General features: G+C 32.3%; 6 protein-coding genes across 10 annotated transcripts; 3 read left to right on the top strand and 3 right to left on the bottom strand.

The window, feature by feature from the left end:
• Window positions 1–5,340: 5,340 nt before the first annotated feature.
• Window positions 5,341–30,923, bottom strand: LOC134252427 (uncharacterized). Of its 4 annotated transcripts, none has more exons than XM_062734905.1 (14): window positions 30,800–30,923; window positions 13,776–14,032; window positions 13,640–13,678; window positions 12,742–12,804; window positions 12,619–12,639; window positions 12,390–12,501; window positions 11,084–11,134; window positions 10,922–10,975; window positions 10,066–10,173; window positions 9,768–9,890; window positions 9,428–9,459; window positions 8,304–8,424; window positions 7,007–7,318; window positions 5,341–5,846 (listed from the first exon to the last, which is right to left on the bottom strand). In XM_062734905.1, the coding sequence occupies exons 2-14, from the start codon at window positions 14,013–14,015 to the stop codon at window positions 5,641–5,643; spliced, it is 1,482 nt and encodes a 493-aa protein (XP_062590889.1). In that variant the 5' UTR covers window positions 14,016–14,032; window positions 30,800–30,923; the 3' UTR covers window positions 5,341–5,640. The 4 variants fall into 4 exon arrangements, with proteins under 4 accessions (XP_062590889.1, XP_062590888.1, XP_062590887.1 ...); XM_062734904.1 differs by lacking the exon at window positions 30,800–30,923 and adding an exon at window positions 29,355–29,508; XM_062734903.1 differs by lacking the exon at window positions 30,800–30,923 and adding an exon at window positions 22,871–23,230.
• A 21,601-nt stretch (window positions 30,924–52,524) lies between these two features.
• On the top strand, window positions 52,525–55,834 carry LOC134252420 (NADH dehydrogenase [ubiquinone] iron-sulfur protein 6, mitochondrial-like). Its single transcript, XM_062734896.1, is given in 5 exon segments — window positions 52,525–52,659; window positions 52,662–52,685; window positions 53,688–53,741; window positions 54,453–54,572; window positions 55,585–55,834. Coding segments are annotated over 5 exon segments (429 nt in total). The 5' UTR covers window positions 52,525–52,566; the 3' UTR covers window positions 55,723–55,834.
• Window positions 55,835–60,017: 4,183 nt separating this feature from the next.
• LOC134252400 (uncharacterized) lies at window positions 60,018–80,593 on the bottom strand. Of its 2 annotated transcripts, none has more exons than XM_062734872.1 (8): window positions 80,049–80,593; window positions 65,768–65,860; window positions 65,447–65,628; window positions 65,236–65,286; window positions 64,723–64,842; window positions 61,275–61,359; window positions 61,076–61,188; window positions 60,018–60,901 (listed from the first exon to the last, which is right to left on the bottom strand). In XM_062734872.1, the coding sequence occupies exons 1-8, from the start codon at window positions 80,095–80,097 to the stop codon at window positions 60,566–60,568; spliced, it is 1,029 nt and encodes a 342-aa protein (XP_062590856.1). In that variant the 5' UTR covers window positions 80,098–80,593; the 3' UTR covers window positions 60,018–60,565. The 2 variants fall into 2 exon arrangements, with proteins under 2 accessions (XP_062590856.1, XP_062590855.1); XM_062734871.1 differs by lacking the exon at window positions 80,049–80,593 and adding an exon at window positions 66,116–66,364.
• On the top strand, window positions 70,696–77,655 carry LOC134252403 (uncharacterized). The gene is made up of 13 exons (XM_062734874.1): window positions 70,696–70,909; window positions 71,065–71,173; window positions 72,128–72,208; window positions 72,433–72,480; window positions 72,555–72,757; window positions 72,862–72,912; window positions 73,036–73,116; window positions 75,245–75,349; window positions 75,549–75,680; window positions 75,890–76,027; window positions 76,124–76,208; window positions 76,335–76,432; window positions 76,639–77,655. Exons 3-13 carry the CDS (start codon window positions 72,145–72,147, stop codon window positions 77,248–77,250), a joined length of 1,617 nt encoding a protein of 538 aa, XP_062590858.1. The 5' UTR covers window positions 70,696–70,909; window positions 71,065–71,173; window positions 72,128–72,144; the 3' UTR covers window positions 77,251–77,655.
• Window positions 80,594–84,342: 3,749 nt separating the features above from the next.
• LOC134252416 (cadherin-8-like) lies at window positions 84,343–93,663 on the top strand. Its single transcript, XM_062734891.1, has 12 exons — window positions 84,343–84,666; window positions 84,822–84,992; window positions 85,198–85,254; window positions 86,208–86,398; window positions 87,689–87,754; window positions 87,848–87,928; window positions 89,418–89,516; window positions 90,978–91,109; window positions 91,371–91,523; window positions 92,387–92,471; window positions 92,595–92,692; window positions 92,964–93,663. The coding sequence occupies exons 2-12, from the start codon at window positions 84,914–84,916 to the stop codon at window positions 93,636–93,638; spliced, it is 1,716 nt and encodes a 571-aa protein (XP_062590875.1). The 5' UTR covers window positions 84,343–84,666; window positions 84,822–84,913; the 3' UTR covers window positions 93,639–93,663.
• Window positions 93,664–101,721: 8,058 nt separating this feature from the next.
• On the bottom strand, window positions 101,722–117,554 carry LOC134252434 (phosphatidylinositol 3,4,5-trisphosphate 3-phosphatase and dual-specificity protein phosphatase PTEN-like). The gene is made up of 10 exons (XM_062734918.1): window positions 117,291–117,554; window positions 116,961–117,208; window positions 114,829–114,913; window positions 114,375–114,419; window positions 109,384–109,558; window positions 108,983–109,090; window positions 105,731–105,872; window positions 104,013–104,182; window positions 103,599–103,799; window positions 101,722–103,315 (listed from the first exon to the last, which is right to left on the bottom strand). Exons 2-10 carry the CDS (start codon window positions 117,046–117,048, stop codon window positions 102,884–102,886), a joined length of 1,446 nt encoding a protein of 481 aa, XP_062590902.1. The 5' UTR covers window positions 117,049–117,208; window positions 117,291–117,554; the 3' UTR covers window positions 101,722–102,883.
• Between the last annotated feature and the right edge of the window lie 14,536 nt (window positions 117,555–132,090).

Genomic DNA, 132,090 nt, shown 5'->3' on the forward strand with positions numbered 1-132,090 from the left:
AACCATGATATTCCAATCATCTTTAGACCAAGGGAAAGTCCCAGATGATTGGAAGACAGCATATGTCACTCCATTATTCAAGAAAGGAGACAAATCCAAAGCATCTAATACCGTCCAGTGTCTCTCACATCTGTATGCTGTAAGACCTTGGAGCATATAGTCCATAACCGTGTCATTAATCACCTTGAGAGAAATAACATCCTATCAGACCAGCAACATGGTTTTAGGAAGAGGCGATCATGCGAAAGTCAACTGATAATAACTATCCATGATCTAGGAAGTAGCCTCGACCAACGCCAATAGGTAGGTGCAATCCTACTTGACTTCAGCAAAGCCTTTGATAAAGTTCCCCACCATCGATTAAATTAGCCCTCAAACTGGAGCACTATGGTGTGAGAGGATGAACCCTGGAATGGATCAGAAGCTTCCTAGCCGACAGAAGCCAACAAGTAGTTGTTGATGGAGAGATGTCATCAGCTGCTCCTGTAACATCTGGAGTACCCAGGGCACAGTGCTTGGTTGACATCAATGACCTACCATCCCGAGTCAAACCAACAGCAAGGCTCTTTGCTGATGATTGTCTACTTTACCGTAGGATAGCTAATGAGGAGGACACAATCACTCTCCAGTAAGACTTGATCCATCTAAAAATATAGGAGTCTGAGTGGCTGATGAGCTTCAACCCAGAGAAATTGGCCTCAATTATACGCATCACCAATAAAAGGCATATCTTTTGACTAACGTTTGTACATCCATGGCCAAACTTTGCATTTCACCGAACCAAAACAAAGTATAAAAGTCGTAATGAAATAACAACAAGCTCAATTGAATAATCTTCTCATTTACTTTGGTAACAACATTACCAGGACCATATAAAACTCAAGGGAACGCGACAAGACATACACCACTGCTTTCCTCAGTCGTAACCTTTCTTGTTGCCCACGGTCCATCAAGGCAACCAGCTATAAGACACTAGTGAGACCTCAGGTGGAATATGCCTCTACAGTACCGGGTATGGGATCATATCAACAAGACCCACATTATTAGGATAGAGGTGGTGCAACACGTTACATCATGGACGACTACAGCAGTGAGAGCAGCGTAACATCCAATCTCAATCAACTCCATCTTGATACCCTGCAGTCCAGCCGGATGACATCACGAGCCACCATGATGTACAGGATTGTAAATGGCTACATTGACATACATGTACCATCTAGTCATTTACATCCTGTCAACAGCTGTAACACTAGGGGACATAATATGAGGTTCTTACAACTATTTTGCCACCTAAAATGATGATCAGGTATATTCCAGCTGCATAAATCTGGAAGTTGACTTACAAAAGCCAAAGTGTCAGCTTACCATATACGAGGCCTTCAAAAAGTAATCAGCCACAGATCCTACCCATTTTAATTAATGAAGAAATTTTTATCCAGATTTTAACGAGGCCTTCCTTAGCATGATTTTAACTTTTTAAACATGTGCGATTATATACAAAGTGCAATTTGGTGCCAGGCACATTACGTCAAGAAGAACGCGCCGTCAAGAAGAAGAATAGATTTCTTCATTGTAAATACATGAAAAGGCAATAAATTAGTACTTTATTCATTTTGTGCTAATTTTGATCACTCTATTTAAATTTAGTATTAGGTCAAAATTCTTGAATCAGTATTAAAAAAATTAATTTCTCTAACATTTTTCAATTTCGTTTAATTTTATAGTGTTTTTAACCATAGGTTTAAAAATATTCATAAATGTGTTTTATTTTCATAAAAAAAAAATTATTTAAAAATTTTTAATATCTATACGGCTTTTCTTTATATATTTTATTATGTCTATTAATCATCGTAACTGTTTTACAGCAAAATTTTACAAGAAAGGATATTATTTTGATGTAAATATTTTTTTTTATTTTCTTTGAAAAAATACAAAAAAATCATATAAAATAATTAAGAGCATTTTATTATCAACTTTCTAGAAAATGCCGAAAAATTTTGTTAAAAATACGGATGATTCAATGCTTTTATAGGATGCTTTTTAATGCGTTTGTCGTCTCATGTACTAAGAATGTTACACTATAAAATGTGACGTTTACTGTGTTAGAGGTGGTGTAAATCTTATGTTTAATATTTCAAACGTCTATAAAATTAATTTAATTAAACATAATTCAGTGAAAATTTCAAGTTTGATTAGATTTATTTTTATGGATCTTTTGGTATAAAATATTTGATAATATGACGCCAAATATTAAAGATATTGACACAGTGACATTACTTTTGGATCAACCCTCGTAACTTGGTTGTAAGGTTACCATTAACGTCTTTTTCAAGTAAAATATCCAAGTATTAAACAGATGTGTCAGACTCTACTGTATCTATCTCAAGCTCTTCTGGATATATCATATCGACGTAGGAATGGAAATTACCATTGTTAATTGACAATACGTCGTCGATATATCTGAAGGTCGAGTTGAAGGCCACAACAAGTGTTTTTCCTCTTTTCAAATATAAGATTTCGAACAAATTCTACTTCATATGAAAAAAATAGGTCTGCTAATAATGGGGCGCAATTTATACCCATGGGAATGCCAATAAATTCTTGGAATACTTTGTTTCCAAAAACCACATAGATATTGTCAATCAGAAAGCATCTTCTTGATGTCAACTTCAGAGTACTTTCGTGTGCAATCAGAATCTTTTTTAACAAAATAATTTTGCAAATGACTAATGACCAGGTAAGTAAATTTACGAGTTCCATTTTTATTGAAAAAGCAGCTGTCAATTATATCAAAAAGCCTGGATTTTAATTTATCGCGGGGAATGGTTGTGTATAAAGTTGAAAAGTCATAAGTTTTTAACTGTTGATTTGGGTAAAATCTTGTGATTTCAAATTATCCAAAAGTTCTTTTGAATTTTTTAGCATCCACATCTGATTCACACCAATTCTTGAATATATGGTTGCACAGTGTGTTAAGTTTTTTTTACTACTGTCAATATCTTAGTGAGGAGTGTAGAAAGAGGTTTTGATTTACTGGAACCCGCAATGTATCTTTGTTTGTAAGGATTCTTATGAAGTTTCGGAATCCAATATATATAAGGTTATTCAAATTCATTTTGGCTCTGTGGAATATTAAAAATATTCAAAACTGACATATGATTTTGAAGAATTTCTTCCTTAGAAAGGGAAGTATGAGTTTACGAAGGATTACTATTGTAGAATTAAATACAAGTTATTCTAGAATACAATTTATATAATTAGCCTTACAAACGAAGACAATGTTGTTACCTGCTTTGTCGGCAGGGACCAGTACGTAATGATCATGTAATCTATCTAATTCTTTTTTCACTTCTGGTTTATTGAACACAGAAGGAAAGATGGTTTTCATTTTGCCCCTCAGTACTCTAATACGCGACTTTAACATAGATCTACTACATTTTATCCATTCTGACAAGGTGTCAACGTCTTCTTTTTCATATCTGGCCCATCGTCTGACGTAATTTTCAACAGAATCCATAATATATATAAAATTCCGACGCCAGTTGAAGGATCGGGGTTCCCTATATTTAGGACCTTTTAAAATAAGTGATCTAATGTCCTCATTATTAACTATATTTACGTCATCTGTAATAACGTGTCCAGCAGGACTATAATTGTAGAGCAATGAACATGAACACGATGGAGGATTATGTTTCAGACACTCGGTATCCAGATCATGTCAAGTTTTTTCGTAATTGAAAAGTTTGGAAGCAATGGTCGACGTAGTCTTACTTTTCTACTAATTCTTTTGGTGAAAGTGAGACTGAGATTAAAGTGAACTTATCTCCGTTTTATCATATGGCCCCGGAGCCTGGAGTGTTACATATTCTGATCGATGGTGTCAATCCGAGGATACATGTCCTAATTCCTGATGGTGTCAACTCAGGTTTTTATGGTTACAGTGTAGTCATAATTTCCTTTTGGTGTCAAACCAGGGGGTCTTTTTTCCTTTATACGTGAGAAGCCCCCGAGAAAGCTAAAGATATGTTGTTTAAAACAAGATCACGAAGATGTACACTCTATACATGTACGATAGATTTGTTTTTGTGTAAATTTTTTTTTAAGCTTGTTGAATGATTGAGAACATTGTAGTTTTTAATGTTTTGATTCTTTTTTTTAAATGTTGAAATTTCAATTGTTCAGTATAACATTTTTATGAAACGTATGTTCCAGACACCAAAAAGGCGTTCATTGGAAATTAGGAAAATAAACACAATGTTTCACACAATGTCAAACACTTTCATTAACGACCAATTTTGCCGCGAAACTGAGTTTCAAAGAAAGGAACTTCTAAAAATTTTATTAACACAAATTATAATAAGATTGAAAATTAGACGTGGGCAACTGTTATAAATTGAGAAAAAATAGATTTAATGTCATATTATGAACTTTATTTAATATAACACAATTTTTAACAAATAAATTCAACAATTTCGTATATAATAAACAGCTATGACAGAATTCATTAATACATGGCTTTTGATTAAAAGACAGTAATACTTGTATTTTTGATTTAATATGCATAGGTTACAGTAAAACATAATTAACTGTGAAGAATAACAGTACTGCTTTTATGAAATGTCAAGTTTTGACAAAAATGAAAAAAAAAAAAAAACAAATGAAATATATTTTGTACAAAAATATATAGCTTTAAAAATCAGATACAGGGATTTTGTCAACACACTTTCTATTTACAATATTAATACACTCGCAAAATGACAATTTTTACATTTTCACAATTTTAATTTGAAATTAGAAAATCAATTGAACTGAAGTAATAAGGAATTCTATGAAACACAACTTATGTTACTCTGGTAAAGTGTGATGTAAATAATTGAACAAACGTTTACTAACTTACTAATAAATTACTGTAAAAGTATGAGTTCTCTTACTATAGCCTGACTATGAATGATAAAAAAAAAAGATTGAAAAATTCTATCCGAGTTATTTAAGAAAGAAAACATTTCATTGCACATGTACCATAAAAGTGGTTCAATTGAGAAAAGTAGATAAATATTAATGATACGAGAATATGAATCATATAATAACGAAAAGAATACATTTTATAAAATATATAAATTGACCAGGTATTTTTTTTTTCTAATCGAAATAACTTGTTCATTTATTTTGTTCAACAAACCTGATTATTTTATTTGTAAAATGACATCAATAAAAGTACTTCATAACAGTGTAATTAAGCATTCATTATTAAAAAAAAATCATCATCACGATTTTAAATAAAACTTTTTAATTTAAAAAAGTAGAACATAATATGTATGTTTTCATACATTTAGGATTTTAAAGAAATCAACATAATAATAGTGTAATATTTAACAAGATAAAATAATGTTAACATATAAGCTCATAATTTTGAACTTCATTCTTATTTAAATTGTTTGAAAAAAAAAATAACAAAGACATATATGATTTTAAAAATGTGTGTTAATAAATCAGAGACTAATTATTAAGATTTTTTTTGTTCAGTTGAGTCTGTCTTGTTTTCTTAAAACATGTACATTTCTACTGTCTCACTTTGACAGCTACATCTGCCAGAAAATTTGTACTGGTTCATCAATTTGTCTTTTTAAATTTTGCAACAGATCATGAATTGTTGGTAGTTTCCATTCGTCTTAATCTCATTGTCTCCACATTTCTTCTCCTGTCTTTGTCATCATATCGTAATAGAAAAAGTACCACCACTAGAAATCCCGCCTTTACAAATGGAATTGTTTTTCCAATAACGTCACAAGCGGTTGAACAACACGTAACGCAATTTACGATGGGTGGAATAACGACCAATAAAAATACTGAAATAGAAAGTTTGTTTATTATCTATTAAGATTTGAATAATTTCACTTATAGAAGGATACATTCTCCTCAGAAAATTGGTTAAGTATAAACTAGCCACATCTACTACATAAAATAGCTTTCCACTTTCCTAAGGAGAATTGGAAGCAATATTTTCACCTTCTGCAAATGATAATTTTCTAATGACCACAAAATTTTATGAAAATTTAAGAGATTCCTTCAGTATGAATAATCACGAAAAAATATGGCAAAATAACTATCCGGAGCTTCTTTTGAAAGATCGCCCGAAGAGAATGGCCAAAAATTAATTACATAGAAACACGATTTATAATGTGTTTCTTAAATAATTATACCCTTATTTATTTTGCACCATAAAATATGAAATAATAATAATAATAAATCATTATCGTTCATTATAATTTGAAGAAGATGATCCTAGTCATGTTTATCATGTATATACATGAGTGGTAAGCTTTTTGTGATGAAGCACTTAATTGTAGTAAAGTAAAAATTGTAATAAAAAAATTGGAATACACACATATTAGTATTCGTCATCTTTATTCTTATATGTTTCATTACGGTAAATAGGTTCATGACAACACATACTTTACTTTCATTGGAAAATAGGTTATTCCTATCTAAACTAAATTACAAAGTAAAAAAAAAAAAGAATCAAAACTCACTATGTGTTTCAAACACTCTCCTCAATTAAATCTTGCAGATAACTTCATCACGTAAACCATTAATGTTTATTCATATATGAAACAAAATTACCACATGTAGCTTACAAATAGTATATAGAGAAATTGTTTTTTTAAATGAAAATTTAAGAAAGCAAATTAAATCTTGACAAAGGGTTTTCGAGCCAACATTTTGCAAATTTAAAACGATTTTTTAGTGCCTTTTGTAATTTCTTTACAACGGAACAATGTCTCACTCTTCAAAGGTATTCCAATTTATGTCAATTTTTCTACTTGGAATAATTTCTATTTCGCAGTCTCAGTAGTAGATTGTTGAATTTGCAAACATGTGGTAATAATTATTGAAAAATTTCGTTACTTTCGATTTCTTTCATACAATAAATAAATGTTCAAGTATATTCTGTATATTGTTGTGTCATAAATAAGAACTATGTTCAATGTCACATAAAGATCATTACCTGCTACATAATAAAATGTGGTTCCTCTGCCTTTCAAAAAGTCAGGTATGCAGTCCCTTGTAGTGCATTTATTTTGACAGATTGCATACATAATGTGAAATATTACTGCAACAAAAACAACCCAGTCAAGCACAAAGAAACCAATCTTCGACGTCCGTGAACATGTCTTACGATCACTCTGCGTGGCGTTTGAGAATGTGTTTTTTTGGGAAGTTGCACTTCCATTTTCCGTTTTTTCAATTCTTTTATAATCATTTGGTGTTTTTTCTGTGTTATCCTGTTCCAGAGAGCAGTCCTTTGCCTTTTCATTTTCTAAAAAAAAAAATATATATATGTATATATAACAAATAATATTTTTTTTAAAAATGCATCAGCCAGGTACGTTTTTTTTATCTAAATATTTTCTAATTTTTTTTGGATAAGTACACGTAAATACTTCCACATGAACAAATTGCTTTAAATCACCTTCAACTGGCTTCAAGTCAATATATTACCGGGGTATAAGAAAAGTGTACACAAAGTCAAAATATTGCCAATCACAAGGCAATTTGAAGCGCAAGATATGGAGCATCCTCACGACGTCAAGGATCCTGTATCAACTCGTTGCCGAGGGAGCCCTGTAGCTTTTCCAAAGCTTGCTTCTCTCCTTGGGAAGCATCAATTAAATTGAAGTAGAATAATAATTAAAACGAACAATAAGAAATCATTGTAACCTGATTTACATTATACATAACCGAATGGCTTGATATGATTGTTTCAGAGTTATGAAAAACAATCAAGATAATTGTAAATTTTGCCTGAAATACACCACTGCTATCAGGCCCAAGATATCGAATGAAATTTGTCAGGAATCTCAAGGCAACTAGTTGCAATGGCATTTCTAACGCCATACAATATATCAAAATTGATGCATTAGTACACGATATCAAATTTGCAGGGCAAGAATTATTGTATTGTGTTTATAAATTTGCTTTTATTTGTTTGTGTTGGAGAGGACATTCTAAGTTGCCATAACTTGTGTCCAATCCCATTGATTATGTTTCAATAAAATGTGTTTAAATCAAGAATTTTTTGACGTTCCCATTTTAAAAAGAATCATGACATTATCGTGATCATGATAGCAATCACAATCCAACAACTTTACTGAAATAATGCTTACATAAAATTCTTCCTATTATGACAAAATGATTTTATACAATTATATTTTTAAAAAACCCGCTAGATTCATCTTAATCTATAAAATAACAAGAAAAGAATTAAATTATGAATACATGTGAAATACAGAAAACTATTTTACCTTTTTCGGTACAATTCATTACAGTCGAATTGAAGGTATCTTGACAAGGGTTTTTAGTACTGTTATTACATGGAGGCAATGAAGTGCAATCCTTTGGCAAGCACCTTCTACATTCCAGTTTCTACAATAACAGATAGAAATTATTCACGTAGCTGGCATTTTTCATATTACAGTTGTCTTACCATCATCATATTAATGAAAGTTAAGACTTTTTGGTTTTCAGCACACCAATATTTGTATAAAAATAAAAAAAAAACAGAAGAAAAAGAAATGAATTCTTCAAAACTTATTTTCAAGGAATTCAACCAAAAGAAACATGAAAATAGCTGTCTGAAACACGTTTCTCACAAATTTTCTGATTTCACACACTATCTCTGTTTTTCATTTTTTGCATCATCACATTTGTCCAGTATTGTTATTGCATTGACCTTTGAATTCCTTCTTTATGATATTGATACATTTTTTAGGCAAAAAAGCATATAGTTGTAGACATTTACTTATGGTGTATGTGCTTCTTGTGTTTGTTTTAACTCCATTTGACCCTTTGATCTTATTACAATTGTTTGCTTTTTAAAAGAAAAAAAACTTTCGCCATGTAAATTTGCTCATTCCACTCAGTTTACATATATTCTTTTACACAGACAATTGTTTATTTTGAAATATATTAATACTTTATCTAATTTAAACGAGCAGAGATATTGCCTCCTACTGGTGAATGTAATCTAGTTCTATTGAAATTTTAAATGCTTTTATTTCGTCGAAAAACCCCAGAGTGCAGTCTTTATCTATAACTCCATTATATATAAAATCATAAACCAGAAATCAGCTCAATATTTTAAGCATTCAGAAATAAATGTAGAAAACTTTTTAAAAATCAAAAAGGTCGAAATTTTCTTAAAAATCAGTGAAAATCTTTCAGGCAATTGTTTATTCTATTGTCAGGAATTGAAATTTCAACTTGAATGCTTAAGATAGAGTATGATTATACAAGTATAAAATACTTCATGTCTGTTAAATTTAATTTGAAAAATCAAATATGGTGATCATTACTTTTAGATTAACCCTTAATAAATGTATGTGCAATGAATTGGCGTATGAATACATGTAGAAATGCGAATACTCACTTTTGGTAAGTGGCAATATTTTCCAGTAAAATCTACAATAAATTTTTTACCCTCAAACTGCGCAATAAATAAAATCACGTAGAAAATTTGACAGAATAAATAAATTTACACTTGTAATATATTATATTTAAATTTACGTAGACACTATATATACAAAAGGAATTTTTGTATATAAAGTGATTAGTAAAATTAAATACAGTATGTTACCGACCCCTGTGAATAAATTGATAAGTACTATAATTAAAGCTTTGAATTTATAATCGATGTTTTTTCTCAAAAATAAAACCAATGTAATAATTAGAACAAAAAAAAATGCATGGACAGAAATTTGCAATGGTACCTGTTCCTTTGCAGTTACACTTTCCACAGTCTTCATCCGAGAGAAGACACCTTCGGATTTCCCCACATATCACTCGAGAGGTATTATGACGACATTTGGGAAAAAACCCAGTGCAGTCTGAGCCTAAATATTTGAATAAAAGCAGCGCTTAATGGAATTCTATGATTGAAATAAACAAAAATATATAGTAAATACATGTATAGTTTTACAAATTTACAGGTTTAATTAAAAAAAACTTCAATCTTAAGTGAATAAGATTAATATTGTCTACACACAAAATTATATGCATTCTACTTACAATTGATATTCGTATCAGTTTTGGTACAATTACTCGGTATTTTCGCACAAACGCATTTCGTCGGACGATACGTATAATGTGATGGATTGCAAAATTCATATTTAATATCTATAAAAGGAAAAATACACACCATTTTTACCCAACAAGAACAACATTGAGTTTTAACTGAACTTTCCTAAACTTTATGATTGTCAGTAAAATATATATTTAATCTCCCATTTGGTTCTTCCTGCTTCTGTGTGTCTTATTATGAACTTGAATCTACATTAATCACTAATCTTCTTAATATGAATAATCATGGCTTTGTTGTTTTTGAGAAGAACATGTTTAAAGATTTATTCCTCTTTTTTCCTATGTAAAGCTATGATACCCCAATATTAACCTACCCTATCCCTGGGGGTAATGATTTGCACAAACTTAAATCAAAACTTCTTGAGTATGCTTCGTTATCTATTACTGATCAAGGCTTTGTTGATCTTGAGATGGAAATGTTTAAATGATTTCCCCCCATAAATCCAAATTGAAACTTCGTTTCTCCATTTTGCCCTTATCCTACCCCTGATGGTTATCATTTGAACAAACTTGAATCCACAATAATTGAAGATACACATCGTTATTAAAATGACTGATCATGGCAATTTATTGTTCTTGAGAAGAAACTGTTAAATCTTTGACAGCTCATTGTAGCTATACCCTACCCCTGGGGCATTCTTTCCTATAGAAATGTTCGCAAAATTACGGACTGTGTGTTTTAACATTGCATATTATACACTAAAAATGGAAAAACAGACAGTGGAAATTTCAGAACTTTTGAACTTTTTAATATAAATTCAATTAATTACTTGTAACGTCTTACCTTTCCCTGTTAGGTTCTCTATTGGTGTACAATCTTGATTGATATCAACATATTCTACAATATATTTTCAGAGTATTTTAAATTTAAGTGTTTACATGTAAAATATACATAAACATCATTAGCGTATAAATAAATTGAAAAAAGAGTAAATCAGTAAGGTACCTTTGATTTGATCTGTATAATCAATGGTTAGAAGACAAGAATTGGTAGTTTCTGAAAGAGAAAATGGCAGGCTTAATTAATCTCATTTTCCTTCCCTCAAGCAGTTTAAACAAATTATACCCAAAGTGAAGTATTTCTGAATGCAGTATTCATATCCAACAAGAAATCTGTGAGTCAATGCTCACTAGTAATACCCCCGCTCTGATGTAAATAAGCACTATCATGTTTATATATATACACAAGTTCAATTACAGGCAGATGCACAGAAAAATATGACAAGTTGACATCAGATTCATATCAAAATTAATCCCACCATATGGCATGCCTCAATAAAGGGTGTAATAAAATTTCAAGCATCCGCTATGAATAGCTAATGAGAAAACTGCGACGAAAATTTGTTATATGTGAAACAGACAGACACATAGACAAACAGGAAGTTGATATTCGATTTGAAAAAAAATGTATCCCAAGATATGGCATACCTAAGAGAAGATTTTGTTAAAATTTCAAGCATCTATGATAAGTAGATGCTGAGAAAACTGTGACGAAAATTTTGTGATGTTAAAACAGACAGACACACAGACAAACAGGAAGTTGACATCAGATTTGAAGGAAAATGTACCCCACCAAATGGCATGCCTTAGAAAAGATTGTGTTAAAATTTCAAGCATCTACATAGAGTAGTTGCTGAGAAAACTGTGATGAAAATTTGTTACGTATGAAACGGACAGACCCACAGACAAACAGGAAGTTCATATCCGATTTAAAAGAAAATGTATCCCACCATATGGCATGCCTCAGAGAAGATTGTATTAAAATTTCAAGCATCTACGATGAGTAGTTGCTGAGAAAACTGCAACGAAAATTTGTGATGTATGAAACGGACAGACGCACAGACAAACAGGAAGTTGATATCCGATTTGAGAGAAAATGTATCCCACCATATGGCATGCCTCAGAGAAGATTGTGTTAGAATTTCAAGCATCTACGATGAGTAGTTGCTGAGAAAACTGCCACGAAAATTTGTGATGTATGAAACGGACAGACGCACAGACAAACAGGAAGTTGATATCCGATTTGGGCGAAAATGTATCCCACCATATGGCATGCCTCAGAGAAGATTGTGTTAAAATTTCAAGCATCTACGATGAGTAGTTGTTGAGAAAACTGTGACGAAAATTTGTTTCGGACGGACACACAGCTACACGGACACACGGACACACAGCTACACGGACGGACAGACACACAAGGGTAAAACAGTATACCACCCTCTCCTTCGGAGCGGGGGTATAACAATTAATTTTACCTGATCTATTTATTTTGCTCCCATTCAATCTGTACATTTGTGATGGTAAATTAAAATTCTCTTCAGATTTATTTTCTTGAAGGAAATTCACCAAAGAATATAAATGGAGTACCTATATATTGAAGAGAGCTGGTCAATTAAAAATTCAGTAGTACAGAATAATTAAAAATAAATAAAATTAATCCACTACTTACGACACATACATGTAGGCATATACATAAAAACTTACCAAAGAAACTGTAAATAGGCCCTGTAGAAAGAAAAAAATCATTTCAAAAGTAACCTTGAAAATTTAATTCGAATTATCAACATATTTTGTTTGAATTTTGACTGATCGGTAACAGATACTTACAATGGCTAAAATGATTTTTTTATTTCCTGTAGGCCATTGTATGTTATTTTCCACGGTATTCTCCTGAAATTTAATCAATATTTTTACACAACTTCTCTATTATTAGCAAGTTTTAAATATTTCAGGTTTTGCTAGGAAGTTAATACTGAAATGTTAAATAATGGACTGATTTAGTTAAATTTTTTTGAAAGTAAAAACCAGTCCTCCTAAATTATCTGTAATATATAAATTTCCCATTTAATCGGATGTATAAATCTTAAAATACTTAAACTAAAATATACAGTCTCATGTGAGATGGAATGGACTATCTCTCACTTCAGTTGAAAGATTTTTCAGAGGATCAGCACTATAGAATAAACCCAGACTTAGAAAGGTAGCTATGAAGAACAGATTGTATATGCAGATATTCGTTTCAATTCAAGTATAAAATATAATTCAAGTTCAAAATAAATCAAATTGCATATAAGCATGCACAATGCTTTTTTTCAGCATTTTGTGCATATATTCAAACAGGTTTCTCTTTATATAAATAATTTTAAATACTATTACTAGTAAATTTTGCCACTGTAATATACGTATATTACTCCACTGTAATATATATAACACTTGCAGAAAGCAGTGTAAAATGTACTTGAATTCCAATATTCTAAATGACGAAAAAATCAAATGTGACAGTTTGAATTACTATAGTATATGTACTCATTACTCATGATCCACTTCGGCATCGGGTGACATAGCACTCCAGGGTTTTTCCTGTCACCTCGGAGCAAATATTCTGGGATGTCACCCTCGAAGCCATGTGATATATGTATAATATTGTACTTTGTAAATTTAAAAAATCTACATTATTAACGAAGGATAACTTTAAAGAAACTTATCTACAAGTAAAGCATTGTACCTGTGTGTCTTCCTCTTCCCCCTGAAGAATTTCTGTCCTCTACATTGACAACAAATTGTGTTAAATACACACAGATTTACAATATAAAACAGGTTTGCACATTCATAGAGAACTTATGGATAAATATTATGTCTACCTCTTCTGGATTTTGCTGAGCATTCGACATGTTGGACTCGGTGTTTGATGTGTTCGAAGCCACGTCAATTGAACGTTTGACTTTATCTGCACCAGAGTCAGACAAACTTCTTCGTGGACTGGACTTTTTTAACACTGGACTATCAGATGTAAAAACGTCCTCTGCTTCAGATTCTTCAGTCGCTACAGGAACGTAACCTTGTTCAGTGTAAGACTTTGAGCGGTTGAAAGAACGTTTCATAATAAACCGTTGCTATTCTGTGGAGTAAAAAAAAAAAAAGAAAGCTAAAGTGAAGTATATGTATTATAGTAATCTAAACAACTGAGTGGATTAATTTAACTTATTATGAAAAGATACGATGCAAATGAAGATATGAACCACGTACATTTTGAGGAAGACACTAAATCTATATCAGAGAAGCTTAAAATAGCTTGCTTACTGAAATGATGCAAAATATATACATGTAAGTGGAAGAGTGTATCTCGTACAATAGTTACCCAATTATGAAAAGTTCATTTCCGGAATTACTTTGGAACTACAAGCAACTTCACACTTAGTCCTCAAATATAATAATAAGATATAACTCTTCATTCACTTGTTGCAACTTTTTCTCCAGATTCCAAATATCAAAATTAAAGTGTAAGTGATGCAAATATCAAATTTTTGAAATAAAGAGGAATTGTAGTTTCTTAATTATACAAATTTATATCCTTATTAACTATGAATTTTCCCACTCAAGCCTTTCCCACTCAAGCCTTTTATTGTTAAAGAGAAGCTTACTTCTTCAAGGCACCTGATATCAACTTCCTTTGTGCATGTGTATTGTTTAAAAAAAACAATTTAGCATGATCACTGTCTCTTATCTCACTTTCATTAAGGCCATTCAATTGAGTGTATTACCCACTAATATTTTGTCTTCTTATGTTTTGGGTCTTACTTTTCTAAATTGTTGACGTATTTTATCTATTCTATTCATTGTCTAGAAAATAACATTGAACCAATATATAGCCTCTAAATACTGACCATGACAAGGACGCATGCTAACAAATGAGTTTACATTGCCAATCAGTGGATCTGGACTATATAATACGTCCTATCTTACAACGAGAGAACATTTTTAAAAAACTCACTGCTTGTTCTATTTTCATCGTTTCATCAAATTCTATGCAATATGATATATTAGTATGAAATCTTATTTATGTAATCTGTGACAGAAGCATAGAAACAACCACTGGAATTCTGCCTCACACTAGTTAACACGACTTTTTTTTTCTCATAACAAGACCGGAAAACTGTGTTGGCCATACAGGTAAAGATTTTTGAACCTAGTGCACATGGATTCCTTGCACACGACAATTGCTTTTATCTTGATGTGTTAATTTTGTTAAGTGTTGAATGAGTTTCTATTTAATTTAGATTGATTGATTGATTGTATATTGTTTAACGTCCCTCTTGAGAATTTTTCACTCATATGGAGACGTCACCGATGCCGGTGAAGGGCTTCAAATTTAGACCTATACTCGGCACTCAGGGCCATTGAGCAGTGAGGGTTCTTTATCGTGCCAACGCCTACCGTGACACGGGACCTACGTTTTTAAGGTCATATCCGAAAGACCCGTGACTTTCACTTCTTGTGCCGAGCGCTTGGCGAAGGAACAGTCACTACCTTTGTTTACGTCTTAGGTATGACGCGGCGCCGCGATCGAGAATCGAACCCGGGCCTCCCGATCACGAAGCGAACGCTCTACCACTAGGCTACCGTGACCGGTATTATTTAATTTAGAAGAGGTTAAAGAAAATTATATCAAAGTAATTTGTCGTAAAGAAAATCGTATTATATTTCATTTTTGTATTTATACACCATCTTTAGAATATTAAAAAGAAATATAAAATATTAGAAAATATAGCTATTTGAAAACGTCTGATAATTGTGATACATCGCCAATATCCATATAACGCTTTGCCTCTCTCTCTCTCTCTCTCTCTCTCTCTCTCTCTCTCTCTCTCTCTCTCTCTCTCTCTCTCTCTCTCTCTCTCTCTCTCTCTCTCTCTCTCTCTCTCTCTCTCTCTCTCTCTCTCTCTCTCTCTCTCTCTCTCTCTCTCTCTCTCTCTCTCTCTCTCTCTCTCTCTCTCTCTCTCTCTCTCTCTCTCTCTCTCTCTCTCTCTCTCTCTCTCTCTCTCTCTCTCTCTCTCTCTCTCTCTCTCTCTCTCTCTCTCTCTCTCTCTCTCTCTCTCTCTCTCTCTCTCTCTCTCTCTCTCTCTCTCTCTCTCTCTCTCTCTCTCTCTCTCTCTCTCTCTCTCTCTCTCTCTCTCTCTCTCTCTCTCTCTCTCTCTCTCTCTCTCTCTCTCTCTCTCTCTCTCTCTCTCTCTCTCTCTCTCTCTCTCTCTCTCTCTCTCTCTCTCTCTCTCTCTCTCTCTCTCTCTCTCTCTCTCTCTCTCTCTCTCTCTCTCTCTCTCTCTCTCTCTCTCTCTCTCTCTCTCTCTCTCTCTCTCTCTCTCTCTCTCTCTCTCTCTCTCTCTCTCTCTCTCTCTCTCTCTCTCTCTCTCTCTCTCTCTCTCTCTCTCTCTCTCTCTCTCTCTCTCTCTCTCTCTCTCTCTCTCTCTCTCTCTCTCTCTCTCTCTCTCTCTCTCTCTCTCTCTCTCTCTCTCTCTCTCTCTCTCTCTCTCTCTCTCTCTCTCTCTCTCTCTCTCCCTACATATGTATCTTGCATAAAACATTTTACTTTTTCTTTTAGACTTGCTCTTGAAAGTTTTCAGGTAAATTTTGCTTTTGAATTTGATTCAAATTCTTTTCAAAATATGCATATTTTAAAAGTTCCAATTATGACAAAAATGTACCATGACAAAAATAACATCCTCATATTTCAGACTTTTTTATATTCTCAAAATGTTAAACCAGGGGAAAAATTGTCCAGATTTATTTCCCGCTTCTTTTTTTATTTTCTACTACACGATCCTTTCAATAGCAACTTTGTACAATTTCATTTTGAAATGAATTTGACAGCGCAAAGAGTTTGTCTGTATACTTGAAATCAAACTTAACTCCGATTTTAAATGTTCAAAATACAAAATGAATTCGTAATTGTTCGATTTGTCCAAGAATCAGGCATGTGGTCAAATGATTTTAGACCTTGTAGATCCAATCTGATCCCTGACACACACTGTAAACATTGGTTCATGTTTAGTGTCAGAATCGTGGCACGTGATCTTAGCCAGATAATGCTATCACAATCAGTTTTAACTCAGAAAAAATATTCTCCTTGCCTGAATGATACGACTATATGCCCCACTTACCACGTTAATGGACAACTGTGTACTGTATACAGGTAAATTTAGATAAACAAAATATTTACATGCATTCATTTGATATGTAATAATAAAAAAATACTGGTAACGAAAGTAAAAGAAAAAAGTACATACCACCATGATTGAGAGTTAGATCTCTTGTGAAATAATGGAAATAAGGTTTGACATAATACTTTTATTCTAGGAAGGGAAAAACCAATTTAGATATACATGAATATATGTATTTATAGAATTCTGAAATTCCCTTGTGTGGACACGAGGTACATAAATAATTAACCTACGCTATATATATAAATGGTTCTAAATCTGCACGAAAATGTTTACTGAATATCCGTGCTTTATGTCAGATTATAATTTTCTCTGAAGAAAATTCCCAATAATTTTATGCTTACATTGTACAAAAATATTATAAGCCAAGATTTTATGATTTTTTCACTATGGTCATATACAAACTTCAATGACAACGTGTCACACGCCTTTGAATAAATTTTACTAACCAAGCACATTGTTTCAGATGGAGTCGGGGAAGTTGGGAGGGGGTTCTCTTCGAATCATTAGTACTATTGAAATTGTTCGTTGATAATCTAGTTGCCTCAAACCCTCTTCTTCGTCAAAACAAAAAAATTAAGTTTAGTTAAATCATTGTAATTAATCGGGTATGCATTAATAAAAGAAGATTGGATGCTATCTTGATGCTTTCCAGTCCCCCTACTTAAAAAAGTTTTTCAAAGTAGGTAAATTTTTTTATTGACATTTTTTTCGATAACCTTTTTTGCCCCCCTCTCCCTGTTTTAGAAAAAATACTAATATACATGCCTGGTACAATTGCTGATTGACTACGCATTAATTTTGTGTATCATTTAAATTCTTCCCATCTCAGATGTTTTGGAGGTCCGTGTTTGCTCCGCTCCTGTTTTGTATTGTTTTATGGACTTTTAATCTTAAAGACTGTTCGTTATCTCCATATGTTTCATACATGAATTCAATGCTACTCTGTAATTATGTACATTGTTTAGAATCATTATTTATCTCCACTTATTTGATGTCGCACAATGCTTTATTCTAATGTATGAACTTCTCTCCTTAACTCTGATAACATAAAAAGTTGCTCCTATCTAAAGGTTATATCAGTTACATGTAGCCAGCAAATAAAAAAAAGAAATATCTGACAAATAAAGCAACCATATCATTCCTGAGTTTTTGATCAATTGCTTTAAATCCATGAAAAGTATAATAATCTTACACCTTTTTTTGATTTCTATTGTCGTAATTTACAGGTATAAATCTTTGACATGGCACCGTGCACCCTGCTCCAGGTTCCTATTGATAGCGGATACAAGGAGTTTCGACTTATTCAGATCTACAGCTCCCAGTATCTCACATCAATTCCCCGGGATTCTTGTCACTGGTGCTAACGTATTTACCCTTCCTCTACCCTTTTTTCTCCTTTAAACTTCTTATTGCTTACAGCCGCCTTTCCAACAGCCGTTCAGAATAAGAAGTCCCTGAAACTCTCAAAGCGGTTATTTAATACCCTTCAGAGTAGTCTACTTTGAACGGGGGTGGGAGGAGGTTATTCCATTTTAGCCCTACGTCTGTTTCACTTTCAGTAATCAGTTCATCGTTCATCGATATACTAAAAAAGTGTAAATTTTGTACTTTATATAGAAAAACGACATGACAACATAAATTATTTCACGAAACAAATTTCTAAAAGATAAAAATAATATTTAAAAGACTTGACGACACAAAAGAATACCACAAATAAATCCCTACATTTATTTTCACATTACGTTTATATTTTCAATTAGTGTGCTATATTCCCCTTCTCGTGCCATTTTTACAAAATTTATCGTCACAATCCACTCCCTGGCATTACCCTGTGTCTATCTAGATTCTGCCTTGCTTTTTTACTCAGCTTCTATGGTACCCGCCCTAACACAAGAACCCCTGACTCTTTGGCCATGAAATTCACAATTTTCGAAAAGACACCCTTGCTCATCAAATGGGGTTTACCAGTCGTGAAAGTGAAATATTGTAGCTTTAATTCTCGAAAAAACATATTAAAATTAGAATGTCCCTATTTTACATTGAGCATAGGCATGCAGAGGTGTTTTTTTCTTTTCCCTGTCACGTTTAAATGATTCACATGCTATAAGATACCTCTGTAAAGTGTCTGTATGTACTTACATGTATGAATAAATACATAAATTAGAGAACGCATCTCTGTTTCATCATCAAATTAAGTGTAAAGTAAATTTTTGAAATTCTGTGTTGAAAAGTGAAATGACACCGGATAATCCCGATTTAGTCTGTGAAACGAGACTCAAGGACATGCGATGCTCTAATAAAAAAACATAGTATTTTGTTAAATAATGACTTGCTTAGAAAATAAATTTAAATATGCTTTATTTTCAATTCGACATACATGTATTTATATATCAAAGAGCATAATTTCTGAAGACCCTCTAAACCAACTCTGAATATTTGTCAAATAACATTATATTTTAACAAATCGATATTTAAACAGAGAAACGGATTACAAAGCACAATCATTAAACACATAATATGCAATGTACATAGACACATAAATACACCGTGTATATAAAATATGGATCAGTTTGTAAATATATTATCGAAAAATGTTTGTGGAAATTTTCATGTTGATAAATTAGAAATAAAATTGTATTGTTTTCTGATTTCATCGATTCACTGGTTAAGCTAATTTTTTGGCATCTAGAATTCTCTCTCTCTCTCTCTCTCATTATGTAGGATAATGATGACTTAAATGCAAAGCATCGTAATGAATGTTAATAATTTTTTGGCAATAATAAAGCCAGTCCAAACATCTGTAAAAAATTTTTTCAAGAATAATGGCTGCGGCATATCATAAATCTTTGCGATAATCACAGTTGATTACGAATATAATCGTTCACTTCTCATACTTATGCAGCAATATTCCTTCACCTGCATACGGGGTTTAAATATTTCTCAGTTGTTTTGATATACAAGAGCGTGCCCAATGTATGTACAATTTCTAAAACGACGTAAATTATCGAAAAACAAGTTGATGAAACAAACATATCAGCAGTCTCGTTAAAAGTTATCATTTTGTAATTCTATGGTCGATACAATGACCTTGTTATCAAAAACAATTTATCATTGAGTCAAATGTTCACTGACGTTTTTCATACTTATTGTTCGTCCATTATTCACAAACATAATAGTGTCGACCGATTTTTCCCATTTTTTGCCCGATCATGATGGGTTTACCGGTCAGAAGGGGATGCTCAATCCTTCATAGCACCTAACTCCACCTCTGATGTTTTGAGGGTTCATGTTTGCTCTGCTCCAATTTTGTATTATTTAATTGACCTGTGATCTTGAATACTATTCGTTATCTCCGTATATAATTCATCTTAAGGGGGCCGACTATAGTTTCCATTGCGCAATATTTCGCGCATCATAGTAAAATGAAGCGTATTTACTGTTTTAATGCAATTTTTTTCGCTTAATTATTAAAATTAAACAAAATTAAGAAATTATAGATATAAAAATGTAATTACAATTTGATATAACTGATTTTTAAACCGATTTTGCAATTGATAGGTAGGTTGACGTCGTTGCAGTGTGTTTTTGACGTTATGATAATCTGTAGCTCTTAAAAAAAGGGGAAATAATATTATTTAAGAAAAAGTAATAAACATACGCTCTTGAAATTTAAAACATAGAAATTTGAGAATATCTCCAATATTTTTATTATGTTTTCATGTGAATCCATTGTGTACGTCATATTTTGTAATACTCTATAAAAATAGTAAAATTTGCTAATTTTTGGCAGTTTGAGATGCCGCCTCTGGTAACAAGACGGTAGAATTTTGTGTTTCTTACATATATTGTATAATATAGTAATACTCATCGAATATTATAGTTTGAACAAAATGTCTATTGTAGTATTTGTATAATTTGCTTGAAAGTGCTAAAAATTGGCATTTCCTATATATACCTATAGTAAATGTACCTGTATTTTGAGACGGTCCCTCATAAATACTTGGACGGTAGATTTCCTCCGAACTTTGTATGTACACTGAAGTTAATGTAAGTTATATATGGTATAAAAAAGAAGAGTTTCGCTATTGTAGTTTTCACACAATAAAACTATAGTCGGCCCCCTTAAATTCAATTGTTCATGCACTCTTAATTTGAATTTCAACATTACAACTAGTTGCTCATAAATCAATACTGCGTGATGCAGATGGTTGTATATTTTAAAGTACAACGAAAAGGATTCTGTCTTATTCATAGTGGGTGCATCTGTTGTTGAAATGGCTTTTGTTTAATGAGATTAAATTTGATTGAGATTTTTATCGATAAATGAAAAGATATCAGACGAGTGCTTACACAAGATTACATTGTTAATTGTTTACTCCTAATTAAGGAAGATAACCTTATTTTTTGTAATTTTTGGCGTATTTCACTCACGTGTTATTTCAACAGAATTAGAATTGCAAATTTCAAAAAATCGTGCACGAAGTTTTCTGAATTTGTAAAGGTTTTTGGATTTATTTCTTCCCCTGAAAATTGTACTGAAATGGTCCATTCGGAATGAATATGTGGAGATATTAATCCTTTTTAAAAACTATTTTAAAAAGGATTTGTTTCCAAGTGTTGAGTTAAAATGTTATTTATATCGATTAAAAGCATATTAATAAAACAAAAGACAATGTTTTGCTATATTTTGTTCCCAAAATATGGAAAAATTAAAAGAAAACTACGACGAAATTACATTCATACAGGAAATGACAATTTACTACTGTTCACTGTTTAGCATTTCAAAGATTATGCAACTGTTACTGTGTAACACCATATAATGAAAGCACCAGCATGTAGATATTCATCTTCCCATACCTAATACAGCTCTTGACCTCTTGAAATTAAATTGAAATTCATGCGCACATTGTTTTTCGGTCAACTTTTGGTGCTTTAAAGAGCGAACAGTGTGTTCTGTTTATACGGATTAATTAGTAAAACATAGACCTTATCATGATTATATAATCGTTGCTGCCGCATTCTACGTGATTACCTTGTTTTCGACTCAGTACATCTGTCTACATATTTCTCATAAAATGTCAACAGTGCGGTATTTGTATTATCTGCATACTGTTTTAAATATCTGTTTTTTTCTGAACCTATACGCTAGCTATATAAAAGAGATTTTAAGCAATTCGTATGTTTCTATAACGCCATATCAAGACAAAATATGCGAATTTACATGGCTCAGACTGAAGCTCGAAATCTTTAAACGAAAAAAAAATCAGCTATATTAAAAGATAAAAACAACAGATATAAAGATAAGCAAAAAATGCAAAATGTAAACAACATATAAAGAGGGCATTCTGCGCTACTTCCAGACACCAACAGCTTTTTATCCTTGAACGAGATGATATTGATCTTCATGTCTGAAAGAAATTAACGTCGAACCCGGCGCTAATTGAGTTGGACAGAATGCATTCTCCAAATTTCTAAAACTTTGAGTAAAAGAACCGGTATGAAAAGTTTGCTCTTTTTTAGAGAAAATTAACAAAACAATTCGTCGGTGTGATAATAACTGCTTTACAAGAGTCTCCGATATCTAACTAAAGTCGATAATCGAAAAATAGGACAACTCTACAATACGACCCTGTTCAAATCTGATACCAATCTACACTGAAACAAACTTATAAACTAGAGGATTGAAAAAAGATATACAAATTTTAAACTGCCACGAAGACGTATTGAAAGTCACTTACATTGGTTGCATTTTATCCGAATGTGTCTAGTCAATGGGAGCAAAATACATCCAAATGCAAAATAAATACACCAAAAATATAACTGATGGCATCGCCGGCTGCGAATTTCTATCACGTGTCTGTTTGCCAAAGGGAATCCCCAGCATCATTCATTCAGAATTCCAGAAGCATTTTTTATCAAACACAGAAATTTCTAACGCTCTCGGGACCATGAAGATGAAGTGGTTGAAGTATATCAAAAGCAGACCTCTGTAAGTGTTGTCCTACTGAACTTCTAAAGAAAGTCATAATTCTCTGCATTAAATAATGAAAGATGTGTTTGACTCTATTCCTGTTTAATTATACAATTTACAATATTTCAAGTTATTATCATTCTTTTGTCAGCAACCTGTTATTATGAGACATTGAATAGAAATTCGAATGACCGATGTAGACTGGCCTTGTCTGTCTGCTATGCACTGTACGACAGGCAGAACCAGTCAATGAACGACATAGAATAAAAATACGATTTTTTCCCACCATTTACAGTGAATAAACGACCCTAGGATATGTGTTTGCTCCTGTACTCAGGCAAAGTTAGATTAATATAATCAAGATGAAAATGATAGAGGTGACAAGAATAGATATGGGTTACCCCATATCCAAAGATATTCGACTGTTAGATTTAATATGTTTAACAGTGTTTATAATGACGTTAATAAAAAAAACTGCATTGTCTAATTATGGAACTGTTGTAAATTTCGTGATCCATAGCATTACGGTCACCCAGTCTCCTAACAAACAGTACACATAGGCCTACATGTACCTGTGTCTGCAAGACCAACATTAGCCTTGGTCTACACACGTGCGATGGAGCTGTCAAACGCATCCAGCGAGCTCGGAGAAACACTTTTTGTTTTGTCGAGAAGTTACGATGGCAGACAAAACTTTTCTTTTCTTAATTAGATCATATAAATACGAATTCTGATTAATAAAAGTTATACAATCCCTGTTGAACTATATATAGTTTGTTCTAACATTTGCATCTGCAACAACAAGTGTTTAAAATGCCCGGGTTGGGAAAATCAGGACCGGGTCGGAAAATTCTACACTGAAAACATGGAAAACCTTTTTTGTTTTGAAAATAACTGAAATATACTAATGTATTTGTCGCAGAAATTACTTACATAATTCAAGTTCTATATAAAATGGTATGCTGAACTTCAACACGAACCCGAATCTCCAACCCAGTTCTCGTTTTGCCACACATACCCTACAGTTTACAAAGTGTACACACGAGCAGGCCAGGGATTGAAAATTCCGTCATTTAATAATACACACACACAGAATGATTAATTTTTTTCTTTAAGAAAAAATTGTATGATAATTAACGGACTATAAACATGTACTTAATACAATTGTTGATATACATGTAGTATTATCAATTCATCGGTGAAAAGATATGAATCGAAGAATGACCTAATTATTCTCTGTTATCAAACATGTAAAAAAAAAAAAAAGGCTGAGGAGGGAGCGAGCGTAGGAATATTGATATTTTTTATTTGCATTTCGGGGGGAAAGTGACTTTCTAATAATATTTTGACGTTATTTTTGATTTCTTTAACGTATGACATACACAACTTTACTCTTATCATGGACAATAATGTTGTATCTACTTATCATGATGGAACTATTTTGGTCGGACCAATTTGTGTGAGCTGCCGCTGAATACAGTAATATATCTTGCATAAATAGTATGCATTGATCGAATATATTAAAAATAACGAACGGATTCAGATTTCTTGATAGAGGATGCGAGGCATCGCACCATTTTTTGGGCTTTGGGTATAAATGGATGTATTTTATTTAGTTCTCGTGCATCCTTGAATTCGACTCTCACAAATTAGATCATTAAAATCTAAACGATGAATAAATTTATTTCTAGTTAAAATAAAATAAATCCTCTTATTTCTCCAACTTTATTGTAACTAAAAGGGGTGCAATTGCACCCCGCCTTCTAATAGCCTTAAATGCTGTTGATGATACAAATTAAAAGTGATATTTGCGCTCACAATCTATATGATAATAAAGGTACGTTTTATTGTGCAGATTATTTCATGTCCCTGTTAACATTACGAAAGGCTCATGAATGAAGGACTACATGAATAAACAGCAGGACGAGTCAATTATAAGCAATATTTAGAGTTAAAAATGTAATATTATCCATGTTATCGGAATATTATTTAATTCTCTTGAAATGGAAATTCCAAACTTGATTTCAATCAATAAATTTTTTCCACAGGAATAATTTTTGTACTCAGACCGTTCTTTTGAATAAAAAAGGACATTTTGGGGTTTACTTCTAACCAGTTTGTCCCTTTTGGCCTTGACCTTGGAGTTTAACCTATTTTTGAAGAATTTTACCTTGGATATATTACCGGTATTCTGAATCTATAAATCAAATCCTTCTCATGCATTATACAATATGATATGTCTAAATCTTTTGAACAATTTGTGATAGGGCATCTATATTTCACATGTATCTTTGATACCTTTGGCACCAATAGTTTTTATCTCATTTCAAAAATCAGTTTTGAACAGATGGTGCATGGCTTTCACAGGTGCTTTTCTAGTAACAAAACCTTTCTCATGGAACTTTATTTTTTATCTGTTGACGATGGAGTTTGGGTTGTATTACAGAAACTTTAACCTTCGACGTGAGCTGCCATACATGGGCATCAATGTTACACAAAACACGTTTTGTTTTTTTCTGTTTAACGTATTTTAACTATTTTCAGGTTAATTTTTTCATACATTAGGCCTATTCATGTTACAGAGATAAATTTTATTTACGCTCAATACATTTGTGTGTATTTGTTGCTCAAAAGGAAATGAAATCAAATATCCCCCATGGCCTTCTTTGTCAATTGTACTGAAACCTGAAATGTGGGATTTTAGAATGGAACAATTTGAGATACGAAAGTTGTGGATTCGTGAAAAGGAGTTGCATGTCTATTGTGGTATGAAAAATAAACTGCCTTGAAGCCAAAATATGAGTTTATTGCATAGACATGTAATTATTGATTTTAATTTTTTTTCTTTTTTTTACTAGGTCGCAATATCTTAAAGTTCTACGAAAAATCAAGCTATATCTACAAACGTTTAGAACATTTTTCACAATAAAAGAACTAAAACAAGAACAAGAACGGGAAAACAAGTTCGACAAAATCATATACGTTCCAATACTAATGCCTCAATGTAGATGGATTTGTTAATACATTTTAAACATGCAATACATGATTAATGCGATTTGAGTAAATTCATTTTCAGTAGATTCCCCTCGTTTCTGTCTTTCATATCAAAACGTTTTTCAAAAACAAGGACTTATAGACATAACTGAATTCATGCTGTAATCTTAGCTAATGATAGCAGCCGTTCCTTTTCACTAATGTTGTGTAGTCTGTACTAGTTTCTCATTGACACTTTATATCAATGAGTAAAAGTTTCCAGTTTTGTTACAAATTCCACGAAAACTCTTCATCAACTTATACCAACGTTTTTTGATGGTGTCAGAAACGTTTCATGCTCTGTGTACATGTAATGTGGTATAATGTTTCACAGAATACAGATACGATTTATCCCGGTGAGCTTGAGATAAAAGATACCACAGAGGCTGAGACATCTGTTTCATATTTGGATATTTTACTTGAGAAAGACATTAAAGGTAATGTAATTTTCCTTACTTATGCAGCAATGTGCCTTCATCACCTGCGTACGGAGTTATATATCTCAGTTGATTCGATACGCAAGAGCATGCTCTTCGTATGAACAATTTCTAAAAAGAAGTAAATTATTGACATATGCAAGTTGATGAAACAAGAATATAGCAGTCTCGTTTAAAGTTATCATTTCGTATGTTCTATGGTCGATACAGTGACATTGTCAGCAAATACAATTTTTCATTGAATCAAATGCTGACGTTTTTCAACTAATTGTTACTCCATTATTTATACACGGAATTGACGACGGATTGTTTCATTATTTCCCGATCATGACATGGAGTTCACGGCGGGTATGACCGCCCGGTCGGCAGTGGATGCTCACCCCTCCATGGCATGCACCTGATCCCACCTCTGATGTTTGGGAGTTCCGTTTTTGCTTTGCTCCTATTTTGTATTGTTTTATGGACTTCTGATCTTGAATACTGTTCGTTATCTTCATATTTTTCATTACAAGTGATTACCTTATTTAACGTTTCATATAGACTATTTTTTGTTTTATTCGTAGATTGTATTACACACTGCTTTAACTAATTGTACATAAATTTTATATCGTATTCTCCTTGATAGAATGTCCATGCCAAGAAGAACTGTTTGAAATATTAAATTGGAATTCTTTTTTCTTAGCAAAACTACCATAAGGTTCACTGCCTGCATATACAACTTTTCATCAAGTTTAAAATGAAAAGATTATTTTTTAAAAAGATCAGTGTATTGTTATACATGTAGTTCATAAATGAATCTTGTCGGTATTTCTCTATATTTAGTAAAGCTTCGTGCACTCGAGGCATCTTGTGGGACGTCACAGAAACATATATACCATCTTTCAATTTACATAGAATTTTATTTGACACTTTACACACAAAACTTTGGTGTAGAGAGTGTGTGCTATTTTACAACAATGACATAGAGCAATTTTACTTTTAGGTGTATAGTGTAAATGGAGTTTCATTCAAACAGATACACTACATACAAAACTTAAGTGTGACGTGACGGCCTCTATCGAAAACCGTTTCACCCTGACCTCAAAGACAAAACGGGCTTTGCTTTACAAAACGTACATGATATTAAAAATTGTTAGTCAATATGATATTTCTTCTTAAACACTTATGCTACGAAAACATCCTTACGCATTCACCTTTCGATCAGAAGACTTCACTAAATTCCATTACTTTTTTGTAAAATTATTATTATAGAATATAAAACATGATTAAAATCTTTGAATAGTTTTATGTACTGATAAGATCGATTTTCTCCCTGGTAAATCGAGGCAACGTATCTTCTTGTTTAATACAAGATTTGTTTTTTAAACATGTTACATAATATCAGACCTAAAGATTAAACATGGTAGATCAAATAAAAAAAAAAACATCGATTAAACCACTCTAAATCACTTATACCACAGTGCGTATGTCTTCTTATGAAATTTCAATTTTAATTAAAAGATGTTGAACATTATTTCGCAATAGGAACCTATTTTTATTTTGCAACAACCACTGAACCTTAAGATTATTTTCACAGTGTCCTGCACTTTTTACTCACAAGTTATTTGAAACTTTTAAACGCAAGAAATCTATAATAACCGAGTACATTTACACATCTACAGAACTGGTCAGCTTATCGTGAGCAATCGCTACACATATACAAATTCAATCAAGTTTCATAAATACTGTAACTTATAAAACAAATTAAAAACCAGATCAGGAAAAAAATCTTTTATAATTGTTCAGAATACTTTGTGTTCTTATATTATTAAAATTGCTTTTATATTTTCGATGTCTTTTTATCTACATGTATGCTCTTGTCAAAGTAGGGATTATAGCTAAACCTGTGATGCATCAAATTTCGAGGAAATAAGCGATGTCAACAAAGCAAAGTTTGACGACAAACTTATTTACTGCATACATGAGGTGTATATATACATTTTGTATATATATTTCTCTTTTCAAAAAGTGTAGAATGCGTAAAACCATGCAGCTTCATTGTGGGATTTAGAAGAATGTGTCGCACTATAGATCCCAGCCGATTTACCCGAATTAGCCAATCGTTCCATCGAACCGAAAAAAGACTTTAAATGCCTTAGTGAAAAAAGCACCAGCATGTTTTACAAAGGACCATGTAAACAGTTACAATAGCAGACCCGAAAATACATGAAATGTTAAATGATTGCCAAATAATGATAATACACCAATATGTAAAACCTGCATGTACATCAGATAATTTTTTTCTTCAAATTTTATTGTTTTTGCAGAAATACATTAAAAAATCTGTTCTCAGATTATATCTACAGAGTGCATAAATTGCTAGTCTCAATTGCCAGGGTAATATTTATGGTGTATTATTTCTTGTCGAAAATAATCTTATCCATGGCTAAAAAAATCGATCATACTGAAATTTGGTAGTGTTTTCCAAGGCGGATTTTAGCATTGTGACATGCTGAAAATTCATAATCTTGAAAATATAATTTCAATAATGCTCTGTAGAGGTTTCTTTTCATCGTCAAGAAGTGTAGAATCGACAAGGTGTGTATTACAACTGACTAACCGAATTCGGTAAACAGGGTGCAATAAATAAATATCTAGGCCAAATAAATGCACCCTGCAAACTCTTTTAAATTTGCACAGCAATTAAACACTCTCCATATGCAAGAATTAAACAAAATGTCAGTACAGTTTGATTAATATCAAGCAAAAGTATCAATATGTACATGTAATTCAAAGACATACCTTTTCTTGTCGTATTTCTGTTGCAAATATAAAGGGTCCTAAATTTAACTCGTTTCGCCGAAATGTAATAATAGATAGAAAAAAAATCCCTAAAAATTAAATCTTGCAAAAGTAGTGATAGACTATGAAAACTGTATGTCCTACGCATTCTACTTCGAAAACATATGCATTATAAACAAGAAACAAAACTCGAAAACCGAAAGTAGATATAACATCGATTAATTTTTTACGTCCACACTGTGATTTATCTACCGGTAATTCTTTCAAGGGCGCTATTCCAGACAAAGCAAAATGCTCAATTTACTTGATCGCAAAACATGTAAAGCCTTATGTTATAATTATCAAATTTCCACGTCCATTGGATGCAACAAGCACCTGCAGGATTTATTAATTATCATGGAACACCAAGACACACTTGATACCATCTGTATCAAAGAAAATATATGACAGGATTAATTTAAACCAAGGTAGACTACTACCAGAAAAATTGATGTTAAAGGAATTTTAACAACCTAGTCTGAAAACGAATATAGTCGTGTAATTATTTACTCAAATAAAAATTAATATTAACAATTGTAGTACTACATCTCAAAGCCATACACACGTTTTATACTCTATACCAGTAATTATATTCTCTTAATTTGGATAAAAATAAAATTTGTTACTTTACCCTTAATTATTTGTAATGCTGTAGCGAAAATGTTCTTTATTTACTGCTCATGACAATTAAATATTACTGAAAGTTTCCATTTACTTTATGAAAGTATTTCATAAACAGCAGTCCTGGTGCTGTTTTCTGTCTCCCATATCTTAGGGAGCGTAAACTTTCTGTAGAATTTCATTTTTGATTATGCAACGAACGCACAGCATTATTAGAACTTTATATTATGCAATTTCTGTCTGTATTTCTCAGTGCAGGAATTTCCAAAACAGTGAAACATTTGGAAACTTTCCACTCAGAATCGATAGGGAGCAGAGAAACTAACATTTCTATAATACACGGAAAGAACAATAAAAACGAACAGGAAATATTACTTGATATTCCAGTATTACTTCCGATATGAAATAAATCTAGCTTTAAATCTTTAAAAAAGTTCGTTAAAATTTCAAACAATCATAAATACCGTATAAGCAGATATTGCAATCCATTTTGGCATTCTTAAAAAGGGTTTTTGTGATCGCTTGATTTAAATATCGTTTAAAAATATTCAATATTAAAAGTTACCGTCATCTTTTTATGCACCTTAAAATTGCTAAAATTACTACTGTCTGAAATTTAATGGGTTTTTTAAGGACAATTCACAAAAATGGCACCTCGCTAAAACTCCACTTTTACAAATTAAAGCAAACCAACTTTTGAATTCATGTATGCTTGCTTTCAGATAGATATCAAAGCTAAATTTTGGAAACTATACAATTAATCGTACAATGTAAAGACACCTTACCTTAATTGAAGGAAATCATGATCACAATTACACCGAATATGAGACTTAAGCTTGGTGACAAAACTGGAGACCTGCGGGTAGTGAAATACAGTATTGGTTAAATGCATTAAAGTAAACATGTAAGAATAATTATGACCTCCCCCCATTTTTTAATAAAACCATATAAAATCAAAATTCAAAACCTCCAAATAAAACCCCCTCCCCCAAAATAAAATGATGGCAAAATTAATTGACATTTTGAGTATATTTGATGTCATTTTTTGGGCATATAATTTTTGGTCTCTTTTATCTATTTGTTAATCTGTATGTCTGCAAAAGATTTGTATGCATATATGACTTTATTTGGCTACAAACATTTTTTGACTTCTTGGTCTTGATACTGAGTTTCGTTGTAGTTGTGAGAAACTATAACCATACATATAACCTCTAAATACTTTGTTATGGCTTTCCTATTTCTATTATGTCTTCCTTGTGAAAAGACAATTCCTTTTATACCAGTATTCTTTGACCTCAACCTACTTTTGAAAAACTTTACTCTTGACAATATGCTCCCGTATAAAAATCAGAATACTTTTATTTGATCAGAAACTTTGATTGGTTGGTGCAAAGGCTTTCATATTTCACATATGTGTTTCTGGTGACAAAACCTTTCGTTAGGTGCTCTATTCTTATATTTTCTTGCTTTGAAGTTTGGCTTACTTTAAAAAAAAAACTTATTTGCCTAAACCTGCCATGCTGGGCTTCAGTATCTTGCAAGTATATCTTCACCTTGGTGACCTCAGCCTATTCTTCTCGCAATTAGATTCGACATTAATAGATTCAAAGACGATAATACCGGTATTCGATTGGAATTGAATTAAGAATTTATTTATTTTAGATTTTTAAAATGACCATCTCAAACAATGCGCTGATAGTAACTCGATCATTTGTAGTTCAACACAGAGATATAAAATGAATTGTTAATAGAATAAAATTCCAGCTACTTCCGGTAAAAAACACGTATTAAAAATTTTTTTAGATCTGAATAGAACAAGTTATAACTGTATGTTCTTTAATCAAAATGTTGCGACATGTATGAAATTAACAACTTATGTCTCTTGAATTTTTCGACCAAGTGTCCATCACAATTAAAAATTTAAATGGAATTCGCTGAAAAATATCTGATATTCAATCTGTTTATAACATATTAGTTTGAGAAACTGCTATTTTGTAGTTATGTCTTTAACCCTAACCATTTTATAAATCAATCCTGTTACTCTTGCCAAACGATACCTTTATTTCCAAAAGGAATCAAAATTAATGCATGTAAAATATTTTAATCTTAATCATCCTGTCTTTTTGTCATATATACAAAATACAATGTAAATGTAGAACTATTACATTCATGATTCTTAAGGACTGCATTAAATATTTTATGATTTACCTATTTCTTTTTACAGAATTCAGCAAAATCAAGAAAATCATCAGTAAGGATTTTCATAATGTAATTTCAGACTGTTGATATTTTGACCTTGACAACTAAAAACCAGGAAAATATTTTTTTTCTAAAAATAATCCAAATGCATTTTTAACAAAGAATGGAAAAAGGCTCTGAGTTTTATGTATACAGCAACTTCTCTGTGGAAAATTAACTTCCCCATGTTTCTCCAAGGCAACATTATATAACTGTGACTGAATTTGACTTTTGATCAAACTTTGTTAATGATCGAATTGTTCATCAATATAAGCTTCATATTTCAAAATGTAGCATTTAAAAATCTTCCAACAAAGAAAATTGACAAGTTTAAATATTTAGTAAAATGGCTGGATAGAATTTTCAAGTTTTTACAAATTCCACGATATGTAGAATGTTTTTTTTTTGGCAGAAAAAGCTAATTTTGAAAAGAAAAAAAAAAGGTTGTATTCTGTGAAAAATACTAAATCCACATTTTATGACTCTGGTCGTGTTACTTGATCACAATTTTCCTTATATTATTTCATTCATTAAAAAATGTTTCAGTTATCCGAAGAAGGAAATGTTATAAATGGCAAATAATCTTGTCAAATCCCTACGATGAGTATGCAGTGACATATTGGACAGTTGAGGCATTATTTATTTAGTAGATCACATAACTTGCACTTCTTGTTTGTTGAGTTATAAGAGATTTGGGATGAGGTAGTGTAATATTGCACTTTTCAAGACATAAATCATGAAGAAAATACAACTTGGCTTTTGGTTTGAAAGAAAAAAAGTTAAGTGCATCTGCAGGAGAACAAGGCATGGACACGATCCTCTGGAAGATCCAGATTCAGTATTCTTAATTCGTGATAAATGTAATTCAGTTTTTGATGCTCTATAGAACAATAGAGAATTGTTTGTACTGTTTGTGTGAATGGGGATTTTATATATAAAAAATAGTTTTAATCCCAAAGGCATAAATATTAATTGTGCCTTTTATAAATTCTAAAAAGTAAGTACACTGCGTGTGTGACCGGTAAACAGGGGATGCTCAATCCTCCGTGACACCTGATCCCACCTCTGATGTTTTTGGAGGCACGTGTTTGCTCTGCTCCCAGTTTACATTCTTGAATGGACTTTGAGCTTGAATATTGTTTGTTATCTCCTTATTTCATTCAAACACATAACATTTACCTGTCCCGTATATTTTGTATAAACATTGCAATAACTGTGCATTTTATACTCCTTATTGACATTTTCAAATTCCGTAGCAATTTCGCTAAATCTTTGCAACTGTGTAGAATTACTATTTGCTCGTGTATTTTTTCTACCTATAGTTGACAATGTTTATATCTTGTTTAGAAAACAGTCCATACGCATTGTATATTCATATGAAAATAATTTTTATATGTGCATCAAACTTTTAAAAAGTAAGTGTACTGTGTATTGTTTTAATTTGATAGCTACCCAAGCTATACGGTATAACTTAGTTTGGGGTAGTTTACACTTTGAAACCCGTGAAGCAAATTTAAAAATAATATTTTAGAATGCTTTACAACCAGAATTAAATTATTTTGATTTGTAATAAAGATAAAAAAGATCAAGAAGCCGCACAATCGAATTTTTATTAACAACATCTTATTGGCTCTTATTGATTTCTATTTTTAAAAATCATGGTAACACCGTTCATCAAAAACAAAAACCGATAATTAGAATTATGTATCTTAGTGTAGTCTACTTTTTGCCAAGTTTTATTGAAATCAGACATAAACTGTAGGAGGAGTAACATTTTGAAAGTATTTCACAGAAATTTCTATCATTAGTAATCAAGGCAACACCGTTCAAAATGAAAAAAAAAAACCCTGATACTCAGAACTATGTATCTTACTTTAGTCTACTTGTGTGCTAAGTTAAATTGAAATCAGACAAAACTGTAGGCCGAGCAGCATTTTGGGACGACGGACACGTTACTATCGCATAAGATCTTCTGGTCTCTGAACAGTAGATGTAAAAACCAATCCACCAAAAAAGCTCCAAGTAAGGAGAAAGTAGATAAGGTATTGACTTTAGAGTATGATTTAACCAGAACCCACGAAAAGAAAACTTTAGAATCTTAAATTTAATTTATTCAAATTAAATGTCGGCAGCAAAAAAGGGGCTTTGCATGAGGAATGTCCTATTGATATTGCTAAAGAAAGCAACCTCAATGACGAAATTCTGACTATAGTTCAATTATTATAGAGTCATCTAGAGAAACAAGGCCATTTGACATAAACTGCGTTTGTTAGCAATAACAACTGCTAAATCACCACGTTACAATAAAAGTCAATGGCCTAGCTTTATACGAAAACGATTAAGGTCTTTTACAAAGGACAGAATGTTTATATTTGTACTTTAGAGGACGGTCACTAAAAGTGTCCAAAGAACGGTGTCTCTATCCCGTCTACTTGAACCACTGGAAAATAAAAATCGATTTTCATAACTACAGTCTATATAATACTTTACCGGATTATGATGATAGCAATGTTACTTTCTTAAATTAAGAAGGACATGCATACATATAACGGACATTTTTGATGTGATATTCACTTATGAATTACTACTTACAAAAAGTGTTCATCCAAATAAAAAGAAACAGACAATGATATAATTTAGGATCATGCCCGAAATGTTTAAAAGAGCTAGCGATAATTTCGCATGAAATGTTTTTTTTTCTCAATAGTATGTCCAATTGAAAAAATGTAGACCTTCATTTGAAAATTAGTTGTACATCTCTTTATCCATTTATCTGGGATAATTTGATACACCCAGTTGCTCTTGAGAATAAGTCGAAATTTGAAAACTCTTACTTATAACAACCAACACGAGATTCTATGGTAATCGGGTAACCAGATAATTAACACAGTTCCATCAAAAAAGCTCACACGACTGTCCTGAACTAACAAATACAAACAACTACTCCTTTAGAATTTCTGAGAATTCAAAATATTACTCTTTTTAAGTTTTGTTTATGTATTTATTGAAGTTATCAAAACACGTGTATCAATCGAACACGTGTTTATCTAGTGTATAGGAAGAGTGTCAGTCTGGTTGGTTAATGTACATGTATTTATTAATACCTGTTCTACAGGTATTCTGTTAAAGCACGCCCGCTTTAGAGTATGTAAAAGTTAAATGCCATTCGAAGGCTCTTTCTCAGTGCGGTCAGACGTTCCCCGCCCACCCTTACAAGTATCATATTTGTTTTTATTAATTATATGCTTTATGTGCTATGTTTTGTAGATTGGATGAGTTGTCAAGAGGGAAAAATGGAAATGTATACTCTGTATACAGTGTATAATATTAAACTGCACTTACGAGAGAGCTTCTATACATACCTATATACGTGTTGTTATTTATTTTATAAATCATTTATGTTCGTTTGAGTGGAAACGAATAAGAACATAAAATCACTTTATAAGATTGCTGCCTAATCTTTAGTTTTTCGCCAATATTTTAAATTGGACTCAAAAACTTTCTTCTCATCACATTTTCATTCACTTATATGTTTTACTTAGCCCACTGGATTGTTAAGTTTCCCCATAAAATTGCATGTTAATGTATGATTTTGCCCCAAGTACATGGTTACTGTGTTCTATTACGGACAGTGAACAGTGAATATTTTCGAAAGTCAATTTAAACAATACACACTACAAAAGAGGACCACGGACCCCTGAAAACTGACGTGAGATCAGGTGGCACCTGGGTATACTTTCAACCAGTCACACCTGCAGTTAACTCCTTGTCTTTATCAGGTAAACAGAAAAAAATCTTAGACAACTGAAAGTGTGAATTATCGCCTTACAATCTGTGACAATCAGTGGCATTTGCAAACTTACTCGTTGTATCGGCCATAGAATTTGTTTTTGAAAGAGATTTTTATATCCTGTCATCATCGAATTATTAGTTGTTAATAACCTGACTCGTTTTAGAAATTATTTTTACATAGAACGTTCTTTTGAATCATCTAGGAGAAATGAAATCCTAATGCATTGATATGAAAAGCTGACATGCGATAGAAAAGTGAAAGTTAAATACAGTTTTTTTTCCACTCGGCGATAATAATTTCAGATGCTTTTTTTTTGGAGATAATAGAAAATTTATGCAAAGCATGTTATATATGGTTGTGTAGATAAATTAACGTAAAAGACAGTGGTAATAAACAGTTTGACAGTGCATTTCCTCTAAAAGTGTAAATGAGAGCGATTATTGGGAGGGAGGGAGGTACTTCATGTAATACTGGAGTTGGAAACCTTGTGTTATCATTATTCCATCTTCTTTATTTTTCCTCAAATTCAATTTATTTTCTCCAACCTTTAATCAACCTTGTTCTGTTTTTTGCAAAATATAAAAAATAAATTACTTGTCGTAAATGGGCATTTGTTAGAATACCAAATACTAGTAAATCAATCAAATATGTACAAAAGTTACAAAATGCCCATTTATGAATATACTACGTATGAGAATATTTTAATATATAATGAAAACATAAATATGACTAGAAATATTGGCAAAATATGACCGAGGTATACTATGGGTTAAAAAATATTAAAGATATAAGTGTCTGAGGATGTCAAAGATATGTTGTACATTGGAACAATGAAATATTTTGAAAACAAAATAAAGGGTTATGTTCAATATATATGTGCCAAATATCAAATTCTCTCACAGTTGTCGAGATATTGGGTGTGACAGATGGACAAACGGAAAGAATGACAGACAAAGCGACAAGAATAAAGTGATCGAGTGTCGATCTGTTCTGCACGCAACAAAAATTAGATTACATTTAACGACGTAGATTGTTAAAAATATATTCATGCATTTCATTGATATAAACATAGTGCTAATTGTCAATAAATATATGCATATGCTTGAAAACTGGGTCAACGCATTCGTCTCTGCACAATTCGTCTCTTGTGACAGATCTCAATGAGTGGCTATACAAAGAAAAAGGCCACTTCTTAAAATCATTCCCTCATCTCCTGCAAAGCAGGGAAACAATTTAGGATCACCTTACTTGGCGTCTGTCTGTCCGTTCAGCTGTTTGTTTGTTATACTGAAATAGGCAAAGGTATGAACAGGTATCGCTCTTTAAAAAAAACAACTTAAAACTACCAACTGAGGGATTTTGGATATGTTTCATTTTATGTCTTTTAAATTTTGATTGGCACAAAATTTTTAATTTGTAAAACACCATAATATTTAACATGAAGTATGAAGATAAGGAATAATGATCAAAAACCTTAAAATCGAATCTACTCGAGGACAGCAAACTCGGACCTTCAAAGATGGGATCAGGTGCCACTATGGTGTAAGCATCCCCTGTCAAAAGGTGTTACAGTCGTATTCTCATTGTCAAAATTAGATTTAAGAAAAAAAAATCTTTGATAATTTATAGTGGAAATAATGGCCTAGGAAATTTTATGTAAAATGTCAGTCAACATTCAACTTAACGCTAAATTAAATTTGCTAACAAGGACATTATTTAGAGCGAAGACTTTGCGAAACTTTGAGATTAGACAAGCCTGTCGATTACCCTTGTATCATCGAAATATTTGTTAATAGCTTGTCTCGTTTTAAAATTTATTCGTGCTCAAAATATGCTCGTATATCAAGTGGGAGATATAAACTTTTTATGCAGGAGATATTGATAGTAGCCGTATATGTAAATAAGGGAAGTTGGCGGTAGAAAATGAAACCGACTTTTTATCATAAAGTTAAATTGGTAGTTGCCATCAAATAAAATATTTTTAAAAATGAAACAAGTTCGCCAGATCATGTGCACTTTTTGTCAGAAGATCCGAATAAATGGGTTCGGAATACTCTCGAAAAGTAGACAATAGGCCAAACGGACTGTACAGGTAATTTAATATACTGCAGTATAGATGACTTCTTTTAGACGTTGTGATCAAATTAATGACTAGTAAAGTCATGTTCCAGCAACAGACAAACTCACTTCAGCTGAATTTTCGCGAATGCTAATTTTGCATTAATGGTTATCTTACAACAAAGCTTTATGATAAATGTGATGTCTTTAACTTTTCAATCGTCAACTTCCCTTACTTCTGCAGCAAAACACCTTTGTTACCTTGTTGATTCTAATCGGAAGAGCATGTTCTCCGTATGTACAATTTCTAAAGCGAGGTAAGTTATTGACAAGCAAGTTAGTGAAGCAAGAATATCAACAGTCTCGTTCAAAGTCATCATTTGGTAAGTTCTATGGTCGATACAATGACCTTGTCAGTAAATACAATTTATCATTAAGTCAAATGCTGACTGACTTTTTCATATTGATTGTTAAGTCATTATTTATACACTGGATTGTCAACGGATTTTTCCTTTGATTCCCCTAAACATAACAAGGAGCACACAGCGGGGGTGACTGGTCGACAGGGGATGCTCACTCCTCCATCGCTTCTGATCCCACCTCTGGATGTTTTGTTTGCCCCGCCTCTATTTTGTAATATTATACTTTCATGTAAATTAGTTGAATCTGATTGGTCGAGAAACATTTGTTAAAAAACATTATTATACTTTCATGTTAAATACTAAAATCCGCAGTTAACAAATGAAGCCTTAGCAACACTGACAACGGGTAACACCTAAAGCGTGGAAATTAGCAACAGTCAACATTGCGTTTGAAAGAACCGGAATTAACTTGACGTCAATGAAAGGGTGATATATATTGAAAACAACAAAAAAATATGCGTAAGAAACACTGCGCAGAAAGAAATTATATGATAAATGACTCTAATTCGTCAAACAAACAAGGAGTACCCGTGAGTGTGTTATATGTATTTGTATAAAAAATTCAGTAACATAATATAATAAACGCGTCGGTTATTGCATGTAGTATTACCCGCTGAAAAATGAAGCTACGCCTAAAGCCTAGCAACAGTCAACATTGCTTGACGACGGGTGATATTCCAAAAAATAGCGACTGCGCAGAATTTATGAGCCGTGTACTGTTATATGTATTTGTATAAAACATTCAGTATAATATAATAAATAATGCATGTAGTTGAGTGTAACATTGAAAATTTTCACCCCTCGAAAACCATAAGATTGTCAACCTCGACTGCGCTTCGGTTGACAATGGTTTTCTTGGGGTGGACATTTTCAATGTTACACTCAACTACATGCAATATTTATATAATGTTTAAAGGACTTTGAGCTCGAATACTGTTCGTTATCTCAGATATTCCTTAAGTCTATTGAAATTTACTTATTATGATATTATATGAATTAAATACTTTATATTTTACTTTTTGTTTTATTTGATTGGCATATAATTTTGTTTTCAATTTCCAAAAATTTTCTGATTTCAAAGTAGTTGCAATACTGTTTGTCTTAACAAAAAAAAGAGATTTACCACCCAGAAAGCACAAGAATCAGATATCCTCACTTTAAAACTACTTGAGTTTATCTTGGGATCAGTGCATGAAATTGAACCCAGGACACTATGAAGATTTTTTGATAAGGGTAGATAGGGTTCGGAGTATAACAGCTGACAGTAATTTACATGTTACCAAAGTATTATCTTATTGGTAACATTTAGTTAAGTCATTCTTATATTGTTTGTTTACAAATTCGATACAGGCATTCAAAAACATATTTGAAAGGTTAATATCCTTTCTCAAAAGATTTTTTTCTTTAATTTTTTTTTCAAGAAAAGTTATTTCTATTGATAAATAAAAATTCAATTTCTATTTATAGAAATTCTATTTTCAAAAAAAAAAAAGAATGATTTTAGTTGAACACTGTTTTTACAATTAAACATTTCATGTGAGTATAATTTTATCAATTTAATGTAGCTAATCAGTGATTATAACATCATTGCCCTATCCTCTGATAATTTTGATTACAGATTTTTTGACGTTATCAGTTTCTCACGCTGAGGCTAAAACAAAGGCTTCTTTTATCAAATCTCATAATGCTTCGAAATTATAAATAAACGTTTTCCGATAAGAACATTTAACTGTTGAAATGTTTTTACACATTCACAGAAATAGTTGTCTCGTAATATTTACTAATAACATGAAAACAGGAAAGACAGGGTGAAGCAACAAACAGTGCCAATATATCAAGTAACATTCCAAATATCGATAATTTGTGTATCATCTCATCGTTGATATACCGTTATATATTGTATATCATCTTAAATATCGATATGTTTTGTGCCATAGAAACAGACAAAAAACCAGACCACATTTCAGTGTTAAAATGCCTGTACTTTATATTGGCCCTACTAAGATAACTTTAGATCCCCTACTGTTCAGTATCTGTGTATTGTAAATATTCATGATACTTGCTCCATTTTTTTAAAAAAGCTTTTGACTGGATAATGCAATGTGGATTTCAATGGATATATATCGATCATTGTTTGCCACAAACTTCAAAAGAGTTCTTATTAACGCACTTCTTATATGCTCCCTATATATATTACTATGCAAAAGCAGAGGTTGTAGCAAAGATAATAAATCCAAGTCAAATGCGGTAATGTTTGATTACAAGCGTAAATATCTGTGTTGTAAATATGTTGACTCCCGGATCCTTTGAAAAAGACGTAGACGAATTATGCAATAGATAATGACTGCATATTCAATTTGATTAAATTATAAGCTTAATTATTAGCTTCTTTTATCATTTCATAAAATACTTGACAATGTTCTACATACATGCTAGTCTTTTCTAAGGTAATCAAAACAGTTTACTATCCATTTTCATAATTTTATCAATATTTACGGTGATTGTGCAGGTTACACTTTCAAAAGTCAGAGTGGATTTGTTTTTTCAAAGGAATTAACTTGATCAACCGAAAACCAATGTGTCTAACCAGAATTATCTAAAATTGGTCAATTAAATTAGTAAGAACATTTCATATAAATAATTAAACCTTACCTGCGTGATTTTCATTCTAGGTATATATTTAACTTCCGCTTTCGATTTGAACACCTGTACCTGCATAATTACGAAAATAAAACGTCATACAGACTTGACGATTAAAATATCATCACCGGCTAATTAGTGTTCATTAACCCTGCAAAATATTCACAACCCAATTTGGAAAAGATATAGTGGCAACGAAATGATGTGATTTCAGCGTCATATTCACAATGTTTACTTTTAACAAGATTAAGTTTCGGAAAGAGAAAAATAAACAAAGAAATCCTCATTATTTACATTCTATTTAATGAAAAGAAAAAAATTACTCAAAACTTTTTATAGTGAATGTGTAAATCAATTTTTATGCAATTTTTATTTGTATATCGGTTCATACCATCCCCTATTAACGGCATTCAGAAAGAAGAAGGTTACATATTTCCTATTCATTAAACCATTATAGAGGAGAAAATGATTTATAAATTGTAGATCAAGGTCTGCACTTATTATCTGCGTAAAACTTCACATTCAACAACGTAATAAAAAAATAAATCAAAATAACAGTTAAAAAATCAGTTTGCTCGTGCTAATTTTCTTCAAACATTGTATTTTCTAGCTGAGTATAACTCGAATGAATAAAACAATCAAACAACTGTTTGAATACCAAGACATTTTATTGACATTTAAAAGCGCATATCTTATTCATAAGAAAACATATAAATTACAAATATTTCCAAATTTTTTATCTCTGCGATAACTCTTTGAAATCAATTTTTATGCAATTTTTAATGTAAATTAGACAGGTCGATAGGTCAGGAGCTAAAGAGGCCTAAAATGCAAGCAAATCTCGTGCGCATTTGTCTCTGTATCTGACGCTAAGGAGGCAAAATGTGCATGTAAATCTCGTGCGGCTGTCTAGGTGTTTATAATGAATGAAATTGAAATTGGCATAAATCTGTAATTTAAGTCTATGTCTACATTTATAAACTTAACATTTCATTTCACAATGTGAAAAATAAAAAAGTATATCAAAATAACAGTTAAAAAGCCAGTTTTCTCGTGCTAATTTTCTTCATACATTGTATTTTCTAGCTGAGTATAACTCGAATGAATAAAACCCAAAACATTTTATTGACATATTAAAAATGCAGTAATGCGTTTTTAATAAAAATTTTCACGATGAAATTAAATCATAATAACATTCTACACATTGAAAAATAATGCACTTATGTACATGTACATGTAAACGTATGAAGGAAAGAAACTGTTGATCACCGGTCATACCTGCCGTGTGCTCCTTGTCATGATCGGGCAAACGGGACAAACGGCAAAATCCCTATAGCATTTAGTGTGAAGGAAGATCGTTTGAAAAACATCAATCAACATTCAACTTTATAATAGATTGAATTTGCTAACAAAATCACTGTTTCGACCCTAGAATTTGCGTAATGTTGACTTTAAATGGGACTGTTGATATCCTTGTTTCATCAATTTTTTTGTCAATAGTTTGCCTCTTTTAAGAAAGCTTTCATAACTATAGCATGATTTGGCATACCAATGAACTATGAGACATATACTCCATAGGCAGGTGTCAGTGGTATTTCGCTACATAAATATATGGAAAAATAGTGATGGTTGGAAGTTGAAGTCATCACATTTATTTCTGTTGTTGTACCATTGCCGACTTTTTAAAGTAAACTAAACAAATATGAAACAGATGGGCCGGACTCTGTGGTATGCTTATTCCGTGATATGTATCAATGAATTTAGAAATGAAAATAAAATGATTCCTTAAAATGGGGCGTAAAAAGCACCGTTGTGAATTTCGACTAAATGTTGGAAATCTTGGATTCCTAAAATCGAAGAAGACATTGTCAATCGGAGACTTGGGAACATTTTAAAAATAAACTTTGGGGTACTTGTATGTACAATCAGAATGCTTTTTTTTAATCAAAATAATTTTTCAAATGACAAAGAAAACAAATTTACTTGTTTCTTATTTTTTTAAATTATTATTGGAAAAGTAGCTTCTCTAATGTCAAAAAGACTGGGATTACATTTATGATGAGGAATGGGTATATAAAATAATGAAAAGTCTTTTTGATATTTTGATATAAATGATTTTGGTAAAATTTTGTTATTTCAAATTTTATAAAAGTTCATTGAAATTTACACAGCTTTTCAAATATATTGTCGTACAATGCTACTGATGTTTCTCCCTCACTTTTGTCAATATTTTAATGAGGAGTAAAAAATAGAGGACTAGAACCTTTATTTGTAAAGATTTTTACGTAATTCATTCATGAATCCATTTCAGGTATTGTATACTAGTATTTAAATTCAATTTGATCGTTGGGAATATCAAATGAAGGATATGGAGATAAGAACAGCATCCAATATCAAAGTCCATAAAACAATACAAAATAGGAGCAGGGCAAGAGTGGGCATCCGCTGCTGATCGGTCACATCCGCCGTGTGCTCCTTGTCATGATCGGGAAATAACGGATTGATTGATTGATTGTATATTGTTTAACGTCCCTCTCGAGAATTTTTCACTCATATGGAGACGCCACCATTTGCCAGTGGAGAGCTGCAAATTTTGTCCTTTACTCGGCACTTAGGGCCATTGAGCAGGGAGGGATCCTTTTCGTGCCAGCACCTACTGCGACACAGGACCTCGGTCTCATCCAAAGGACCGGTCTCCACGTCCCACAGTGGGATCGAACCCGTGACGTAAGGATCAACTCCTTACTTCGCGACTCTAGAGCAGACGCTCAAACCACTGCGCCACGCGGGCGACAGGAAATAACGGGAAAAAAACGATAAATTCAGTGTATAAATAATGGGCTAACAATTAGTATGAAAAACGTCCTTCAGCATTTGACTCAATGATAAATTGTATTGATGAATTATTCAGTCCTTTTTAGAAAGGAAACTTTTCATACAAGTTGGATTACCTCTTGTTGAAAAACAGTAAAAAAAAAAACAGTAAAAATTTCATAAATAATAAACACTCATTTTTACTCTATCTATCCTTATTATAATACCGGATATTTTCAGTGGTATTTAAAATGGGAATGAGATTAATTGCAGATGGATGAGCATATTTGTATTAGAAATCTTCTTTAAACTTGACATTTTCAAAATGATTAAATGTCATTAAGCCTTATAGTGGGATAGTGTGGCAGGGAGCTCTTACGCCTCTAAAATTAGGGATGTGTCGATGAAATTTATGCTAGTAAACTCATACCTACTGACTGCAAGCATACGCAGGCATTTTTAAAATATTGCTACACTTCCCCTTCGACGACTGAAATCTTTACTGTCTTCAGAAATCTAGATTATAAAAGTGATAGTTTTAACTTTTTTACCGAAATGAGAGAAAATATTCAACTACTTGCATTTGGTTAACAATGTAGTAAGAGACGATAAAATGTTGAGAATTTTTCACTATAATGTACATATATCTTGGTAATAGACAAACGTATTTTAAAATAAATAAAAGGGTTGTTTTTTTAAACTTGTGTTTCTTTTTATCATAAACGATATCAGGTGTCAAAAAACATTCAGAAATATTGTGAATAGCACGCTAAAACGTAATTAATGTCCCCTAAAACATACACGATAAACTAGGTTACAAACAGAGTAGCCCATAATGTCTGGTGGTGGAATGTTGGAATTAAGCTACTATTTACAACATAACGCAAGTGATACATAGGATGAATGATCTTGTTTTCGATGGAATGAGAATGAATTGCCAGGTGTACATTCTCACTTAAAAAAAAGTCAATATAAAAAATGCACTTCATGTTTATATGATCAGCTGTTTTGTAAAGAAGTTATTGACATCGATTGAAAATAAACTTTCTCTTTTAAATTCATAACTCGAATATGAAGATAAAAGTTATTATTCTGTTGCTTAATTTCCTGATGAATTATTCAGAATTACGGCAAGTAAACACTTTATAAATTGATTAACAACAATAGTTGGTATGAAAATCTTTATACTTTTTTCATATAGCCCTGGAATCTCAGAGTATAGTTATTTTGAAGAAAAGCATTTATTAATTTCAGAATCTTTGAAATAGTCAATTTTCTTGGCCTTTGGATATGTTGTTTTACCTCCCATTAGAACATTTTGAAAGTTTCAAAGACCTTTTCTCGGCACCCAGGGCCATTGAGCATAGGAATCTTTTTCTGTGCAATATGACGCAACTTTACTTTAAAGAGCCGAGCACATGGCGAAGAAACAGGTGTTACATATTTTTTTTATCGATTTAGGCCAGTCGCGGCCAAGATTCGATCTCATGCACAACCTCCTAATCACAAAGTGAGCGCTCTACCGTCCTGAGCTACCGTGAACGGTCTTGTCCCTTTGATTGATTGTATATGTTGTTTAACGTTCTTTTCGAGAATTTTTCACTCATGTGGAGACGCCTTGTTCCTTTGAATATCCACGTGTACATGACTAGTTCTCTCCTATCCCTCTGTATATTTCATGAAAGGAATAGAGTCTCTTTAAACAAGGCAACTATTTCATGGGAATATAAGATTGATTGATTGTATGTTTTTAACGTCCCTCTCGAGAAACCACAGAGTCTGACACATCTGTTTCATACTTGGATATTTTACTTTAAAAGACGTTAATGGTAATCTAACAACCAAGCTATATGATAAACGTGATGACTTTAACTTTTCTATAGTCAACTTCCCTTACCTATGCAGCAATAGACCTTCATAACCTGCATACGGAGTATATATATCTCAGTTGATTCGATACGCAAGAGCATGCTCTACGCATGAACATTTTCTAAAACGAGGTAAATTATTGACAAGCAAGTTGATGAAACAAGCATATCAGCAGTATCGTTTAAAGTCATCATTTCGTAAGTTCTATACAATGACCTTGTCAGCAAATACAATTTATCTTTGAGTCAAATGCTGACTGACGTTTTTCATACTAATTGTTAGTCCATTATTAATACACTGAATAGACGACGGATTTTTCCGTTATTTCTTGATCATGACAAGGAGCACATGGCGGGTGTGACCGGTCATCAGGGGATGCTCACTCCTCCATGACACCTGATCCCACCTCTGAGGTTTCGGAGGTCCGTGTTTGTTCTGCTCCTATTTTGTATTGTTTATGGACTTTGAGATTGAATACTGTTCGTTATCTCCATATCCTTCTTCACTCATATGGAGACCCCACCACTTGCCGGTGGAGAGCTGCAAATTTTGTCCCATACTCGGCACTCAGGGCCATTGAGATGGGAGGGATCTTTTTTGCCAGCACCTACCGCTATATGGGACCTCGGTATATACGGTCTCATCCGAAGGACCAGTCTCCACGTCCCACAGTGGGATTCGAACCCGCGACGTAAGGATTGACTCCTTACTTCGCAACTCTAGAGCAGACGCTCTAACCACTGTGCCATGCGGGCGACGGCAATACAAGAAGATGCGCTACGTCATTTGACCAATACTCTTTATTAGAAGACTTTGTCCTTTAAGGTTGACATTTAAAAAAAACTATAAATCAAATTTTTTTTCGTTATAAATGAAATAATATGGTGATAACGCACAGTATTCAAGTTTTGAAGCAGGACAAACACGGGCTTTAATGCATCAGAGGTGGAACGGAGAAGTGGGCATCCGCTGCCGATCGGTCACATCTGCCGTGTGCTCCTTGTCATGATTGGGGATTAACGGAAAAATCCGTCGACAATTCAGTGTGTTATAAAAGGCTAGTATACAATTACAGTAGAATGAATTAAAAAAGTAGGTCAGCATTTGATAGAATGCGTTTGGTGAGAAGAAGGCCATTGTATCGACCATAGAACTTACGAAATGATGACTTTAAACGAGACTGTTGATTTTATTGTTTCATGGACTTGTTTGTAAATAACTATTCCAATAATGATTTAAAGTAACTGCCATATTCATAGAATAGTGGAATGGTGTACCTTTTGATCCAATGGAAACAAGCTGAGTTAGATGTGTTTTCAAGCGAAGCAAGTAAATTTTGCACCGTCTCACGTAAATAGACTAAAGAATTTATTTAAGTTAAACTCCTTATCACTGTATATACGATTATCCTCACGACTCATTTAAAGAGATGCAAAAAACAAGGTTATCTCAAAAAGTTTACAAGCTGATTATTCTATGTAATTCATGGTACAAATTACATAACATTGCTTGTGCAGCAATAATTCTGTCAGTGTATTCCTGCACGTTGGTGTCCTTAAAAATGTGTTATTTGTAACTGAACATTTATGATGCATGCAATTAAGTGCACGAGACATGTTTGATTCCCTGGTATCGACGCTATCAATTTCATCATTGCATCTTGTATATTCATTTGAATTCGAAATCTGTAAAACAGTATCGGAAATATAATCGAGGATTGATTTGAATGATTTCTAGATTTTTTTTTTGAAGTTATTTTTTCTGTAGGTCAATGCAAATGAAGGACCTAGGGTAAACCAATGTATAGATTCTTTCAGTTATTATGAGCACTAATGAGATATTCCTAAATTATGTAACGCATAACCCATTTCTTTGATTACTCATAACGGTTATTCCGTTGGGTATGGTCATGCTTCGGCATAATTTCAATTCATTAAATTTGAAAAGAAGAAACCACTCATTTTTACTATAATCAGACTAAGTTTATACACAACTAGGTCAACTTCGGCCTTCATATATTATTCATCAGAATTACTCCTTACTCCTAGTGTTACACTAGGATACACTAAACAGACAGGGAATTTTTCGGTTGTTAAGTATTGTTTTATATAATTTAACTGGATATTAGATCAACGATACTACTAAAACCGCAATTAATGTACCAAAATCGCCCTCGCCACAAAAACAGACAAAATTATCTTTATAAAAACAAGATATGTTTGTGAAACACTATGCCCCCGATGGTAACACAATTCTGGAGGACGTAGACTGTTCATAGTGGTATATCATGCACTTACCTAAATGGAATCGAAATTTTGATTTTGTGTAAAATATGAGGCCAAATATGGTCTATGGCTTTAGCTCTTTAATGTTGAAACTTGTTAAATGTGGATAAGATGGAGTTATTATAAGGTATCATAGCTGTGAATATAGCAAAAATAATCTTTCAAAATATTCTTGACATAAAGATTAGGTACATACTAGTAGTTTGCCATTTTTATGTGAAAACATTCTCTGGCGTTGCAAATTCAAATTTGTTCAAATTATTGAGTTTGGTGGTTTTTTGGAAGCAATGGTATACATTGTAATGTCTAGAAAATCAAATTTTTCAAAGAATATGCAGAATAATCTTTTATTCCTTTCAGAGCGGCGAAGCATTGGTTTATAATAATAATACTGAAACATCCTAACGGAACGCAGTTTCATTTGTGCTCAAATTATGGCCCCAGGGGTAGGTGGGAACACAGTAGGAATAAGCGTTTATACTGGAATATCTAGGGGATAGTTGTTAAATTTCTCATATAGTACAGTGTAACTTATTCATATTAGTAACCCAGGGATATCGAATTTCAAGGTTTTATCTGTTAACAATAGTTATGTAGACTCGATATACGAGGTGTCAATTGAAATAAAAGTCACCAAAGAGTCTAGCACATCTTTTTCACATTTGGATATTTTAATGAGTACTAGTATGTTCGATACCGACCAACTGACAGCTAAATTGTATGACAACCGAGTAGGCTTCACCTTTTTTTAATCACCAACTTTCCTTATTTATGTAATTTATTTAGTAATATTCCGCTTTCACCTGCACATGGTGTTTACATCTCCCAAATTATTAGATACTTTTGAGCATCCTACGAGAACGATCAGTTTAACTTTTTAACAGTAACTGGCTTCTCACAAATAAGTTGATGATACAGGAATTACAACAATCTCGCTAAAAGTCGGCATGTGAAATTTTTTATGATTATTATAATAACTTTTAGAATAGAAAAAAAACATTGGATTGTATATTGGTCGATTTAAATCGGAGATGAAATAAAAATATAAAATACTTTGAAAACAAGAGATATGCCATGTTAGAGATATTGAAAGTTGAGCACCCTATATTTTGTTTTGATTCAACTTCGATTAAATTATATTCCGTCGGGGCTAGGATGAGGTAATGTACAAATATCGAGTTAAAGATGTCCCTGGGAAAAGAGTGAAAAAGACATTTAAAAAGAACAAGGTAAACAGATGAGCGGTGTAGCCATGGGCCACTTGTCATGCTTACATGCATAAATTTCTATTATGGATGTCTTCTATTAAAGGACAAATTCTGAATATTTGAGATCCCAGTTACCTGTATATCTTCTATATAAAGCCTTAAATAAAGTGTAGGACACGCATAAATAAGGAATATTTTTTCTATGGCTCAAAGTCAAAAGGCCAGACAGGATGCATACTCTGACGTCAAACTGCTTATTATTACAGCATTACCTAGGATAAAAGAAATGACGCAAAATCTATGCATTAATGCATATATTAATTATTTATGTTATATATTTAACGAACTGATGAATTCGCTAAGAACCAAACAAAAGGAGGACGCACTTGCCCCCGTCTTTCAAACTGAGAGTTAACGTTTCGAAATTCATTGCCTTGTCAAGCTATCTTTTGTCATATTTGTATCATCTCACATAGCCATGAGAAACCTCAGCTGAATTGCCTAAAATTGAAACCACTTATCGCCGAATTTTCACGATGCAATTAAAATAATATATATATTCAAAAAGAATGAACTACGTTATCGAACTAAATTCTTCATTTTGACAATAACATGTGGAGAGTGCAATGACACGATGATAAAATATGCACGACACAATTATGCTGTCTGTTTTTCTTTCTGATAATTTTCTATTTCGGTCATATATAATTCTCCACCCACGCTCGGAAAGTACAAAAAATTGTTTCATTGATGCTGTTTCATTTCATGAAATGCATACTACATGTATAACTTGCATATAATGAATGCGTCCCTAGGCTATTAATTGCCCGGAAGCTCTCGTGTACGCCTCATCCGTCGTCGTGCGTTAACATTTTTAAAACATTTTAAAAACATTTTCAGTTCTTTCTCTGGAACAACTGAAAATCTTTCAACAAATTTTGGCATACAGTATAGGAGAATAAAACTTATGACTGGATATTGCGTCGTGAATTAGGCGTGTGTGTTGGGGTTAAAGCCACAAAAACTCATACAATCTTCTTTACTACTCCTCCACATCAAACAGTTTAACTGTTGGCATGATTCTAATAGGCATCAATATTGAGCCCGGAGTTGGAAATGGGCTCTTATTATTTATTATCACGTTTCAGAAAAAGAGTTGTTCCCATTTGTTAATCACTTCCGATAATTAATTCTTGTACATATTTAATTACCCGGTAAATAATGTAATTGAAAAAAAATAGAATAAATAGATAGATAAATATATATAAGGTGAATAGAAATACGACAAAATTGCGTTAGACGGGTAAGTACATCAAATACTAGTATAAGAGAAACCCATGTGTTTGGATCCTACTGCGAGCACTCTGTGAATACATGTTTATTGTTATATCTTCAAAATTTGTTCCTTTACAAATCTATACGAAAAAAGTCTAACATTTTTAATGCTTTACTGAACGGGCATAAAAAATCGATGTTTGATCGCTGAGTGAGATGTTGGAACTGTCGATGAGATGTTGGACTGCTTACGTCACACCATGGACGTAGACTAATCTCAGCATTCGTTTCTCAAATGCTTCTGCTCAACAGTGACGGAACCTGAGGTTACATCAAGGAAGACAGTACAAGATACATGTATGTCAAAAAAATATCACAATATCAGGTATAACAAAACATTTATTGACTGTATTCTCAGGCAAAAATGATGCTTTTTGTCGACCCTCGAACCAAACTGTCTGCTTTCGGCAAACGGTTTCATTCTTGGGTCCGACAAAAAGCATGTTGCGCTCGAACCCAGTCAATAAATGTATAATGCAAAAGCACTGTTATCTTGTGGATCATGGGGGTGGTATATATAAGATAACACTGACCAATACAGGCAAGTTTCTGTATTATATTTTTGCATAGTTGCTGCTGAGATTAGTGTAGACTACTTATTTTTCCTATTTTTTTATATCTTTAGTTTTTATCAAATCGCCATGAAAGGGTCGCGCAGTGTAAACAGAGCAATGTTACACTCAACTACATGCAATATTTATATAATGCTAAAGCACTATTATCTTGTGGATCGCGGAGTTATATATAAGAAGATGATCCTTTCGAGTTTTTTTTTTTTTTTTTACGATTCCGTTGCTTTACAGGCATAAAAAACAGTGAATGAAGCTACATGTAGATGAACTTGAACATTTTCAATTTGTTGATTCATAATTGAAAGTACTAGTACTTGCTTTCACTTAATATCCCACTGCGGTAATTGCGTATTATCCCAATGTATAAAAAAAAGATTTATAGATATGTCATCAAACTGTTAATCTCATAATACGTCTCCTTAATGTGAAATATAAAAGTATAGTTTAGAATTTATAAGAGTTATAATTTTAAAAGTATAAGATATTTGAAGAGTTTAAATCTCGTTGAATTAGTAGATGGTAAGCTTATCATATCGCGTAGGTCGTGAATTTGATTTGTGGCATCTAGCAGGAGATTACTATATCAAAATTCTGTCTCTGGAGCGAAAAGCGGGTTATCTTGAAAAGCTATCGTAAAGAAGATATCGTTAAGTTCGATGGCATAGATATTCTTTCTTAAAAATGATATATATTTCAACTATTGACGTATACACACATGTATATATAAATACCTGAAATATAACAAAGATGAATCATTCTAAAAGTATTCAATTACTTCTCTTTTGTGCACATCTATCATCATATGACAGCAAATAGCTATTGGGTAAAAGTATTATTGAGAAAAATGTGCCCCCCCCCCTCGATAATCTACGGGCCATCTTCAATCTTGTGCGCATCAAATTATAATACTCAGTAAGTACAGGGACCTATATTTAACGTTAAGTACAGGGACCTATATCGTAAACCACACACACATAAACATGCCTAAATTAACATACCATACGTTAGTTAGTAGATAGGCCCCTGGTAAGCAAATTAAACAATTTAAATTAATAATAATAAAATATCTGCAACTTGCCAATTACATGACTGTATTTTTAGCGCTCCGTGGAAAATCATTGTTGTTTTTGATTTGTCATTATCGTAAACCACACACACATAAACATGCCTAAATATAACATACCTAGTAACTAGATCTGCAATTCAGGCTTGCTCAAGCCTAATCTGTTTTAATCAAACCGTGTGAAAGAGCTCGGGATCGAAAAACATTTTTTTGCATAGAGGTGAAGGTCGTTGAAACGAAACTAAACAAACTTCTATGGCTTTGACAAGGGCACTGGCGAGAGTGCGTGTTTTACGTACGTCTGTTCGTTTGTTAGCCACAAAACCTGATGAAGGAAGATTTGTGGAATATATGAAGTAACACATACAGGACAGGTTAGTTAAAGTGTTATGCCATTGCAAAACTTGTAATTAAATTTCATTCACATGCTTGCTCATTGTACAGTCTTTGACCAGTTCCGAATTTTGTCAGATCAGTACTGATCAAGTGATCAATTTTTAAAAGAGCTTATAATTAATAAATACAATTATATTATTATACCTCAACTGTCATAAGTGTTATTTTTCTATACACAATTAAATGAACAGCTTAATGATAAATTTATAGCCATGTTTTAGATACCTTTGCTATACAAATACATACTACAACAATATTGAATACTATTAAATGTTGAAGTGATTTGGATGTTCCAACCCCATTTTTAAGTACTTTACCCTGAATATCTCGACTCCTTGGATATCTGGGAAATTCTCTATCCAACAGTGTTTAAGATTATGTTTGACTGTACTTTACAACCACGTACACTGTATAGAATACATTTATATGATTCATGACGTGGATGTTGCCTCTGTTTTCACAAATACTCCAAATGAAAAATGAATTTGAACTCTGCATGTGCACTGACATATATTGTGAAGTGTGTTACCATTAAATGAAAATATGATTGTGAAAAGTGTACTTCATATCCTCCTTGAACTTCTAAGAAAATTGGAGGACATTACATTGTATTTTAGCATTCAAGTACACATTTACACATAAATGAAATCTGCGGAAGGATTATTTGTACTCAGTCAGCATGTAATTGTTTGAAATGCTGTTTTTAAGTTACTGCAGTTGTAATATTTTTATTACAGTTTTTCATGTATTTCATTGATTGTGACACCATAATTAAGTTGAAGGAAAAGCTGTGTTTCTGCTCAGCTGGGGTAGTTCAAGAGGGAATGAATTTCTAATTTGTTAACAAAGTAATCTTAAAAGAAAGCCATTACATATGTATTAAAATATATGTAGTAGATCTAAATACTTTTATAACATGCACAATTTTAGATTCTGTGGTTTTTCAAATATTACATAAAGTTTTAATCTTGTTATAACAGGTGTGGGACAAAGATGACTATAGAAGAATTAGATTTGTAGACAAAAAGAAGCTGGTAAGTGGAAGATCAGTTATATATAAAGCAGAAGTATATACATGTTAAAATGGTAGCATTCAACAGAATGTTAGTTTTCCTTGCCATACATATTAGATACATTATGGGGATTGTATAAATGTACATTCTCAAAGTAGCTCAATGGTAGAGGACTGGCATGGTCACTGAGCAGTCCCCTGTTTGAGTTGGGTCTTGGCTTACGCTTTCTCATCATCTATAACATTTAGTACCCAACAACGAAATCAGTATGTAGGCTAGGAGTCTCAGTGAGGTTTTTAGGACGGAAAATCTGAAGAAAAAGGTGGAAAGGGTTATGTAGGGATTGGTACATCTGCCTAGTAGCTGTATGGTAGCTAGAGCACCTGCACATCGTAAGTCTCAAGTCCCCGTCTTGCGGACACTTTTCCCCATCTGTTGTATGTACAAAAAGTTAGTTTTAAAAAGCTTTAGATGATAGAAATGATTTTTATTGTTTATCCCTTTTAAGTGTAGTTAATTGTTCTGTTATTAAGACCAAAGTGCATAAAATTTATTGTGGTATTGTTAAAAAAAAACAGGCATGACATTGGTATTTTTTTTTTCAGTATCAGTAGGCTATGGAAATTACAAGCTTCATTGAGATCAAAATATTTTTTTCGGAATTGTCATTTTATATGGAAAAAAATGAAGAAAAGTAGAACTCGTTTGAATTCAGTGATGTTTAAATTGCAGGTGAACAAGAATTTTGCCATTAATCTGATAGCGGAGGACCCTGTTGTTGTTTGTCCAGAGAAGACAGTGTGGAGTAATAGCGGTGGTGCCCTGGGCCACCCCAAAGTCTACATTAACCTCGTAAGCCACAAAGTCTTAGTCTACCACAGTCACCTATATATAAATGTAAAATATGTAAATATAATACATCATCTTACTTTTCCCATGATAATTGAAATAACAATCCATATTTTTTTTTTAAAATTTATTTAAGGAATGAATTAATAGCAAACCAAGTTATACTGTATAACCTGGGTTGTGGCAGTTTACATGTTTATAAATTGCGAAGCGGTTTATAAAAAAACATAAACAGCTCCAACCCAGGTTATACCAGTATAACTTGGGTTGTTATTTAACACATTCCTTATAATTAATTTTCAATCATTATTTGTTCATATTTAAAACATAACATCAAGCGGATTGATGTGTTTTTGACGTAAGTCATTGTGATCTAGGCTATCCAGGTTATACAATTTAGATTAATTTTTTATCCAATCAAATGACTTGTTACAACCAAAATTATATTATTGAATTGTAGAAACAAGTACATGTTTCCATGTGCTATTTCAATTGATATTTTTAAAAAAAGCATAAAGACCTTAATACTGTTGAAAATTTAAAATTTAAAATTCTGTATTTCAAAATGTGGACAGCATTTTTATTACGACTTTCTGTGATATTTATGAATGTGTAAAAAATATTTATTTTAATAAATAATTTCAGAGAAAAAAACTAATTTAAATGTTTACATCTAATCCCAACTCATCCCTACTTCAAGAAAAGACAGAAAACAAATTAAAGAGGTCAAGAAATAAAGTCACAGTTTTAAAATTTTCTCTTGTTAGAAAGCTTCAAATACAATCAAAGAGAAACATGCTAATAGCAAATGTGATTATGATTAATTGGTCCACTTTCTTTGTTTGATGATCAAAAAATCTCTTAAATGTGCAATTAGTTGACACACTGCATCAAAAACATTCTGCACAATCCAATATAAATCTCATGAATCTATAGAACATTTTCTTTTTTCAGTTTGTTTGGGTGTTCATGTACAAGTTTTGTTTTGCCTTTCAATTTGGAATTCTTATTTCAGGATAAACCACAGGTATCAACATGTGGATATTCTGGGAGAAAGTTTATATACAAGGGCTTTTATAACGAAGCTGAACATGGACCCTCTATAACTTATGATCAATATCTTGAAGAAATGAAACCAAAAGAACGGAATTAACTTCACAAAGGGAATTCTGCTTTAGAGATACACTACAGTTTGTCAGTTATTGTTTATAATGTACAAAAATTAAAACTTTTGATTTTCCAATAAAATAATATGAAATTATAAAGTATTATTATTCCAGTTGCAAAATATGTATCCAGCAAATCATGTGTTGTTAGGATGCATGCAAGGGGAGATATATTTTTAGTAAAGAATACCTGTAGAATGTTTAGCTGACCAGAACAATATGATTCATCTCTGTGAACCTTGATACAGAAAATAGTTGCATTTTTGTTGGAGTTATTGTTCTTGGTTCACTTTGTTGTTACCAGAGTTTTAAAAGTAACCCAACATTAAAAATCCAGGTCACTGTTAAAATTTTGCACATAGTAAATATCGACTCCATTCAAAAAACCAAGAATCTCAACGGTTACCCGATATTTAGGGTAAATGAGACAATAAGTTCATTAGTTAACAAGTTTATGTGGATCCAGTTTTTTAAAGAATCTTTGACGAAAAACAATAGGCATCTTATTTTAATGAAATATTTGATTTTTCTTACGTTTCTAAAAAAATGTCGTGCACGTTTAAGACAAGGTTATGTTAAGCTGTTTTAATTCTCAGCGGGCTTCCAAATTCGAAACGGTACCATGGATATTTTATAATATTTGAAGGAATGACTGATTCTTGGCCAAATTATTCGATGATAACCTGGTTTGGGTCATTTACGCTTTATAATCCGCAAAAAGCGTAAATTGACCCAAACTAGGTTATCATCGAATAATTTGGCCAAGAATTAGAGTCATTCCTTATGATTTAATTTTAAAATAATTAAACAACTGTGGGTGTAAAATTGTGTTGCTTTTTATGAGTTCAAATTTGCTGCTCAATAATACATCCCTAGTAACGGAAGTGATATGAAACAAGGGGAGGTAATAACTGATATACAGAACTAGCAGCCATGATGTTTGTGTACACGAGGTAAGATCGAGCTACTGTTTGAAGTTAAAGTTACATTCATTAAATCTGGAATTTCCCATGAATTCCAAGGACTGGAAATGAGGGGATGATATAGATACATATGATTCAGCTGGTTGTCAAGGGGGTGTGTCCCCATACCAAACCAGGTTATTAAGAAATAATTTGCGTTCCTTTTTGGTAATCAACCAATGAGAGACTAGAATACAAACAAAATTAAATTATTATACTTTCATGTAAATAACTTCAATCTTATTGGTCGAGATACATTTGTTAAAAAACACTATTACCCGCTGAAGCCACGCCCTTCAGAGTAGCAACAGTCACCAGTGCTTGACGACGGGTGATATTCCAAAAAATAGCGACTGTGCAGAATTTATGCGCGCACGCTTCACTGTTTTTGTACAAAACATTCAGTATAATATAATAAATATTGCATGTGCAGCCTCGGTTGACAATGGTTTTCTTGGGGTGAAAATTTTCAATGTTACACTCAACTACATGCAATATTTATATATTAAACCACAAAGAGCAAATATATGACGCTGTGGAGTTTGACAAGAAACAAGAGCGTGGTAATGGAAGCCAAGTCTCTTAAAGAAAAAAAAAACATGCAGCATATTTTCATTGATCCTTTTCTTGAACTGGAACATAGGATTTTGGTTGAATGTGGCTGCAATATTTTGTCATCTGTGCTTATTGTCCTTTGACAAGGTTAGTACAAATCTGAAGAAATTCATGTACCCAACTTCCAAATATTTTGTATACTGTGTATATGAGAATAATAAATAGTAAAGGAACAATATTAAATGACAGATTTAATTAAATGTAATTTGTAGCGTACAGTACATAAATTAATTTTCTATTTGAGTATTTCCACTCTGATGTCGGGACTGAGAGTATTGTGTTTGGATAGACACTTCCTGTAGAAGACAACAGACGTTCCGTATAACTTGGTCCAGTTTGTGATGCTATGTGCCATGTTCCCGTTTACACTCATGTGATCTACATCCGAGTTTCCGTCAGCTACCCACATCGACATAAAAGTCAAGAATGGATATTTCTTGCGATTCTTGAAGGTCATGTCGGAGACCTGTAGGATCGTCTCCGCAAATGATGACCTCAAATGCAACATGGCACTGTTTCCATTTTCATATAAGATTTTAATCGTCATCTTTTTAACATCAATGTCAATGAATTTTATGTTTGCGGACGGCCGAGTTTTGACTGGGTTCGATTCTCCAAGCAGTATGGACGATCCAAACGGGATCCAGTCCACCCCCGGGGGTGTGATGGGTAGCAGACGAACCATTCCGTCCTGGTAGATCACCATGGTCTGCCCATATCCACCATTTGTCCAAGGAATCTTTTGATAAAATCGAATATAATCGGCATTTTTGTATTCTCGGTCACCAATTTTTACGGTCATTTTCTTATTGTATTGCCACCAGAAATCCACATCGACCCCTTGGATAATTATGTCACCATTATCGTGATAATCAAATGCCTTTTCTTCTTTTTGGGGGCGTTTTCGAAGATTGATTGTCTTGAAGTCTATAGTTCTATTGAGATTTTTTGGGATTAGTATTTTGATTGCATTACTTGGCCCTGCTGTCCATGAGAAATCAGGAATTTGGAGTGAATAATTTAATGCCCCTGGCTCAAATGTATAGGATACGGGTTCTGTATACTGTTCTTCGCGGTCTAGGTAGCTAAACCCTAGCTTTATCGGTTCTTTCAGTGAATCCCCCAACTCTATTGTTAATATTGATCCAATTTCTGAATCTGGAAGTCCTTGTCTTGGTCCTTTAAGAGCGAAAAAGACAACTATGACATTCGAACTGACTTCTTCCGAAAACGTTAAAACAGCCCAACCTTTGCGTAACTTTTTTTCCTTGTTTTCTTCGTAAGTAATATTATCAAAACGCCATAGTTTTTCTACTGCCATGTCGCAGTTTTCCCAGTCTGGATCGCGAACGTTTGCAAAGGCCTTATACTTGGGATGCATGGCACGGATTTCTATCAACTTCGCAGAATTATGGTAAAATGGTATTTTAATGTTGTCTATTTCTGCACATTCAGTACTTGTACTCTTCTGCTCGATTCTAGCACTGGGAACAAAATCTCGGCCTTTCACATGCTCGTAGCTGATATCCTCGAAGCAGAAAACATTGCACCGGAAGACTTGTTTCTGTATGCTGTCATCACTGACTGTTATCGATACTTTGTCGATTTCCACACCGTACTGGTCACTCTGTGTAAGCTGGAGAACGAGCGTATGTCTCCCGGCCGGAAGCCGATGAGTATGTCCAATTCGTCCTGTTTGGACGTATTCGTTCCATCCTTTACCGCCTTGACTTTTTGAGTGAGTCTGAAAAGTTCCTATTTCTTCCCAGTTTAGGAGAACGGTGAAACTATCTTCTTTACCATCATTTGAATATAGAATATTGTCGACTCGCACGTCTGTCTCTTTTGCCAAACAGAATTCAAATTTCAACAATCCTCCTTGTGACATTAACATCCAGAGAGCACGGTTATTTGATGCTGGTTTTCTTTCTGTTATTGTAGATGTATTCCCGGATTGAAAGTCCTCCGCTTCTAGTTCAAATGTTTGTTCTCCATATACAACCGAAGAAAATATTAATGCAAGAAAGATCACAATTCCAGAGTCCATGTCGAAATTTTGTTATTAACACGAAATTGATTAAGAAATATTTTCTGTATTGTTGATGTAAAATGATTAAGTCAATACCTTGTGGACAAACAAACTGTTTTGCATTATAAGGCAGATTTTATCATTTGCGCGTGGTTTCTCTGGAGGCGATGATTTACAAAGAAGTATATACATCACTACTGAAGGCATGTGCCCTAACACAACGTTTAGGAAGGTCAAAGGGAATAATGAATAAGAAAACGCCTGAATTGATTGATTTTACCTAATGAAGAGAATCTAAGTAATGCAAATCAACCCAAAGTAAAGGTCGTGCCGTGCGCCCGTTTCCTGCTATATGTCTTAACGTCACTCGTCCAGGGTTAATTATAAAATAAGTATTACTTGGCAGAAACCTGCAACGTGTTAAAAACACTGCGCCCACTTCTGTTTACCTGGATTTTCAGTTTTTATTATATTTGAAATTAATTAGTATTTTGGAATTTCTGTGGTATATATCACATGATTTGATTACGCAAGTGCATATTTAAGTCGAATTTACTGTATTCTAATTGCTGACAAGTATGTGTACAAAGTATTACAATGTAACAAACATAACCATAAAAAAAGAATAAACGTTAATAATTATATGAAAATAAAATCTTACAACATTTGATTTTTTTTAAAGTTATTTAAAAAAATCACCTATCTTTAGGTATACATGCATAATAGTTTTTCATAGTTAGTCTCCTTATAAAAATATTAAAATGAATTCAATTAAAAAAAATAATTTAATAACAACCAACTTTTCATTACAAATGTACATATTTGATTATACTTTAGCATGTCGATCGAAGCTTCAAGACCAAATGAATTGACGCTATAAAAACCTCGATCCAGGGATAATGATTCGAATAACTTTTCATATTTAAACCTAACACAAACAACTGGACAGTAATTAATAAATGTTACAAGGCAGATGCACATATTTAAGAAAATTTCACAATTATTGTTAAAACTTTTTTAGCCAAATAGTCATTATGATTAAAAAGCGCTAGATATTGAAGATCTTGACTAACTTCTAACAAATCATCATTGAAAAGAAACAGATATGGGAATTACACAAAATGTACAAGAAGTGAACAGTAGAAATCCTTAGGAAAATTAACCCATTTTAGGCTTCAAAACAAATGAATGAATTGGATCTCTGTGGAAGAGTTTTTTCGAGCGCTATTTTGATCCACCATTCATTTGATTTGTTTCTGTCAAAACAATGGTATTCTCTAGAATGAACGAGTCCTCTGTCACTGCTTCCATGCTGTCAAACTTACTTGTGCTAGCACTACCGGGTAATTTCGGACTTACACTGCGTTTTTTGATTCGATGATGCACAATAAAAATAAATCCCGCAGTGAAAGCAAGAATCAACACAGCACTGAGAATTTGTAGGAATATCAGGACTCCCTGATTAGCCTTCACTTCTGAAGAGTAGGCGGGGGTACTTTGCACAACGCCAACTTCTAACACAGCGATCTTAGTCCGACTGAGGTTTGACACCTCTGTGGCCTGAAATAAGGGATTTTTTTTTCAATTTTCGTTTCATATGCATTTGTAAAAAAAAAAAAAAAAAAAAAAAAAACAAGATCAGACATTTTTCTTGAAAGCATCAATTTCAAAATTAAAAAAAAAAGAAATAATCAAATATATGTGACGAGGGTACCTGGATAACCCCTTTTTTACCTGAATAATCATCATGAAGCTATGTGGGTCGTCCTCGGTTACTTCCCTTGTTTTGTTGACATGACCATATTGTGAGTTTATGGTGAAGTATTCTTCAAAACCAAATGGCTCACCTGTAAACGATCGTTTTCATGTAACAAAGTTGAATTATTGTTTTTCTTTTACTTTATTTCAAGAGGTAAAATATTTACAAACTTACCATAAAGAAAAGAGTATGTGACGTTATTTCCGGTTATATCTCCGTCAGCTGCCCCTATTCCACCAGGACTTGTTTCTAACTTCCCCTAGAGAATATATGAAGGAGCAATTTTTAACAATATTCTATATTTAATAGTAAAATAAAAAGAGAAAATAAATTCTTTCCTCTACTTCCTGTAAAAGCTCACAGTGTATCTGTAGCCAAAATTTTGTTAAGTGGTTAGTTCTGAGTTTTAAAAACAACCTATCAATACTAAATTCCGACTGTGTATTCTATGAACATGGTGGGGGGCTAGTGTGTACTGGATATGTTCACGGTTGAGGAACATATCTGAAGTAACTGAGAATGTACACTACACGTGACAGTTTGAAAAAGCTAGTAAGTTTTAGTCTTGGAGAACAGCCATAAATACATTTGTTTTGCTGCCTAGTTTTTCTATTTTTTGAGGGAGCTAGCAGTGAACGTAGTGTAAATTGGAAGAGTCCAGTATTGGAGATATTGGCTTTAATTTCTTGCTATATACATGTATACTCACAGTCAATAGAAACGCAACACCCTAATTTTAGGGTGAAAATTATATACGGGTTATAACTATGCACCAAAAAAGCTAGGACATCTTTTACTTTTCCAGATCAGTTATTTAACGGTTGAATGAATTTCTTTCCATTACCGGAAGTTGCTTTTTAGCCCTCTTAACAGAATTCAAAATTTTGCATTTTTAATAAAATTTTAACAATATTTTGGGTTTTCAAGGTTTTGAAGCTGTTAATCATAAGTATTGTACTAAAATCCCGGGGGAAAATCCTTCTTTCTTTACCGGATGTGATGCCTGTATTTCCTCAAAATGACTGACTTTCATTGCTAATGCTGGAAATTCTCAAAATAAAGAAAAAAAAGAGCTCCATATGCAAATGTACACTATATAACGACTCATCAGGCTCATGTATTTCAATAGCATAAATGGCAGTTTCTTGACCGGAAGTCCAAGAGTTGCTACACTACGCCAAATTAGAGAAAATTCGACCGCAGTATCTGAAAAACATGCATTTAAAAATGCCCAAGAATATTAATTTCGCTCAGATTAATACATTGATAAACCTAATTCATAGTAGAAATCGGGCTGCATTTGTTGTATATGGCGGACTAGCACGTTTTAATTAAATGGTCGGAAGGGGGGATTTTTTAAGAGTTACCGGGTATTTGTTTCTTTCTAAGGTCTAAAAATAACATTTAATGTTTAAATGAAGCATTAATTTTTTGTAGATTTACTTTTTACCTAAATATATTCATTTTTAATGTTATCATTAAACTTTAGAAGGTAACACATAACTCTTAAAACATCCCCCCTTCTTGCTATTAGTCATATTGAGGAAATATAGGCATCACATCCGGTAAAGAAAGAAGGATTTTTTCCCCGAGATTTGATTTTAGTACAATACTTATGATTAACAGCTTCAAAACCTTGAAAACCCAAAATATTGTTAAAATTTTATTAAAAATGCAAAATTTTGAATTCTGTTAAGAGGGCTAAAAAGCAACTTCTGGTAATGGAAAGAAATTCATTCAACCGTTAAATAACTGATTTGGCAAAGTAAAAGATGTCCTAGCATTTTTGGTACATAGTTATAACCCGTATATAATTTTCACCCTAAAATTAGGGTGTTGCGTTCCTATTGACTGTGAGTAAAAATTAGAACAGAACAAACAAGGACCTCCAGAAACATCAGCGGAGGGATCAGGGGGAATGGAGGAGAAAACAACACCTGTCAACCGGCCACATCCGTCGTGTGCTCCTTTTCATGATCAGGCAAACGGAAAATTCATTGTGTGAAATTCATGGCTTAAAGGTACTGGGACACAGATTTGAAGCTCATATTTTCTCTTTAATATTACGACTTATATATTTTAATGGCATTTCACACAAAAATAAATTAAAAATCTTATTTCATTTAAAAGTTATTAAAACTTCAAATTTTTTTGCGGGTTTGATTGACACATCCTTGCACTTTCATAAATTTTAACTTTATTCTTAATCCTTAGGAAAAGTGGCAACCTTATTGTGTATAAATGAAAAATATTAATACTATAATCTAGAAAATTTAAAGTAGACATGTTCGAAAGCAAAACAAACACACAATACATTGTCAGTCCGTGCAGTTGTAGAGAGCACTCTTTGACGATTGAACGCACCCGGTGAATCGTAAACATCAACAATAACAGAGCTTGTGCCCTGTTTACAAAAACTGTGTACATAACACGAGTGTGATCGATTTGCTAAACTCTGAACACAACACTTAACTCGGACTGACGATAATTGTGAAGGAGTTTTGCTTTCTAACATTTCTACTCTGAATAAAATTATTTTTCTGGATTAAAGTTTGAATATTTCTCATTAATACACAACAAGATTGCCACTTTTCCTAAGGATTAAGAATAAAGTTAAAATCTGTGAAAGTGCAAGGATGTGTCAATCAAACCCGCAAAAAAATTTGAAGTTTTAATAACTTTTAAATGAAATAAGATTTTTAATTTATTTTTGTTATATTATATATATTGTTATTTTGTAATATTATAGAGAAAATATTAGCTTCAAATCTGTGTCCAAGTACCTTTAAAAGTTTGTATGAAAAACATCAGTCGGCATTCGACTTACTGTCAGAATTTGCTGACAAGGTCATTGTATCGTCCATAAATCTTGCAAAACGTTGACTTTATACGAAACGTTTGATATCCTTGTTTCATTAACTTATTTTTAAACAGTTTGCCTCATTTTAGAAATTGTAGGTAGGTACGTAAAGTTTGTTCTAGGGTATCGAATTAATTGGAGACATAATCTCCACGTACAGATGAAAAGGGTATATATAATGCTACATATATATATAAGGAAAGGAGACTAAAGAAAAGTTGAAGTCATCATGTTTATCACAAAGTTTTAGTTGTTAGGCTACCATTGACGTCTATTTCAATTAAAATATCCGAATATGAAAACATATGTGTCAAACTCTGTGGCATCTTTAGTTTCAAGTTTACTGGGGTATATCAAAAGAAATATGAAATGTATGCAAACAGTTTATATGTATCAGTGAATACGAAATATATCTGCGTATTCTGACATTTTTGTTTGAGAGTTCTAAGATATTCCTTGCTAACAAATCACTGAGTAGAACTATAAATGCTGATTTCTTACGACATGTACGTACATGTATGTATGATGATTTTTGTTTAAGGAAGCTAGCGAAGTACAGATACTACTTTGAGGACTCGAATTGGTTGAGTTCAGTGTTGGAAAAACCAACCCCAAAACATTAATTTGTTGACTGCTTTACCGTGTAGAACATATCTGACATGCCTAGTTGTATGTTTAAGAAAACTTGCAAATGCTGGTGGCAGTATATCTTAAAAGTACACAGTTGAATGGTCAGTGTTTCAAATTACATTAACTTCTTACCGTATATTCTCTTACAGAGCTGGCTGTGTATCCAGACAAGGTACAGTTTGTAGATTCTGTATTAGAGAAGACAGGACCATTATCATCTTCATCAGTAACCGTAATGGTCATTACTTGCGTCTGCAAGGCAAGGTTAAAGAGGTATTAAGGATGAATAATTAGAAGACAATGAAATTTATAGATATTGTGTTTACCTTCCCATCTCATGTCCAATATCAGTTTTCTTTCATTGCAATTATTTACTTGTTTTCACTTTATCAAGAAAAATGTACAATTCCTCAAAAATGTTATAGAAAGGACGTCAAAACATTCTTACTAATGAAATTAAACCAATAATTTCATAAAGAAATCATATTTAAAAGGTATCCGTTTTGTAGGTCTTTTTTATTTAGGAATATCTGTAAACTTTATATTTGTATTATTAGGTAAAATTACAAAGTATCTTGTTATAGCAAAGAGAAAAATCACAAAAGCTTGCTGCATGCAGTGTTGACTTCTTTTAAAAATACTTACAAGATTTTCACAGCAAAATTTTATTTGGAAGTAAGTTAATGCAAATTTATCCTGAAAATAAAAATCAAAATGTATAAGTCTGGCGAAACTTGTCATTTTTTTTTGTAAAATAAAGATCGAAGAACGAATATTTAGCCTAAACTTATAGATGTTTAAATATATGCCATGTTAAACTTGACCTTCAAATTGATTTTCAGCAAGAATAACATACGTTCTCAAGGTAAATGTATTCAACATCAATGGATTTTTGTAGAATCAAAGACCACATGTTTTGGTCATGTTGAGCTTTTATGTAATCTGCAAGGAAGACTTTCAATTCTGGGGGGTAGATAATATTAAAATATATACTGTGGTTGAAGGCAGCTGTTAATGTCAAATTCACCAGATATGTATCTACAAAACAAAACAAATAAATAAACAAAAAGACAAAAAACAAAACAAATGAAATAGTAATTGGTAATCAGTAGTTCCTTAGTATATGATAAGTAGATATAAATATTCAATAGTTTATCAGTTTTATATTAAATTTTACTTGGTTTCTCAGATTCTGTAATGGTGATATTCTGTGGAAGATGGCTGAAGAATGAACTGCAGTCCCAAGGTTCAGCTGTGGATTGCGTGAGTACTATATAAATAAACAAACACAATTAACATTTGTTATAGATTCACTATAAAATTTACACTCTAAGATAAAGCTTTTGCATCAACGATAGATCTATTAATTAAATCGATAATAAAATAATGGACTCTTTGTTTTTTGTCATTTAAGATCACGGTGCTTGAATTAAGAATATTTGCATTTGAAATAAATATATTTCAAACACAAAACTAATTTCATTTTGTGAGTTAATCAGAATAAACAAAACATAAGAACATGTACCCAGCCATTGATAGATGATGAAACAAAATCCAAATGCGACTTGCTTCCACATACTAGTATTCACACGTTCTTTGATGCAAAACCTTTCTTTCTAAACATTTCTACCAATACATGACCACTGAAATCTTGTTTAAAGTATTGAAACATACTAAAGCTGGAGATAATACTGTTCTTTCTGAATGTCTTATCGTATTTATGATAAAATTCGCTGATACTGTACGGGCGCTAGAGTTTATGCCCATTCAAATAGTTTTTATCATATACAAGGAAAAAAGAACAGCATTTGAAAACAAAGTTACTTAATTCTACATCTCTTCATTGGAATAAATTATAACATTTCGTTAATTGTTGATATAATTAAAATTATTATATTATAAAAGTGCTGATAACAAGTTTATAATGAGATATAACTTTAATTTAGCACCTACTTAAAATGGAATTACATTTTTAAATAATATGTGGCTATAATAAATTGAAATTATCTTGTAATAACTTTTGATGCCATTGTTAAAATTAAATTATTTCAGTCCTGATTTCTGATTATACTTAATGACTAAGGCATGTCATGATGTGTCATAACTGCATTTCCTCATCCCAAAACATATTCTAACACTTTAAAATCAATAAATTCACTATTACTTACAGGAATTCCATAATATTTACATATCCTAGGATAACATGCTAAATTAAATGTTTAAAGTATTATGTATAAAGAATGTGCATGTACATGCAGCTGTTTCAAATTTTTATGTTACGAAGAGAATTTCATTTTTCTTGAATATCTTTTTCTTGCCCTTGGGTCCTCGTTATTCCTTAGAGCAGGTTCACATATAAGTGATGACAAGAATATCGAGATAGATGTTTTTAAATGACTACAAGACATATTTCATAAGAAAGTCATACAAAACATTTCTCTGAAATCTAACTCTATGTATTTCAACATTCCATTGGTCTTGATGATACTCGATGATTACTGTAAATTTCGGTAAATGTAGCAAACTAGTCAAATATAGTAAAAAAAGTCCATAAAACATACAAAATAGGAGCAGAGCAAACACGGACCTCACCTCCAAAACTTCGGAGTTGGGATCAGGTGATATGGAGGAGTGAACATCCCCTGCCAATTGGTCACACCTGCCGTGTGCTCGTTGTCATGATTGGGAAATAACGTGAAAATCCGTCGTAAATTCAGTGTATAAATAATGGACTAACAATGAGAATGAAAAGTGTTCTTGCATTTGACTCGATGATAAATTGTATTTGCTGACTAGGTCATTGTATCGACCATAGAACTTTCGAAATGATGACTTTAAACGAGACTGTTGATATTCTTGTTTCATCAACTTTTTGTCAGTAATTTACATCGTTTTAAAAAATTGTTCATACGTAGAACACGCTCTTGCGTATCGAATCAAGATATATAAACTCCGTATGCAGGTGATGAAAGTATACTGCTGCATAAGTAAGGGATGTTGACGATAAGAAAATAATTATAACAAACATAGAATTTACAAAATGCTGACTTTCAACGAGGTTGTTTGTCGTAATCTAAAACCTTGATTGTACACAGAGTAAGCTTTTATGTATAGACAAAGTGAGGGATATGAACACCATACTCGTGTGACAGCAGAATATTATAACATAAATAGGGAAAGTTGACAATTTAAAGCTGAAGTTTTCTCGTTTGCCATGCAATTTAGTTGTTATTTATTATCGTCTTAAGTCGGTGTTTATAAGGTATAACAGTCAATTATGAAATAGATATGTCAAACTTAGTAGTGTACTTGTTTGATGTCAAGTTCACAAGGATTATTTAGAATTTCATGGAAATGCACCAAACAAATTATTAAAGGAAAGGAGATCAGTCCTGTACTGAATCCAAACCCGTACATAGATAATCCATAGAGTCATCAATAAATCACAATGTAAATACAATACTCTAAATGGTTGTGGGATTCAGCCGGAACTGTAAAACAATAACTCTACTTGAAATTTACAACTTTTTAATGTCTTTTTTCAGGTAATGATAAAGCAATCTCTCTAAGCCCAATGAATTTATATCAAATTTATTTTGTTATTTAGTTGTTGTTAAAACTTTAAATCATTGCACATAGCTGTTAACACCAGAACCAATTTACAATGTTCTTATTGACACTGAACTTAATCAGTATTAAGCCTCTAACTTTAAAGAAAAATAATTTAGAAGTTTCTTATGTCTTACTTGGCATTAAGATAAACAGAAACCACATTTGATATCATCCAATCTATATTCCTGTAAAGTTTGAGTGAAGTCTTTGGTTATGAAACCCACTCCATGATGATGACACAGGAAATGGTAAAAATAATCAATGAATCTATCGCTCGTCCAGCACTCGGTGGGACCGAGGCTGAAGGACGTAAGATATTTATTATTAAAAAAGAATCAATTTCTTTGTTTAATCTCAGCCATTAAGCACACAAACGTTAAGTGGTCCAGCGAGCTTGAGGAATTGAGAACTGTGTGAACAATATGCCCATCTACAAGTTAATTTTGAAGCATATACAATTTGCCCATCGGTTTTACACAGTTAATTTGGTAATTCGTTATAACCGTATATTCATTAAACATATAAGAAACTATATTGATTTTATTTGTTCTTTCTTTTAAAGGGTTGTTGAAGAATAATTATACTTTTAAAGTTTAAACTATATAAATATGATAGGTTAATATACTTTTCCATGTAATGTAAACTTTCCAACTTAAGTGCAATAAATATGCACTATCATTATTTGTTGAGCATTTAAAAAAGCAATATATATAGCTGCTAGTGTTTAAAACATATATAAAATTCAAGTATTATATTTATATAAAACTCGGAGAAAGTGATGGGAAAGAGTTGATTTTGGACATGAAATCACGGATTGAACAAGAAAGTAGTTTCAGCTTCATAGATGTATCAAAGATTATAATTGATGCTTATCACATTTTTTGTAGTTTTACGATGAAGTCAGTTTAAAACTATGTGTGATGACGCCCTAAACAAGGTAATTTATACCTTCAAAATGAAATCTGAAAGCAAAGTTGATAGGAGCAATGAATAAACATAGAGAGAAAACATGCTGAAATGCGTGACGTACAAATGTGAAATCAATACAACATACTGTAAACAGATTACATACACAATTCATAATTAAACTATTGAAACATCACTTCATATATAAATTCTTTATGCAGAATTCAATTATATTAAGCCATTGTATGTACTTATTAAATGAGTATATTACATCATTTCTGACTGTATATTCTACTATGAACTGCATGCGTTTTGTCAATAATAATAATAATAAAACAACCCAAAACTGTATACCGTGGTATTCATTATGATTAAATGTAAACAGTCATGTACAGACCATAAAAATGATTACCAATTGCAACATATTAAAATATACTTTGCAATGTTGTAATATTGGATGTTGTCAATAATAATAATAATGTTAAAACAACAAATTACATGTACCATGCTAATCATTAGATTAAATGTAAAAAACGCATAAAAATAACCAATTCAATTTAACATATTAAAACTGGATTTACTTTGCATTTTAGATCGTCATTTAATTGAAAACTAAATGGAATAGTTTCAAATATGCAGTAATTACACCTTAGGTTTATAACTGAATTAAGATATGATTTTTGTAGCTAGGGATATAAGGACAAGTACCTCTTAAATTTTCACATTTTTTCATGTCGTACTTTAAAATAAACCATCTTGAAAAATATGCCAAATGCAATGTAAAAGTACGTGTATACCATACTAAATAAAAAAAATTATATGATACAGGTACCAGGTACCAGGCACTGATTTTAATTGCAATAAACATTGATAAGACCTACAACATTAACGTTAAGACATAAATACCAAAGACAGGTGTATCAATAAAAATTTTAAATAGAAAAAGACAACTTGACATGTCTGTGTTTACACAGATATGCACCTTCTGTGTTTTACAAATTACAGCAAAAATCCATTTTCGTGCAGCGTTTATAGCTCATTTATTGCCAGTTCTTAAGCATTCCATAACCTTACTTGTATTAACTGATATGGTCTCTCAGTCGAGTTTTGTTGTTATTTGATCAACAATGTCAACATAAAATGCTATCGGACCCCGAGTTTTATATCCCATGTTCAATTTATTACCATGATTGAATCAATCAAGTTTTAGGTTTCTAAATCTTACTTCTAATTTTTTTACTGCCAAAACTTTTGTCGATAATGTTATCTTTCCTTTTCAAAATTAATTAAAAAATAATGAGATCGCTATTGATCAAAGGATTCCATGAAAAAAAAGTTTATCGTAAATTGACTACGTTGTCATTTTTTTGTGATCGATTAGAATTTTAAAAAAGAAGTGGCATTTGAAATTAAATACACATTTCACAGGATGATACACTAATTAAAGATTAAAAAAATTAAATGTTTTTTAAACCATAAAATTAGACATCATTTTTTTTTGTAATTTTATTCAAAGTAGCATTGCATCATTATTTAACAAATAATAAAGTAAATCTAAATTGCAATAAAACTAAGGTGGGCATATCAAAATCGGAAAGTTAATCAATAACGTTCTATTTGAATAAATTCTACTATTGTATACAAACACTTTCTTGTATTTGAGATAATGTATACCTTACATTTCTATTGAAATCAAATGGGAGTCATTATGGGTTTTGAGAGGGCCTTATCTGCCTACACGTAGGTAACCCTTTCCTTATCAGCTGCTCCTACCCGAAGTGGCGGCTTATCAGGCTACCAGGTAAAGAACACTATCCAATATTCGCATTATAACGACTAACATGGATAAAATCCAAACCTAAACGGACACCTGTTACTAAGGACAACAATTTGTTGTGAAATTTTTTATATTTTATAAAAATTACATCTTTTATTACCTCTGAGATTATTTACCAGTGCTTCAAAAAAAAGGACAGAATGCCACTTGGAAAGCCATAAATCATTCAGCCATCTTGAATATCAGTAGATCAATGGATTACAGAAGTATGCATATTGGAAATAAATGGTAAGTTTACTTTTTTAAAAAAACATTTGACAATTTATAACCTTGAAGATATCTAATGTAATTAAAAAAAAATCTTATATAACCCCACACCCACTGCTAGAAACATGTCTGATCTAGTTCATTATGCCTCTTCATAGGGTATGATTTATATGTCATTCCCTCTTTATTTCAGACATCCTACGTACGGCCATTTAAAGCAACATTTATAAATAAAGATGAGCTTTTTATCCCCATTTCTCTTCACTTTTATTTTCACACCTGATATTCTAGCAAAGAAATAAAATTTGCAAGAGCATGCACACACATATTTACTATATCCTTTATCTTTGTTTAAGTGTGATGACTATTACTTATGATTAATGCTAAAATATGAAAGAGCAATTCTGTTCATCTTTCTGGCCATAATGGCAATGGGTAAAAACAGGAATCCTTGCGCAATAAGAATCCTGTTCTCATAAATGAAATTCATCTACATTTGAGTTACTCAATAATAAGGTTTCTCTTGCTTTTGTGATTATATTTGTATAAAATCATTTTCTAAATATTGCTAAATAAAATTACATGTAATTAACATATCTCTTTTCTTGTATAATTGAAATATATAGAGATAACGAACAATTTTCAAGCTCAAGAGTCAATTAAACAATACTAATTTTGTAGCAATACAATAACGGGCCTCTAAAATATCAGAGGTGGGACTAAGTGCCACGGAGGAGTAATCAGCACACCCACCTTAGCTTGTGCTCTTTGCATAATTGGGAAATAACGGAAAATAAGTGTGAAAACATTTGACTTAATTAAAGATAATTTGTATTTGCTGACAAGGTCATTGTGTCGATCTATGAAATGACAAAACAGTGACTTTAAACAACACTGATGATATTCTTGTTTCATCAACTTGTTTGTCAATAAATTTCATATCAAGGTTTTGAAGTTATGTTTTTTATTTTCTAGAAGGAACTCCAAATATCATGGCGTTTGGTTATTTTTACGTCATATTGGCAGTTTGGGTGCTATCTATAACACACACAGAAGGTAAAATTGTTCATAACTACATGCACAAGTAAAGCAGATTAGTGGATTTTCCATGTGGATAAATATGATAAATAAAACAGAAAATATTGCTTTTTATTAGTTAATGTGCCACGGAAATTATACACAAGAAGTGACACTTTTACATTTTAGCTAATTTGATAAAAAAAAAAAATCTTACTTAATATTCATTATTTGTTACTATTTTCTTGAATGTTTTGTTTCAGGAGTTTGTGACGTCCCAAATTTTATTGAAATAAAAGAAGATGCAACGGGTATGTTGTCATTATCTGCTAGTTTATTCCCAACTATTGACTTGAAATTAATAAGAAATACTTTTTATCAACAGGAAACATATTAAATAATTCAATAACAACTGCTGTACCGTTTACTTGGGACATTACCGAAGTGTCAGGTCGTCCTATAGGAAGCCTAAGCTTTGAAAACCAACAAAAAATTAAGGAATACTTTTCATCGGGCAGGAATAATGATTCAGTATGGATTAACGTTGTTAAGGCGATTGATAAAGAAAGTCTCCTTCTCGTGATTGAGGTAAGTTACATGCACACAGAAAGCAAGATAACAATCTGTCTTTTGTCTTACCCTATATCGTAAATATTCCTCCCTATGAAAACAAATGATATTTCCTTTTACAGATGATTGTGGGTAACATCCAATTACGAGTAACGTGTGCCAATATTATGACAGTATGTTGATGGTTATATATTTTATTGTTTTCATATTCAACTATTATTAAGAATATTTGCAGTTTTCAAAAAATCTTATATGATATATAAAAATTGATTTACAAATATAAAATGTTCTCACAGGATATGACAGTTGTAATTGCGTCAGTAAATGAATTTCCACCAGAGTTTGGATCAAATGTTTACTACATCAATGTCTCAGAGGTGAGTAATCATTTTATTATACACTTCAATTTGTAAAAACGAGAATATTTAAAGATATTATCTTATCCTTTACTTGCTTAAATTATTGGTAATTTTTCTTCAGAAAATCAGAGAAATAATATGCTTTTCCCTATTTCAATTTATTCAGTTCAATTTTTATGCAAGTTCGTCGTAGATTCAAGTTTATTCAAAACATACTCATGGGTCAGAAAAAGGGTGTTTTAAAAATAAAATTCATTATTCTATCTTAAGAATAATATTTGTTTACCTTCTCCCAACTCAGTGTAATAAAATTCGATTGTTAGGTAGGTGGGGTATTTTTCCTCGAAAATGTCAACATACTTATTGAAAGGATAAGAAAATCCAGGGAAAAAAATGGTTTCCTGGATTTGAAAAAGGGGTATTTTTAAACAGTCTTTAGGGGGAGGAAAATCAAACATTTTTTTTAAAAGATGGCCTGAGGGATCTCCATACTAGATGTATTGAAATAGTTTGTACAATATATAAAAAAGTGATGATTAAACCAAAAAAAAAGTTTTTATGTTCCTGTAAGCGAAGATTTGGAGGTATATAGTTTTTGTCATGTCCGTCCGTCTATCTGTATGTTTAATATATATTTGTCTGTTTATCCAAAAAAAAAAAAAAAACTAAAGCCTTGCCTTAACTTTTGAGTGGTTGGGACTGTGGCTGACATATTTTACAGGTGTATTCCTTGTCACCTTTCTTTCGTAACACTAAATTTGACTTCGCCACCTTGACCTTGGAGTTTGACCTTCTTTAACCAAAAAATTCCAAACTTTAATCATCGCCAAAACTTTTGAATAGTTTTAACGTCACACGCTTATTTACTGTGACAAGACTTTTCATTGGGTGTAATATATTTGGCCTTTTGACATTGACCTTAGAGTTTGGCCCACTTAAAAAAACCCTTAAACCTTGACCATAACTTTTTTTAACCGTTAGTAATTGGGTACTATAATATTTCACAGTTGTTTTCCTTGCGACAAAACCTACCTTTGAATAGCAACAGTTTTTACCTCTTGACGTTAGAGTTTGACCCATTTAAACAACTTTATCCTTGACCATAACTTTTTAACTGCTAGTACTAGGGTTTTCATATTTCACAGGTATATTTCTTGTTAAAGACCCTTTGGGTATCAACAATTTTGACCTTTTGATCTTGACCTTGGAGTTTAACTTACATTAAAGAAATTTCAACGCTTGCCATGAGTGTTAAACGGGGCATTAATGTTTCACAAAAATATCTTGTTTTTATGATGTAAGAGGTGAAAATAGCGATCAGCCACCGATCTCATAAAATCTATAAATAATACAATTATGTGAAGAGAGCAGAAACACTTTATTCATATTGTCCTTAAATTCATTTTATCCTTAAAATGACTGAATAATCCATTAATCTGATCAGTCAAACTGTGGAAAAAATCATTTTATATTAATCTATCACAAGCCTAGTTTGACTTTTTTGTTTATCAGACATTGTATTTTAATGTTTTCATGAAAGAAAAACATTCATTTTTCTGTTGTAACTTTTTTTGTCTAAGACAAATAATGTCTTATAATGGAAATGAATGAAAATGAACAAAATATAATATTCAGAACGTGTATTTTCCGTAAGTATTTTCGAGAGAAAAAAATTGCATCTTAGATCAAAAAGTTTTTTTTATTCAATTATTCAATTTTTATCAAACATCCATTCAAATTATCATCCATTAGTTTACTCAACTGCACATTCTAGTATAAAATGTTTGTTGTTTAACGCCCCTCTCGAGAATTCGTCAATCATATGGATATTCCACCACTAGCCGGTGGAGAAATGCAAATGTTGTCCTTTACTCTGCACTCAGGCTCATTAAATGAAATGCGTTTCAATTAAATATATGGAGATAACAAACAGCATTCAAACTGAAAAAATCCATTAAACAATACTAAATAGTAGCAGAGCAAACACGGATCTCAGAAACATCAGAGGTTGGTCAGGTGCCATGGACTTAATTTCATGAATTTCAATAAAGTACAAATGCTGTAACACTTTTTCCCAATCATTTTACAAAAAAACCCCAGTAAACAAAAGTCTTTCTGCTTAATTTGACACATGTTAAAACTGTAGAGCATCCTCCCAAGAACAACAGTATATACTATCAATGACGTCACTGACCGGGATGTAGATGAACCCAGTGATCGAAGATATACAGTTTCTAGAGATCTTCCAGAGGTATGTCAATTTCTCAAACAGTCTGCTGCTTTGGACAACTAGTCTTTTTTAAAGGTAGCATTGGAGCGCTCTTTCTGTGGCAAACGTACCATATTTGTATGCATTAGATACGATGCAATTGTGAATCTACCTCAGTAAATATTACTTTACACAAATGAATTTTGTATATGTGTTGATATTCCTTCACGTTTGTTTAAAGTTTGATGGAACCCCGTATTTCGGAATGAAAACAGGCAGTAGCCCAAATATTGTCCTTCTACAATCTATTGACTTTGATGCAATTGTTAGTGCCGGGAAGGTCCCGTCATATCTTATCCAAGTGACTGTTGCGGTAACTTTCTTCATTTATTAATGGCTAAAATATAATTTTCTAATACATGTTTTTTCCCTACATTTCAGTTTTCTTTTAACATACTGTAATTTGATGCGCTGAATTAATTGACTGCATTAAATATAAATATTTGGTGTATTTTAATAGTTCGAATAATGACAGGTTTATATGGCATTTTGTATTATGATGATATTTTTCTTTTGTTTAAGGACAATGGTGGAAAGACAGGCAGTGCCCGTTTTAACTTTACAATCATCAATGAAGATGACCAGCCTCCTGCTTTCTTCCCGAGCTGTGGTATCAGCTGTACGCCAAGTTATACTGCCATTGTCTCTTTCGGACATAGTGTGAGTAACGTTTTATGTTATTTAACAAATTAGCACCTATTGTTTAACAACAAAATTAAAACTAATTAAAAAAATTAGACTATATTTTGAAACCAGGGACCACTGACCAATGTAACACCTGCAGCAGTACAGGCAGCTGACCTGGATAGGCAGCATGCCGTGAGATATAGTCTTCTTCAAGGTAATATTACACATTTTAAAAAAAATATTTAGTTGGTTCTATAATCACAACATACTTTAAAATGTTTATATATCTAAAGGTATATAAGTGCTCTACGTTTTTATAAACGCTAACATTAATTTTCAGACTCCGAGGGGTATCACAGAGGCTTCAGAATAGACGCAAACACTGGTGTCTTGACTGCAGTCTCGGCTGTTACACGGACATCCGTTTTACAGATCAAAGTATTTTCATTTGCGCTTTGAAATAATGAATAAAAATTTTTTTAATGTGTTTGTTTAAATGATTATTGTTTTCAGACGTGCTTAAAATATTTGAAGAATATTCAAGTAATAAAATTTAATTTTTTTTTACAATATTTTAAAACGAACAAGATTCTAAAGTTTGGAAGTTTATAAAAATTATGGAACAAAATTATTTCATATTTTAGGCAACAGAAAATTCTGCCTTGCAAAGGTCAGCATTAACAACGATGCTTGTCAAGATATCAACTAATACGACGGGGGTAGAGCCACCGAGAGTAGGACAATCGGTCTCAAAGGAAGAAGATGATAATATGATGATAATAGTCATCGTCGTCGCAATCATCTCTCTCATTGTCATCGTTGCTCTGATTATAGCACTCGTTGTATATTGCAAAAGACAGAGAAAAAAGACAGTGAAACCCGGAGATGTCTGCTCTACTCCTTCGGGTTCTCAGGACGCCCTAAATGCCGATAAAGAACTAAGCAGCAGTAAACAAGAACTCTTACAGTCGTACGGCATGTTTATGACGTCACAGGATGGGAAGAATAATCAACTTCCGCCTATCAGTAAGGTAGACATGATGATAGGAACCGATGAATTCAAGAAAAGGTCAAGAAGACGAAAGAAGAAAGAATTGGAGGTGTTTGATGGGACGAGGGAATATGATATGGAGGCAGACGTCAACTTCTTCAAGCAAGGATCGAAGTCTAAAATCAAACGATCGACACGTAGTATCAAAGAACAAAAACTGGATCCGAAATATTGGATTACAGTACAAAATGGCTACTTGGAATAGGGATTTTTTTTTCCTGTATTTTTATTTGGTAGATATTAGATATAAGTGCCATAAGTTGACTGTGATAAACTGTGTGACTATAGTTTTGATTTTGTGTGAAAAAGAGCTTAATTGTACACATTATATATTTATGTTTATACAGTGACAGTTTTTTTTAACTTATTCCAGTAAAAAAGCTATAAGTAACTTCTAAATGTCGTCCATCAAATAATGTATTATATGTACGTCTTCTCTAACTCGATAAATTTTGTAGAAGAAATCCATCAAAAAGTTAATGAAAGAGGTTTTCTTATAATTATCTTTTTGATGGAAGTTTTTTTTTCCTTGTTAATAGCAATGCACACTCTAAAACAATGAAATATGGAGATAACAAACAGTGAATGTGGTTATATCAAAGAGGTAATTTTTCTTCTCATTTATATTGATAGTTTTAAAATATAATCTGCTTTTAAATTGATGAGCCCGGCTCTCTTTTTACTTTGATTCTCTCTCTAAAATCTTTTTCTCATGTTTCCTTTTGTAATTTAATAATGTCAAAATACTTGTGTTATATAATAAGGTCAAATTTCTTAACCTATTTGGAATTTTTTTTTAAAGTAAACACAGCACACAATTAAAGGACTAATTAGAATATGTATTTTTCCATTCATGTCATTAAAAGTATGTGTAGGAATTCTACCTTAATCGTATGAGTTGAATAAAATATATTGATACAATTTCGAGAAACGGATGTTGAATCATGAAGTTCATTGTCAGGAATTGCATCTACACCTATGTAAACTTCGATATTGTTGTTATTTTTTCCGAATTTACTCATAACATCAGAAAACAAAACATAAACATAGTTTGCTTGATATTAAATATTAAACCTAAAACGATTTAATGAATTTGAAATCACCGCTGACTCGCATGTTGATTTATGACATTTTTCAGACTTATTGTCAGGCCATTCATTACACACTAAATTGTTGAGGATTTTTCTGTTATTTCCCATTCTTGCTTTACAAGGAGCACACCGCGGATGTGACCTGTCGGCAGGGGATGCTCACTTCTCCATGATACCTGATCCCACCCCTGATGTTTTGGATGTCTATGTTTGCTCTGCTCCTGTTTGTTTTGTGTAATGAACTTTTAAGCTTTAATGCTGTTGGTTCTCTTCATATATTGCACCATCATGTTTCTTGGATACTAACGGTACATCAATACCACAGCCATTGACGTCCGAATCGATTTCTTTAATAAATGTTTGCATTGCACTGCTTCTTTTTTTATGAACGGCAAACATTACAAAAGATAATTAAATTTTAATAGTGTACAATATAATGATCCTTTTAGATGTTTAAGCGAAATATATTTGTCTGGTAATCAATATAAATCAAGTACTTTTTCAGCCTCTTTGTTTTTAGGTCCGTCAGTATGCTTAACTGTGACGTCAGGAAATATAACTGAAAAGTATCATGAATGAAGAATGACAGTATCTGAAAAATTCTTTGTATTTATTCGAGAATGTTTTAAAAGGTATTGTAGGAAATCATTTAATAAATTACCGTATCTAATAGTAGGCTAATCTGTCATCTCATATATTCTACCTCTTATTTGTGATAGCAATAACAACAGAAATATTGCAAGCATAGAAAAGTGCACATTGAGGGTGGAGGTAAAATAAGGGCCACTGATACCAACAAAGTCCAAGCTTTTCGGCTTTATTACACTATAATAAACAATTCGTATATAGTAGTATTTTGTAAAAGGTTTGATAGATATGTTTTGGGCTGATTGTTTTAGCCCTTTTCATTTATTTAAAACTTTCTAAATTTTTTTTTTATAAAATCCCTCAAGATTTGACGTTATAATTTGTAGATTTTTGGTTTTACTTTTTAAAATACTTTAAAAGTTAAAAAACTACCTAATGTTATATTTTAAAAAATTAAGATTTGATGCTATAATTTTGTGAAGCATTTTGAATAAGATTTCTAGTATATTGAATGTTTTTCAATGCTCAAGAATAAAACTAATATTTTTGGAGAGTTTTCAGTAACAATGAAAACAAGAGATACTGTGAGCGCTGAACTCACTAAAATCCTCCTATTCCCATATTAATATACAATGTAATGGTAAATTCCATTTCTTGCTATTGAGAAGTTCAAATGAGGTGCACAAAAGCACATTGGAACAAACTTTCTGTGAATTAAAGTTTTATTCAGTGGTAAAGGAGTAGTTGTGGATAAGAGATTGGTACCTCAATAAAATTGAAAAGATTTTGGAGAGTCTACGTATTGGTGTAGAAAATTATTATATTTCCAATGAAAAGGTCATTTTGAAGGTGCACGATGGCAGTATGTAACAAAGATTCTTTGATAGTCTTATCAAATTCAGTGGTATAAGAATAGTTGAGGCTTAGACACTGGCATCCCAAAACGAACCGGTCACACATGCAGACTATAACGTATACAGTAAAAATCAGAGGCCCTTTAATATGTCGGATATTTTTTATATATTCCATTGTAAATTCCAAGAGATTTAAATTTTTTAACAATTAGTATTCTTATTAGACGTGACGTAAAAATACCAAACATGATATAATGTTATCTAAATAAACTATTTGATAATATTTCTATGTGTCTTAAATGAATTCCGTTTTAATAAGATTTTAATAAACAGGTCAAGAAAACATCACGTTTAACAATTTTATGAAGATTCTTTACACTTGTTAAAGTTTTAATTCTAAACAAAAAAATAATTCAAATAATATAATGTCTGTGCAGTAAAATATTTTACCTTAAAACTTTTATACTTACCAAATTGCCATAGAATCATTACTAATCCACAATTTGAATAATATTTCATGTTTCATTTTTGATGACATGAGTGCACAGGGATAGAGAGAGCATCTGCAGTGGACGATGAGAATTCCTATTCACGCAAAAACTCAGAGGAGATGTGTACATTTCATCAAAAGCAGTGTAAACCGTGTTGTTAATAAATTACCTCTCTGTTAAAATATATCATATTGATTACGGTCTTTCTGTTCATTATAAAGTCTGAAGCCAAACAAAGGTTTAAAAAGTGTACCACAGGTTCACATCGAACGTCGATATATGGCTTCAAAAATAGTTTTCCATTTGAATAGATAGTCGCTATAAATCATTCATTTTTCAATCTCAGATTTCTGTAACAACAGTATTTTGAATTTTACAGAGGGTTTCCCCCACGTTAAGCTGTCATTTCACCATTTTCTTCAACATGAATTAACTGAAGAACCTTCATCGATTGTCCTCTCAATGAAAAAGACAAAACAATAATTTGTAAAGCTGTTTCTCGGTGGCTGTCTGTGAGCTATTTAAAAGAGGAAATGGAGACTGGCAGAATCTTTTTTTTTATATCTTCATTATGGCATCATTTTATTGCGTTGGGAGCTTCAGGAATAAAGCAATGATTGAAATGCACTCTGTCAAGTTATCGATTAGGGTCGCTGAATGGACTGCTGATGTAGATCACTGTGACAGGGGGATATGTTTGGTCTCCAAAACAGATTGACACATTACACAAGTCCTCTGTGACTGAGCCGACCACTATATTTCTTCTCCCGAAGGATTGCGCTAGTACTGTATATGAATCATCATAAGTAGTCCATGGGTGGTAAATTGCTCGATTTTGATTAAACAACAGTTTTTAATGATAAAAATTGATTTTTTCATTAACTTCTTTATAGCCCACCTATTAATTGACTAGGTAAGTCATTAAACACTTATCGCGCATAAAAGACTTTATGATCGTGACAGTTTCCCATTTCTTTGCAGGAGAAGAAAACCTTGAAATATGTGTTCCTCCTGTAGTAACTGATGTTTCAACGTTATAAGACTCAAATTGATTTGAAATAGGTTATAGAATTTTTTCTTCATGAAATAAGGTGTGTTGCATCGTGTGAGGTAATTTCTATTTGAGAATGTCTTTACTTGCAAAATATCTTAGTTAATTATTGATCAAAGTTCTGTATGGTAAACATTGTTACCTGTTTTGTCAGCAGCAGTATAAAACCATTAATCTTTTTTTCTCTCTCTCTATCCTTTGTAAGGACCTAAAAATTAAAGAATGCAACATGACTTATAATTTGTAATTTGATTTCAAGACTTTCAATCATCAACGTTTTAATAAATAAAACCTATTGTACTGAGTATGCTCCATACTATTTGTTATGTCGTTTGCGTTATACTAAATTAGACTACGGAATATTCCATCTAGCTGAACAATATAGGACTCGTGGTGAATGTCACTGGTCAACAGGGGATGCTTACTCTTCCTATAAACCTCTATTGTTTCGAAGGGTCCGTGTTTTTGTCCTTTTCATGATTCTTTGTGATTACTGGATTTGTGAGACTAATCATTGTCTTTATCTTCACTTTTTTCGTTTTCAAATTGTACCATAAATGCATGCCTAAAAGGTAATAAGTATAATAAAAATTAAAGGTACATTCAGGCGTCATTTGGATATTCTATGTAATGCTAAAATGATGAAGAAAACTAACATTTCAACTTGTAATATTACTTTTCAGTTAAATGTTATAGAGGTTTAAAAACTAATTGTTTGTGTGTGGCTCAGTAGTAGCACGTCTGCTGTAGAGTAGCGGAATAAGGAGTTAATTCTCACGTTTCGGCTTCGAATCCCTCTGTTGGACGTGGAGACCTGTCCTTCGGATGAGACCGTATAAACCGAGGTCGCGTGACTCAGTAGATGCTGGCACTGCTCAATGACCGTGAATGCCCAGTATAGGTAAAAATTTGTAGCTCTCCACTGCAAAGTGTTGGAGTCTCCATCTAGAAAAATTCTCAAGAGAGAAATTTAACAATTTAACAATATCAAAAAAAAAAAAAACATACGTGTACTTGTAAATTTATTAGATGTAAAAGTTTAATCTGCTTGTGTTCCTCCGTGACAACATTTATGTATTCCTCGGAAACCAAATATTTTCTAACAAAAATTGCTTAATTTCCAATTAACACCAATTGAGCCCCTTGATTAAGTCTCTTTTTGTGGCAAGATTGCAATAAGACTACAACTGCAGGAGTACCTTTAAATAAAATTTTACAGCATTTTTAATTTTAGTTATCATGGCAGTATCGTTCATTAAAATCAAAAACACAAAACTGATAATAATGTATCTCAGTGTAGTCTACTTGCATGCCAAATTATATTATAATCAGACTAAAATTTCATTTGAAACATTTTGAAAGTACATGTATTTCACAGATATTTTTATTTTTATAACCAAGACAACGTCGTTCATCGAAATCAAAAACCGATTTATAGAATTATGTATTTTAGTGTATTCTACTTGTGTGTCAAGTTACTAGTTTATTGAAATCAGACCAAAATTCTAGGAGGAGTAGCATTTTAAAAGTATTTTACAGAAATTTATAATTTTAGTAACCACGGCAACACCGTTCATTGAAATCAAAAACCGATATATATGGAATTATATTTTAGTGTAGTATACTTGTGTGTCAAGTTATATTGCAATCAGACCAAAACTGTAGGAGGAATAGCATTTTGAAAAAAAAAATTACAGAAAGACGGATGGATGGACGATGGACGCATTACTATCGCATATAAGCTCTTCTGATCTCTGACCAGTAGAGCTAAAAGCATACATTTGTACATACGTTTCCTTGTAAGTTTATTAGATTTAAAAGTTTTATCTGCTGGTATTCCCAATTGATAACATTAAGTATTCTTCGGAAACCAAATATTTTCTCACAAAAATTACTGAATTTCCAATTAACACCAAATGAACTCTCTATCTGACCTGTTTTATACTCCTATGAAGCAGAATTTATTAAAAAAAATTCACGAGAAGGAAAGACTTGGTGTGGCCGTTATTCGACATTAAGATATATCAATATTGATTTAAATAACAAAGATTTTTTTCATTCATATGCTGACTGGTTATATCCCAGTGTACACTACAGAGTCTGACACATCTGTTTCATATTTGGATGTTTGACAAAAACACAATAAGCAGATGGTAGTTGGATATGTGTACAAAAATAAGGAAGTGGCGATGAAAAAAGCTTAAATCATCTTGATTGTCATTCAGTTTAGTGTTAAGTTGACGAAAACGGCCAACTAACCACTAAACTGTTTGACAATCAAGATGACTTATTTAAGCTTTTTCATCGTCAACTTTCCTTTATTTATGTACTCTAATATCCAATCACTTTCTGCTTATTGTGTTGTTGTCTTCAAACCTATTTGTTTTTAGAGCTTACTCTAACTGGCAACAGGGGATGGTTACTCCTCGTGGGGAAGAACTAGAAAGCAGATGAAATTTATTATCTATATAACTTAAATAGATGTATATTGATATTTTTACATTTCTTTACTTTCAATATTTTTTAATACGTTCAATACTTTCAACAGTTTTTTTTTTTATTTTGTTTTTATTTTTAATTCAAATCAGGGACGAAAGTCGGTCGGAACCATATGTATATTTTGTCTTTTGATAGATGCATGAAAAATTGCAGTTTTTGACAAAATCAGACTTAACTTTTTTCAGTATCAACAAAACTACCATTCATTATTAAAAATAAAAACGACTTGACAGTTTTTTTTAAATCAATCTTAATACATTGTTCGTACAGTCTGTTTAAGATTTGAAGATTTGCTGTATACATGTAATATACTTTATAAGCAATGTAACTTTATTTCATAATTATCATCAGTCGCCGTAAGAACATTCTAATCACTGAAAAAAAAAGATTTTAGTAGGGAGAGCAATATCGTCTATTACAATCATACACCAGTAACAAGAATTATATATTTTTTTATGTTCGACTGGTGTAAGGACGTAAAATAATGCATTGTCTTAAGCCGAATGATCATCAGATCGCACAGAATTCTTCAGGGAAAGGGGGGGGGGGTCATAATTATTTGTGTGAAACTCAATTTTAAGATTAAACTTCGGTCTCTTTATCAGAAATTTGAAAACTGAATTTAAACTTTACTATGCCTAATCACGTTTGACAGGTATTTTCTTTTAGAGTATCGATTTTAGACAATTCATACCCATCGATCCCCATAGAAATTTTGTTATCAGTTCGGCATTGACATAACTGATAAGTCCGCTTACCTGATAAAGTAGAAAAAAAAGCTTGAAATTCACGCTGGGACTTAAGTTCTGTAACAGAAGGAAATGATCGCAAAATCGTTACAAATGATCAAACTTCGCCATAGTTCCTCAAAATGATCTTGTGTCCATATAAACCGCCTAGGATGAGTTATTTTTAAAGGAAAAAAGACAGACCCGAATATTTTTATTTTGATTTTATTTATGACTGGAACCAGGAAGTTAACAAAGAATCAAATAACATAATGGCCATAACCCAGTTGATGCCTTAAACATGTGATACTAGGTAGAGGTAAGTGATCTTAAACATCATTACATTAATTTTATCTTTTAATGTTAATCTTATGTTCTGTTTTCAACGTCTGTTAAGAGGTTTTGTAACCTAGAAATTGTTTACTTTGCATTTGCTTTTACGACATCTTGGCAGTTATGATATTTCTATTTAAGGTATTCACAAATTTACAACGTTGAACATGCCATAGAATGAGTCCGACTTTATCAAGACCACATATTAACAAATTATTTCTTCATCTCTGAAAATGGTTGCATTTGATTTGAACGTGAAGGGGAAACATTTGGCCCGCATATTTCTTATCATTGTACTACTTCCTGCAAAAGGTTTGTTCACCAATACTATATTTCAAAACTTTATTTCAGGATGCTAATCAAAAAAAAATGTCAACATTATCCCATTATAAAGAGTGACAAATATTTCATTTCAATTTATGCTACGGGTGTAAGTTTTTACTAAAATCAATGCAATAAGTTTAAGTTTCAAAAACGAACGTATATCAAAATTATTTTTTCTTTTTACTTTTTTTAGTGTTTTGCAGTTGCGATTTGTCTACCAACCTTATGCATATCAACGAAACAGCCGAAAGTAAATGATTTATTGATGTTTGCTCTTACAGGAAGTTTGTTATAGTATGACTATAAGTAAAATTCGTTAAACGCAGGTATCATTGCAATAAATCAGGTGTGGACTTGAAATAAAAAAATTTTTTTTTATTCAAAATAATATTGCCAAAAAAAAAAGTAAAATCATAAAGCTTTTATATTCATGTACCAAAAGAAAAAAATAAAAGTTCTTGTATACATGAAATGTTGTTAAGTTGTTCGTTCAAAATTCCAGATGTTTATTTTAAAACTTTATTAATTAACATAAAAAAGTAATAAATGACAATGATTGCAAAACAGTCAAACAAACACAGCATTAAAATTTAGGAATCTTAAAAATTATCAAAAATTAATTACAAGTAATTTGATTCGAAGTATTTATTGCACAAAATTACAATGGCAATCCTTGCTTTGATCTTCTAATACCGGAGTATAACATTTGCAATGCATTAGGGTGCTGATCTGTTCATTGGTGATTCTGACATGGGCAATCTATTTGTTAAACTCTCGATATATAAAACAATGAATTTGTTTAATATGGCTTATGATAAACAATGAATTTGTTTGTTAAAAATGGCTTAATCTCCTATGCCATTATCTGTTTTATATCTATTATTCATTGTTCTATTACTGAGATGTGGACTACAATGGGTGTTATCTTTACACCTGTATTGACATAACGGTCTGTCGTGCAAGTTTGTAGGACACCCAGTGCTTACACCGTTGCTAGGGATTATGCCTAACGCACCATTTTACCTTATTTTATAAATTTTAATTTCAATTGCAAATTAAAACTGGCACAGTTCTCTGTACTTCTCTATCTTAATTATTTTAAGGATATGTATGAAATACACTAGGAAATTTAAAAAAAAATCATAAATTAATAGAATTTAATTGACATTAAATTATACGAAATATCCTTTTTATTTATTATAGGTGTAGTAATTAAGTATGCGAACTATTCACTTACCAACATCACATGGAGTATGAAGTTGTCCGCTGCTGGTGTCAATCAAGTGGATGCTACTCAGTTGAATGACTATATTACGCTGAATTACACCAACACTGACTTGGAGCTCACGGTCGTCAAAGCACTGGACAAGGAGGACCTCTTCGAAAAATTTAAAGTAACAGGAAGGCATTTGAAGTCATTTATATTCGTTAACTGTATATTAAAAAAAAAAATAACTATAATAGAAATGATTCCTTGAAGTTAGCAAATGACTCGTATAAATTATTATAAAGATCCTTAAACAATTTCTAATTAATAATAGATATGGATATACATATGTATCTTGCAAATCATTTTTAGAAATCAGTCTTCCTTTTTTTCTTTTTAAGCAATATACCGCTTCTTTAATGCTGGCTATTTTAATTTAAACAAGAGGCCCATGGGCCACATCGCTCACCTGAGCACTGTGGCTAAGAAAAAGTAGAAATTGGTTTATTATTGAAAAGTTTAAATCCAAAAGTAGTCCCATGACCAATCATGGCTTTGGTATTCTTGAGAAGATGATTTTTAAAGAATTTCCTATATATTTCTATGTAAAGGATGCCATTGTGGTACCGCCCTACCCCCGGGGGTCATGATATGAACAAATTTAAATCTACACTACCTGAGGATGCTTCCATATAAATATGAACAATTATGGCTATGTTATTCTTGAGAAGAAGATTTTTAAAGAATTTTCCTGTATGTTTCAATGTAAAACCCTGGTCGGCTATTTTGACCCCACCCTACCCCCGTGGGTCATGATTTGAAGAAACTTGAATCTACAATGCTTGAAGATGCTTCCATATAGATATGAATTATGGCTTTGCTATTCTTGAAAAGAAGATTTTTAAAGAATTTTCCTATATATTTCTATGTAAAACTTTGGTCGGCCATCGTGGCCCTGCTCTACCTCAGGGGGTCATGATTTGAACAAACTTGAATCTACACTTCAAGAGGATGCTTCCATATAAATATGATTTGAACAATCTTGATCTACAGTACCTGAGGATGTTTCCCATTAAGTTTCATTTTTCCTGGCACAGTGGTTCTTGAGAAGAAGATTTTTAAAACATGCCACCAAATTTTTATTGATTCCCAATTATCTCCCCTTGAATGAGGGCGTGGCCCTTCATTTGAACAAACGTGAATCCCCTTTACCCAAGGATGCTTTGTAATAAGTTTGGTTGAAATTGGCCCAGTGGTTCTTAAGAAGAAGTCGAAAATGTGAAAAGTTTACAGACATTTACATACGGACGCCGGACAAAATGTGATCAGAAAAGCTCACTTGAGCCTTCGGCTCAGGTGAGCTAAAATCAAATTGATGAATGTATCAACATGTGTGTTTTTTTTTTCTGTTGATAAAACAATCAAAATTCTTTAGTTTAAACTTATGATGTATCTTTGTTTTCTCTTTCTTCTTTAGGTTGATATAAAAATTATCATTCTTCAAATGTCTTGTTCAACACCAGGGAATCAAGAAATACGAACAGTAAAAAAAACGTTGACTTGTTACAAAATATGATCTTTTGATTACTTTTTTGATAATTTGCGTCTTGAAGACAAGTCTGTGTTTTTATTTTAGAATTTGACCTTGGTTATCGAGGAGATTAATGAATTTCCTCCAGAGATTTACGGGGGTCCATACAACGTTACTGTGAAAGAGGTGAGTACTACAGGATCCATATGTACTAGGTGTGACAAATTTGCATACATCAACCATAGGTTTAGATACTAGTAAGCTTCATGAATTGTTGCAACTTGTTCTTCTTCAAAACGGTACGGGTAGCTGAGAATGTATTTTTTGTATACATGTACAATGAACAATATTTCGAGAAGAAAGAAACTCTTAATTAATCATAATGATAAAACAAGAGGCCCATGGGCCACATCGCTCACCTGAGCACTAAGGGTAGGAAAAAGTAGAAAATGGCTTTCTATTGTAAAGTTTAAATCCAAAAGTAGTCCCATGACAAATCATGGATTTGCTATTTTTATGATTTTTAAAGAATTTTCCTATATATATCTTTAAAAACTTTGGCCAGCCATTTTGACCCCGCCCTACCCCATGGGGTCATGATTTGAACAAATTTGAATCTACACTACTTGAGCATGCTTTCATAAAAATATGATGAATTATGGCTTTGTCATTCTTGAGAAGAAGATGTTTAAAGATATTTTCTCTTTCTATGTTAAACTTTGGTCAGCCATTTTGGCCCCGCCCTACCCCCGTGGGACATGATTTTAACAAACTTGAATCTACACTACCTGAGCATGCTCCCATATAAATATGATGAATTATGGCTTTGTCATTCTTGAGAAGAAGATTTTTAAAGAATTTTCTATATATTTCTATGTAAAACTTTGTGCCATTTTGGCCCTAGCTCCCTACATATATTTGAACAAACTTGAATCTACACTACCTGAACATGCTTCCATGTAAATATGATGAATTATGACTTTGTCATTCTTGAGAAGAAGATTTTTAAAGAATTTTCCTATATATTTCTATGTAAAACTTTGGTACGGCCATTTTGGCCCCGCCCTACCCCCGGGGGACATGATTTTAACAAACTTGAATTACACTACCTGAGCATGCTCCCATATAAATATGATGAATTATGGCTTTGTCATTCTTGAGAAGAAGATTTTTAAAGAATTTTCCTATATATTTAATGTAAAACTTTGGTCGGCCATTTTGGCCCCGCCCTACCCCTGGGGGTGATTTGAACAAATTTGAATCTACACTACTTGAGGATGTTTCCCCATAAGTTTCATCTTTCCTGGCACAGTGGTTCTTGAGAAGAAGATTTTTAAAATATGCCACCAAATTTTCATTAATTCCCAATTATCTCCCCTTGATTGAGAGCGTGGCCCTTCATTTGAACAAACTTGAATCCCCTTCACCCAAGGATACTTTGTACTAAGTTTGGTTAAAATTGCCCAAGAGGTTCTTGAGAAGAAGTCAAAAATGTGAAAAGCTTACAGACGGTCAGGTAGATGGACAAACGGCGGACAAAATGTGATCAGAAAAGCTCACTTTAGCCTTCGGCTCAGGTAAGCTAAAAATCTAAATTAACCATAAGCAGTTTCAACAATACGGAGTGAAAAATAAATACATGAAATATATAAACTAAATTTTATTTTTATGCCAGGATACACTCAGTGGAACAACAATTTTGAAGGTCAACACCACTGACCCGGATGTTCCTAAAACTTCTTTAATCTACCTTTTAAAAAGCACTGATAATTCTGTGAGTAACGATCTCCTTGTTATTGATAAAAAAAGAATAAGTTTTTTAGCTCACCTGAGCCGAAGGCTCAAGTGAGCTTTTCTGATCAAAATTTGTCCGTTGTCTGTCGTCGTTGTCGTTGTCGTTGTTGTTGTCGTTGTCGTTGTCGTCGTAAACTTTTCACATTTTCATCTTCTTTTAAAAATGGGCCAAAATAACCAAACTTGTATGTGTGGTAAAGGGGATTCAAGTTTTTCAAATGAAGGGCCATGGTCTTTTAAGGGGAGATAATCATGAATTTGTTAAAAATTAATGGCATTTTTTAAAAATCTTCTTCTCCAGAACCGCTGGGCCAGGAAAGATGAAACTCATGTGGAATCATCCTCAGGTAGTGTGGATTCAAGTTTGTTCAAATCATGACCCCCAGGCAAGGGTGGGGCCAAAAGACCCAAGTTTTACATAGGAATATATAGGAAAAATCTTTAAAAATCTTCTTTTATAACCACTGGGCCAAAAAATGAAACTCATGTGGAATCATCCTCAGGTAGTGTAGATTCAAGTTTGTTTAAATCATGACCCCCGGGGCAAGGGTGGGGCCAAAATGGCAGACCCAAGTTTTACATAGGAATATATAGGAAAAATATTTAAAAATCTTCATCACAAGAACCACTGGGCCCGGAAAGATGAAACTCATGTGGAATCAAGAGGTAGTGTAAATTCTAGTTTGTCAAATCATGACCCCCGGGGCAAGGGTGGGACAAATTTGCCAATTTTTACATAGGAATATATAGGGAAAATTTTTAAAAATCTTCTTCCAGAACCATGAAAGAAAAAAATCATGTGGAATCATCCTCACGTAGTGCAAATTCAAGTTTGTTCAAATCATGACCCCCGGGGCAAGGGTGGGGCCAAAATGGCCGACCCAAGTTTAACATAGCAATATATAGGAAAAATCTTTAAAAATCTTCTTCTCCAGAACCACTGGGCCAGGAAAGATGAAACTCATGAGGAATCATCCTCAGGTAGTGTAGATTCAAGTTTGTTCAAATCATGACCCCTGGGGCAAGGGTGGGGCCAAAAACCCAAGTTTTACATGGGAATATATAGGAAAAATCCTTAAAAATCTTCTTCTCCAGAACCACTGGGCCATGAATGATGATACTCTTGTGGATTCATCCTCAGGTATTGTAGATTCAAGTTTGTTCAAATCATGACCCCTGGGGCTAGGGTGGGGCCAAAAACAAGTTTTTCTTAGGGATATATAGGGAAACCTTTTCAAATCTTCTTTACAAGTAATTTAAAGCTATGATTAGTGATATTTATATGGAATCATTCTCAGGTAGTGTAGATTCTAGTTTGTTAAAATGATGAACACCTGGAGGGGGGTGGGAGTAAATTTAAGTCTGATGTGCTCAGGTGAGCGCTGTGGCCCCTGGGCCTCTTGTAAAAATTTTTATTATTAACTTAACACATGTTGTACAGACTTTAGGTTCTAAATACCTTGGATTTCCTCAACCTAGTTTACCAGACTTGAAGCTTCTAGAAATGGTCGACTATGACAAACTTGTGGCTGATGGCATAATGCCCAAATTTCAGTTTCTTTTAAATGTCACGGTAAGAAACGGAAACATTTTGTATCGAATGAAATTTTTAAGAAACTTACCGTTTTTCCTTCTTTGCATATTACAACAGCTTATTTGAAAAGCAATTAATGATTCAAGAGTTGTCAATTTCTCATTATATATTTTAATCCTTGATATTTACACTAAATTAATTTTATTTATTCTTTTTGACAAGGTCTTTATGCGTCGTTTTGACGTACATATTGAAAAAAAAGTTAATTAATAAAATTCATTTTCTTTCTTATCTATTTAGGACAACAATGGTTATGGTCTAAGCAACCAGACAGACATTACCGTTATCATTGAGGATGTAGACGATCTACCACCCGTATTTCTGTATCCTACCTGTGGAAAGCAATGTGCTACGACTCAGTTCCGAATAAACATAACGGACAAAACCTATAGAGTATGTTATTCTACAATCAAATGAAAGAGAGATATGAAATGTAAAATGTGAAGAAAACGAACAGTGATCGAAAAAAAAAATAATTTAAAAGATCTATCACGGACCTCCGCAAATTCTAGAGATGGGAACAGGTGACTAAGGAGAAGGAAGCATCCCCTGTTGACCGGTCATATCCTATGTATTGATCAAGAAGACGGTATATTCTGTTGTCAAATTCAGTAAAGAAACAAGGGCCTAACAATTCGTATGAAATAAGTCAGCAGAAAACGTATCCATGAAAGGTATATTTGCTAACAAGGTCATTATTACGACAATAGAATTTATGAAATCCGACTTTAAACGAGTTGCTGAAATCCCTGTAACATCCACTAATCGGTGAGTAGTATGCCTCGCTAAACAAAATCAATTTCTAGAACGAGGTAGGCTACTGACAAATAAGTTGTTGATACAAGGATATCAAATATCTTGTTCAAAATCAAAATGTGGCAAATTCTATGGTCGATTAAATGGCCTTGTTATCATAAAGAAAATTGTTGACATGACTTTCATACAAATTGTCAGACTATTATTTTTACAATGGAATGTGCAAGAAATTTGTACTGATTATTTGGATTTTTGAGCATCTGTACATTTCATTATTTTTTAATTGATATGATGTACTAACATGAACAATACACTTCTGAGTTTATAAAAACACATGTATTTTGTAAAAATAAAATATACTCTGCATCGAATTGTTAATTATTTTCATATATATTTTATACTGAAGGTCTACATGTATTTTAATTCTGAAGGTCTACATGTATTTTAAATCTTTTGAATTTAACTTTTCATAACCTTACTATGTTTTTGCCCTTTACCAGGGACCATTGACAGTTCTACCTATTGCCTTAAAAGCAGTTGACCAGGATACGTTGAATTACAGCATCACTTATTCTATACTGGAAGGTACAAAAGTTTAGATATTAAATCCTTTTTTATTTTCTTTCTAAGAGTCTTTCGATAATACAAATACAGTTTTATATATTTTTTAAATTGATATTTTAAAATTGTGCGCTTTAAAAAAAACAGACCAGGAGAACTTCCACGCATCGTTTGAAATAGATAATGCAACTGGTTTAATTTCACAAGTAGGAGATGTTAGTCACTCTGGAATCATTTCAGTGAAGGTAAAACACACACATGAAGTTTAAGTTATACCATATGCGTATAAAATGACTTTTTTCATGTTGTTTTAAAACAGGGCAAGTTTTGGAAAATGTTTATTGATTTGATTTTTTTTTTCATAATAAATATACTTTTAGATCTTTCAATCCATGTCATACATTTGCTACATTTAATTTATTGACTTTTCATTTCTGAACTAAAATCCTCTTATTATTAAAATATATGAAGTTTTGTTTCAAAAACTGTTGTTATGTCACGTACTTGTGTTATTAGGCAGAGGAAATTTCCATCAATAAACACTCAGCAACAGCAGTAGTATTGGTAGAGGTTCCAAACACTTTTGTTAACTCACCAGAACAGAGCACAGCCCAAGATAATAGTGGCGGGCTCCTGATTGGTATTATAGTTTTGGCCATTGCAGCGTCCGCATTGATATCTGTAGTGGCAGTCCTGATAATTCTACACCGAAAGTTAAAGAAACAAGTGGTGCCTTTTGATGGTAATGACATGGTAGCAAAACCCTTGGAACAGACTGTTTCGAAAACAACAGAAGTAAACGAAGTGAAACCAATTCCAAGGAATAATGATATTCAGGAGGATATTGACATCGAGAAGAAAGAAAAGGATACCGAAGAGGACACAAATGTTACAGACCATATATCGAATAGTGATGCTATAAACAATATACCTACACCATCTCAAAGAAACAATTTACTTGATCCTATAGACCCAAGAGAATCTCAAAAGAAAAGGAAGAAGAAAAAGAAAAAGAAAGATTATCTGAAAAAGATGGGAGAAGAAAGACAACAAAATCAGTTAGAAAATACCGAGGATCAGATGGAGGGAGAAGAAGAAACCACACAACTAAGTGTCACAGGAGAAAACCGTCATCAAATAGAAGCTTTAGATGGGCATTTTGTTCAGGAAACTGATGAAATTATGGTTTGAATAACTTGAAGGTCCCCCATTTGTATTGCCTGTGATATTTTGTAATACTCGCCAAAGCGGGAAAAGGTATAGAATTTTGGTGCCATTGTAAAAAGAGAACTAAAGCTCTTGACATTAAACTGATCAGATATATAGCAATTGTTGCAATACTGTAGGATACAAAGTATCTTCTTACATAAATGGAACAGTGTACTGAGTATAAGGGAAAAACATAATTTTGGTAGATCTTGTTTTAGTAATGAAATGTAGTGTACATTTTTTATAAAGTACTGTGTATAAGGGTAAAAAACAAATCTCTTCCTCCAAGGCTGTATTGGGAGAAGAGGCATTTCACTTACATGTATTTATTTGTGTGTTATTAAATGACATGAATAGGGAAAAAAATCATTATTTTGGTAGATCTTGTTTTAGTAACGAAATACTGAATCATGAGTAAAAAGTCTGTAAAACAGTTTGTCATGTGTTTCCACCTTTATGACATTTAATAATTTGATTAAAATTCTCAAAAGTATTATTAACAATGACATATAATTTAAAGCAGGCACAAAATATAAAGATGAGAAATAATCAAACTTTGTTAATGGAGATAAACCAAATTTTTAGTAATTACAACTTACATTAGGTAGGTATATACACTTTTCCATTAATGTTCTAAATTAAAAAGAAAACAACAAAAAACAAAGAAATGCTTTAAATTTTCAGGTGTAAAGGATTGTTTTTAAGTACTGTCTTGTCTGTATGTCAAATTAACATGCATATCCTTGTAAATTATTTAAAATCATATTAATATATAAAAAACATCAAACAATAGATTTTTTCTTTAAAGTACCAATGGATAAATAACATTTCATTCTCTAATTTTCTTATTACAGGTATTCTCAAAGTTAAAAATTGTCCATTTTTCAAGGAAAAAATTACAAATTCATACTTTTTAAAATACGTCTTTCATCTGAAAATGATTGTAATAAAATACGTGTTGCAGCCATGAACAGTAATTGCAGTGAAGTGTAATCAAGAATCTTTAATCTCTAGAAACATTTTATCATTGTTATGGCTACATGTATATTGCAAAAACATTGATGAAAGATGGTAATCAAACTTTAATATTGTACTTTGATGTCTCTTTATTTGTTTAAAAAGAAAATTTAGAAATAAAAATAAGTAAATAAAACTAAAGATAAGATACCTCCGAAAGTTATTGCTCGATTAAATCTAACGACGGAAAACATCATTTGGCAATGTGTAAATAAATTAATCAAAGTCGTCATGCATTAACCTTCTCTAGGCGTTCTCGACGATCTGTCGAAATGTAAATCAATCGTAAAAGCTTTAATAGATTGATTAAATCAATTACATAAATGACGTCGTTACGTATTGTACTTGAAACTCTGCAGACTTTTATGATCAAAACAGAGGTGAGAAAATGATCAGCTTAGTGAAGTTTCTCGTTATAATATTGTCATGTATAGGATTTGTGCAAGCAGTTGTATTCAAATTGGAGGCTGAAAGGTACGCAGCACACAGATTCCATAATCATCGAGAAAAGGCCAGTGGCGCAAAAGCAGTAAATTTTAATAAAGGTCAAAGTTTGAATTTCTATTTCTGCCTAAGAGACGCTGCAGAAGTTTCCTTAAGCCAAGTAGTGTATTCAAACGATGGAGGGAGTGATACATTTGAAATACGACTTGATGGAAAGATTGTTCTGGGAAACCTAAAAACACCTGAGCAGTCAAACGAAGGTGAATATTGGAACGAATTCCTATTCAGTGGACAAGTTGGTCCGAATATGACGCTCGAGTCAGGGAGACATACAATTACCCTCGACTTCAAAGAAACTGACAGGTTTGGGGTAGATATTGATTTTATTGAAATCAGAGTTGACGATAATAAACTTCGCAAAGACCTTTTTGAATGTTTAATTTACTGTATTCCTGAAATTGGATATAAAAATGGCCCTGCGCGTGACGACATGCCCTCAGCTGTCGCACGGCGAATAACAGTGCCTAAAACTTGTCCAGCAGATGATAATTTAGTCCTAATACCCGTTTTCCACGAAGAAATCAAACATTTCTTAATTACTGCAACACTTCCAAAATACAGATCTTTTGAAAATCATTACGATAGGAAAGACGTTGTCTGCGATGACGATAAGGCTGGTATTTTATGGAACTTTCCAAACCTGAAAATTCCAATGGAGACATTTACAGACGGCTTATCCGGATTTACAACGGTTAAGTATCGTGCTTCAAACATGAGCAAAAACTCTATTATTTCTGTAACTTTTCAACCATTTGCAAAGGATGACTTTGAAAAGGGTAGCAATTTGAAAATAACATTCCACGAACCTAAAGCGAACATCTACGTGGAAATGAAGTATAAAACACTTGATGGATCTTGGTCAGATCCCGAGGGACAATATATAACTCCACAAAACATGGATTTCTTGGTGACCATTCCTAGACAGACATGGTCAGATAAAACACAGAATGAGGTCGAGATTACACTTCTAGCAGATCCAGAAACTCTGACAGGTCTGAATCTCGATCTGAAGTTGACAAAGCTAAGGGAGGAACGACGAAGGGAGTACGTGCTTTACAACAACCTGGATGTCCGTGTAGTGGCTGTCGATGTTTATGTCGGGGACAAGACAGACCTCGAAAAGATGACCGTTAGAAGTAGTGACATGATGGCAAACATCTCTACCGTTTCCTTCATCAGCATCTACGCGAACACACAGTGGTCCAATTCTCAAAACGAGGTTCTACGCCTTCATCAAAACGGACAATTACAACTGCTTCCGATGCCACCCCATGGGTTCCAAGGGAAAATGCCATTTGGAACTTCCATTTTTATCGGTGCCCATGATACCACAATTATACCTCCCAATGTTCCAATAGAAGAAGTTACCGTTGTTCCAGAACCTCTCGAGATGTACGTATCATACAAAGACGGCTCAAAGGCCACTCTTCTGGTAAAACCAGACCTAGATCAAACAAATGTACTTGTAAAGGATTTCCAGATGACAAGAGACCCGTTCAAATACCCATTTGCTACCATCAGTTCTAATTGGCAGTATGATGGGAACTCGGACATTGACCATGTGAGTACCAATGGTAATGTGGAGCGCCATGTCATGAACGGATGGAAAGAGCTGTATGGAACTGATTTCGCTTTCTTTAGAAAATGTATTTCAAAACATAATACACTGAGTCCCGATATCAAGCTACAGTTGATTAATGATGAAGATCTATACCTGCACGTTTAAAAGAAAATCCAAGCTGCAAGTCAAATAGAAAAATGTTTATCACAATGCTATATATCACTTTTACTTTTTAGAGACACGATATGTAAAAAGATTTTATAGACATTCAGTGAACAAATTACACTTTCCTATTTACTACCATTTTGCCTGTTATATATATGACTTTTTTTTTAAAATAATAAACATTTTTTAAATATTCAAATATGGTGCATAGGGTTTTAGCCCAGTAAAATTTCCTGATGCAGATGCATCTTTATTTGAGTTTCTTCAAAATTTGAAGCCCTTCAAGAGTATATGGTGACGTCTCTACATAAGTGAAAAGTTCTTGAATGGGACGTAAAACAACAAAGAATCAATCAATCAATCAATCAATCAATATACATTGTCATCAAACTTTAAGACTCAATCTATAAGTTAGTGTGTAAAAATGTTTCAAACTCGAAGACAATTTTGAGTATTTAGAATCCCATCTTTCCTCAAACTTTACAAACACCGAATGCTGGAAAATGTTTGATCAGAAAAGCTGATTTGCACTAAAAATATACAAACATAAATTGACCTGCACTCATTTTATTGTTTGATCTTTTATCACATAGTAATAATTGACTGATACTTAAAACTTTTGAAAGCATCAGACCTGATGTACAAAAATATACAGCTGCTGCTTAACACACAGTCACTCAACAAGACATAGAACATGTAACAATGCTATCAAAACTATCATGCTGACACATAAAATGTATTAAAAAACGGCATTTTTATTGAAAAAAGAAGTCATCCATTATTTATTCATAACCTACGTTTCACAATCTGCAATCTTAAAATGTTCATTTTAAGGGCAGATGATACAAACAATTTTTTTGTTTGGAGGAGACTAAGTATCATGTAACAAGTTAAGAAAAGTGGATAAGTCTTGGAATTTTTTCTCCTAAGAACTGGAAAATGAAATAGACTTGTAAAATATTACTAATATTTCAATTAAAAAAAACACTTGTATCAATGTATATTTTCTAAATATGTAATATTTAAAAAAATATACCAAGCCAGGTATTTTATGAGGAAAAACAAAATGGTATAAATCACCCTATATCATATGCAAATAATGTATATTTTTCTACAGTTTATATTACACTTTTACATCTGAAATTTATTTTCATGTAAACCTTATTTACTGAGTGTGTTTTATTCATTTTTATAATTTCATTGAAATATTACTGATATTTTCCAAGTCTATTTCATTTTCCAATTCTTAGGAGAAAAAATTCTAAGAATTATCCACTTTTCTAAACTTGTCACATGATATTAAGTCTCCTCCAAAGATAAAATTTGTTTGTATCATCTGTCCTTAATTTAAACTATATGTATATATTTTTTTAAATATTTCGATTGCAAATAATGTACATCAAATGAGACCCATTGTAAGGCTGTGCCGATATCATTTATCTTCAAAATATTTTTTTTTCAATCTAATAAAAATACTTACTTGTAAAATACACTTCACACTTAACATTTCAGTACTTAGTATTTCATTAACTATTTACATGGATGTTGACTGTAATTTTGTTCTTATTGCTAACGAGATCAAACTTCTGACATGCAAGCATTTTTAAATGCTTTTATCTTTGTTAAATCTCATACACTGACATATACTCTAATAGTCTATTTCAATAATTGTAAAATTCATTCAAGAAACATTAAGATATTATTAGAAAAAAACTATCCTTTGGAAATTACAGATATTATTTCTTGATTTTATTGGTAACTTACAGTATCTTCTCAAGTGTGTTCTGGTAGCGGTATTAAACAATTTGTGTGATTAGGTTTGAAGAATTGACAATTTAGAACTAAATATTATGTACATGTCCGTTATAAACAACAAATCACCTACAAGTACCCTGTAACATTGCTCATAATTAAAGGCATTTATGAACATTTGTAAATGTAAAAGAAAAGAATCAAGGTCTTTTCAAAAGGTGGGTGTCAGTGGCTTATTACCATTCAAAATTTTAGAAATGCTTTTTGCATGCAAGTTTAAATCTGAAAAACTCAAAATTTCTTAAGTTTAACCTATACTACAATTTCTACATTCGTTAGCATATAACACCAGTTTGAAAAATATCTTACCAAAAGTAGAAACTCAGCATATTTAATGGGGAAAAGATTTTTTTTCCATTCTGCTTCAAAAGATAAAATTTAAAAATTGTGTATATTAAACTTGATTTTTCTAGATATATTGAATTATATTAAAGTGGAATGTAACTTGTTAAGTACTTTTTTCGTCATTGTTACAATTTTTTACATTAGTACCGTGGATAGTTTTAGCACCATTTGATTTAATGAATGCTTGTAGAAAATAAGATAAGTGTTAAGAATTACTATTTCTGACACACTACAAAAATAACAGGACAAAGGGCATTAACACTGCATCAAGCACAACAGTCATTTCTTCCCTTTACAATCAATTTGGTATTCATTATAAAGAATTTGAACTTTCAACATACATGTCCTGAGGCATTTAATACTAAAATTAAAAAAAAAATTTAGTATCATAAAAGAAAAAAGTTTTTCCACTAAATTAGTGTTGTAATAAAACTTATCTTAAAGTTTTATGATCCCTCATTATAGTTTTCGAGAGTAAATATCATGTTTGAACCCCTAACCTTTCTAAACATTGGAAATGGTAGAAAAATGACAAAAATTCTAAAAAAGATAAATTGATATATAAATTTTCAAATCTGTAAATACTTAATAATGCATAAACTATAACATTTAACAAGAGTTTATAAAATCTAACAAATCAACAATGGTTGCCATTTATTTTTCCAATCATTCAAAAAAGAAAACAAAACAACATCGCCAAGAGAAAAAGAACCATTAATTTCTTAGCGTTAACTTTGATACTTAAACAAAAAAAAAGTCTGAGCCCATAATTAAAAAAAAAGAAAGAAATAAGACACAGTAAACAATATGAAACATGTTACCAGCGGAAATTAAATATTTCTGGACAATGTACATTAAAAGCTGATCAGCATATTGTCAATTGTAGAGTAATTTATACTTGAAACTGTGAATATTCTAGAATGTTTTATTTTCCAATGCTTTAGCATGTCCATGTCTTTGAAATAGAAATCAGATTACTAAGCTCACCTCAATGATGTTATCTTACAGTAAGGCTTTCCATGCTTAACGTATATCCCTAAATGTACCATACTTGCAAGTTTAGTCCAGGTAGGGCTTGAAATTACTTGGGAATGAACTTGCCAGAAAATACTATGGAAATGTTATCCATGTTATTCATCCACAAAATACAGGTCAGAATTAGTGTCCAAAAACAATTCTGTTTTTCTTCATGCTACATAGATCACATCTAACATTCAAAATTTCAAAGCATAGGGCTTTAGTTAGTTTTATAAGAACTTGCTTCAAAATTTTTACCTGAATAATCATATTCAAAATGCAAATCAGATTCAGAGTCTTAAGAAATTATGATAGAGTATCCTAATAGATAGTGAATATGATAGTGAATCCTAAGGTGCATCATCCCTGCAAGATGGGTGAATATAAGCCTTATACATATAGTTACTTGGAAATGAGCCCTGCTCCAAAATCTGAACCTGCTTCAAAAAAACATTAATCTTGTCATTCTTGTTGCTGAAAATGCAGCATTTGAAATCTTACTGGGACAATGTAACAATTTGAGCATAAGCATGAACTTCTGCTCAATATATGTCATAGAGGTACTTGGAGATATTTGCATAAATCCTTTAAACAGAGATTCTGATACCTGGGAGCTCCCAGCTTCACCGAGGTGAGCTAAAGAATGTTAATATCAATTGCTTTTCTTTTATCTTGTTTCAAAGAGATTTCAAGGAATTAATAGTTGGTCAAAGATAAGGTACTTAAAATTATTCTTTACTTGCCATACAATATTGGAAACATTTGCCAAAATAAAGTTTAATTTTCCTTATTGCTCATCATTTCTTTCTTAAGAGGACAGACTCAGTGATCAACTGATCATTTAAAATACAGTCTTTATAAAAACAAAACAGTGCTGAAGTCATTTACATAATTAAGTATAAAGTGATGCCCAAAACACAGAAAACACAAACACAAAAAATGTGATTATCTACACAAATGATAAATATGAGAGGAATGGTTACAATTCTCTTTTACTCTAGATTTAGAATATCTCATTTACACTCGGATTCATTATTCTTTTACCCATTTTGGCTTTTGGTACTGGCTTATTGTAAGTAATCAAAAACTTAAAATATTTGACATTGACGTTTTTAACTTGGGTCTTTAATTTCTTATCAATATTCATTTCAAAAGTTCTCTCTACATTTAATATGAAATTCAACATATTTTTAGCCATGCAGTTTTTTTTTAACCTCTTTAATACTATCTATTTTTATCTCTCTTTTTTAAAGCATAACAAATGGTAAGACAAAGAAATCTTGTCAACATCATAATATGCCTTTTTTCACTCTTAACAAATCATTAATTTCTAAATTTTAGTCCTAGCAGCCATATTTTTATTAACAAACTCAAATTTATAGTTGTTGCAGAAAAATTTAGAAATTAAACAAAGAATATCTTGAAAATTATAAGTGGATATCATTTTAAAAAAACTAGAAAATAACTAATACCAAAAGGCCTATTTTCATAAAAGAAGGTATACACCAACCAATCATATTTTTTGTTATAACTTATCATAATTATGCTATACTCTGTTAAAGTCAGAGCTTTAAAAAATAACAAAATTTAGAGAAGTATATGTTAACAGATTGACATTCAAATCTATACCATAAAAAATAAATTTCTTGCTGACAAAAATGACATATATTTAATTCAAGTAAATAAATATACTCCCCATCAATGAAAACGCAACACTCTACTTTTAGGGTGAAAAATTATAAACGGGATATAACTATGTACCAAACAAGTTAGGACATCTTTTACTTTGCCAAATCAGTTATTTAATGGTTGAATGGTTTTCATTCCATTACCGAAAGTTGATTTTTTAGCCCTCTGAACAGATAACATTTAAATAAAACACCTCCCCCTTCTTACAATTTAATCAAAACATGCTAGTCCGCCATGTACAGCATAAATGTACGCAGTCCGATTTCTACCATGCATTAGGTTTATCAATGCCTTTATCTGAGCGAAATTAACATTCTTTGGCATTTTTAATTGCCTGTTGTTCAGATACTGCGGTCGAATTTTCTCTAACTTGGCGTAGTGTAGTAACTCTTGGACTTCCGGTCAAGAAACTGTTATTTATGCTACTGAAACACATGAGCCTGATGAGTGGTTAAATAGTGCAAATTTGCATCTGCAGCTCTTTTTTTTCTTTATTTTGAGAATCTCCAGCTTAAGCAATGAAAATCAGTCATTTTGAGGAAATATAGGAATCACATCCGGTAAAGAAAGAAAGATTTTTTTCCCGGCATTTTAGTACATTACTTATGATAAACAGCTACAAAACTTCGAAAACTCAAAATATTGTTAAAAATTTTATTAAAAATGCAAAAATTTGAATTCTGTGAAAAGGGTTAAAAAGCAACTTCCGGTAGAGGAAAGATATTCATTCAACCGTTAAATAACTGATTTGGCAAAGTAAAAGATGTCCTAACTTTTTTAGTACATAGTTATAACCCGTATATACTTTTCACCCTAAAATTAGAGTGTTGCGTTTTCATTGACGGTGAGTATATATCTCAGACAGAAATCTACTTCATTACATATGAATATTCTTTTTTGAAATATAAACACATGACAAGGAATTTGATACCATGATTACCAGTGTGGAGATGGGCATGAGAAGGGTCAGTTCATATTAAATTATTCAAAACACTTGTACATCTCAATTTTTCTCTCTTTCACATAAGTTGATTACCACTAAACATTCCTCCATTTGCACTATTCACACTCGCATACTTTAGAAGAATTACACCACACTAAATTTGACAGCTGTCAATCAAACTGCCGTGGTCTCTAGTCCCTCCCACTCATCGTCAGTATCTGTGTCGGACAAGTCCTCCTCCACAATTTCATTATCACTATGTTCATTACATATTGTGTCCATACTCGCCACACTCCCTCCTGGTTTTTGGTAACTACCCCCTTTAATACTGTGGGGGAACTTTGGTCGGTCTGGACTAAACACTTGTTTTTGGCTTAACACTACTTGAGCATTGTGGTCATTCAAAGCAGGCATCGAAGATGCTGTGGACATGTATAAAGGGTCCTTAGAAGGACTGGACATGTTGGTCAGTTTCTCATTAGCTATTGACTGACTTCGTGGGAGTTGGGGGACCTGTAAGGTATTTGGAATGGAGTGGCATCCACCATCAGTAACGGACATATTGGATGTTACATCATTATCTGGCATTGTGAAATGTAATCGCACCTGTAAATTGTATTGTGTGGTGTATAGAACTGACATCAAATTATTTTAGTCTAATCTACGGCAATTAGTTAGCAAAGAAAATAGTTGAACAATTAATACAGTTTCAAATGATATTAAAGCATACAATAATAGTATTGGCTGATATTACTTTTATCCTGATAGATCATAGCTATCATTTTAACAAAATTCAGCCTTTTAACATGTTCAAAATTTGAATGAAACATTTCAAGTCAAAATAAAGTATCAGCTTTTCACTAAATATTTCATCAAATTTTTCATGTACCTTAAAATTGGGACTGAAGAACTTGTGTGATTTGTCTTTATTGGCCTTGTCTAGCTCAATCTTGCTGAGGGTCAAGGTCAGATACTTGGACGCCCTTGGGTCTTCCATGGTGGGGCTTTTCCCGTTTGAGTACTGGGATGGGGGGTTGTAGTCATCTTTCCCCACAAAAAAAGTGTTGAACCAGAACTGAAACATCTTTTCCTGGACAAAGAGAGGTAAGCAGTAATCAAATAAAAATAAAGCCAAACTTCTTCTTAGTCAAATATGGCAAAATTCTAACACTTGTTTCATTTGCATTTGCTGTGCAGCAATTTCACTTACAAAAATGAATAGTTTTATTAATTGCTTTTAACAAAACATGTTTCAGATCACAACTTATTGATTCTTTTGTAAATCTATTCAGAATTGTCTTACTTTTTTCTTTGTAAGTCTGGGTTTGTTATAAAATACGACTTTAATATCTCCACAAAGAGGAACGGACTGGTCTGTTGGCATTGAGAACTTGTCCTGTCCTTTCCTAATATCTTCATATGTCTTGGAGGTATATACTTTCACTTTCAGTTGAAATACTTCAAAAAACGGGCCTGTTAAATATAAAAAATAAGTTTGTTACAGCATTTTTGACATAATTACATGTTATCAAACCAAGATTTAACTAATTAACAAACAAACAAAAGAAGGATAAAATCAGGATATGTTTGTGAAAAACTCCCCCAAAGACAGTTCATTGCAAAAGTTAGTTTTTCAAAAATTTGTCAAACTCCAAGGTAAAGGTCATGAGGTCAAAAATGTTCATATCGAAAAGTCTTATCAAAAAGAAAATGAGAAATTTGAAAGCACAAGCACAAACTGTTTAGAAGCTATAGCTAAGTGTTTTGCAAGAGGATCAAACTACAAGGTCAAAGTCAGAAGCAAAATGAAAGATTTTTGTCAGAAGTAGTATGCATGAAATATGAAAGCTTAGAACATGGTCAAATTCCAAGGTCAAGGTCATTATATAAAAAATATAGGTCTTTTTACAAGTGATTATATACATATGTATTTGTGAAAGCCACAGCACCAACCATTCAGAAGTAAAGACAAAGGTTAGAGTTTTGCAGACATACAATAACAAGACAGAACCAAGACTAAACGCCCTTAATATCTGATAAGAGGGGCATAATAATAAAAAAGAAAAAAACCTCTTTCTTGCCTACTCATTCATATTCTTTTTGCAAATTCTTATGAAATATAATCCTAGGAAACATTGAATGTATGCACATTTATATATAAATAGGTCAAATTAGTAATACATATGTCCTCATTTAGTGGCATCTTCTACTTTGGTCTGGGTTTAATACTTCCACCATAATAGAGCATAGCTTTATTTCTATTTTCCTGTATTTGTTTAATTCGAGACACCTTAAACCCAAACAATACTGATGAGCTGGCAAAACAGACTTTACTTCCTTATTACACAGGCAAGCTCTTAAACTATGAATTCCTCCATACACAGGGAAAGCATGGTTCTAAACTTATACAGGGTGATATCTCAATGTTGCTCAATGAACATTAAATTGATTGCATTCAATTACAAATGAACAATACATACATATGTCAAAAAATATCAAGAGTTTTAAAGATTTTAAACAGTGAAACAATGGTGTACTGAGAAGAGCATTTATTGTTTTCACATTTGATACCACAAAAGCCCCATTTAACACATTAAAAAACAAAAAAATACTACAGCATGACTACAATTTTTTTTGGAAACAGTTGCTTATGTGCAAGAGTGGGTGACTGGCAGTTTTCCTGTTTTCAATTACATGTGTTGACAATATACAAAAAAACTTCCAACATCTTCACGCTTCATGGTGTCCAAAAGAATAGAGTACAACAGAACTTTCCAAGTAGAATAAGCTATACTGAGGAAAGATCTCTCAATATTTACTAGTTAATGTTGGTTTAAAATATATTTTATTCATTGAATTGGATTGAACAGCAGGCATAAATGCCTATGATAATTCTCTCCATAACTAGTTAATGTTTATTAACTATCAGTTACCATCTGTAAGACCAAATGTACTCCTTACAGGGCTGATTTAAAAGGTACTGGGAAACAATTACCTGAACATCGGTATAAATATACTTACAACATGTCCCTCCATTATGCATAGGTATAGTAAAGAAATCAATGGCTCTGAGTAAAAGTGTCACAGGCTTGTACTGTAGATTGTGTCGAATCATGTACCCATAGTACTCCACATACCGGACCTGGCTAGGTATGGTCACACCCTGTAACAGATTAAATCGCTCTCTCAGTAATACACCTATGCTCACGATTAAGTATTAAACACAGCTAGTAGTATAACACCACCCCCAACCCCAGTAACATTTATTATATTTTTGTCTATATTCACCTTTTATGTATGCCAAAATATAAATTGTAAAGTGGACATTTAAAATTAGTCACTGAACGCAGACACATAGTGCTTGCAGATGCTGAGGCATTGTAGAGGTCAATATTGATAATTTCTGGTGAATGAAAAGATGTCAACATCAAACTACAACTGCCTATAAAGAAGGCCACAACTGTATAGCAAGTATTTTTACAAGGCCCATAGGTAATAATGTTCACCTACATGTTAGTCACTTCACACTCTCTCGCTGACAATGAGGCCTTCTTTTTCATCCAGTATCAAGTAAGGAATCAATGTCTTGAATAATGTGGATCTGCACATAGGGATACTTATTTATTTATGTAATATGATCAAGTATATTTTATTTAGCTTTAATCTAATATATGTTTTCAAAATTCTCTTAATGTAAGGATAAATAATATAAAACTTTGACCCCTACTGTGTCCATATTCTAGTTCTGTAGGTCGTAATCTGAACTATATTGAACCAATATTGACATGAACATTTTGTAACAATGCTTTATCATGTCTTTTCTTCCTGTCCCAGTGATTTTAAAGACCTTTGTACATGTAATAATACCACCCTGTTTCCATCATTTTTCAACTATCTCCCCATGAACATGTGATAAATGTATACATGAATTTCCTTTACACAGGGATGCTTTTTGGCAAGGTTGTTAAAAAATGTCCTGTCATTCCGTAGGAAAAATTATTCAGAATAGGCTACAAAATGTTGGATCTCGATCAGTTGTTCAATAATGTCAATTATAAATTTCTCCTATATTCAATGTGCAAGATTAATTAATGCTACAAAATTTAGAATTTCATAGCTTTGTTAACTGAGTTAACTAGACATAATTCACGAGTTTATCTTATTCTGGTTAAAAAAATGATGTACATTTTCTTTTACCGGGGTAATATTAATCTTGTTTTAGCATTTTTAGTTACCTAGTATGAAGATTCTGATACAAAAGAAAGTAGTACAAGTGAAATACAATGTACATAAGTACAGGTCATTCCATTGGAACACTTGTAAACAGTAGCACTCCATTTTACTTAATATGTTAATGATATAACAAGGAAGTGATACAGCCCTATTGCATCAAAAATGTTAAAATTCAGCACTGAAATAATTTCAAAAGAAATTAAATACAATGTACCCAATCACCCTACATGTCATCATTGTGTATGTAATATTCATGTTTTCTAGGGCAGAAGCTCTTAATTTTCTAAATGCCAAATTAGTACATTGACACTTAAATCAAGGAAGCTGTAAGCTAAAGAGTATTTTTTTCTAGTGCTATTCACTGACTGCAGAAAACAACTCTCACTATTACATTGCTAAAAAACAAACTTAATCACTCAAATGAAATTTTTGAACGTTGACATTGTGTATGTTATGTTCCAAAATGTATACTAAGACTATTTTATTTGTACATGTACATATTTTTATACTCATTAGAACCCCCCCCCCCCCTTTTTTTTGTTCCTCAATCATGGCAGGAGATACATGTATATGCATTTCAGTATTAATTATTTTGGGTCTACCCGGTAGTTTATTTTGTGTCAATTTATTTTCGGGGAAAAGTTAATGTAAATCACTTTTTATCTGCAATATTTCGTGAGACGTTATGCTCGCGAAAATTTAATTCTCGCGTATAATAGAATTCCTTAAGATTATATAGAGCAATGATTACAATTTGTGAAAATTTTGTCTCTCTAATAAAGAGTCAATGACTATCTCCAGATTCACGAAAATAAGCTGTCACGAAAATTAAGTGATCTACAGTATATTTTTGTATTTTGCAATAAACTTTTTAAAAAAAATCAGAAGAAGTGCATTGACATTGCTCATAGGTCAAAACCAGGATGAGTTCAGTATGTACACAATCTCTGCAATAAGGAAATAACACATTTTGATTTTAACATTAAAAAATAATAGGTCATATGTAAAAATAAATCCAATTTCAGTCAAATTGCTCCAGAGGAACATATATTGCTTCAGTAAATTGTCTTCTTTAAAGTGCTGCCATATAAATTGTTTTTCTATCTGATAACAAGTAACAGAAAAAAATTTACTTGTTTTTCATGATAAAAAATAAATGTCAGACTTAGAACATGTAAAATGTCAAACCAATCAGTTCTACATAATACATGTAGTTCTCCATACTTCTGTTAAATAACAGTTTAAATGAAACATGTGTCCTTGTGCATGCTACATAAATCTTCAGAAATATATGTCAGTAGGTCTGTTGTAAAAAAGTTTTTATAACATTTAATCATGCACTTTTTCTAGCAAATTGAAACCATAAAGTATTACTATAGTAATAAATTCAGTATGAAATGACCATCACTCAAAAAATAGTTGCACCCAACCAGAAATGTTGAAAAGTTATTTATGGTTTAAATTGGTACAAACATTTTTTACTACTGGACCTGAAATGATTATTTCTCACAAATACCAAAGGCAGAGTATCTAAAAATGATGTACATTCAAACATAAACTTGAAAACAATGAAAACTATTCAAAGCAAAGAAAAATAATGCTTTGAATTAGAAAATATATTATGAACCATTTACTTTCACCATGCACAGAGCATGTGTATGTGTCCTCTCTTTAAAGAATATCACTCTGAGTCAGAATGTAAATCAAATTTAAATTACTTCATAATTTTTTTTTTCTTCAGTAATTGATTGAGTTTAAATTTTGATGAAAAGTATTCATGCTTAAAATTTTGCCATAAAAAGTCTCTAAATTTCGTATTTCAAAATTTATTTGGAAGGTTAAGGTTTACAACTATCATGACTATATTTACAGAATGATGGGTGATAGGACAGGACAAAAACAATTTATCTTTTATCCCTGGGCATAAAAATGGCAAGAACACAAGTATATGTTTGCAGAAAAGCATACATTTCTTGCATATCTTAGTGTTATGAAAATAATGAATCTTTGGTCACTTTTTATTTAACCCAGTAATATTACCTTTTCATCCCTGGTTCGTGTTTGTCCATAATATTTCAATGCTGCTTCAGAATCGGTAAATTTCTTCCTGTGTAACATGTAAGCACAGATCATGACTCCCGTCCTTCCCTGTAAAATAGTTTCAAAATATTCAAATAAGCTGATACATAGCAGAGCAAAAGATTTTGTATTAAATATATGTCCACAGATATGGTACATTTGCATTGCAACTTTAAATTCACTGTATTGTTTTCATATTAAAATATTGGTACTTTTCATTCAATGAGGGGTATACTCTTATACAGTGAAACCAATTACATGTTCAAAATTACACAAATATTTGTTCCAGCTGATTTGGTGGTAAATACCTGTTATGTTTTCTTTTACTTCTTATTTTAAGGAATTTTCTGGTCTGGACTTACCTTGCCTGCCTTACAGTGAATGGCGGCAATGTTTCGGCCATCTTGCCTTAGCCAGTCGTCTAGATCCTCACAGAAAGGTTTGATCAACTCTAGTCTAGGAGGGTTGTGGTCATCAAAGGGGTAACTGACCACCCTGTTGTGGAATTTGGCCACATCATAGGAACGCTCTGAACACCTGTCAGTGAATTAAAGTCATATACTGTACATTCTCAATCTTTTCAATTAAAGAAATCATACACTGGTTGTGCAAAACAAAAAATAGAGGTACTGTGAGTAGCCTAAAGCATTTTCAAAGGTTTATTGCAATTTTGTAAATGTTACCTTGAACTAGTCAATATAATTTTGATAAAAGAAGAGAAACACTCTCTGGTCATAATCTTTCAGTGAAAATATGGAATTCAATGTTTCTCCATCAGAATATTATAAACCTTTTCAAATTTTATATTTTTTCCTGCCAGTGACCTTGAACTTGTCAGGACCTTGTGTGAAGGTTATAACAAACCTTCAATGTCATCAACTATCTTTGTACTAAGTATCTGACCCATTTCTAAAATAGTTGTAACAGATACATGAGGGTTGATAGAACTAACTAGGCTCCAAGACCTTCAACGACACAAAGTCAGAGATCAAAAAAGATTTTGAATAGCTTGATTTTTATTCAATTAATAAAAATTTCAAATCTTGCAAATTTGCAAATCATTCAAATATAAACCTGTTTATAATTTTGTCTTCATACATCATACCCAGTATGTAGACATAAAAAATATTTCGTTTAATTATTTACTACATGTAATTTCAAATTTTGACATCTGTTAATTCCCAGTTTATCATTTAAGGGCTAGGTAATAGTTTGTGGGTTAGCGTATGACTTACTTATTAAGCACGTAGCAATATTAAGCACTCTGCATTGCTATCCTTACATCTAACATATATAATCATTACATGTACAGGTTATACTGGCAGAAACTCAATGTACTGAAACCTTGGTCAGTCTGCTAATTGGAAACCAATTTACACGATCCAAAGAAAACAAGCAATCTGAGCATATTGCATAAGCTGTATCTAGAGTCATCTGCTGGCAAATATTTTTTTCTTTTTGGTTCTTCTTTAAAATTAAAAAGGCCCAAATTCTGTTACTACAATAATTAAATTGAAGCTGAACAAAATAACCTGATCTATATATCATCAATCTGGACACAGTACCAAAATAAGCTCAATTTCTGCATGACAGATTACTGTTGTTTTTAGTGAATGTGTAAGCCCCCCCCCTCCTTAAAAATCAAAATGGCTGTATTTTCATAATTATGGGGGAAGGCGCCGTAGGCAGTCTTTAGTTCCCTTTGGTTTCAACAGTAAGGGACTAACAAAATTTTACTCTGTATCTTAACTCTCTCTCTAGCACACGATGTGGATGAGGACTCTTACATCATATGATGTTTAGCCCGATCCAAAAAAGGAGTTTCAAGGTCATTGGTCAGAGGTGCAGTAACCCGAATATTATCAGGTTATACACCTGTTATACATGTTTACTGGGTGATAATTGACAGATTTCATAACAAGGAGCAAAATTCTTTCATAAGTCATAATTACCGGTACACATGTTGATGATGGCATAGATTCCAGCTATGCTTATAAAATTATACTTGATCAAACATGGATCATTATATTATTAGAAGTATAAAAATACTATTATTTTTCATTTGAGTTTAATTGTCAAATATCTACATTAACAAGACTTAGTACTTGCAAAAAACATATCGTTAGTCAATCAATTGTGACCTCAATTTACAGTTATGTCAGGTTTAATAAGAATGTAAATAAGACATCAATTAAAAAAAAAATTATTTTCTTCACCTGGGGTAAAAGATCAAAATTTATATTTTTACTAGCCACTTGATTGTTCAATATACTGAAATATGCAGTCAAACAAATCTGCGAATGATTAAACTTAATGTAATTTGTTTAGTTGATTTTGTGTATTGTGAAGTATAAGCATTCCACTTCTATCAGCTTGATCACTGTGTCAGCTTATTTCCTTTTCATTACATAAGAAACTCCCAATTATCTTTTTTTAACTTCCTTCTGAATGTTGTCCTATTTTTGTTCACTGCCGCTGGCTCCTTCTAGAGTACTATTGTAAATGGTATAATAAGAGTGCTCTTTACATTGCTATACAAATTATCCTTCCTCTTTTGTGGATGTTAAATAGACACATTTCTATGTCCAAATAAAATAATGATTTACAGACTCTGTCAGTCGGCCGGTCAGTGATCTGCTTGTGTACAGATTCACACAAATCGATGACCCTCCCATCCACTCAACCAGAACCTTCAACCCCCCCCCCCCTCCCCAAAAGGTAAAGGTCATTTTGAACTTCCTACCTAAATCAGTGATCATTATGAAGATGACGTTAAATTAATTACCCTCTAAACAAAATGTTTGTTAATAATTGTTTTGTTGTTTAACATCTCTCTGATATTTTTTCACTCTAGACATATGGAGACGACACCATGTGCACTTAATGGTGGAGGCCCAGCTGTCAATTCAGTCTTATACTGGGGGCCATTGAGCAGTGACGGCTCTTTTTTGTGCCTGCAATTTACTCCATATCAGCAAATCGGACTTATAGGAGTATAGGACAGGTTTTAAATAGGCCCTGAGTAAAGCGTGGTCCTACATATTTCTCATAGTGCCCATACATATTTGCCATCAGTGTTACCAAAGAAAATATTGATATTTTCAATTCAATTTTAAATAAAACAAAGTGTTAAAAAAAATACATAACCTCTAGAATTTTCATTTCAGCAAAATCAGAGATTAAAAAAAATATTCAAAATGACACATTTGAACAGGAAAACTTCTCATGTTATAAGAACTCTAATAAACTTGGGATGAATTAAACACTATATATATATATGTACATTTAACGTGCTTATCATTATATGCAATTGAACGTTGAGCAATCACTATAAAGTACAGGGACTAAGAGATCTTCAGGCTGACAATTTTAAGATCTACCATATATAAACTTTATTAGTTTGTTTGTTTGACAGGCTTCAGATAATTTTGATGACTTTGAACGCAATGTAATGATCTCAAGTTGTTAATCTAAATAAATTTAACATTTGCATTCAGAGATGCAAAAATACAAACATATAGTGATTCCATCATATGATAATGAATGATTACCTGGTATTTTTACTTAGCTAAATAATTATATAAATGGCCTGAGCCTGCCCAGTGGCCAGGAGGGCTGTACAGGATGTACATTAACAAACTTTACGACATTTATTGGCTCTTATCCTATCTATACAAGTGAGATTTAATAGTGTTTTTTCAAATATACATGAACACTGATGAATGTTTCTATTTAAGATGCACGGACTTTTAGGGTACTTGTTACTATCATAGAATGCTGAAGATGTTCTAGTGATCACTTACATGTAACATATAAAATATTGTGACATACACAGAAAATACTGTAACAACAGAAATAAAGTGTTCTAATTTATGACCACTCATGTTAAAAGTACATTTTGCAAAACTGTTACTAAATTTACACCATTCCTAACTGGGTTAGAATTAAGGCTTTTTTTTAATACTATTCTTTCTCTATGTACAAATTGATATACCACCATGACATCAAAACTCTTGGATAAATACACAATATATGATATAACAAGCTAACCATATGGTAATGGAATACAATTAATTGACCCAATTAAATGTACATGTATCAAAATAAATCAATCTGTCATTGCAAAAATTTGCGAAAAGGGGGAGGAGGTACTTAAAAGATGGAACTCCATACAGTCTTATAATTCATAATCTGACTTAGTATCATTCAAAATGATCCCTTCTTGGTAACTTGTGAAAATTCTGAATAATATTGGAAAATTTGAAACATTACACATTATTTACTGTAGTGTAAATCGCATCTTAATTATCAACTCTACCAGTGTTCGAAATTCGGAATTATTTTCTGTGGGTCCAAAGGACCCACTGATAAAGGGTCTACACAAGTCCCTCCAAGGCAGCATAGGCCCAAAAATTATACCATCAAATATTTTGGGAAAATAAACTTTAATAGACAATCTTGGTAAGTTTATCAATTCCTTACCAATAAAAAAATTATGTTATTTAACAAAAAAATATGTTAATATTACTGTAAACATACTTTTTGTTTTATGTAACATTCCCCCCCCCCCTCCCCAAACAGGGTGTGTCTGTAGGGGTTTTTTGCCTAATGTACAATCTCACATATTGAAGCATAATAAAGTTTCCATTTAAAACATTCATTTTCACTTTACCTAAATGCCTCAATAAAGGGGGCCAAACATCCCAGGACTGAAGTAACCAGGTGGGATATTTACAGTAGACACCCAACATGGCTGTTTTGCGATAGAAAACGAAGCTAAACAAATTGGGGGAGGAAATGCTAGATGATATAAAAATGATTATTCCCCCTTCATATTTAAGTGAAGGTTGACTAGGACAACATATTTATATTTCATCTAAAGCTACAATTAACATTCTTTATAAAAATTGCATCAGCTGATTGAAACCGTCACAGATATGGTAGCAATTTGAATGTGTCGGTCGGGTTATAGGAAAGAAACATTTTTAGGCCTTCTTTCTTCACAAATCATCATCGGCCCAAAATCATTTCAAGGACCCATTTAGTCATACTATACATGAGTCCTTCCGTTTGAACGTCGGCGCAGGACCGACGGACCGACGCTAGGAATTTACACCATCACTGAACTCTACATTTACACCATCATTAAAATAAATTTCTTGCTTATAAGAAGGGGAAGTAACTCTAATTACAAAGCACCATTCCTATGCTTTGTGCATAAATATACTGTATAATACAAATGACTGAGATTAATGGTATATCTTTGTGAAATGTGTTGCAATACATTTGAAGTAAAAAAAAAAACCTGGTAAATCAAGTAGCTGTAGGAGTTTCTACATCGTGTCATACTTACAGATTGTAGACTCTGTAGTGGTCCTTGTGTCTTTCATCCAGAAAACTGTAAAAACAATGCAAATACATAATTCCTATATATAAGCTTCAATGTTGGGCATGGATTTTGTCAAAAGCATGGGTTTGGGAAACATATTATATATGATTTTACAAAATCATTGTATAAATAAGAATTCATATTTGTATAATAGAGAATATGTAAAATCACATATATTTTGTTTCTGGCCTCCTGTGGTCAAAATCAAGGGTTATAACTCTGAAATATTTACGATATTGTGATTTTTCAACTGTATGTCTACAGACTTTAAGTTCACAAATAATTTTAGTTTTAATATTGAATGCACATTCATAGGAACTTGCAATAATCTGTATACATTTATATGTATTTATATGAGTGATTAAGAACAAAAAATATCTTTATTTGTGAACATTTGTGCTGAACCTCTCGTACTTACTTGACAACATCAGCCATTTTGTTGCGATACACACCCTCCAGCTTTTCGGCAGGAAATCCCATGGCAATTATATTTGGATAAATATCTAAATTTGTATTAAGGAAACACAATCTATGCACATTAGTCTACAAAGTAGTGATTACATAAAAAATCTTTTTTTTTTCAAGGAAGCGGTTGACACTAAGTACATGTACCAGTATCTGACTAATTTACAGGCAATTTATAAAGTTGCAATGATTTTTAATTAATTAATAACTACATTGGGTAATGATCGATGGACAATTTTTAATTTGTTCAAGAAGTGACAGATTCCCTTTTCAAGGAATTTCTACTGAAATTCAATTTCTATATCATGAGACGTCAGCATGCACTCAATTTGTTTTAGTTATATCAACATGATTTAATAACAAAAACATTCTCAATTTATACTTGAGTTTACTAATAGGTGGTAGACATTGATACATCCCATGCCTCAACTGTCACGCAGCAGCTTTAATTCTTATTCTTCAATTACATTTTATTTATTGCAATGCCCTAACACAGCCAAAACAAAAACAAATCTTCAAATTCTTTCAACAGACAGATAGAAAATGCTCTCCTTAATAGGAACAGGTTATGAGCATGTCCTCTTTTACTGAGCATTAGTAGAGGTACCTTTGAAGGAAACTGATTGAACTAATATGTTCTAAAATCTCATCAAATATAATAACAGCTAGTGATATGGCAACCTTTGATAGAAAATTCTAAAATTGATAGTTGCTCATTTTTTCAAAGTATTTTTTATTACATGAAACAGGTACCGGTATATATTTTAACAAAATCAAGGACATTTCTGTATTTCTCTTGCAAATGGTAGACAAATTTATACACTAAGCATGAATTGAAGTTAGGCTCACATATTTGATTAGAAATAAATATTGTTTTCCTTTATAGAAAACATTTACACATTTGAGATCCATCAAAAAACAACACATTCAGTCTGGGATCATTAAGTCCACATTTCAAATTGTAAAGCACTAATTTATGTAACATGTGTAAGTAAAATTGATATTATAAAGGCTCACTTGCAAAGATATTTATGATTTACATAATACCAGTTATAAAATGTTAAGTTTAACAATGCAAAAATCTGAAGGACCCAAAAACCTGTGAAGGTTTACTTCACTAATAGGTTACCTAGTGGGTGAGGTTTCACTTTTGGAAATTTTTATATAATTCTCTTTGCAGTACTCACAGTCACCATCAAAAATACGAATACTTCTCCCTATTAAGCCTAAATGTATACAAGCCTTGAAGCAGACTTATCTCTGCTCTAGTAGACCACTTCAGGATATCTGTTATGCTACTCTTTTGCAGGGCAAAATGATATTCTGTAAATATATTATAATTAGCATGTATGATATTTATTGGCTTTGATTTTTGATGAAGTTAGTGTGGATTTGATTTAGCTATTTTCTTGATATTCTTTTTAATGTTTATATATGTGCATTGTACTTCAAATAGTGATTTCGTTGTACTTGAAGTTTCTTTCAACTAAAAGCGCTAAAAAGAATACACAGCCAATTGTAATACATTTACAGTATTTTTTTGAAATATGACAAAAGTAATTGTTTAATGCATATCATAATTGTCAATACAGTCTATGCTAAAGACAACGGACCATCAGACCTAACGGACCTTATCTGATGCACATTTTTTGCACCAGGCGGGAATGTCTGACAAAATTTGGTTTGGTCCTCTTCATTGAAATCATTCATTACACAGGACCAACTGTCCTGTGTGGTCCAAACAACTTTGGCATAGACTTTCAAGTGAAAAAACTTTGCCAAATGTTATTAGTTTGCCCTGCAAATAGTAGTAATACAGTTATCATTAAAGGGCTATCCAAAGGATCTGTCATTTGCTTTGCCTCAGTAGCAAGTTAACATTCCTGTGCCTTGAAAAAATTGACAACTGGTGCCAATCTTCTATCTGAATATAAACTTTTAGCAGGGAACTATATACTCTATAGGACTATAGGTTCCTGCATTTAGGCCCATATTTATTCAGAAATGTGAAATGTTACCTTATACAACAAAAACAGTCCAAACACAATATTATTACATTGCGGATGAAATATTATAAAAGGATACATGTAAGATCGAGGTCGAAGCCGTCCTCCGTGTACCTTCTCTTGTGCTTGCTGACAAGATTTTTAATAAAGTTTGCCATCTTGTACATCTAGTCTTCAAAAAATATCAAATTAAGAAGATGATCTTAACTCCATTTTTATGTCATGGTCAAACACTGGAGAAACTTCTCATAGTCAGAATTTCCTCTGTAGTTTTTTTTATCCAATTCTTATCACATGTTGATTACTAATAAACTGATAAGATGAAATCTGTAAAATATAAAAAATACAGGTGTCAATTGTTAACATAACACTTCTTTGGACTTGAAAATAAGACTCAAATACGACCTACCTCTTCCTTGATTACATTCCCGTTCCTTTTCCCTTTATTTCACTATGGCGGCTTCCTGGTGTAATGTGTATATTCCGCGGTCAAATATAGTTCATAATTGTTGTCTTAAAACAGTAATGCTATATACCTCTCTCTCAACCCAGCATCACTTCTGGAGAATATTCTGATTGGAGAAGATCTAATCACGCCGTTCTCGTCATTCCTTAAAAGAACTAATACAATTTGGACTCCGTTTGTTTATTTGTTACGCGAGGCTGTTAACCCACTAACCTATAATTTTATGACCTAAAAAAATCAAGAACAGTAACCCAAACCCAAACACCAACTAAAAAGATAGAGTTATCTTTCTTAGACTGTTTCGCCTCGAGATAAAAGATAAACGATTTGTTTTTTCTTTAATAAATTTTTGACCCATAGTATAATAATATTATTTTTATACTATGGGTCAAAAATTTATTACAGGAACAAGTGCCTGTGGGACCTTTATATACTATTTACTATATACTATAGTATACATGTCCCTGGGTGTGCATAGTATGGCAAGCACTTAGCATAAAAAGGGAGGAGTGACAGTGTTCCCCTGTCTCATTGAAAAAAAAAATACTAAGAACGTCTCAGTTCAACAAATAAAAAAAAATTAAATAAAAATAGATAAAAATAAATCATAAAATTAAACAATATTGAAATAAAATGAAATATTTAATAATAAAATAAATGTTACAGAAGGTAAAATAAAAAAGGAAACCTGCCCAGAACTCTAAACTCTATATTTTTTAGTGGCGGGGGTTATCACTACCATTTTTTCTTTGAAAATATGGGATCGACACACCTTGGCTTTATCATATTTTTATGACCCAATAATTGAGTTTCAGGGATACATAGATTTTGTTCTCCCCGTCCGTACGTCTATCAGTCTGCCTGTCAAAATGCATACTGTATTTAATTTCTGTCTACAAAAACTTGAACCTCGTCCATAACTTAATATTTTGATTGTAGTAGTACTAAGTATAGGGGTACCTCGTATACGAAACAAGTGCCTATGTCACGCCAAATTCACAAAAATGAGATAAACATAGTTTCACAGTCGATAAACTAGGTTTATCGGTTGTAAACTATAGTTTACGGACTGTAAACTATAGTTAACAACGTTAATATATATTTTACATCCGTCAACCATAGTTAACGCGATAATCTATGTTTCACAACCGTAAACTATACTTAACACTGAAAACAATCATTTGCGATTGCAAAACATAGATTATCTGATAAATATAGTTTCACGATTTGTAAACTATAGTTTACAAACCGTTAACTATAGTTTGATCTGATAAAAATCGTTTCACGATTTGTGAAACTATGATTAACAACTCTTAACTATAGTTTACGATTGTAAACTATAGTTTACAAACGTGAATCTATGTTTATCAACAAAATTTATAACAAACGTTTTATTACAGACAGATAAACTTAGATTATCATTCGTAAACTATAGTTAACAACCGTTAAATATAGTTTTACAGATGAAAACTATACTTAACGAATCGTTAACTATAGTTTACGGTTTGTTAAGTATAGTTTACAGTCGAAAAACTTAGTTTATCAACAATTATGAAACTAGGTTTATCTCATTTTTGTGAATTTGGCGTGCCATAAGTGCCCGAGCTTTAATATTAAAGATGAACTATTTTACCTCTTAACTTTGACCCTAGACGTTGACGGACTTAGCTTTTTAAAAATATTTACCAAACTTTAACAGTTAGGAATGAAAAGTGGGTGTTATGGCCTTAATTCATACGTATTACGTAATATGTATATTAATTTTTTCTCATAAGGCCTTTCCATGAATAGAAATATTTTTTACCTTTTGATTTTGACCTTCAAGTTTGACCAATTAAAAAAACTTTAAACTTGGACATAACTTTTGAACAGTTAATACTGGAGCGTTTATATTTCACAGGTGCATTCCTTGTGACAAGATCTTTCCTTGGATACCAACAAATTTAAATTGACCTTTTGACCCGACCTTGTGTTTCATCTTCATTGTTTTAACCAAGCGTAGAAGGGACTCATGTTTAATAAATTTATCAGGAAAGGGAAACGCAATTGCAGATTTGAAATTTATACAAAGACAAATAAATAATACAATAATTCAATATTATAATAATACACAGACTTTAAAAATAACGAATTTGCAAACAGTTTTTTTTTCTGAAGGTTATGGAATGCCCATCGTCGCAAACCAAGGCCAAAATGTACGATCCTCTCCCATTCTGGCCGTGGTTGAACGAGGCGAGAATTCTTCGTAGCTCATTAAAATATTGACCAATGCGAGTAAAGCATAGTCGGAAGATGAACTTTATAACGACCTTTCAATATTCAATCGCAGTAAAGGAAATATTTCTTGTATACTGTTGATGTCAGTTGTTGATTTCAATACGCAAGTTTCGAGATTAGCTCCCTTGGTGCGCTCTTTCGTTGAGGAGGGGAGTTTGGTTGCCGCGTAAACAAACAGGTGGGACAGATATTTATTATTGGATATATCGCATCATCGATATACTGGTTTATTGTAACTATATATTTGTAAGTATGCACTGTTCAACTCGAGAACAACCGAATTAAAGTAAAGGCGTCATTCATTTTTTAATGCAAGAAAATCGTAAAAAAGAGAAAAATCAGTGGATGTGAGACTTTTCAGACGCGGGGAGAGATATGGACCTCGAATAGATACGATACACATGCACTCTGATTATTACATGTTGGCAATCTAAATGACACATTGATTTTTTACCTTATTATAACTTCAAAAAATCCATTAACTTCTAAGAGAATGTTTGTACAATCAAGAAAATCTTTTACTTTTATGAAGACCACGACGTTTATTTCGTTTTCAAGTACCCTATAATTGAAAGTAGATTTATAAATATACACAGTTGAGCTTGATTAAATCATAAAATGCATCACTGATTAACATCTATATCTTTCTATAAAATTAAACAAATTTCAAAAGCCACAGACATCGTTCATTTATTTATGCACGTTTGTAAGCAAACTGTCCCACCTCCATGCTGAAATGGATACTTTTTGCGCCTCTATCGCAGGAGAGTTACAATCTCGAAACTGGCGTATTGCGATGGAAACAAAACTTGTCACTGACTGAATATGACGTCACAATAGAGAGGCGTAAATATTCAAGATTACGATACTTTTTGTGATCAAGCAGCCACGGGTAGGAGAGAGCTATATGCGGACTCCGGACCGTGGCTTGAGACGATGTGGAATGCCATATACGACAGCCAACTGCTGACTGCTTACTGCCAACTGTCAGCTGCTTACTGCTAACTGCCACACATATTTTAATAAATTTTATTTTTATATTGATATTTATGTGAATTAAAAAAAAGGCGCGGATCTAGAACATTTTTTCCAAGAGGGTCACTCATGTTAAAAAAAATCCAACCCAGAAATTTCTTGACAAGAAAAAAAAAAAAACCGTAACGTCCTTTCCTTTATGTGAATATTTATTTCGGACAGGGAGCATTCCTTCATGTCTATGACATTTTTTATACCATCTTAACACGAAACCGCGTTTTCGGGGGGGGGGGGGGGTCTAAGGTCCCTCTTAGTTGATTTATTTTATACATTGAATAACTTTTAGTTGGTTTAGTTTGTGCATTAAATAACTTTACAAATTTCAGAGGGGTGGTCCGGACCTCTCTCTCTAGACCTATGCATGTAAAACATATCTTATTTGTAAAAGGACCTCTCTCTCTAGATCTATGCATGTAAAACATATCTTATTTGTAAAAACAAAGAGATATAAATGTTTGGTCGGCGTTTTCTATGAGGAGAGTCCAAGATCAGTTTTAGTTTGTTTAGTTTATACATTAACCCACGACTGTACAAATTTTAAATACCCCCCATCCCCACCCCACCCTCAAGATATTTGCATGTGAAACATTATATAACACACAGAGATATACATCTTTAATTTGAGGAAATTTTCAACTATAAATTATAATGGAAAATACAAATTTATTTTCAAACCATCTTAATCTGCGAAATATGGAATGCCATATACGACAGCCAACTGCTTACTGCCAACTGCTGACTGCTTCCTGCCAACTGTCAACTGCTTACTGCCAACTGCCACACATATTTGAATAAATTTTATATTTATATTGATATCTATATGAATTTTCAAAAAAAAATAATGAAAAAATGGCACGGATCCAGGAAATTTTTTCCAAAGGGGTCACCATGGTAAAATTAAATGACCAATATGTTTTATCTTATGTAATGTTCAATATATGCGGTTAATAAAGTACATTGTTTATTTTTTTTTTTTCTTGTTTTCTTATTTGAAATAGGTAATACAATGACTATTTTCTGCTTTTAATGTTTAAAGAAGCCCCCCCTCCCCCGGAGACAACAAACCCTTTGAAGAGAGAATAATAATATACAAAAGATTTGTCGTTTCGCAGAGAAAGATGTTTTGAAAATAAATTTTCGTTTTCCATTATATTCTATAGTTGAAAATTTCCTCAAATTAAAGATGTATATCTGTGAGTGTTATAATGTTCCACATGCATAGATCTGGGGAGGGGGGGGGGGCATATAAAATTTGTTCAGTCATGGGTTAAATAAACTAAACGAACTACCGGTATAACTGACCTTGGACCCTCCACTTAGAAAACGCCGATCAAACATTGATATCTCTTTATTTTTACAAATAAAATATGTTTTACATGCATAGATGTAGAGAGAGAGGGGTCCGGACCACCCCTCTGAAATTTGTAAAATTATTTTATGCACAAAATAAACCAACTAAAATCTATTTAATGTATAAAATAAATCAACTAATTATAAAAGGTACCTTAGACCCCCCCCCTCCCCTCCCCAACCGAAAATGTGTATTCGTGTTAAGTTGGTATGAAAAATGTCATAGTCCTGAAGGTATGACGCATAAGAACCCCCTCTCCCCGATCGAAATAAATTGTCACATTTAGGAAAGGACTCTACGTATTTTTTTTCTTGTCAAGAAATTACTGGGTTGGATTTTTTTCTTTTACCAGTGACCCTCTCGGAAAAAAATGTCCTATAGATCCGCGCCTTTTTTTTAAATTTACATAAATATCAATATAAAAATAAAATTTATTCAAATATGTGTGGCAGTTGGCAGTAAGCAGCTGACAGTTGGCAGTAAGCAGTCAGCAGTTGGCAGTAAGCAGTTGGCTGTCGTATATGGCATTCCATAGCGAAACGACAAATCTTTTTTTTTTTTATTTTCTCCTTTCAAAGGTTTTGTTCTCTCCGGGGGTGGGGGTTGGGGATGGGAGGGGGAAAGGGGTGTTACTTCCTTTAAGATTAAAAGCAGAAAATAGTCTTTTTATTACCTAATTCAAAAAAGAAAATGAAAATAAACAATGTACTTTATCAATGGCATACACTGTATATTGAATATTATATAAATTAAAACATAATTGTCATTTAATCAATTTAATTTTACCAGGGTAACCTCTTGGAAAAATTGTCCTGGATCTGCGCCTACTTTTTTTTTGTTGTTTTTTTTTAAATTCATATAAATATCAATATAAATATAAGATTTATTCAAATATGTGTGGCAGTTGGCAGTAAGCAGCTGACAGCTGGCAGTCAGCAGTTGGCTGTCGTATATGGCATTCCATAGAAGGTAAATAATTTCTTAAATTCGCTTCAAAATTAAGAAAAGTTAATTGAACTAAGCCCAACTTCGGTATTATCATAGTTTAAAAACGTTTATTTCAGAAAAATGAAAAATACTAAAGCTTATGGAATGCCATATACGACAGCCAACTGCTTACTGCCAACAGCTGACTGCTTACTGCCAACTGTCAGCTGCTTACTGCCAACTGTCACACATATTTGAATAAATTTTATATTTATATTGATATCTATATGAATTTTCACAAAAAAGGAAAAAAAAGGCACGGATCCAGGACATTTTTTCCAAGGGGTCACCCTGGTAAAATTGAATTGAATAAAATGATCAATATGTTTTATCTTCTGTAATATTCAATATATGCGGTTCATAAAGTACATTGTTTATTTTTTTTGATTTGTTTTCCTATTTGAAATAGGTAATAAAATGACTATTTTCTGCTTTTAATTTATAAAGACCACCCCCCTCCCCCGGAGACAACAAAACCTTTGAAGAGAGAATAATAATAAAAAAGATTTGTCGTTTCGTAGAGACAGATGTTTTGAAAATAAATTTTCGTTTTCCATTATATTCTATAGTTAAAAATTTACTCAAATTAAAGATGTATATCTGTGTGTGTTATAATGTTTCACATGCATAGATCGGGGGGGGGGGGGGGTATTTAAAATTTGTACAGTCATACGTTAAATAAACTAAACGAACTACCAGTATAACTGACCTTGGACCCTTCACTTAGAAAACGCCGATCAAACATTTATATCTCTTTGTTTGTACAAATAAAATATGTTTTACCTGCATATAACTAGAGAGAGGGGTCCGGAACACCCCTCTGAAATTTGTAAAGTTATTTAATGCACAAACTAAACCAACTAAAAGTTATTTAATGTATAAAATAAATCAACTAAAAGGGACCTTAGACCCCCCCCCCCCCCTCCCCAACCGAAAATGTGGATTCGTGTTAAGTTGGTATGAAAAATGTCATACACATGAAGCCCCTCTCCCCGGCCGAAATAAATTTTCACATTAAAGAAATATGGAATGCCATATACGACAGCCAACTGCTTACTGCCAACTGCTGACTGCTTACTGCCGAATGTCAGCTCCTTACTGCTAACTGCCACACATATTTGAATAAATTTTATTTTTATATTGATATTTATATGAATTTTCAAAAAAAAAACTAAACAAAACAAAACACAAAAAAAAAACCAAAACAAAAATATAGGCGCGGATCTAGAACATTTTTTTTTCCAAGAGGGTCTCTCATGCTAAAAAAAGATCCAACCTAGAATTTTCTTGACATGAAAAAAAAAATCCGTAAAGTCCTTTCCTTATAATGTGTGAAAATTTATTTCGGCCGGGGAGAGGGGGTTCTCATGCGTCATACCTTCATGTTTATGACATTTGTTATACCAACTTAACACGAATCCGCGTTTTCGGGGGGGGGGGGGGGTCCTTGGGTCCCTTTTAATTGATTTATTTTATACATTGAATAACTTTTAGTTATTTTAGTACAAATTGCAGAGGTGTGCTCCGGACCTCTCTCTCTAGATCCATGCATGTAAAACATATCTTATTTGTAAAAACAAAGAGATATAAATGTTTGATCGGCATTTTCTAAGTGGAAGGTCAAAGGTCAATTTTAGTTCGTTTAGTTTATACATTAACCCATGACTGTACAAATTTTAAATGCCCCCCCCCCCACCCCAAGATATTTGCGTGTGAAACATTATAACACACAGAGATATACATCTTTAATTTAAGGAATTTTTTAACTATAGAATATAATGGAAAACGTAAATTTATATTTTCAAAACATCTTTATCTGCGAAACGACAATTCTTTTTTTATTTTTTCTCTGCAAAGGTTTTGTTGTCTTCGGGGGGGGGGGGGGGGGGTTACTTCTTTAAAGATTAAAGCAGAAAAGAGTCATTTTATTACCTATTTCAAATAAGAAAATAAATATAAAAATAAGCAATGTAATTTATCAACGGCATATATTGAATGTTACATAAATTAAAACATAATAGTCATTTAGTCAATTTAATTTTACCAGGGTGATCTCTTGGGAAAAAAATGCTCTGGATCCGCGCCTGTTTTTTTTTTCTTCTTCTTTTTGAAAATTTATATGAATATAAAATTTATTCAAATATGTGTGGCAGTTGGCAGTAAGCAGCTGACAGTTGGCAGTAAGCAGTCAGCAGGTAGCAGTAAGCAGTTGGCTGTCGTATATGGCATTCCATACTTTACGTATTTTTTTCTTGTCAAGAAATTTCTGGGTTGAATTTTTTTTTACCAGAGTGACCCTCTTGGAAAAAATGTCCTATGAATTCGCGCCTTTTTTAAAATTTACATAAATATCAATATAAAAATAAAATTTATTCAAATATGTGTGGCAGTTGGCAGTAAGCAGCTGACAGTTGGCAGTAAGCAGTCAGCAGTTGCCAGTAAGCAGTTGACTGTCGTATATGGCATTCCATAAAAGCTTGATTATTACTTGGATTTCAAATATTTTTTTTTAAAAAAGTTACTAAAATTTACCTTTCAAGTGGTGACAACGGGCAATGGGGAATAGGTAAGAGTATAGTTAAATTTTCCCGCACTGATAGGAATGGTCCTGTGTCTCCATATAGGGGCTTGTCTTCTGGATTGTTTAAATATGTAAAATAAATTCATGAAATTTTGGATTTATTTCAAATACCTTTAAAAGTTGTTAAAATAAACGATTCTGACACTTTCAGTCAAGAAAAATCACATTTAAAAGAGACGTACCACACATATATGTATATAGGTGTGGTTTTGGTGTTTTTTTTATTAATTTTATTTTAACAATCCGGAAGACAATCCTCAATGCGAGTGTCAGTATTTTAGAACGAAAACCGGTTAAACAAGATTTATTTGGGGTACAAACTTAATGGCTAAGGAAAGAAAGAGGGCGTACAATGCGTGGACAATCCCCCGCTCTAACATAAAATGTTTCTCAATTTTCAAATTTCACGGAAAAATTTTATTTTTCTAAAATCATGTTCTCAGTAATATCATCTTCAAAACATTTCATTATTTTATTTGACTGAACGACTTATCATTTGACAATCTTTATTTCAAAGTTGGCAGTTAAGCATATTTAGTGGAAAATGGGTTAACTAGAGCCATAAAAATTGAATTTTTAACATGAATAGATCAAGTCTCCATTCTATGGAATGCCATATACGACAGCCAACTGCTTACTGCCAACTGCTTACTACCAACTGTCAGATGCTTACTGCCAACTGCCACACATATTTGAATAAATTTTCATATTTTTGTTGATATTTATGTGAATTGTCAAAATAATAATAATAATAATAATAAAATTAAAAATCCAAATAAAAAAACATGGATCCAGGATTTTTCCAGGAGGGATCCACCCCAGTAAAAATAAATCGAACTCAAAAATTTCTTGACAAGAAAAATAACGTACTCTTTTTGTAAACGTGAAAAATTATTTTGGCGTTGTAGGTGGGTTATGCTCCATATCTTGATATCTATGACTTTTCATACAAATTAACTTAATACAGATCCGCGTTTTCGTGTGTATGTGTGTGTGTGTGTGTGGGTGGGGGGGGGGGGGGGGGGTGTTCCAAGGTCAGTTTTAAGTACTTATTCTAGAAACCATTGACAAGAAGTTAATTGTTCTTATGTATAACTCCTTTAATAGGGGGTAGATTTTATCAATTGAAATCAGACTGAACATATCATCAGATCTTCAAATACTGATAAAAATGGATAAATGACTCCTTGATCTCATCGTATGTTTTTATTAATGTAAAATTCAACACACGAGATTGATAAAGTATAATTTTTTTTCTTATAAAATGATGATTTTCCTGTTTTTAATCCCCCCCCCCCCCACATGAGACAACAAAATCTTTGGAAAGGATAAAAACTGAAAAAAGGATTTGTTGATCATTCACAGGGGAGTTATATTAAAAATAAATTTAAATTTCCCGTTAATTTTTAACCTTTGAACATTTTTCTCAAAGATTTATATCGCTTTGATTTTACAAAATAAGTTATGTTTTTTTATGCACAGAAGGGGGCGGGGGTGTGTGTCTAGGGATCATTCCATTGAAATTTGTAAAGGTATTTAATGTACAAACTAAACCAACTGAAATTTAAATAATGCATAAATTAAAAGGGACCTTGCCCCCCCCCCCCCCCAAAAAAAAAAAAAAAAAAAAACGCGAATCCGTGTTTAATTGAAAAATCTCATAGACTTAAAGCATGAGAACCCCCCATCCCCCTTGCTAAAATAATTTAACTGAGTTTACTTTTTTTCTTGTCAAGAATTTCTGGGTTGGCTTTTTTTTTCTACCCGTGCGTCCCTCTTAGAAAAAAAATCCCGGATCCGCGTCAGTATTTTGAAAATACACATGAATATATCAATAGGAAAATTTATTCAAATATGTGTGGCAGTTGGCAGAAAGCAGTGACAGTTGGCAGTAAGCAGTTAGCAGTTGGCTGTCGTATATGGCATTATGGAATGCCATATACGACAGCCAACTGCTTACTGCCAACTGCTGACTGCTCACTGCCAACTGTCAGCTGCTTACTGCCAACTTCCAAACAAATTTGATTAAATTTTATATTTATATTGATATTTATGTGAATTTTCATAAAAAAGAAGGAAAAACCGGCGCGGATCCAGGACATTTTTTCCAAGAGGATCACCCTGGTAAAATTAAATTGATTAAATGACCAATATTTTTTATCTTCTGTTATATAGAATGTATGCGATTGATAAAGTACATTGATTTTTTTATATTTCCATTTCCAATTGTTTTCTCTATGATAAACACTACAAAAGTGTATCTTGTTAATTTCATGATAATACCCTGTGGTATGTATATTTCTCTATTACTGAAAGGTCAGGTGTCAACCTGCATGTATATCACTGGCGTATAAATATACTCAAGAAAAAATAAATGTTTTGTTTAATTGTTTACTAAGTAATTTGATTGATATATCTTTTTAACAAACAAAATAAATAATAAATTATCTTCGGCTCGAAAGCAAGTCACTAGCGCAACGCTGTCCACTATCATCGAGGCCTCGCGAGTCCGAGAACTCCACTTCCGTAACAGCCACGTGGAGAAATTGACATTGCCACATGGATCTGCACGTACTCCATCATCTGATACAGACATCGTCCCTTAGTCATTACCATCCGACTTCTTAAGCAACTCAACTTCTTCTGTTATTATAACATCCATACAAATCGGTTTCCTGACCATGCTGACCAGCTCCCGTTTCATCAACTGCAACATTGCATTCAATATGGCGGCGGAGAAGTGACACAGTGCCTATATATGTTCGTGCTTCCGACAACCTAAATCTAGGTCACATATATAATTAAAGTCAACAAGATTACTTTGATCATCATTTAAAATTCTTTGTTGTTTATGTTATAAATGTTGATATTTGACTACGGTAAATATAAATAGTCAATAAATTTGTTTCGTGTTTTTGGGACTATTTTTTATAGTAAAATTTGACGTCATGGGGCCTTGTGCATTTCAAATCTACTCAATTAGACGGTATTTCGATTTATTTTAAGATGGTTATTTCAAGTAAAAATGGAAATATAAGGAATCACTGTCTAGTTTTGAGGGTATGCCAGGGACATCAACAATAGTGGGAAACATAGGATAATTTTAGCATAACGGGCTTCGCCCGTTATGCAAATTATCCCATGTTTCCCACTATCGTTGATGCTCTAGCATACTATACTAACTAGACCGTGATTCCTTAAATATATATGTTTTCTTATTTGAAATAGGTAATAAAATGACTATGTTCTGCTTCTAATCTTTAAAGAAATAACACCCCCACCGGTGGACAACAAAACCTTTGAAGAGAGAAAAATATATAAAAAAAAAAATATTTGTCGTTTCGCAGAGAAAGATGTTTTGAAAATAAATTACCATTTTTCCATTATATTCTATAGTTAAAAATTTCCTCAAATGAAAGGTATAATTCTCTGTGTGTTATAATGTTTCACATGCATGGATTTTTTTTTTTTTTTTTTGGATTTAAAATTTGTACAGTCATAGGTTAATGTATGAACTAAAGAAACTAAAACTGATCTTGGACCTCCCAAGAAAATGTCGATATAATATTTATATCTTTTTGTTTTTACAAATAAGATATGTTTTACATGCATAGATCTAGAGAAAGGGGTCCAGAACACACCTCTGAAATTTGTAAAGTTATTTAATTCACAAACTTATACAACTAAAAGTTATTTAATGTATAAAATAAATCAACTAAAAGGGACCTTAGACACCCCCCCCCCCCCGAAAACGTGGATACGTGTTAAGTTGGTATTAAAAAATGTCATAGACATGAAGTATGACGCATAAGAAACCCCCTCTCCCCCTCTCCCACCCCTCTCCCTCGAAATAAATTTTCACATTTAGGGAAGGACTTTGCGTTTTTTTTTTCTTCTCAAGAAATTTCTGGGTTGGATTTTTTTTTCACCAGAGTGACCCTCTTGGAAAAAATGCCCTAGATCCGCGCCCCCCCTTTTTTTTTTTGGAAAATTCACATGAATATCAATATAAAAATAAAATTTATTCAAATATGTGTGGCAGTTGGCAGTAAGCAGCTGACAGTTGGAATTAAGCAGTCAGCAGTTGTCACAAAATAACACATAGCAATTATTATATATATTACAATGAGTTTTTATGAGTCTAAATTGGGGGGGGGGGGGGGGGGGGGGGGGGGGCTCTGGTCAAGTGTTCCTTTCGTGTATACTAAACAGTTATATTGATATAACAGTTCAATAATAATTTAAAGTTAGAATACAATATGTAACATTTTTTGGCTCTGTTTTCGAAAATTCGAGGCATAAAATTTTGTTTTGTTCATTTGTCTGTTTGTTAGTCAGTAAAATATTATACGGCCTACAATTTGTCTTGTGTATATGTACATTCATGAAATGCATGTGTACATGTACCAAAAAAATAAAAAGTTACAATTTCGCAAAAAGACAAATGTACTTGTACTTTTCTTTAAAATAGGTAATGAATTGTACATGTACAGACAAAAAAATCTATAGTGTAGTGGTAAATAAAAGAACTTCTTGAGTTCAAAGCACACCTCATAAACCTGTAAACAGAGAATATTAAACAAGATAATTTCAGGAGCATGCTGAGATTGACCCAATTATTAATGAATCTTTGGCTACATAATTCAAAGAAGAAAGGAAATATCTAAATGTTCTAATTACAAAGTATGAACCAAAAATGAAAGGTCTGAAATCATGAAAATATACCGACCATTTGTTTAACAAACAAATCTTTCAAACAAAACCAATGATTGCAGATACTTAACATTGAAAGTATGGGTGAGTTGCTGACAAAGCTATTTTGCCCCAACAATTACGGTTGGAATCAGGATGCCTGATAAAATCGGATCCGTAATTTATATTTAAATACACCAGTACCATATCATCCACCAAAAACACTTTGTTGTCATAGCAATACAGTCAATAATTAATTACTTTTTCAAATTAAAAAGAAATAAAAATCGAAGCACCGTGTCGGGTCCTCTGAATTTAAAATTTGCATGGCTGCAGGGTATTACCTAAATTATTGCATCTAATATAGATTTTTTTTTGTCTGTACATGTACATTTTCAAAGAATTGTACATATACATTTTGTCTTTTCGTCAAATTGTAACTTTTTATATTTTTGTACATGTACAAATATTAAGAAAAGACAAAATTATAGGTCGTATGATTTTTTTTTCAGACAGGCTGATATCGACCATCGTAGTAAAAATATTAACATTGACCATAACTTTTAGTGGGTAAGGTTCGGTTCATGTATGTTTTTCACAGTTACTAGTATATTTCTTGTGACAGGACTTTTCTTTGGATACGAAATATTGGACATTGACCTTAATTTGACCAATTTTACCTTGGGCATAACTAAAATTCAGAACGGTTGGTACTAACGCTTTCATATTTTACAAGTACTCGTTATGATAAAACCCTCCAGGGGATACAAATCTTTGAACTTGATGACATAGTTTTGAACTTGGATGATGACTATTTTGGAAAAAAAAACCTTTAACTTTGGCCATAGCGTTTGAACGCTTTGCAATAGGGCTCTCACTGTAATCATTTGATAATTCCGCTGGAAACACTCATAGGAAAATGCAATCTCAACCATAGGCGTCGGAACCGGGGGGGGGGGGGGGGGCAGGGGGGCTTAGCCCAATGTTTAAAAATGGTGTAGAAAAAAAATATTGTGGTACTGAAGTTCGAATGTTTAACCCCCCCCCCCCCCCCCACGAAATAGGATTTTCGTGTTTGGGAAATTTTCATTTCTTTTTTTTTTTTTGCTTGTCAGGTTTTTTTGAGAAGGCATAAAAAAAAATTTTTAACACCTCGCCTCCCCCCCCCCCCCACTTTCAATTTGCTTAAAACGCCAATGTCAACTGAGGTCTGGCATAGCTAGATATTTGGACTGAAGCTATTTACCACTTCAACTGAGTGGGAAAATTACAACTGGTTTCATTTTTTGCCACATTTCAAGAAAGATCCTGGCGCCAATTTTACAAAAGAACTTACGACTAAGACCAAAAAAAAATTTTTTTTAAATGATTGTAAAATTTTGTAAAATTAATTATTCTCTTCAAAATTATTTGTGTAAAAATATATCTTACAACATTTCTTTTAAAAAGATTAAAATAATTTTCAATATAATATTTATTAAAAAGTTACATTAAGAATTAAATTTGGTCTTAAGTCGTAAGTCCCTTTGTAAAACAGGCCCCTGGAACGCATTCCTATTGGTCGGTCAGTAGACCAAGTGTTTTCGCTGAACATCATGAATTGTACAGTGGTATCACCCTGTACAGATAATCTAAAGAGACTTTCCCTCTTCATTTTGAGGTCGAAAGTTCAAATCACTATAGTATTCTAGACAAGGGAAAATACTGTCTGTTTAATATCTCAAGAACCAGGGGCGGATCCAGGAATTGAAGTTAGGGGGGGGGGGGGCGCAAGGCCCTGGTGGGGGCCCAGGGGCGAAGCTCATGGATTCTAGAGGTTT

Source organism: Saccostrea cucullata, unplaced genomic scaffold (assembly GCF_032062105.1).
Source record: "Saccostrea cucullata isolate Sc308-1 unplaced genomic scaffold, CSIRO_AGI_Scuc_v1 ctg45, whole genome shotgun sequence".
In the NCBI taxonomy this organism is placed as follows: Eukaryota; Metazoa; Mollusca; class Bivalvia; order Ostreida; family Ostreidae; genus Saccostrea; species Saccostrea cuccullata.

Bases quoted from the DNA above. Each gene is read 5' to 3' on its own strand.
- LOC134252416 (XM_062734891.1), top strand. From the start codon at position 84,914: ATGGTTGCATTTGATTTGAACGTGAAGGGGAAACATTTGGCCCGCATA. The intron at 87,929-89,417 runs GTGAGTACTACA...TTTTTATGCCAG, and splicing joins ACAACGTTACTGTGAAAGAG to GATACACTCAGTGGAACAAC. The intron at 89,517-90,977 runs GTGAGTAACGAT...CATGTTGTACAG, and splicing joins TAAAAAGCACTGATAATTCT to ACTTTAGGTTCTAAATACCT.
- LOC134252403 (XM_062734874.1), top strand. From the start codon at position 72,145: ATGGCGTTTGGTTATTTTTACGTCATATTGGCAGTTTGGGTGCTATCT. The intron at 72,758-72,861 runs GTAAGTTACATG...TTCCTTTTACAG, and splicing joins GTCTCCTTCTCGTGATTGAG to ATGATTGTGGGTAACATCCA. The intron at 73,117-75,244 runs GTGAGTAATCAT...TTAAAACTGTAG, and splicing joins ACTACATCAATGTCTCAGAG to AGCATCCTCCCAAGAACAAC.
- LOC134252427 (XM_062734905.1), bottom strand. From the start codon at position 14,015: ATGAAACGTTCTTTCAACCGCTCAAAGTCTTACACTGAACAAGGTTAC. The intron at 13,679-13,775 runs GTAGACATAATA...TTGTCAATGTAG, and splicing joins CTCAGCAAAATCCAGAAGAG to AGGACAGAAATTCTTCAGGG. The intron at 9,891-10,065 runs GTAAGTAGAATG...TCAAATATTTAG, and splicing joins AACTGATACGAATATCAATT to GCTCAGACTGCACTGGGTTT.
- LOC134252400 (XM_062734871.1), bottom strand. From the start codon at position 66,167: ATGTGGAAGCAAGTCGCATTTGGATTTTGTTTCATCATCTATCAATGG. The intron at 65,629-65,767 runs GTAAAATTTAAT...TTTGTTTTGTAG, and splicing joins TACAGAATCTGAGAAACCAA to ATACATATCTGGTGAATTTG. The intron at 65,287-65,446 runs GTATGTTATTCT...TTTTATTTTCAG, and splicing joins AATACATTTACCTTGAGAAC to GATAAATTTGCATTAACTTA.
- LOC134252434 (XM_062734918.1), bottom strand. From the start codon at position 117,048: ATGTACAAGATGGCAAACTTTATTAAAAATCTTGTCAGCAAGCACAAG. The intron at 114,914-116,960 runs GTATCCTTTTAT...ATACAAATTTAG, and splicing joins CTTCGACCTCGATCTTACAT to ATATTTATCCAAATATAATT. The intron at 109,091-109,383 runs GTAAGTCCAGAC...ACTATTTTACAG, and splicing joins TTCACTGTAAGGCAGGCAAG to GGAAGGACGGGAGTCATGAT.